General features: G+C 48.5%; 2 protein-coding genes across 2 annotated transcripts; one reads left to right on the top strand and one right to left on the bottom strand.

Moving 5' to 3' along the window:
• Positions 1-31,424: 31,424 nt before the first annotated feature.
• On the bottom strand, positions 31,425-58,336 carry EHD3 (EH domain containing 3). The gene is made up of 6 exons (XM_015064205.3): positions 57,395-58,336; positions 48,549-48,725; positions 45,222-45,319; positions 37,506-37,918; positions 36,687-36,851; positions 31,425-33,642 (listed from the first exon to the last, which is right to left on the bottom strand). Exons 1-6 carry the CDS (start codon positions 57,619-57,621, stop codon positions 33,115-33,117), a joined length of 1,608 nt encoding a protein of 535 aa, XP_014919691.1. The 5' UTR covers positions 57,622-58,336; the 3' UTR covers positions 31,425-33,114.
• CAPN14 (calpain 14) lies at positions 39,114-109,055 on the top strand. The gene is made up of 22 exons (XM_053201044.1): positions 39,114-39,806; positions 44,781-44,890; positions 82,970-83,247; positions 84,499-84,568; positions 85,398-85,516; positions 85,653-85,789; positions 86,216-86,390; positions 87,000-87,065; positions 89,693-89,778; positions 91,051-91,125; positions 92,182-92,345; positions 93,493-93,656; positions 94,180-94,188; positions 96,496-96,701; positions 97,673-97,709; positions 98,467-98,523; positions 100,018-100,075; positions 102,630-102,694; positions 103,998-104,066; positions 104,927-105,005; positions 105,622-105,738; positions 106,091-109,055. The coding sequence occupies exons 3-22, from the start codon at positions 83,023-83,025 to the stop codon at positions 106,168-106,170; spliced, it is 2,058 nt and encodes a 685-aa protein (XP_053057019.1). The 5' UTR covers positions 39,114-39,806; positions 44,781-44,890; positions 82,970-83,022; the 3' UTR covers positions 106,171-109,055.
• Positions 109,056-130,033: the final 20,978 nt, after the last annotated feature.

Here is a 130,033-nt window from a genome sequence, read left to right on the forward strand (position 1 = left end):
GAAGGGCATGCGGATGGCCTGATGACCCCATTGACAGAAGGTTAAGTAAAGAGCTACTGGCAGTGGCTGAGTAAGCAAAGCCCTCTGGAAGTCTCAGGCCTGATTCTGACTCAGACCATTTAATCATTGCATAGTAGCCTGGAGAAGGAAGAGTGAGATACAAACAGCAAGACGCAACCGCCATTATTGTTTCTAGCTAGCATGGCCCAGTGCTGGAGGCCCAGGGACCAGGGTTTCCATCCCTTCTGCAGAAAAGAACTCACGGCCTTCTGAGACCACACTGCACACGGCGGGGCCCATTTTGTCATTCAGCCCCATACCCTCGCTTGGTGTCTCCAAAGACATCCCAAAGAAGTGGGTGCCAAAGAACTACCACCGGCTTACACTTTACATATGAGTCTAGACCCCAAGTAGGTCTTGTTTCCAGAGAAGCAAAAAGAAACAATAAGGAAAAAAAAAACCTGAGCTAGCAAAGCTTCCTGGTGACTTGGTAATTCCGGGAACAATGAAGTGAGTACACAGGAAGTAGGTAAAAAGAGAAAGAAAAAAAAAACTTGTTTTTGTCACCTCTGAACTTTTGGTTATGGTCAGGGCTTAGTTTCAGATAAGTCAGGTGGTAGAAGGGGAGGGGGAGGCTGCCTGAGAGCGGACTTGGGAAGTTGAGGAACACACAGTGGAAGCCAGAGGATGTCTAAGGGCCTGTGATGCTCCAGGACCTTGACTTGCTGAACCTGAGACAGCTTCCCTGTGGACAGTGGCATGGGTTTCTCTCCATCTCCCCTCCCAGCTCAGGCTGCTCAGGACTGCAGGACTCAGGTTCGCGGCTCACAGTAGACCGCCATATTCCCCCTTGATGAAGGCAGGTGTGTTCTGATGGCCTTTCAGCATTTCCTGCCACTCTCTGCCTTCTTGGACTATGGGCAGATGACCCATTGCTATGACATGGTAATATGTCCTCTCCTTCAGTCAACGCTTGGATTCACATCTCTCCTATTAGTGTTGTCATCAGTGTTTGAACAGGACAACCATCAGCTGAGCGCTGTGTGCTGGGCACTGTGGTGAATGCTTCTCGTGCGTTAGCTCAAATAAACATCTCAATACTCTGTAGGACTATGTTATCTCCACTTTACCAGTGAGGAAAGTGAGGCTCAGAAAAGTTAGAGCAACCATATGATCCAGCAATAGCATTCTTCAGTATTTACTCAAATGAGCTGAAAACTTATGTCCACACAGAAACCTGCACATGGATGTTTATAGCAGCTTTATTCATAATTGCCAAAACTTGGAAGCAACCAAGATGTCCTTCAGTAGGTGGAGAGATAAATAAACTGTGGTATAGCTAAACAGTGGAATATTATTCAGTGCTAACAAGAAATGAGTTATCAACTCATGAAAAGACATGGGGAAACCTTAAATAGATATTACTAAGTGAAAAAAGCCAACCTGATAAGGCTACATATTGTAAGATTCCAACTATATCCCATTGTGGAAAAGGCAAAACGATGGAGACAATAAAAAGACAAGTGGTTGCCAGGGGTTCAGGGGAGGGATGGATGAATAGGTGGGACACAGAATTTCCAGGACAGTGAAATCATTCCCTATGACACTATAATGGTGGATACGTATCATTTTTTATTTGTCCAAATCCACAGAATGTACAATACCAAAATGAACCCTGATGTAGGCTATTGGCTCTGGGTGACGATTTGTCAGTGTAGGGTTCATTGATTGTAACAGATATGCTGTTCTGAAGGGGGAGGCTGTTGCAGGGATTGAGGTATATGGAATGCTGTGATTTCCATTGAAGTTTTCTGTGAACCTAAGAGTGCTCTAAAAATAAAGTCCATATTAAAAAATGTTTCAGTACCCGTCCAAGATCATAGCACTAGTGAACAAGGGGATTGGGACCCAAATGCTGGACTCTTTAATTCCAAATACAGTAAAACCTTGGATTGTGAGTAACTTCTGCAAGTGTTCTGTAAGATGAGCAAACATTTCTAGTAAATTTTAACTTGATAAATGAGGGTGTCTTGTAATATGAGTAGTACGTGATGCCAAATGTCACATGATCACAACTGCATCGATGGTTCTTGAAATTCGGTTTGATAAACAAATGCTTTGGGTTACAGGCATGCTTCTGGAATGAATTATGCTCACAAACCAAGGTTGTTCTGTACCATATCCTTCACCTTCATGCTATCCCACCTCACTGTAGTCTTTTGTACCTCACAAGTAGTTTTATTTTTCACTGTGATTCCATGATGTGGCGATTAATTCCATTTTCCAGATAAGGAAGTAGGCTCAGAGCGCCTAGCCAACTCACTTGAGTCACCAACTTGATGGGGGAGTAGCTGAGTGGGAACTTGAATCTATGTCAGCGGATTCAAAACTCTGTTCTTATCAGATAATACTTTGACCCTCTGATCTAGAAACTCAGTTGGCCTCGAAACACAAAGTAGTGTCTTGACTGATTGCCTCCACCTCCCAGGTACTACATTGCCCCATGTTGAGTTATTCCATCAGGTGCTGAAAGTGGATGGAGCCCTGTGAGTCCAGGACTTGGGTCATGTCTCCACCAAGGCAAGATGCACAAAAAACAGCTTTGTCACTGGTCCACACCCTGAATAAAGGGGTGTGTGATAAATGCAGAGAAGGGATCAGGGATGTAACTGGGCTCCCTTCACTTCTCACCAGAGAAGGCTCAGTTTTTCCTGTGAAGATAATGTGATTCTGGGCTGGCCAGACCTCCTGGTTTTGTGGGGGGAAACTTGCAACAGGGATGGAGAGGCTCTTTGGAAACACTGGGAACATTCAGGACTCCCTTCTTTCTGTGTCCCCTCTTTAGAGGGAAGTTTGACAATGCCTTCTCCTCCTCTGTGGGCTGAAATGTGCCTGAAATAAATCCTGACTACATTGGTCTTCCCCTCCTCCTTGTCTTTCTTCCCTTTGCTTCTAGGTCATGCCCCCTTCCCTGTTCACTCAGGAAAGATGGAGGCTGCTGGCCATGTCTGTAGGATTCCATGTTTGTCAGGCTGGCACCTCTCTTTCTTGGCCAAAATCTACACTCTAGCTCAATGATTTCACTGTTCTATGGGGTGGTGGGGGGACAACCTGCGAGACAGTAAAATATTGAGTGCACAGCCACCCTGCTGTGGAAAAGGAACTCAAAACTTAAGGTGATAACCATTGAGGCTGCCAATGTGGAGTTAGGCAGGTTGTGCACTGTCCAAAGGTGGATGGTGGGGGAAGGAGTGATGAGTGGGGTCTGAGATAGAGACCTTCGTGTCTTGACCGAGCCGTGCCACCTCAGTCCAGAGAGGTGTTCTAATAAACACAGAAGTGCCAGGTGGCCTGAGGTGGTTTAAAGAGCAATGGTGATCACTGTTCATAATCAGCATTACTGTTATTTTTATTCCTAAATACTATTTGGCATAGCATGGAAAGGGGCTGGGCTTGGGAGTCATGTCCTGGGTTCAATCTAACTTCTCCACGTACCAGAGGTAAGAACTTTGTAAGTCTCTTGGCCTCAATGCATCACCCCAAAATGCTTCCAAATACATATGTTCATACACACACACACACACACACACACACACACACACACCAAAGAACAAAGGCTCTGTAAGGAAAGCAAAGCATGGGTCACCATTCTTGTTTAACAGAGGTAAAGTTAAGTGATTTGCTCAAGGGCACTGAGTTGTAAATGGCAGAGAAAGGATGGAAGCTGGTCTTCTCTCTTGGCTCCAGCGCAGCTCACCCCCACCCCCACGTGCACACAAAGTGCTTCATACCTGTGTGTACCAGCATGATGTTCAGAGCACTCACATGTTCATTATCTTATGTGAGTTTCAAGGAGAAGCAGGTGAGGAGGATGGTGGATGCATTTAGGGTGATCAGACAGATGTCTGTTTTATCCAACACTAGGGCATGCGTATCCAGCATTAGCCACGAGTACAGTTAGGGAACACAGTTCACCAGCCATTTGCTGAACGATATTCTTTAGTTTTTGCAGAGACCTTTGCAGTTCCAAATGCACTTCCAAATATAATATTGAAGATCTCGTTTGATCTCTACAGCTCAGGAAGGAAGTGACTGTTTTACAGATCGGGGGTGGGGGCTGTGAGGAGCAGGCTGGCCGGAGCGCGCCCATCTGAAGGGCCAGAAGTGCCACCCAAACGGCGTTATAGTGCTGAGCCAGCACCCTCCCCAGGACACCCTTTACCAAGTCCATGGCTGCCTTTCTGTGTATCTGTGTATCCCCACCTATTCTCTCTCTCCCTCTCTTTCCTTCACACACACACACACACTCTCTCTCACACATTCACACTCACTCACACATCATTAGGCTATAGACTTGGACCTCCCGCCCCCCGACCTGGCCACAAACACACATCCTAGAGGTGGGGTGTAGACTTTGGCCCCCTCCATACATGTATACACACACACACACACACACACACACACACACACACACACCAGCTGTGGGGTGTAGGCTTGGACCACAGCCTGCTCCCTCCAGGGTGGAAACTTTCCTTTGCCTCAGCCCCTCTCCAGGGCTGGCTCTCCCCTACACACAGACCCGGGCTGTCCTCATCCTGAAAAGGGAAGGAAGGTCCTGGAAGCTAGAGTCGTGGAGGAGGCATCGGGGAAGCAAACGTACCAACTTCCCGACTTGGTGGTCACATAGGCTTTTCTGTTTTTACTTCATTGGACTTTACAGCTATCGGGGAAATACACAGAACTTAGTTGGGTTTCTTTCTAAGTAAGAATCAACAGGGGCGCCTGGGTGGCTCAATCGGTTGAGCGTCCAACTTTGGCTCAGGTCATGATCTCGCAGTTCGTGAGTTCAAGCCCCGCGTCGGGCTCTGTGCTGACAGCTCAAAGCCTGGAGCCTGTTTCAGATTCTGTGCCTCCCTCTCTCTCTCTGACCCTCCCCGTTCATGCTCTGTCTCTCTCTGTCTCAAAAATAAATAAACGTTAAAAAAAAAAAAATCAACAGGCCTCCTGTATCATGTCTTCTAGGACCTTCCAAGCCCCAGAAACACTTCTGTTTGCAGTCTCCTCACCAAAGGCCCTCAGAGCAAGGCCTGAAGGCCCTGTGGCAGTGGCTGCAGCCTCGCTTCCTCTTCTAGGGGCTGCTCTGTGTCAGGGTCCTGGTGAGGAAGGTGACCCTTTAAGAGCTCTGGATATTTTCAGTCATGGAGCATTCATGTGACCTGGAATGGGAAAGGGCTTAGGGGGAGCTCTGTGGGCTTTCTCTTATTCCTAGACCCTCAGTGGAGCAGAAATTCCAGGCTGTGTGTATTTTTTTAAAGGTTAATTTATTTTTGAGAGAAAGTGGCAGGGTAGGGTAGAGAGAGGGAGACACAGAATCTGAAGCAGGTTCCAGGCTCTGAGCTGTCAGCACAGAGCCTGATGCAGGGCTCAAACTCACGGACCATGAGATCATGACCTAAGCCGAAGTCAGACGCTTAACTGACTGAGCCACCCAGGAGCCCCTGCGTTGTGTGTATTTAGAGAAGGCCACAGGAACCCTGAGAGAGGAAGGTAACACACTGGCCTCCATTCTGATGGGTACCTGGGAGTTCAGAGGCTTCTCCTTTCTATTCCTGATGCTCCAAACCCAGGACTCTGTCCAGGGGCTCCCCTAGCTGTGCCAGGGAGAGAGGGGAACCCAGCAGCAGAGTCTCTCATGGGCCTGGCTTTGGACCTGAGCTGTCACCCACTTCTGCCCCTGCCAAGTCTGCAGGTATTTCCAGAATGTCTCTTGTGGGTGTGCTGTGCTTTCCTCAGCCCCGGGGGAAATTGCTGAACTCTGGGTCACTTAAGGAGGGACCTGAGAGATGGTGATGCCAGCCTGGCCCCTGGTGCATAGGACTACCCAGTAAATACTCAGGAAGTGGGTACTTATTCCTGGCTGATATCAATAGCCCGTTGCTGACTCTGTATGTGAGCTTTCATTCCAGCCCCAGCTATAGCTATACCAGGCCACGTGGCAGCCCCCAAGGGTGTGAAAAGAACAGAAAGCAGGCATCACGGTCTGCTGATTTAATTACTGCTCTACAGAGCAGCCGAGGTTTGGTCTGGAAAGCTCCTAATGGCAGGTCTGTCTGTGCAACAAGAGCAGACATTGTGAGCTTTAAATAAGGGGTTGACAGGCCACTGCTCACAGCAATGTCAGACCAGCCAGTCAGGGCAGACTCCTCTGGCTTCCGCTCACTTTCTTTTTGGCCTCAGGCATCAGGCGTGGTGCTCAGATGAGCTCCACACTGGCCTGGAGGAGCCTGTGGCCAGGATGGGTAGAGTGAGATGGGCCAGCCCTCTGCGAAAGCCGAGACTCTATTGTGATGTCCAAAATGTGCATGTTCTTTTCATTTATCCACTCAAACGTTTATCAAGCACCTAGCGTTTGCCAAATGCTGTCCTTTCCTGGGGACATGATCGTGAATGGGGTCCTTTCCTGGGGATGTGATCGTGAATGGTGAATCTGGTGGTGAATGGTCAAACACCCTGTCTTTGTGAGACTTTTTGTTCTCCAGTGCACTTCAGCTGGTGCTTGTGCCTGGCTGTGAGTTCACGGAACAAAGGAGGGCTCTCCAGCCAGTGTTCTTGTGCATCATGTGGAATTTGGCCCCAGGTCTGAGGTGACTTCAGTGTTGACCCTCAAAACCCCCAGTGAAGGAGTGTGGTCCTGTTTGCATCCCACTCCCCAGGCAAATCGTGGCTGCCCTACATGGCCCGAGGGGCTAGTCAGTCCAGTGGCCAACGCTCATGCTCCCCCAGGTGGCCACTTTGTGCATGTGCGTGTGTGTGGTTGGGTAATTTCATTTGTGTTCAAGCTAGAGGTCAGTGCCTCATTTATCCCACTTAGTTTTTTTTTTTTTCTCCTAAATCGGGATTATTTTCTTTTTCTTGATCAAGTTGAAGGCCTTGCTTTTTCTTTCTTTTTATGATGCTAGTGTAACTTTATTTTAAAAATTTTTAATTGAGAGATAGTTGACATGTAACATTATATAAGTTTCAGATGTGCAACATAATGATGAGAGAGAGAGAGAGAGAGAGAGAGAGAGAGAAAGTGAGGAATGATCACAATATGTCTGTTTAACATCCACAACCACACATAGTTACACTTTCTTCTTTCTGGCCCAGATGGCCAAACACACACAGCATGTGTTTTGTGGGGGAAGGGCAAACTTTTCTCTGTAAGGACTGGCTGTTATTTCAGATCTTCTCAGGGAGGAAACTCATAGGCAGCCGACGCATTTCCCGGGGCATGTATATAGACTGAACTGTAGGATGTCATGACCCATCCGCTTGCATCAGGGCGGTTCAGAGACGCCACGCAAGGCCTCTGTCAGGGCTCTGGGGGCTGCCCCGCTCCATCCCTCCTTCCACCCAAGCCAGCGAGAAGGAGCCACGCCATCTCCCCATGGACTGCTCTGGGTACACATCCCTTCCTTCGGCCTCCGTGGCATTGCTCTTGCTCTTGAAGCCTTCAGTCTGGTATGGCTGAGAGTGAAGAACCGTGCAACGTGGTGATGTTAGCATGGAGAGGATTCAGATAGGACACCTGAACACCAAAGGATCAGATGGCCGGTTCCCTCTCTCTGTGTTATTCTCCATTTACTCTCCCAATTTCTTGTCTCACGTGCTTTCATTTGAAACTAATAATGAGGGCCAACTCCGTGCCAGGTGCTGCATTTGTATGAATTGTTTGGCCCAGTATCTCCATGGTCTGACCTCGGATCTCCTGCCCCAGTCACTGCAGTATGCAGACCCTCCAGGACAGGTGATGCCCATGTCATGCGTGTCTCATTCACGGTCAAGGCTAAACTTTGTCCTTGAACCTGTCATTCAATTAGTTCAAGAAGGTGGCTGACATTTTTTTGTTTCTTGCTTATAAGACCTGAGGATCCACCTCTCCATGCCCTTGGGTGAAACCTGCCCAGGCCTATAGCCCACAGGTCCCATAAGCATCACTTGCCTTTTCTAGGTCCACCGTCATAGATGCCCCCAAAAGGGACCCTCCCTGAGGGGGGGGGGGGTTGATGGCAAAACTACCCATGAAGTCCTGCTCCAATGTCCATTCTCTGCATGATCTTTAGGCAAGTTCATAAAGCCTCAGTCTCATCATCTGGGAAATGGAAGTAAAATGAGAATCTACCTCATGCTGCTGTTGCTGAATTATGTGCTGTATCTTGCTGTAGGCATTTAGCAGAGTTGACACATAATAAGCACTCAACAATTACTATCTATTATAGGTCCACAGCCTGTTATCTACAACTATAAAGTAGAAAAAGCTCTGAAAATTGTATGGTTGGTGTCAAAACTCATTTGGAAGCAAAGCCTATCCTGAAGTGGCACACAGCTATATTTAGAAACGCTAATGAGCGAGTGCTCTGGAGCCCTTGGGGGCTGTTACATGATGTACACGCCGCATTCCCCGTCTAAACTCTGAAGCATTCTGAATTCTGAAACACACCTGGTTCCCAGGGTTTCAGATAAGGGATTGTGAACCTGGACTACTTAGAAGTGCAGAGTCAGTATGTCCTCTGACTGACTTTCAATAGCAGTGACTGTCAGCTCTGGAACTCTGAGAGCCAAAATCTTAGAAGGAATGGAATTAACTTTTTTCTCCTAGAAGAAGTCACAGATTGGTAATGAAGGGCAGAAAGGACCAGGGGTGAGGCCTTCAGCTGAAACAATATATTTCTTGCTTCTTTGCTCTTGTGATCATTGGAGAGTTTCTACAGGAATCTGGTCCTGGAAGAGAACTATCTTTTCGGCCCATTTCCGTTCCCAGATCCCAGGGTGCCGTGGTCACTTTCTGCTTGTTCAGTGTTTTGCTAGGCAGAGCTGGGGAAAGGAAAGCAGAACAATTGTCTTGTCTCCAGTAATCTCCGGTCTTACTGAGGATAAAAGGTGTGCACTCTTGAAACAGGTGGGAAATATGTTAGAAGATTAGGTTAGATCAGAATATATTAGAAGATTAAGAAATCAATGTTCAAGTGAGTAACAGAACTAGTAAGTACTGTATGTAGGAGTCCAGAAGGGGTCCCCCAGGGTGGAGGGGCTAATCTAAGGCCAGTTAAGTCTTAGAAAAGCCCATGGAAGGAGGAATAAAGGAGAGAAGAAGCAGCACTGACATTGAACAGAAGGAAAAGCGGAGACTTTGGAACTCAGTCTATACCCCTTGAGTCCCAGCTGTGTGGTTTGGACAAACTGGCTAACTTTTCTGAGCCTCAGCTTCCTCACCTCTACAGTAGAGATAGAGATAGTTGATCTCACTCCAGCTACAGTTATTATACATGTTAGGTAAAATACTATATGTAAAGGGTTATCAGAACACCCCTTCTTCTTTTGGTGGCCATTGTCCTTGCCCTTTGTCTTTCAGAATCTTAGCTCTCATTGGTTCCATGGCAAAGGCATATCAGCCAGGAGGAAACAAATAACCAAACAACCATTCAATTGGTCAAAACCTCGAACAGATCTGCCTCTCCCCCCACCCCACCCCCCAGGGCAACATCTGACAGCTCTCTGGCACTCAGCCCCTCCCAGCGCTGTAGTGAAGTCACATCTTCCATCATGCAGTGGATTGGGAGAGGTAGTTGGCCAGTGGAACTTTGCCCTCAAGTCAGAGATATTTGCTCTCAGGAGATCTCATTTTATTTTCTTCTTAGGACCTCTTGGCCTGTTGACACACAGCACCACCCCATGAGAATATTCCCCATAGATGCCAATTGTCCTGCTATCTTGATTCCAATGTCCCTGTCCAGCTTCAATAGGTCATAAAAATACCCAAACTATATAAATCCTACATATCAACTAGGGGAGAGGTCAAGGGGAAATGTAAAACAAAGGAGAGCAGAGGTTATCCTGGTAGAAATGCAGGGTGAGAGAAGGCTGACCCTTATCTAATATAGTAGGAAAAGGGGAAGAAATAGCCGCCAGGGAGGAGTTAACACCAGAGCCAGCCACCCAAGCAGGGAGCTCAGGAAGGCTGTCTCAGTTCTGAGGGGAAGCATCCGCACCCCAATATCAACACTTTGGAGAGCTGGAACAGAGATGGCTTTGGCCGAAGGGAAGCTTTCATAGTATAGCAGCAGGAGTCTGGGAGCATTATCATCATCATCTAGCTTCATGAAGGATGAAGGTTCACGAGGATCCTTTCTCTTGCGGGGGCTGGTCAGGAAGAGCACATGGGCCTCTGTGGCTGGTGACAGTGGGGACAGCAGTCTGGCTCACGTAGACAGGATGCTTGGTGGTTTAGATGCAGAGATTGGGGGATTTTGAACACCGAACTGAAACTTCATCTGCATTCACTGGGGTGCCGTTGGGCATTGTTGAGAGAGCTAACATGGTGACTAAAAATGGTGTGAAAGGAGCCCTGTGATGACAGGTGAGTGTGAATGTTTAAATGAGGAAGGGAAAGAAGTCAGGGAAACTAGTAGGAATAAAAAGGGAAGGATGGGCCCTGGTGATTTCTTGTTTGTTTGTTTATTCCAATTTGTTTTATGTTATTTTATCCACTTAAGGTTTTATATGATTTACTGAGGTGAAATTCACATGCAATTAACCATTGTAGAGGGAACAATTCAGTTGCACTTAGAATAGTCATAATGTTGTGCAACCACCACCTTTCTCAAGTTGTAAACTTCTCCGTTACTACAAAGTAAGACCCTGTACCCATGAGACAGTTCTCCCTCCAGCCCCTGGTAGCCACCAGCAGTCTTCTTTCTTTATGGATTTATCCCTGTGGGATGTCGCAGCAATGGAATCACACAGTATGTGACCTCTGGTTTCTGGCATCTTTCACTCAACATGTTTTCGAGTTTCATCCACATTGTAGCACATATCAGTACTTCATTCCTTTTAAGGGCTGAATAGTATTCCATTATGTGGATAGACCAGATTTGTTTACTCGTTCATCTTTAGTGGACATTTGGGGGTTCCACAATTTGGCTATTGTGGACAGTCAGTAAGAACATATGTGTACAATCCTGATGACATTTAAAAAAAAATTATCTATTTATTTATTTTGAGACAGAGAGAGCAGGGGAGGGGAAGAGAGAGAATACCAAGCAGGCTCCATGCTGTCAGTTCAGAGTCCGATGCAGGGCTTGAACCCACAAACCATGAGATCATGACCCGAGCTGAAACCAAGAGTTGGACGCTTAACTGACTATGCCATCCAGGCACCCCTCCCCCTCCCGATGACATTTGGAAGATGACTTTAATACTGTGTCTTTGTGTATACTTTGCCTGGATGCTGTGAACCTCTGACATGTATTTCAGAGGTTAGGGGCCCAATTTTAGTCACTGGTGAGCCAGGACACCGGCATCAGTAGGCAGAAGAAGCTATATATTGAATATCCCCCATCCTGTTGAAACAGCTCCAAGTCAGCTCAAGAAGCCTGGGAGAGAGAGAGAGCACCGTCTGGTCGCAAGCACCTTAGGTTGGGGTCAGAAAGCAGGCTAGTGTTTAAGTGGTGGCCCTGCCACTCCCAGGCTGGGCAGTAGCTTGTACGTCTCTCAGGGTGTGCCGTGACCCCTGCTGGCCTTCCTCATAGTGTGTTGAAAGGCTGAAGGACCTGTCTTCTGGAGGGGCTTCTCAAGCAGTCAAGGATCACGCATTTGTGCTCTATTATCTCCCTGTTAGATGATGTGCAAGCTGACACTTCTTAGTCACCCTCTGTATACTTGTGTGTTAGTCACAAGGCGTTATTTACAAGTATTAGAAAATGAAAATGTTCAGAAGGCGACTGGGTAGCCCGCAGAATTGGAGAAATGAATAATCGGGCTCACAAGGGCAGGGACCACACAAGAACTGGGTCATTTTTCTGCCTTGCGTGGCTCCACTCAAGGTTCCCGCTCCCAGGAGAGGGTCTGGATGATGGGCTACTCACTGGACCAGGGGAGGGCAAGACTTCCTGACTGAAAGCTCCATCAGGCCTGCCCCCTGGGGGGGAGGAGGTGGCTCTCCAAATGCAAACAAGGGAGCTGGTACCAGAAGGAAGAGGAAGTGAATGCTGGGAGGCCCCAGACCTCAAATGTCCACCAGAGACAGTCTTCGAACGGTTTGTGCAGAAGTCAGCTGGGGCTCTGGTGCTTCCCTTCTGTGCCACGTTCCACACGTGAGGTCCGACAGCTCTGCCCGAGAAGTTCGGACCAAATGGCATCTGGCAACTAAAAATACCCTGGGCTCCAGGGAACCAGCAGAAAGAGGTCTTCCAAAGCCAGCCAAGGTCCTCCATGTATGTAGGAAACTATTAATCACACCCTGTGATTCTTCTTGGCAGGAGTTGTCTTTACACTTTAAAAATAAATCAATGTGAACTGAGGCCCACCGGCCCCTCCTTTCTTTAATTATCTATGCTGAAAGTAGTTGGTAACCCCCCCACTGTCCATGCCCCCCACCCTCCAGCAGGGTGCCCTGCTCCATGGGAAAACAAGAATTTCTTATCAGGTCAACAGGAAATTCTATTTTTATTGATGTTAGAATTAAAAACACCAAAGGGAGAGAAAGCACTCTCCTATCCGAGGCGGGCACTAAATTTATCCCCTCCCCGAGGCGCTCCCCTTCGAAATCGTTACTCCCAGCGCTCAGTCCAGGGTTTGCTCCCAGGCACAGTGACGCAGGAGATGTGACATCCTGACTTGTTTTTTCCCTCTAACCTGGGGCAGCAGTGCTGCCATGAAGGTCACATGTGGCCGCAGGAGGGCCGTGCTCCATGCGGGCCATGGTCAGGCCTGGGGAGCTACGCCAGAGATGCTCACAAATCTGCTGAGACAGCTACCTCAGAGGTCCTGGCCAAGAGTGGCCCTTCAGCGCCAACACTCCCTTCCCCCAAACAGTTAGGAGAACGGCATTGGTTTGCTGTGAGAAACCAGCCTCAGGAAGATCAGGGAAGGAAAGCCAACATTTACTGAGGCCTGACTGTGTGCCGAGGATGAACCTGGCAGGGCCAGGCCTTTCGATCTTCCCAGCAGCCGTCAAGCCACATCAGCACCTTCCCCATTTTACAGGGGAAAGAGCAGAGACTCAGAGAGGATTCTCGGGCATTGGAACCTGGGTCAACTCGATTCCAGAACCCACACTCTTTTCTCTTCACCACCAATATCTTGTTTAACATCCTGCTGCAGTTCAGAAGCCAAGCTAAGGGACCCAGTGGCCACTAGTGGGGGCGCTGCTGGCTGGGGGAGGGGCAGCCCTGCAGGACTCCTTTCTCTTGGAAAGGACATCTGTCTGTTGTGCAGGGAGGCTGCCTCCGCTTGGCTTTCAGTGTAGCACAAATAAGCACCTCCTGCAGAGGGTGGTAAGAAATTCTCTCAACATGCAGCTTGCTTGGACTGAAAGTCACGTGACTCCTTATAACGCTGCTAATGTACCCTGAGCCGTTTGTCTGGGATTTGTATAAACCAACATCTTATTTGCTTGCCGAGTGGCACTTTTTGGTCTCTTCTGGGTTTTGTTTTGGTTCAGTTTGGTTTTGGTTTTAGCGGTACAGCTAAAAGAATGTTGCATAATACCTAGGCTTTAAATCCACCTTGGGGGCTGGGATCTTGATGGAATTCACTTCTCATCTTGGAGCTTCAGTTTCCTCATCTGTAGCAATAAGAGGCTGTTACAGCTGTGCCCTCAATCCAGAGGCCACGAGTCACAAGTTAGTACCCTAAATGTAACTCATCTAAACTGCGATGTGCGGTAAAATGTAAAACACACGCTGACTTTCAAAGATAGCGTCCCCCGAAAGAATGTAAACTTTCTCAACAGTAATTATATTGATTACCTGTCAAAATGATATTAGTTTGGGTGTAATGGGTTAAATAAAATGTATTATTCAAATTAATTTTACCTGCCTATTTCTTTTTACTAATGTGGCTATTAGATCATTCGAAATATATGTATGTGATCAGGAGAGTGGTTCTCACGGGCAGGTCAAATTACACCTCCTGGGTTCCTTTCCATCTGTGGTCTGGTCAGTTAACTTGTGCAGGCTCAGGTGGAAGGGGAGCTTCACTGAAGGCTCTTGAGGCGGCAGGGACCCCCGCCTCTGGCTGTTCCTCCTCTGCTGTTGGTCCTATGTCCTCCACGTTGCTGGCTCACAGTGGAAAGGGGCAAGTCCACAGCCGCCAGTGTCCTTGTGAACCGGTGTCTGTGGCAAAATGTTTGCTCTGACAGGCACTGCACCAGCTCGCGGGATCTCTGCCCCCAGTAAGAAGAGGTCACCCGTACTCTGAGATCCTTCCTGCTCTGGGGTTGACCATCCCCTTAAGAATGCGAGGCATGTGGCTAATGGCTGAGGGGCAGCCCCAACTTTGCCACCGTATTCAGGAGTATGAGATAGTCTGCCACATGTTAGAACCATGATAAGTGTCTTAACTTTCAAAGAATTGGTTCTTTTTGCGTAGAGACGACCTAGAGAAAGGAGATCAAACGACAAAAGAAAAGGGCTTAAGAGCTAGTCCTGGACAGAAACACAATGACCCGGTTAAAAGGCTGAAAGTCTTAGGATACTCAAGAATGGGGGTGTGATAAGAAAAGACAAAAGAAGCCCCCTCAGGACGAAGCAAGCCCACACCTCTCCTTGTAGGGCACACCTACTGCCAAGAAACAGGTACTTTTGCAGCATCAGTTAAGGTCTGTGAAGGTTCATTCAGGGAGGGACAGCTAACGGCGGGGTCTGGTAGATGAGACCAGCAGAAGCTTCTGCTTGTGGGCAACTGTGTGGGGACCTAGAAGGTGGGAAGGGAGATTCGAGAGTGGGTCAGCGCCTCTGCCTGGCCTTTGCCCCACCTGGAGAAAGCAGTGTTGGTCATTCCCACGGGAGAGCTGGGATACGCCAGAGACCACTGTGGATCACATCGTAAGTGCCTCCTCTGTGCAAGGCACGTAGTGAACGCTGTGGGGAAGATCATGCACACAGAGGGGCACATAGCAAGGCAGACTTAGGGGTTTTTGTCCCATGTTCTCATTCTAGAAGAGGAGAAACTGAGGCCTGTGAGCAGGAGTGACTTACCTAGGATCACATAGCTACGTCATGGTGGGGAGGGGTTGGGATCCCAGACTCCTGTTTTAGGTCCTTGTCTCACGGATCTACAGGATGGTGTCAGGAAAGAAGCATTGGACCAGAGGTTAGGGGTACCTAGTTCTAGACCTGAGTCTCTGTTAATGATGGGACCTTGGGTAAGTCCTTTCACTTCTCCCAAGCCTTAGTTTCCTTACCTGTGAAGCAGAGGATGGGACTAGGTGGCCTCTTAGGTCTCCAGTTACGGCCATCAGGACAAACTAGATTTTGCCGTGATGACAAACACCCTGCAAATCTCGGTGGCTCAGGAAACCAGGGCGACTTGGAGAGCCAGTAGGAGGGCCGTGTGCCTTATCTTCTAGGCCCTGAAAGTTCTGAGCAGGTCTGTGAACTTGTAAAGCAGTGTGGGGATGGCACCAGCAGCGCCAGAGAAGGGGTGGGGGAGACCAGGTAGGAGGCCACTGCTATCCTCGGGGCAGGAGGTGATGGGGGGGGGTTGATAGTTGACAGTGTATAAGGAAGAAGAGGGAGAAATAAATATAAGCAGGAGGTTTTGAGTTCATATGACTAGAAGAAAGGGGCATTATCTACAGAATGAAGGAAATCAGGATAGGGAGCTGGTCTGGAGTGAGGGAGGTGGGGAGGTGCCCTCAGCTCTAGAAGGGGGGGTCTGCTCTCTTCTCCAGGGAGGACAGAAGGCAAGGGAGTGTGTGGAGAGCCCTAGACAATTGTCGAATGTGCAGGTGGGCTGAAGCCGTCCCCCTGGGTGTGAAATTTCAAGCCAGTTTTCCCAGAACCCCCAGAGGGGATCCTCTAGCTGTCCAGCCTGGGCTGTCTGAGCATGTGCAGGTGCCCCGAAGGGCACCCTGTGGCTTTCCTGAGAGGGAAAAGGGGTAACTCCGAAGGCTTGGGGGGGCTCACTCCTGAACTCTAAGGTGAGAATCAGGCTGAGTGACAGGAAGGATACTTCTTCCTGGTCTAGAGTCATGGTCAAAGGGATGGGCAAAGTGCCTTGACAAACGAAGGGCAACCCCATGCATCAGATATCCCTTCTCACTCCCGACTGGCCATTTTGTGCATTTTGTACAGATCTCAACTTGCCATTTCTAAAGCAATGGCCCTGAGTTAATCTAGAAAAGATGTTGACACACCCTCTCAACCCCTGCTGCTCGTGAGGATCCGAGACTCGGAGGATAATTATTTAAAGTAATAATGAAAAGCAAAACAGGAAATTCTTATCTGTTTTGGCAGGAAATTCTTTAGCTGCATGGAAGGTGCTGCTCTGGGGGTTGGTGCCCTCCAGGAACTGTTTGGAAATGATTTATGGTTCAAGATGGTGCCAGTCCTTTCTCAACTCACTGCAGTAGACAAGGGAGGGATAAGCTGGACCCTGGGAAGCAGAGCCTGCCCTATCTCGGAATGTGCGTTGCTGTTGATAACACATTCATTGTCTCCACTCATAAGTTATGGTCCTGTTTTCGTCTTGCCCCTGGAATGGGACATGCCAAATTCAGGCAAAATAAAGATGTTCCATTTCAAACTTGTTTCTTAGTATATATTTATGAGGAGTCTGAGGTAGTATGACTTAGGCGGGGAAGGTTTACATTTATTGAGGACACATGAGGTCCACGTACTGTGACCCTTATACACATGTCGCATTGTCTTCTCTAATTCTGGGTGTTATTATCCCCAGTCTCATGGATGTGAAAATTGAGGCTCACTGACATTAAGTAATCTGGCTTAGGTCACATAAGTAGTAAAGCTTAGAACCAGAAGAAATGATGCTTTCGGTAGACTCTGAATTATCTGAATCCACTGTGTCCACGGCACCTGGTGTTATGGGCTGAACTGTGTCCCTTCCAAAATTCATATGTGGACTCACCCCCAGTACCTCAGAATATGACTGTATGTGGAGATATGGTTTTCAGGAGGTAATTAAGGTTAAATGAGATCGTTAGTGTGAGTCCAAATTCAATGTGACTGGTGTTCTTATAAAAAAGAAGCCATGGGGACACAGAGAACACAGAGGAAAGACCATATGAAGATACATGGAAAAGATGAGCCAAAGAGAAAGACCTCAGAAGAAACCATTGCCCCTTGCTCTTGGACTGCCAGTCTCTAGGACCGTGAGGATATGAATTTCTGTTGCTCAGGCTACCCAGTCTGTGGGACTGCATTACGGCCGCCCCAGCAGCCTCATACCACTAGTCTCTTTCTGTGTCTCATTACCTGTTGGGCGTTATGTCCCTCTGTTGGCTCCTTGAACACTTTTTATTGCACTTTTATCTCAGAATTTGCATCAGGACAAGGCCAGTGTTGAAAACGGTCTGAGGCTCATCTTGAGCTGAGGATCACAGAAGATCCGTGTTCGTGTCTGCCTTGTCCACAGGCCCTGGGCTCTCCCCTGACATCTGAACAAAGTGTTGCTTGCGGTCAGAAGATCTACATTCCCTTAGCAGGCCTGCCATAAACTGGCAAGCTCTTCTACTCTCTCAGCAGCTTTCTAGATCCCTATTTGTTTGCTTGGCAAAGGTTTTGTTTTTAACTGATTTTTTTTTAATGTTTATTTATTTATTTATTTATTTATTTTGAGAGAGAGCAAGCTTGTGCATGTGACTTCAAGCAGGGGGGAGGGGCAGAAGGAGAGGGAGAGAGAGAATCTCAAGCAGGTTCTGCACTGTCAGCACAGAGCCCAACATGGGGCTCGAGCCCACAAACCATGAGATCATGACCTGAGCTGAAACCAAGAGTTGGAGGCTTGGGTGAGCCACCCAGCTGCCCTGCTTTTGGCTGATTTTTAAATATCTCCCTATTAAAGGACACACATTCCCCAGCTCACCACGAGCCAGTAGGTCTATTGTCTTAGACCTCTCTGCTTGACTTGTCTCCATTCAGGTCTACACCACGTCTGGCTCCCACAGCCTCTGTTATGGGATTCTAGGATGGTTTAGCACACAGCATATACCATGTGCTTGGCCTCATAGGTGGCAGGCTTCTCACAGCCAGAACACAGTCTGCCACCATGACACGTTCTCTATGACCAGTGCTTTGCCCCTGGTGTGCTGCCATCTTGTCTGTCTTCACACCTCCGACTTACTTCAAACTTCTGTCTTCGCCAACTTGTCTCTGCTCACATTGTTTTTATACCTAGGTTAGCATTGACTGGGTTATAGGCTCTGCACAGGTCTGACTGACCTTAGCGATTCCACATTTGTCCATTAATTTGTTCATCCATTCAACAGATCTTTATTGCTGGGCTTTCCAGTATGTCTTTTTTAACTGATTATTTCCTCCTGTGCTGCCAACTTATTTATGGCATGTCTAAGAATTTACAATTCCTTTTTTTAAGGTTTTCATTTTGTTTATTTTTTTTTTTTTGAGAGAGAGAAACAGAAAGCACAAGCAGGGGAGGGGCAGAGAGAGAGGGAGAGAGAAAGAATCCACACTGTCAGTGCAGAGCCTATGCGGGGCTTGAACTCACGAACTGTAAGGTCGTGACTGGGACTGAAGTCAGACGCTCCACTGACTGAGCCACCCAGGTGCCCCAAGAATTTAGAATTCTTTATAGTGTGTCTAAGAATTTTGTTTATACTTCTCATTCGATTAGGCTGGCCCTGGGCAGTAGGTGTTACACCCATTTTACAGATATAGGAATGAAGGCTTAGACATCTTGAATTACTTATCCAGAGGCACATGGCTAACAGCAGCACAGCCAGGGCTGTTCCTGATTTTCTAGACACCTTGTTTTCTTCTAACTCCTGCAGGTATAAAGGGGAGAGGTTTGTCAGCTTTGGAGAAGTTCCTAAACTCTGAGAGAAGATTCACTACACAGGAATTGTGTGCCTAACCCATGCTCCTAGGAAGCCACTGTAGAAAAAAGTGGGTCCCAGATGGGAGAGGCTGGGTATGACACAGTGTCAAAGGGAGATTTCAGGATGTGGGCTCCATAGGGATGTCACCAGATGGGAGGGGAAGAAGGGTGAGGGGACATTCTAGAACGTCTTTGGGCATGCTGCGGGCCCGGGTGCTTCCTGCCCCTGCAGCATTTCGGAGAAGCTTGGCCTGGGGCCTCGGCTCCCAGGAGCTGTATTTGTCAGGAACTGAGGACTCACAGCGAAAGCCTGAGTTAGAGAGTTGAAGAGTTGGAGAGCAGAGAGCTGGAAGGTCAGTGACCAGAAGGCTCTAGATAATTCAGTGAGCCAATCAAGGGCATGAAATGAGAACTAGCATAGACACCCAGACTTCACCCTGCGCCAAACTCATTGAGCAACTGAGAATGTGTTTCTATAATTCATACACCCACGTGTCCTTTGTGCACCAGGATGCTTCTCGGTAGCATGAAAATGGGCGTATAGAGAGAATTCATTGTCCTTTTTCGGTTAGCCTTTCTGCCTCTTCCAGGATCCTATAAATCTCTCTCTCCATCCCCATACTGTCCTATTTGCATTTTGTAGGATGACTTATTTATCTGGGTTTGCCTGGGTCTTTGCCAGTTTTAGCACTGAAAGTCCCACATCCCAGGAAACTTCTCAGTTCTGGGAAAACCAGGATGGTAGGTCACCCTAAAGATTTTTCCCTCCACTGGCTTCTTCCTCACCTGCGAACAGGCCCAAGACTCATCTTCTTTAAACAATTCTGCCTCCCCTTGATGTCCTATTCCACTCCCTTTCACCTATGGATTGCTAGACTTCTTCCACATGGAATACATAATCTCACTATGTCCCATTACTTTCCAGACAACTCCTGAACCTTCCCTATCAAACTTCACCAGCCCTCATTCTTGATAACCACTGGGTTCTGGGATGCCAGTTTCTCCTTCTGGCTCTGAAGCTGCTGCTTCTCTGTCTCAGGTCTAGGGCATGAGTGCTCCCTCTGCTCTCTCTCTGCCTATTTGCAACACCCCTACAGGCTCAGGTCTTGGTCCTGTGCCCTCACTGATCTGCACAAATGCCTATACAGGTCAGGTAGGCAGGTAAGGTGATCTATTAGGCAGACTGAGTAAGGATAGGAAGAACTGGAGACGATGTGCTCCATCTAGAGAGGTTTTCACATTAGCAGGTTTTCATGAGAATTGGCCACCCTTGGTTTGAGTGCACAACTTTTTTTTTTTAACATTTGTTCAGTTTTGAGAGACCGAGCCAGACAGAGCATGAGCAGGGAAGAGCAGAGAGAGAAGGAGACACAGAATCAGAAGCAGGCTCCAGGCTCTGAGCTGTCAGCACAGAGCCTGACGTGGGGCTTGAACCCACGAACTGTGAGATCATGACCTGAGCTGAAGTTGGACGCTTAACCCACTGAGCCACCCAGGCGCCCCTTCAGTGCACAACTTTTGAAGTTTGGCTATTGCATGAAGTAAGGAGAAGGAGACCTTATCAACCAACCTGGGAATAGAATATTTCCACCCAAAAGCATAGAAGGAAATCAATCTGGATATATCTTTGGCAAGAACTCTGAGTTTTTGGAAATCTCCTGTCCTTGACTTGGGAGAAGAGTTCTTGTCCTTACGTTGGCATGAGAAGGCTCTCTCTCCACCTGCCTTTGTACCCTCCCCACCCCCAACCCCTGACATGTAATCAAGTTCCTAATCACAAGGCTCTCACAGTACAGTCAGGACCCTGATGGGGACAGGTAAGAACCAGCTGGTCAAATCCTGGGAGTTCTGTTCACATGGAAAGCAATTCTCCTAGTTGATAAAGGCCTTTTCACTCATCGCAGGCTCATTCATTTTTCCGTTGGAATTCAGGGGCAGAACGGGGCACTCCAGTGAGTGATGATGGTTAGAAACTAATGAACAGGTAGATCACACCAAATTGCAGACATGAACAAGGTCAACAGCTTGATTGGTTAAGCTATTTTTAGTATCCAGTGTTAAAGTCTAGAAAGGACTTTGAAGAATAGTTTGTCTATTCTTTTTGTCTCTAGTGGAGCTGTATGAAAATAATCTCTGGTTTTGTATATTCTAATTCCTATTTCTCTGAGGAGTTCACGCCCTTTTCTCCTGAAAAAAAGACAAAAACAACAAAATGAAACAGAAAACCTCCTTCGTTCTTTTATTAAGCATTTTTTTGTGTTTAAAAATATATAGTTGGATATAAAACAGGTAGAAGGTATACTTTTTATCCTTAAAAGTCTCCAATTACAGATGGAAAGACAAGGCATACATAAGAATAACAACTCTTGAAAAGACTTCCTGTTGCTTTTCCTAGACTTGCCACTTAATGGACGTCAACTTTGAGCAAGTAACTCTGACATCTCATCTGAGACTTTTTAAGTTTCTTGCCTGTCTAATAGGGGTCATAAGAGTGCTTACATTACGAGGCTGTTCTGGGGTCCAGATAGCCTAGTATACAGTAAGTACTTAACAAATGTTAGCAATCATTAATAACTTTAATTCTTACAAAAGTTCTGGGGGTAAAAGCATCATTGTCTTTATTTTATAGGTGAAAAACACTAATATTTAGTCACTCGGGGCTAATATATGGTAGATTTGGGCTTCCAGCTTGGGTCTTTGACTCCCTAGAATCAGTAGTTACGCACAGCTGGATGAGTACCTTCCCCATGCAGGGTAATAGTGCCTCCATAACACCAAGAGCTTCTGGAAAGTAAACTAGAAGGCTTTTGTGCTCGGGGAGGTGAATTTCACAACTGGTCCAAAAGTAAGTGATGGTTATAGAAGTTGAGGTTATGTAGGTTTCTGGGTATCTGGAGTCTCCAGTGGGGAAAGGGAGCCACTGACATCAGGCACCAGCTTGCCTTCCAAGATCTGTCCTTGTTGCCTTTGCTTGCCTCAATTTCAGAGGATAGAAGAGGCACAAGGTTTGAGTATGGGAGGACTGGAGAACTCTCCTCTAGTGGCCAGAACTCTCCTCTAGTGGCCAGAACTCTAGTGGTCCTGCTGTGCTGGAGACTTCTCTGGTGGCAGACCTCCCAGGACTCAATTGTCCCAATTTGTCCAGCACCAAACACCCAGCCTCAGGTTAGTCCAGGCAGTTTAGGAGGAAACAAGAGGCAAAGGAAACCCCAGCCTGCCTTCTGGTACCATATAGTCTGGTTGGCAGACAAAACAAAGACACTTGAGACCCTTAATAAGCAGCTCAGCTTTTTGTTATTAGACGCTGACTTTGTGGGTACTATCAAGTTCAGGAAAGGGAGAGCCACTGGGGACTTGGAACCGGGGCTGAAAAGAGGGGAAAGTGGTGACAGCCAGAGCGGGCTCATTCCCTGGCCATTTTGTATGGAAGCGTGTCCAGCAGGCAGGGCCGGGAGGGAAGGGTATAGAGCCCTGCCTTGGCCCCAGTGCCACAAAGAGGGGAGGGGGAGGAAGGTGATTGCTATTTATTGAGCACGTCTTCTGTGCAGTTCCATTGCAGACATCCTCCAGTTTTATTCTCGGGACAACCCCGTGACAGTGGGTTAATTATCTGTAGTTTACAGATGGGGTTCAGAGAAGGGTTCAATTACCTGCCCAGATGATATGCCGCAGAGGCACTGGTAATGCGCTTGGTGGCCTTGAGAGAGGACTGTTTCATAATATGTAAACATCATCCTGAATCTTCAAATTGCTCAGCTGGAGGCACTTTTCAAAGTTGCTTTTCCAAAGCCAGAATTGCTTAATAGAAGCAGGATTGGAAGGTTCTGTTACGGCATTTGGCAAAGTTGTTCCTGAGGACTCTCCAGAGCTTTGGTACCACTTAGAGAACCAGGACAAAACTGTTAACACACACATGCACAAATAAACACACACAAGGCACACACACAGATGAACACAGACTCTCTCTCTCTCTCTCTCTCTCTCTCTCTGACACACACACACACACACACACACACACACACACACACACAGATGCTGAATCCCTGTAGACACTGCAGTACTCCCAATACATACTTTGCCAAAAATGTTGGATTAGGGCCAGAAACTACAATAACTGAAATAACTTTGTAAGAAACCCTTGCAGCCTTGCGGGCAGTGGGAAAAGCCAGGGGAAGGGCATTAGAAGGATTCTCTTACTTTTCTTGCTTGTTTAATGTTCACAGAGAAAGGAAGCAGTCTGAAATTGATCACCCTCTCTAACCCAAGCTCTTTTTTCATTAAAAACAAACAAACAAAAAAAAAACAAGACAATGGTTTGAGACACATGAATGATACATTTGGTTTTCAAAGGAAATTTTATTTTTGCATTGGGAGACATTTAAAGACTTTTTTTAGACTTATCTAGAGAGTTGCATTTCCTGAGCTGTAAAGGAAAATTCTTTCCCTTCTCGCAACTTATCTCCTTTTCTTTCAACAACAAGTCATCTTGAGTAATTTTTTTTCCATGCCCAGACCAAACGGGACCCACACCAAAGAGAAGTGACCTCAATTAAAGAACCAAAGTGGGGTGCTGAGAAGGGGGTCGGGGGACAAGGGAAACCCTGTGTGCCCAAGATGAGTTGCCCTTGTAAAGATAAGGACATTGCAGATAATTAATTAGATGAGTATCTATTTACATCTTCTCTCTTTTCTAGACCCAAATTCCTCCAACTCGAAACTCAATCCCTCACAATACCCAACAATCATGCATTTTATTTTGCCTACATGAGATGGGAAAGAGCCAGGGAACCCAGCTGGTTGACCCCAGAGTTCATGCCCACAGTGTGTCAACACTGCATAGAGGTATTGAGCTCCACATGTACAGGGAGGGCCTGACTTCTTTCTTCCTTTCTTAAAATTAATAAACTATTTTCAGAGAAGTTTTAGGTTCACAGCAAAACTGAGCAGAAAGTACAGAGTTCCCATTATACTGCCTGTCCCCACGCAGACACCTGCTCCCCTCTCTCAGCACCCCACACAGCACGGCCCATTGTTACATAGGAGGAGCCTATGCTGATGCAGCGTCATCATGCAAAGCCCACAGTTGACATTAGCTTGCTCCTGGTGTTCCACATTTTATGGGTTTTGACAAGTGTGTATTGACCCTACTTTCTTTTCTGATGCAGTTCTATGTGCCTGTTGATAAGGCAAAGTATTGTAATAACCAGATAGTGACTGCGGGAAGATATTGCATCCAGAAGAAATAGGTCCTGACATGTGGGTGGCCAAGGACAGTCATAAGGTGACAGAACTCCATTGGTGGGTGTCTGAGGCTGCGTGGACACGATGATTTCCAAGGGCCCATGCAGCTCCAGGTTCTGCGGCTCTATAACCTGGCCATCCACAGTCAGGAACAGACCTATGAAGCCGTATTCCATGGGGCACTGCTCCCCCATTCTGCCCACTCTGCCCAACAAATCTTTATCATGATGATCAGTTGGGATTCATGGTGTCCAGGCTTCTATTTGTTTGATAGTATCTTTTTAAAAAAATTTTTTTAACGTGTATTTATTTCTGAGACAGAGAGAAACAGAGCATGAGTGGGGGAGGGACATAGAGGGAGACTCAGAATCTGAAACAGGCTCCAGGCTCTGAGCTGTCAGCACAGAGCCCAATGTGGGACTCAAACCCATGAACCATGAGATCATGACCTGAGCCGAAGTCAGACGCTTAACCGACTGAGCCACCCAGGCGCCCCTGTTTGATAGTATCTTAAGAGGATTGTTTCTTGCCACACTTTGCAAAGATGATAAAACGATTGAGTGTATGGAATAAGATCTGCATGGCTTATTACACTATTAACTGTGTATAGCATATCATTGTTTATATAATAAGCTTCATATAATATGCAATATGGCTCCAGTACTAAATCTGATTCCCATCACCAGGGCTTTTATATCAAATGTAGGAACGTTAAAGCATCTATATGCAGTCGTCTGAGCTCCTGCTTAAGGACAGCCTCTCCAACCCGTTTTGTTCCTCAGGACGCGTCCTTCCCTCTAATGCTTACTTCTTGAGAAGCCGGGGCTGGAGTTGCGGCCCAGGAAAGAATACTGTCTCCCCCGACTACTGATCTCTGTCTCTCTCAGAGCTGTGGCGCGTCCCAGAATGCGAGGGATTTGCTTTTGGTAAGAAGGGCAGAAATTACAGATTGAGGATGGCTTGCAAAATGGTGTCATTCTGCGCGGAGTGAGAGTCTTGCAGCCTCTCACTCGTAAACAGTCTTCTGGCTGGAGCCACCTGAGGTGTAATTCCGAAATTCTGAAGCCATCTCTGGCTTTTCCCGTGTGTGCCATCGCTCCAGCTTCTCCCGGTAACTCAAAGCGGCCTGCCAAGTGGGGTCTGGTGCCCCGTGGCACTCATTCCCTGGCAAGGCCGCTGCCCCTATTTACATGGTCAGCTTACTAGTCCCCGTGAGGCCATTCCGATCGGATTTGCCACGGAGGCATTGGCTGTTCAATTATGCCAACCAGCATTTATTGAGCAGCTCCTGTTTGCTGGGCCCTCTGCTGTAGGTTGGGTGCCCCGGGGGAGCCAACTCTGAGATGGAGTTTAGCATGCAGGAAGTTTGTTAGAGAATGCTCTTGGGTTCAACACTGGGAAAGGGGAGGGGAAGGAGGCAGAGTGGGCGGAGGCGGTCACCCTGCTGCCGTGTGGTCACGAGGGCTCAGCTAACCTGCCGGGAGTTCCGAAGCCCGGATGGCCCAGCACAGCTATTCCAGGTTGGGGGATATTTCCTCACTGACCACTTAAGGATGCAGCTGTCCCGGGAAGAGGGTGTGGTCCCCACGGAAGCAGATTTCTGCAGCCGAGAGCAATTTCTGGGGTCAGCCGGAAGTTGAGGGCTGGCAGCTAGCAGGACTGCCTGTGGTGGGGGCAATAAACACTCCAGGACGACTTAGGGGGTGCGGCGAGGAGGCCACAGGACCGTGCTCGGCGCTCTGTGTCCTTAAGGAGCTTATTGTCTGGACGGCGGAGTTCAGTAATGCCAATGACAAAGCTAGCAGGCGGTGGCAGGCAGATGGAGGGGAAGAGGGTGGAGGGAGACGGGTCACATCTGCTTGGGGAGAGTATTTGGTCTTTTAATTTTTTTAATGGGTATTTTTTTTTTAAATTTTTTTTTCAACGTTTATTTATTTTTGGGACAGAGAGAGACAGAGCATGAATGGGGGAGGGGCAGAGAGAGAGGGAGACACAGAATCGGAAACAGGCTCCAGGCTCTGAGCCATCAGCCCAGAGCCCGACGCGGGGCTCGAACTCACGGACCGCGAGATCATGACCTGGCTGAAGTCGGACACTTAACCGACTGCGCCACCCAGGCGCCCCAATGGGTATTTATTTTTGAGAGAGAGCAAGACGGAGCACAAGTGGGAGAGGGGCAGAGAGAGAGGAGACACAGAATCCGAAGCAGGCTCCAGGCTCCGAGCTGTCCGCACAGGGCCCGACACAGGGCTCGAACTCATGGACCGTGAGACCATGACCTGAGCCGAAGTCAGAGGCTCAACCGATTGAGCCCCCCAGTCATCCCTTGGGGACAGCATTTGAATTGAGTCTTGGAAAATACTGCCTCGAGTTTTGTCATTACCCTGTCCTGGTAGCCTGATTGAAATGGTGCATGAAGTGGGGCTTTGTTTACACAGACCACTGGGCTCAAATCCCAAACTAGACGTCAAGTCCATCCCTGGGACTGAGGAGTGCCGTCTGGTCCAGTGCTGCGGCTCAGAGGCGGTTTGCTTGCTTTCTCTTTATCTCAAGAAGTTCCAGGAAATGTCGCTGAAGAGTTCAGGGCTGCTGTTATCTCAGGCCTCACTTCCTGTGGCCACTGGACACACCAGGGTATCAAGAGGACAAGCCGCATCTGTTCTGGGGCCTAGGCAGCGACTCTGCTCAGGGACAAGAGTGCCAGCTGACCTCCCTGGAGTGAATTCTGTCTTTTCGTTCCGCAGCATGTTCCTGAGGAGTAGGATTTTCTGCAATGAGGGGAATTACTGTGTCCTGCTGGGAAAGCTGTGGAGGCATTTAGGAAGCAGATAAGATCCAGAGGGGAAGGCTGCATGTGAGCAGGTGCCGGCGTGGGGTCGTGCCCCAACACCTGCCTGACCCTGACGCTCTCACCTTCTGTGCTGCCACATTGCCAGGAACCTCTCTCACTGGGCTCCTGCTTCACTCCTAGCTGGGATTGACCTGTGACCAGAGTCCCAGCAGCAGCAGATCCCATGGTCACACGAGCAGACCCTTGGTTCCCCAGATTGGCAGAGTGAGACCCAGAGCAGACCCTTGCGAACAGTGCGTGTGTATGTGTGCGCGTGTGGGGGCGTCGCTGGCCTGCACAGGACAGAAGCCCGGTCAGGAGAAGGGAGGTGCTCTGGCCTCCTGGGATGGGGGTGGGAAGGAGAGCAGGAGCAACAGGGAAGAAGGTGGCAGTGGTCTAGAAGGGAAACCTGGACCGAAGTCCCATTTTACCAGTTTCGTCATTATGCCAAACGTGTGAGATTTTCTCCAAGGTGAACCGAACCCCGGTCCTGCCCCAAGATGGGACTGGGGTGCAGTGAGGGTCATCTCTCTACACTGAGCTGGCCTTTGCTACTTAAACGAGGATTGAGAAATGCTAGGAAAAGACACTAGCTGGCAGAAAAGGAGCCTTCACCTTACACAACAGCGTGATCTGGAAACTTTGTGGAGGAAGAGGTTTGCCATCTGGGTTGTATATTCAGTGTGCCCCGGGGTCAGCCGTCACCTGTGAAATTCTTGGGTGGCCTGCATGGGAGCCCATCATGTCGCCACCCTCCCCTGCCAAAACCCACCCGGATGGGTGCTTCTTGAGCATCCACAGCCCGCTGTCAGCACGAGCTCACGGTGGCCAGGAGGCCAGGCAGGGGCCACAGAGGGCCAGACCTGCAGGTCCCCATCACTCTCCCCGCCCCAGGCCACCGTTCAGATATGCAAGCACTCTTCCCTTCCCCGATCCTCCACAGTCCCTTTCTTCTCTGCACCTTTCCAGGGCTTTCCTTCCTGTCCGTGGGATTCTCACCCCTTCTGGAAACGAACCTCTTCTAGCGACATCAACAGCACTCACACATGCGTTAGTGTTCTGGGGAAACTGTCCCTCTCTTAGCATTCCTCACGATATCTCCGAAACATTGAAATGACCCCCACGTAAAGGGAAAGTAGATGGAGGCAGAGAGGCCACACAGCTTGTCCTGAGCTGGAATCCGGGCGTCTGTTGTCCCCTGTCAGTCACCTGCTAACCTGGCCTCAGGCCCTGGTTCCACCTTAGTGCTTCAGTACGTCCCCTGGGGTCGGGGTGTGAAACCACCCTGTGAAAGTGAAATTCTGAGTGAGGAGAGAGAACTACTGTTTTTAAACATTTCTTCGGGGCACCTGGGTGGCTCAATCAGTTAAGCATCTGACTTCTGCTCAAGTAATGATCTCACCGTTCATTAAGTTTGAGCCCCGTGTCAGGCTCTGTGCTGATGGCTCAGAGCCTGGAGCCTCCTTGAGATTCTGTGTCTCCCTCTCTCTGTTCCCCTCCCCCACTCACACTCTGTCTCTCTCTCAAAAATAAACATTAAAAATAATAACATAAATAAACATTTCCTTATTCTATGGTCTCAAGTGTTCTAAGTGCACACATTCCTACCGTCTGGATCCTTAGAAAATGATTATTACTTTGAAAGTTCCCCAGCCATCGTTCCCTCTGGAAAGCCCTGCGGTACCCTCTCCTCCTCACTTATGCAGCAAGAACCACTGCAGTGCATCTTTGCAACACACACACACACACACACACACACACACACCCTCCAGGAAGCCTGCCCTGCTGCAGTCCGGGTCCCCTCTGCCCATTGCAGCAGTGCTCAGGCACCATGGTTAGGTAGGCAAACACTAGGTGGCACATGGCCTATTACCACTGCTTCATCTGTCCTCACAAACAAGACTCCCAGCCTCTTGAGCGTGGAAAGGCAGCTGCAAAGCCAGGAAGATGTTGTGTTAGCTGCCGGGTCTGCCTCTGGCGTGGTCCGCTTCGGCAAACTCTCCCATGAGTGTATCTGGTTGGCAGGGCCAAAGTCACATCCTGAACCTGGTTGCGAGGGGGTCTGGGAATTATAGTTTGTCTCTTTCCAACCTGCACACCCTCTGCCTAGCTCTAGGCAGACAAAGGCCCTGTCAGTCCCCAGCATCTATATCATTGCAGGAAAAAGACAGGTCCCCTCAGTGTCTGACTCCATTGGTGCCAAGTTCCCCAGCCTAAATGGTGATGTTGAAGGGCCAGCAGTGATGTTGGGAGATGCTACAGAATGTGGCTCAGGCAATGAAAGACGGAACAATTCTCACATGTCTTCAGCTCCAGGTGACCTTGGTCGTTGAGAAGACAGGAGCTCCACCTCCCAGAAGTTCTCTCCTTTACACCCACTCAGTGAGCTAAATTACTGGAAGAACTCACCGGGTACCTTGGTCATGATAGTCTAGGTTATGAGGTGGGATAAATAGCCCACGACCACCAGTGTTCTGGCATTAACATGACCAGGGCTTCCATCATGGTCATGCCACCTATCCAGGGCAGACTGGTCAGGGACTTCCGAGTGCCCCAGGGCCTTGGGCTGACCCCAGCTCCCTCTTCACACCCGCTCCTGCATGCATTCCTGGCGAGGCAGGAAAAATAGAAGGTGGCCAACTACACACTCGCTTCTACAAGGAAGGGACATGTTGTTTACACTCGTGTTTCCCTAGCCCAAGCAAGTCGCACAGTTTGCCCAGCGTCAAGGGGGTAGAGCTTCAATCTTCCTTGTGCTGGAAGGATGGAGAACCAAAGTGTAGTGAACAACACGATCACCTCTGGTGGGAGGTGGACAGGAGAGCCATGCCCTGTCCACTGTCCTGGTTTCCTCATGGCTCCAGCTGGCGCAACTTAACATTCCTCTATTACCATGTTTCTTTTTCCTCCAGGCACTGAAAAGTTCAGCTTTAAAGATACTGATACAGTTTTTTCTTGAAAATGGCCTGTGAGAAACCATCACAATCCCCAGAGGCAAAATTCTCATCATGCTTTTCTTCAAATACATCTGTGGTTCTCAGTGGGTCATGATTTTGTGGGCTGGGAATGCTGCGTGTTTACTTTTGCATAAACACTCTGCTTATCTTTCCTGAATTAGGGAGGGAAGGTGACTGGCACGAAGGACGCAGCCGGGCAAGTTTCTCAGGTTCGGGTCAAGTGCCTCACCCCCAGCCAGGCTTGCTCGGACCACCTTCTCCCCAGCTGGAAGCCATCTGCTCTCATGAGTCCCTACTTGGCCTGTGCTCTCCCCACCCCCCACCCCTGGCACATTCTCCTGCTGCATTATCAACGTTTGTATAAATGCCTCGCTTCCCCCACTAGCTCTTCGAGAGCCAGAACTTGATTTGATCCATGTAGAATTGTCCCTGCCGCACAGATGGTGTTTACTAAGTATTTTTGAATAGGTCAGAGAATAAATCTCTACCTTAGGGCTTTTTCTGCTGGACAGTCTCTGTGTCTTGTGACTCAAAGAAAGGATGGATGGATGGGTGGGTGGGTGGGACAAATGAAAGAATAAAGGATTGAATATGTATAGAGGCCAGTTAACCTCTCATAGGGAAAATAAGCAAGCCTGTTCTCTCCAGATGCTTCTGCTGATTCTGACCAGCTAATACATAAACATAGACTCTTGGAACAGAGGGGACAGGTGGAAGTGGGGTGACTCGGGGCAACCTCTCTCCACTCTACAGACTGGGGCGGGGGCATAGGGCATTGCTCTCCCTGACGTTTTCCGTGGCCCCGGCTGAGTAGTGTGGGGGAAGGAGTGACAGGACATTGGGTCTCTAGGGATTCCTGCCTGTGAAACTGCCGTGCCCGTTTTCTACCTCAGATAGTTTCCAGGCTGAGGCCCAAGCTTCAGGCCCCGAAGCCTGAAGGAGATCAGTAGACTGAGATAGCAGGAGCCAGAGGGACGGCCCCAGAGAAAGTGCCTTTTGAATGTTCCCTCGACCATGGAGAGGAGCCTCAAGCACCATTTCCTCCTTCTCAGGAGATCGGCACCACGCCCCCACACACTCCCCTGCCTCACAGGTCCCTGGAGGCCAGGCCGGAGTCTTGAAGAGGCGGGGAGGAGAGGCGGATATACGCAGGGCAGGAAGGTGCCCACGGATCCAAGTGGCAAGGGGCAGAGGGGCTACACACACCCTTCTTTCTTCCGCGATAAAAAAACAAAAACTTTACCTCTTTTCGCTGCCTCCTTCGTCTCAAAGAAAGGCATAGAGCTGAGAAATGGTCCCTCTGCTGTGCTTAGCTCTCAACTTAGAGGAGGTTAGACCTCTTGGCTTTGGTCTTCCCTTGCCCTTCATTCCGTGAGAAAGTGAAATGTGCATGCAGAAGGGAACGCAGAGCTGGGGGCCATCTGCACTCCAGAGGGCAGTGGTTCCCTCCGGTCAGCCTGGACGGTCCCTGGGCCTGGAGGCTTCAGGCCAATGGGATGCTCCCTCCCTCGACCTCCCCCAGCCTACTTCGGAATGATGCTCTGTGGCCAAGCAGGTACCAAAGGATAAATGTGCTATATTAACGTGAGTACGATGGACAAATGCACTGCAGTAGTAAGCACGTCATAGATACATAGAATATTGTCTCTCTAGTCTGAACATAGATAGAAAATAAGTTATACTTGTTTTTGTTTTCCATCACAGTAGGAGGATAGCATACAAAGTGATTGGTTCAGTGACCACAAAGCAAGCCAAGGGAGAAACCATAAAGGAGGGCGTAGGGCACGGAGAATGGTGGCGATGTGCCAAGGACGCTGCAGAGTCGTGGGGGCTCCTGCAGGGAACAGGACCTCAGACCTCTCAGGTCAGCCTTCTGAGTTAGCACGAGGTCCCACTTGACGACAGCCGGTGGCTGCATCTGAGCTGGGATGATTCAGGCCCCTGGGTGGGCGGCAGAGCGGGGACAGGCGCAAACAGCATCCAGCAGGCCAGCCCACTCTCCCACTGGCGCTATTGGACTTCTGTGATTTTAGGAACACGGGCCGCAGAGCCAGACGGCACGGTTTGCTTCTGTTATGTGACAGATGGCCAGACTGATGGCCCACCACATGCTGGCTGGCCCTCCTCCCTCACCAGCCGGCTCTGGGCGGCCGAGGTGCCCTGCGTGCTTGGCCTGTTCTCCAAGGTTCATAGCCCACTAGCGATGCTGGGATCCTGCACATATCGCCACAGCAGAAGGAAGGGTCTTAGGTCTTGGCTCTGAATCCTTTCTCTACCACATGTGACCTCTGTGACTTCGGGAAGGTCACCTGAACTCCTCTGAGTCTCAAGTTCCTCATCTGCAAAGTGGGGGGGGACTGATGCTTACTTCCTTGGGGGCTGGCAAGGGCCGAGCGGGATGCTGTATGTAAGGTGCCCAACACGGCTGGCTCCTGGCACACAGGAGGGGCTGGATACATGGGAGATGGATCTGAGCTTCCACACATCAGGGCTGGGTGAGAAAACACCAACCTCACAAAATCTGGGGAATAAAGCCACCTTGAATGGCTTAGGGTTGAGGATTTAGGGCAATTTCTTTACCTTCTTTCCTGCCAATTTTTTCTCCTCTCTCCAGGTCTAGGATTCTTTGAAATGAAGTAGGGGTAGGGTTCAAGGGCAGGTTTGCCGAGGCAGACACAGCCCGAGCCTAGGAAAGCACACAGCTCAAGGTCGTGTCTCTTCACATCTGGGACCAGGTAGAGGATGCTTCTTCCTTCCCCGCCATCCCTCCCGCCAACCCCTGCTCCCCACAGCAGCCCCTAACTCCCATCTCTTAGACCTGGACCATTTTTCCCCACTGGGAAGCCGAAGAGTGGGGGACGGCACTGAAAACAGTGAGCGCCTATTGAGTGAGAAGCATTTTCCATCTGTTCTGAGCCCAGGGAATCTGGAGGTGGATGGGCCACCCGCGGACAGGTGAACTGCCTCTGCGGGTGGTGGGAGATGGGAGGGAAAGAGGGATGGAGACCTGGTCTTGAACCTGGGGCCCTGGGAGCACTCCTGTGCTTCTACCAATGCTGAGAACTTGGAGATGTGTCCAAAGACCAGCCTGGAAGCCTGGGGCTCCCTGTCCCCTCTCATCTGCAGTGTACTTCTCAAGATCTGTGTGTGTATCTGTGTGTGTGTGCGTGCGCGCACGCACGCACACATCTCATTCTCCCCCGTCCCCTCTAACACCTGCCTGCCCTGAACCTCCTCCTCCGTCCATCACTCAGCAACTTTCCTCTTGGATGGAGGCAGCAGGTGGGCGGGCAGCTCGTTGGGCAGCTCGTGCCCCTCCAGCTTGACCTTGATCAGGTGGTTGGCCAGTGCAAACTCCTCGTCATCCAGCATGCCGTCCTTGTCGATGTCAGCCAGCTTCCAGATCTTGCCCAGCACGCTGTTGGGCAGCTTGGAACGCACCATCTCCTTCTTGGCATTGGCCCCTGTGATCTTGCCGTCCACCGGTGACAGGGTGTAGAAGATCTCGTCATACATGGGCTTGTCCCTGGCCACCACCCACTCGGCGTCATCGATGCCCTCCCCAGCCCCCTCCCCGTAGCCATGCCCGAAGGGGCCATGCAGGGTGCCCTCGAACGCCCCGCCCTTCACCATCTGCACAGGCCGCTGTGTCTCCTCCTGCCGCACTAGCACCATGAGCTGGGCGATGTCGTGGGCCAACATATCATCCACCACCTCCAACAGCTTGCTTTTCAGTGGCTGGAATTTGCTAAAGTCCTGGGCCTGCAGCTGGTCCTGGGAAGGGGAAGAGAAAAGAAGGTGAGCGTAGGAGGCAAGGGAAGGAGCTATTTCCCCTTGTTGGGGATGCTGCCTTCTGCTAATGCTGGAATGTTCACAGCCCTGGAAGCTAAGCTGATCACAAAATAATGAAATATTGAAAGATATGAGAGAGGAGAAGAAAAAAAGGCACATTGGCTCTTGGTGGAAGTTTTCAGGAGAGGACAGTCGCAGGGTCTAGGGAAGAAAAGGAAATGGAACAAATATTGGTTTGATCCATTTATCTGGATTCCCTTTAATACGCTGGAAAGCAATTACATTTCTCTTTCAGCTAGTTTTGGCTATTGAAGGATGGTTCCTGAATGCTTTGTCCTCTGAGACCGAGGCGTATGTGTCTCTGTGCTCTAACCACGGTGGTAATACTGGGGAACACTGCAAATGCCTCACTGCGTGATCTCATTCGCTCTTCCGGGGCCTTTCAGAGGGAGGGGAATCACATTCTATCCCCATTAAGGGAAGGAAAGACGGAGGCACAGGCAACTGAAAACAAATCCTAATAGAAGCCAAGGCTCATCTCCAAACCAGTGATTCTTACTCATGCTGCTCATCGGAATTAGCTGGAGAGTTTTCAGATACCTACATCTCCCCTGAGGGTTCTGACACAGTAGACACAGGCGGGCAGATTCTGTAAAAGCCTGCCTTCCCGTGACACCCACACCACATGGTGGAAGAAATATGTTCCACTTGGCGCATCTCTGCGATTTTGAGGCGTCTGAGTCGAGAACACCCGGCTGCTCCTTGGCCTTTTCAGTGACAAGGTGAGAGCTTTCTGCTCCGGCCGTTGGCTCTGACCACAACAATCTCAGGACACTGGGCAGAGGCCAGTGCACAGAAATCTCAGGGACAAGCACATCGAGTTCCCGGCAGAAAAATTCCGAAAACACCCACGGCGACATTTTAAGAGCGAGTGTCAGCTTGTGCGTTTCTCACCTCCCCTCTAAGGCAGGGCCAAGCCTAGGAGGCAGGTGGGGGCCGGTGGGGGTGTGCAGGGCAGAAGCAGACTAGCCCAAGGTCCCTGGCATCTCTCTCAGCCTGTCCACGTCGAGGTGTGTTTGGTGGGCTCCCAAACGGGCAACCTAATATCTTCCAGGGGGCACAGTGGGTGCTCCCATCACCCCACATCGATGGCCCGCCAGGCGGCCATTTACATGGTTGGTTCAGGGCACTGGACAACAGATCCTAACGTGTGACTGGCAAACAGATAAGAAGGTGAAATCTGTATGCGGCAAAAGGATTCCTCACATTAAAAATGGGGTCGTGTGGTCCCTTTCGAATGCTATCTTCCTAAATGTTTGCTTCTAGAGCACAACATTCTTTTCTAATTTTAATTTGTTTATTTTAGAGAGAGAGAGTGCACGCGCACACATGAGCAGGGGAGAGGGACAGAGGGAGAGACAATCTCAAGCAGGCTCCATGCCCCCAGCATGGAGCCCGATGCAGGGCTCGATCCCACGACCCTGGGATCATGGCCTGAGCCGAAATCAAGAGTCGGATGCTCAACCGACTGAGCCACCCGGCCGCCCCCAGATCATTACCTTCTTAACAGAAAGAGAAGCTGAACGTTGAAGTATTCCAAGCCACAGCTGAGTGACAAACCTGAGTTATGTTAAAGTAATTCTGAAATTAGTAACTGGCTTGTGGTAGGTGGTTCCAGGAATGAATGGATACATGAACGCATGCACTATTTGAATGTCTATTTTTTTCTCTTCCTTTTAGCACATAGGAAACTAAAAATGCCTGTTTGGGACCGTACTGATGTTCTGAACCTCCAGTCTTAAACTGAGAAACGATCAAAAGATCAAAATCAGCAACAAGAGCAAAAACAGTTATTACAACTACATGTGCTGCTATTCTTAAAAAAATTCCCTAATTCTCAGAAACCTTTTTTATTTTTTTAATGTTTATTTATTTCTGAGACAGAGACAGAGCATGAATGGGGAAGGGGCAGAGAGAGAGGGGGACACAGAATCCGAAGCAGGCTCCAGGCTCTGAGCTGTCAGCATAGAGCCCGACTCGGGGCTCAAACTCACAGACCATGAGATGATGACCTGGAGCCGAAGTCGGATGCTCAACCGACTGAGCCACCCAGGCGCCCCAGAGAAAGCTTTTATTTTTAAATAATTACAGAACCATGAGATGCTGCAAAAATTGTACAGAGAAGTAGGTCCCCGTGTTCACCACTCAGCTTCCCTCAGTGGTGACATCTTACCTAACTTGAGGCTGCGTTTTAAGAGCCAGGCCCTGGGCTAAGCACCTTGCAAATATTATCTCACTGATGATGCTCATAGCATACATCTAAGGTGGGTGCATCGGAGCCTGAGGTTACAGATGAAGAGTCAGAGTCTCAGAGAGGATCCAGTTAGCATTGGTGTGGTGGCTTCTCGCTTGGACTGTGGGGATATTCTGGCTTTTCTACCAGCAGCCTGTGTGAACAGCACACTCAGAAAACTGCCAGCCATTAATTACACAGGTCAGTTAGCTTTGTAGACCTCAGTTGGCTCCTCTGTAAAAGGAGGAAGAAGAATGCCTCCCTCAGAGGACCCCTTTGGGGACTAACGTGAGAAACCAGGTGTGATGGTGCTAGGCCAAGATAGGAACCCATGGTGTACCCCAAAGAGAGCAGGCTTCAGTGCAGACTTCTGCTTCTTCATGGCTTGTGTCCCAAACTGCTCCCAAGTGGGAGCTCAGAGGTAAACTTAGGCACTCGAGGGCCTGGAGACCCTGTTCAGGTGACATTCCATATCACGTGGCATGGCAGGGATTCCAAGCTTGTGGTGGCCGTGACTGGGCGAGGTCTAAACTGGAGGTATCGGGTCCCAAGCATCATGATACCCCAGCCTCCCTGGGAGCAGTGGGGCTCTGTGTTCTCCCCAGGCCCAGGTAGGACACCTGCTGGGACAGCGGTGGTCCAGCACGGAGGGCAGACCTGGGGCCATCTCCTTGCCTTCTGATTCTGGGCAATCGGACTGTCCCTTATCCTGGAGCCCCAGACCCCTAGTTACCTGCATCCTTTTCAGGTTGGGAAAGTCCCCAGGTGAGATCTGGTGCTCGCGCTCGATCCGGCCGTAAATCTCAGCCAGGTTGTTCACCAGCTCCTTCTTCTTATTATCCTTTCCGAATACCGACGGCATCTCCTTCTTCAGGGAGCTGATGATGTAGGCATGAACCTGAGAACCAGGAGAAGAGAGCAATCTTCCGATCAAGACCCTTGATCCATTTCTTCCCTCCAGGGTGGCTCTGGCCCCCTCTCTTCCCATAAATCCCTCCTCCTGCTGCTACCTCTGCAATCATTTCTATCTCACCCCCTTGCTCTCTCATCGCTTGCAGTGCTGAGCTGTTTTCCTAGATCACATGGGAAAGGTGAGACTATGGGGGGAGGTTAAGGTCAAGGCAGTTATAGGGATGGTAATACTGGTAATGATGTTGAGGACGAGGAAGCCAGCAACAGCTAACGTTTCCTGAGCACCTCTAACGATGCCAGGCACTGTGACGGGGCTGTTACATTCCTTACCTTACTTCACCCTCCCACCCCTTCATTTTACAGACATGGAAAGAGGCACAGGGAGACTAAGGACCTTGCCAGGTTGGGATCACATTTCATAAACTCCAATCTGGCCACCTGATGCCAGGGCCTGTGACCAGAACCACCACACTATCCTGCCCCCAGCTACTGGGGGGGCTCAGCTGGTGCCCATGATGCAGGAGCTAGAGGACACCGACCACCCCCCGGCCCGCCCCAGCAGGCGATAGCTCAGGGTTGCAGGCGGCAGCCCCTGACTGACCCACCCCGAACCTCCCCGTCTTCCGGGGGACAGCCTCACCTTGGCCAGCCTGGCTCTCTTGATGAGGTCGTTGAGCTTGCGCAGGGCAGCATTTCGCGGCAGACTCTGAATATCTCGGAACAGGTCCTGCTCCTCCGCCTCGAAGAGCTTCCGGTTGTCGGGGATGAGAAGGGGGTGGGACCAGAAGGAGCCGATGTAGACCCGGATCACCTCCGGGGTGTTCACAATCTTCCCCAGGGACCACATGAGGGCCCCGTACACCCGCATCAGCTGCTGCGTCTCGATCTGGTCCGCCTTGTTCAGCACCACACGCATCTTGTCCTCGTGGTTCTTGAGGGCCTTGATGACCTCTGAGAACTCATCAGAGATGTCCAGCTTGTGGGCGTCAAAGAGCAGGATGATGCGGTCCACCCGCTCGGCGAACCACTCGAGGACGGCCGCGAAGTCGTACCCTGTGGCAGAGGGGCGGTCAGGAGGGGGGGGCCTCCGTGGCACAGGGAGGGGCCTGGGGATAGGAGGCCAGGCACTGGACACAGAGTCTAGGGAGTCATGCCTGGGTTCCAGCCCCCCCCCCCCCCCACCATGTCCACTCTTTGGCCTTGAACATGTTAGTGTTCCTGAGTGTTCTCTCACCCATAGATGGACAAACTAATAGCACCTGACTAATGGAATTATGAGGACTAAATACACTCCGAGCCCAGCACATAGTTATTAGTAACATCATTATTCCCATTTAGTCTTCTTGTTCAGGCAAAGAGGCTCTTTCCATTCAGCGACAGGGCTCAAGAAAGTGCTTCGGGGGCGGGCTCTGCCCAGCAACCAGGCAGGGGCCTGGTCAGTGCCACGGAGATACGGGGGCACAGTGACTCAGCCAAGACCACCTTGCTTGTAGGCAGCCGCTGGGGCACGGAACCCAGCTCTGCAACCCCAAGTTCAGTGCTTGTTCTGGCGGGCAAGACGTTCACTTCATGGCCCCATTTCACCCCCGCAGCATCCTTTGAGATACGCAGGACAAGGAGACTCACCCCGGCTTTTCAGAGGAGGAAACAGGTTCAGAGATGAGGTGACAGTCAAACGGCCACTAAACAGTGGGGCCAGGGCTGGACCGCACCACCTGGGCCCTGGGCTCCCCGCACATGCGGAGGGCAGCTGTCTTGCACGTGGCTACCTCCCTGCCTCTCCACCCTTTCTCCTTCCCTCCCCAGGGCCCAGGCCCACCCAGTAGCTCCCACAGAGTCCAAGAGGCCTGTGCATTCCTGCTCCAGGCGAGCCTGCAGCCTGCACCCACTCTCCTGCTCTCTGGAGCCCAGAACCGGCAAGCCTGCCCCCCTTGGTGGCTGGGGAGGGCAGCAGGGATCATTCCCAACTGTGGCTGTGGCGTGCAGGCCTCGGGCAGGGCAGCCCAGAGAGCATGCTGCAGCTCCTTATAAACAAATCCCAGAGTGGCCACTCCCAGTCAGCTGGGCAGCTAGAGTCCAGCACTTAGTCAACAAGGAAGCAGAGGCTCAGAGAGTGCACAAGGCCCCCAAGGGAGGGGTGGAAGCAGGGTCATGTCTCCCCACCCCAAATCAGGCCCTCTGGTCACCCCTCCATGGACTCAGGAAAGCAAAGGGGCCGAAGGGGGGGCGCTGCAAAGGCTTGGGGGGAAGTAAGGGCAAGGCTGACCAGCCCCCACTTCGGGGTGGGGAGGCACAGTAGTAGCTCAGTGTGGCCAGAAGATGACGGCCCCCTGCCCATTCCCGTCAGCCCAGTGTTCTCGAGGTAGGATGTGCTCCGAAGGGGTCGCCTGAGTAGCACTGACCTGGCAAGCTTACTTCTAGTTTCTGTTCAGCCATTAAGGTGCTGTGTGTTCTTGGGCAAAGAGCCTTCTGTCGCTGGTCCCCGGTCTCTCTGCCTGTCAAAGCAGGGAGCTGGACAGGAAGACCTCTGAGCTTCCCTTCTCCCTGCTTCTAAGACCAGAGGGGTGAGGGTGGAGAGCAGGACGGATGAAGGGGAGACACGAGGAAGTCCTTGCCAGACAGGGAGAAAGGAGGCTGGGGGCCTCTGTCTTAAACACCTTGGGGGGGGGGGCCTGTGTGAAATCTGCTCTTGCTTGAGGACAGGCTTCTGGAAACCTTTTCTGGGATTTCATAAGCACAGAGGCTTCCTATTCATCTTCCCACTTTTGCAAATTCTGCATGCTGTGATGAGTGCTATCAAACTGCAAAGTCCGTAATGCCAGGTGCTTTCTCCCGAGGTTTGGCCACGAGGACCCGAGGACCAGGTGATGAGGGCGTAGGCTTCCTCAGAAGCTCAGCCTCCTGCTCCCAGCTATTCAGAGCCTAGCAGCCTCCAGGACAGGTAATTGTCTCTGGTATGGGGGGTGGGGGGCGGACAGGGCTTAGGCACATCCAGGAATGGGAGCATCTGAAAGGCACAGATGGACCCATTAAGCAAAAGGCAGGGAACTAGTTCTCTCATTTATCTTCCGTGTGACCTTAGCAAATCTGAACCTCAGTTTTCTCAGCTGTCAAATGGGGATGATAACACCTGACCAATGAGGGGTCAGTGATAGAGCCACGGCAATAGGATTCAAGAGCACAGGGAGGGCCTGGATCAGTCTGGAGGCTCTGCTCTAATGTCTGGGGTCATAGGTCCCCTTCCCTGGCTGGTCTTGGGAATGGCTCTGAGACCCCCCAGCAGGGACTCGTGAGCACCTGCAGCAGCTCAAGGGCTTATAAGACACGAACTAGGAGGTGGAGGGAGATTTAAGCCCCGAGAGACTGAGCAGCAAAGCTGGTCTTCCCGGAAACCCTGGGATTACGTGCAGCAGGTCTGGCTCCAGGAGATCTGGTCTGCAGGCATCAGGCCCAGAGACCGCACAGCCTGCAGCGACCTGGGGCTCTCCCCACAACCCTCCAGGCTCCAGAGGACTGGAAAGAAAGCATTTCTAAGTAATGCCAGGCAGGAGGAAATCAATGAGACAAACACAATAGGCAAGGCAACTCCTTAATCACCCACCGGCTTCCCGCATATTCTGAAGAGCAAAGCAGGGACGCTGACAGGCAGCACATTTCTTTGTATTTTCAACCACACCATCTCATTTGATCTTCATAACTGTCCACATGCCAGGAACTACACAGGGCACACACATCTTACAGGAAAGGGAGGGGACAGAGAGGTTAGGGGCTGGCCAAGCTCACACAGGCAGGTTGTGGCGAACTTGGGACTAGACCCCAGACCCTTGACTCGGGTCCACGCTCTCTTCCTATGCATAGCCATGTGTGAGGCTGGAGCTCAGAGGTCTGAGCCCTCAAACCAGGCACTTGTGGTGGGTGCATAAAAGGTCCTATCCTGCCTCCCAAAATCCCTTTTGAGATTTAAAGACATTTTAGCAGAAGAGAAATAAAAGGGCATCAATTTTCAAAACGTGGGAAGAGTTCAGATGCCAATGGGGAACAAACACCACACTACATGCCTCTGAGAAGTAACCTTGGAAGTGGCCTGAGAGACTCATCATAGGCCTCCAATGACCATAAGGCTGCCGGCAAGCCCTTGTGACATGCCTCAGGACTCTGCTGCTCTGCCCTGGCTCGTGGTGCCCACACAGGAGCATAGATACAGCATGGAGTCTGGGGCCCCACTCCAGTGAGGGTCCAGGGACAGACCAGGCACGTGAGGCTGCCAGGACCAGCCTGGACCCTCCAAGGTGCCCCCGGGGGGACCGGAGATGAGAGCCAGCCCCATTCTACTCCCCAAGCTCCTCCTGGGCAGGTGATGATAAACCACTCAAAAGCCACTAGACTGGGTCTAAGGAGACCAGCCTGCATTGCAGCTTTATAGCTCGGGCTTTTCCCTGCCTGTGGGGATTCTAGCTGACAAGTAGCCAGGAAATGAGGGTCCCAAGTGTGAGGACACTCAGGCTTCCGGAGCCCCTCCCACTTCTGCTGCATTTTGCTTCTTCCCAGTAATGAGCCTGGGGCTGGGCACATCCTGTCACTTCCAGGAACTGCCTCCTCTGCTGCCCATCCCAGGTCATCTTCATCCAGAGACAAGTGCTGGCCCAGGACCTCCTGAGCTCAGATTCCCGGACGTCCCCTGCTTCCTCTCTCCCCCTCAGACACCCACCCGAGGCCTGGGCGCAGGGGCCATACCCTGAACAAGGGCCACGCTTCTTCCAGCTCTGGCCCAAGGCTGGGTGCTCCATCCCGTGAAGCTTGAGGCCTGGGGAGCCCTTGGGAGCAGCTCACTTTCGAGAATGGGGCACCCTGGGGCCACTGGGCGAGAGGCGGCTCTGTGCAGATTTGATAATGGTGCCGCTTTTGGCTGGTGAGACACAGCACTGTGCCTGGCATGAAGCTCAGTGAATGGAGTGTGGGCTGGATTGTAGGCTCTACGCGCCTCTCAGCCGGGTGAGCTTGTACAGGGCACGACCCACGGGGCCATGTCCTGTCCTGCGCTGGCTAGAGGAAGGACAGAAACACCAGATCTGTGGTATGGCCAAACCCAGAGCTCTGAGGGCCCCAGGCAAAAAGCCGCACACAGAACATTTGGTTCTGTGCACACACGGGTGTGTGTGTGTGTGTCTGGGGGGGGGGGGGGGATAGTGTATATGGAGGGAGTGGTGGGTGCGTGTAGACGTGGGGGTGTATATGTGTGTAGGTATAAACCAGAACTGCCAGGTTCTATGGCAGAGAAAGGATGAGATGTTCTGCATACTGGAAACTTTCCTGACACCTGAGGGTATCTGATGCCCTTTCATTCCTGGTCTCCTTGGAGCGCTGAGGGCAGCACTGCCCGGGCTGGCGATACAGTGCCAGTGCCCAGCTCCCAGCTCTGGTTTTTATCACAGGCTGCAGGGAAGGCAGAGGACTGACTGGCTTGTGTAGCCATTCGTGGGCCATCACTTCTAGGTCAGTGTGGGGTGGGAGGGGACAGGAAGGCAGGTAAGGAAACCAAGCACCCAATTTGCTGAGGGCAGCCACTGAGGTCCAAAGATGAAAGCAGGCAGGAAAATACAAGAACAGGGAACGAATGGAATGGGACAGGAGCTGAGGAAGGCAGGAGTCCCTAGAAGTAGGCTGCCATATACAGCTGCACAGGCTGTGCACTGCACAACTATAAGGGAGGCCATTCATACAGATTACTCATTACTGTATAATGGGCAACCCTGGCTGGCAGATAAAGGGGAGAGAAGGGAGCTCACTGTCATCCAGGCCCAGAGCTGATGTCTGGGTTTCCATTACCATCTGTAGGCCTCACAAGGTCCTATGATAGGTATCATTATCCCTTGTTACAGAAGTGGACACAGGCTCAGGGGAAAAAATGTGGCCTGTTGAAACCCATACTGGTTCTAAAAACCGGGGCTTTGACCTCCCAGTCCAGTGCCCTTGGAAATCCCAGAGGCTGAAGTCCTCCCCGGGCCTACCTGCCAGGCTGCACTGCCTTACAGGTCTATGTGCCACCTCCCCGCTCCCCAGCCCCCAGGTAGTTCGGATTGAAAAGTCATGGCTCTCCTGAGCCTTCCTTAAGGACACCCAGGCGGCTAGTGTGAAACAGTAAATCCCCTTTAGGCCTAAACTCAGGATGGGCCCAGATGAAACTTGGGCAGGGCGGGTGCTGGTAAGTAGGGAGGGGAGTATTTAGGGAAACAAATAGAAGCCACACGGAGAGCCACCAGAGCCTCCCCTCCACAAGGGTTGGACCCGAGCACCGCAGTGCTCACGAAGGTCCAGAGGAGAGGGTAGGTGAGCCTGTCTTCCCAGGGCCGTGGGCTCTATGTCTCCAAACCAGCTCCGCCTCAGCCCCAGCACCACCTGGAGCCCAGGCTCCCCCACTGACATCCCACTGATTACATGGCATGTTCACACAAGGCCCCTCCTTTCTTCTTTGCCCCTCGTCCCAGGTGTCACTCCTCAGTGAAATGGGAGGGAGGCGCAGGGCATTTTTGTTGGGGCCTCTACCTACCCCTGCTCCCACCTACTCCAAACTGAGGTCCTGACAGCAGGCTCTGTCTTTCCTGCAGGACAGACCGGGGTCCAGAGGCCCTGGAGTGGGCTGCTGACCTGAGGGCCTCTCCTGCCATCTTCCCTGTCTACCCTCTGTCAGGCTGGCTGTACCCACCCACACGGCCATGGGGGACACCCCCCCCTCCTGACGCCCAGGGCTGAGCTGGGTCCTGCCACCCCAGAAAGCGACCTGCTCCCTGCAGAGAGGAAGCCGGGCCAGCTGGCAGGAATGCTCAGGGTGGCCTAGCTCCGAAACTATGGGCCTGTACCCAGGCCAGCACCAGTGGCACTTGGGCCCCCTTAGTACAGACCTGGGGGCACTGGCTTGTTGCCAGTGAGGCAGTGGGCTCTCCTCCCGGGGGGCCCGGGGCTAAGCAGGTGCCGGCGCCTGCAGGCCATGCCCTTGGAGGAGGGGGTTTCTGGGCCCCACCATGGCAGCACAGACATGCTGCAGGACAGACCTTGGCGGGCTGCAGAGCACAGGGGCCAAGGCACATGCGGGAGGGAAGCAGACAGTCACCTAAGGCCACTGCCCAGAGAACCTCTCTGCCAGTCCCAAGACTTTCCTTCCCGGAGGCTGACTTCTGAGTGCGGACTTGGCTCCAGCCCAGCTCCTGGCTCCAGTACTGGGGTGGGAGTGGCTTGGCATGGCTCGCCAGAGACACAGCCCAGAAAGGGCAGGGGGGCTACCCAGGGCACACAGCAGGAGGTGGTGGGAGAGGCTGGGGTGGGACGCCAGGGGCAGACTTCTAGTTTTGTACAGCATCGTCTAGCATTTTAGAGCTAGAAAAAAAACAGTGATGATGATGATGATGATGTTTATTCATGTTTACTGGGCACTTGCTACGTGCCGGGCAGAGGGCTTTTTGTACCTATATTATTTCTTTTAATCCTCAAACAAGCCTATAAGTAGAGAGAACAATTTCCCCCTATCTTACAGAGGCGTAACTGAAGAACCCTGCCCGAGCTCATGCAGCTAGGACGCGGCAAAGCAGGCTCGGCACGCTGGCCATCGGGCACCGAGGTTCCATCCGCTAACTGCCATGCCTGGGGACCTCCCTTAGTGAGCAGTTACTCCATATCTGTCTGGAGTTTTCAAAGTGCTGTTACATACCAGCTCCCCACTCTTAGGCCCAGAGCATGCTCGCCTCCCCACGTCACTGGATGAAGTTCTCTGCAGGTATATGCCTTCCCTGCAGATCTTCCCAGGCCAGGGACCACAGGACCTTCAGAAGCAAACCAGGTCTGGCCCGGGGGTGGTGCCTCTTGAGGAACGAATCAACCCAATGAGGTAAATAAGGCAGATAATTGCTGTGTCCTTTTACAGAGGAGGAGACGGAGGCCGGCTGTCGCCTGAGCCACAGTGGACCCAAACTGTCCCCTGGCCCCTGCCTAGGACTGTCCCCACAGCACACCAGGTGGTGCCAGCTCATCAAGGTAGGGCAGGGTCCTGGGGGTCTAGCTCATATATATATGTATATATATATTTAATGTTTATTCATTTTTGAGAGAGAGCGCACGCAGGGAGGGGCAGAGAGAGGGAGACCCAGAATCTGAAGCAGGTTCAAGGCTCTGAACTGTCAGCACAGAGCCCAATGCGGGGTTTGAACCCACGAACTGTGAGATCACGTCCTAAGCCGAAGCCGGACGCTTAACTGACTGAGCCACCCAGGCGCCTGGGGTCTAGCTCATAGTACGGAAGCAAAAGAACATACCGGAAAGGACACAGCACAGAGCCAGAGTCCATCCTCGCAGGTGTGTCGCTTACCTCGGCTGATCCTCTGTTTCTCCCCGGAGAGGATCCCTGGGGTGTCGATGACGCTGATGCTCTCCAGCACCGGGTTGGGCAGCTGGGCACACACAAACCTGCGCGGGGCGAAAGCAAACCCGCGCTGTCCTCTCACCGGCTCCCGCACACCCTCACACGTGCAGACGCACGCCAGCCTTCCCAGCCCTGGGGGGCGGACGTCCAGAAGCCTGGCTGCCTTCTGACGCCGACCCCCAGGCTCCAATCCAGACTCAGCCTTAGCACCAGGCCCGGGACCTGCACTTTGAGGAAGCTCCCTGGCTGATCCTGAGGCAGCCATGGTCCTGAATTTGTGCAGCCCTGCTATCAGGGACACTAGGATGTCCAAACCTCAGTCTCTGGCCCCACAGTGCACAGTCCGGTGGGGAGAGGAGGCACGTGCGTGGGCCACCACAATATGAGGTGGGATGGGACCAGCATGTCGAGGGGGGTCAGGTAAAGGGCTCGGGAAATCCAAGGTGCAGAGATGGCTTCCAGGGATGGCTTCTTGGAGGACGCGGCTCGGGAGCTGGCCTTGATGAAGGAGTCCCACCACCCGGGAACATTTATTTGGGCTTCCAAATGCACGTCTATCGAGATAGTAGTCAAGCCTTGTGAAAGGAAATATTTCTAGGGCTACATCCTGAAGTCTCAGAACACCAACTGGTAAACCTAACGTAGGCTCTTCTTCAAGGCCCCTCTCTTATACGCCGTTTTTGGCAGAAGCCAAAAAGGGGTCTTACTATCTCAGGTTCAGCGGGCCTCTGCTGCCCAGCGAGATGGCAGAGAGGCAGGGTAGGTGAGGAGGCTGGGACACGCGGACGGGGGCATTAGGGAGGGCTTCACAAAGGAGGCCAGAGTGGCCAGAGTGGGGCCAAACAGGGAGGCAGGGTTCACATCACGGGGGCCTTGAGAGGTCTGGGTTTTATACTGAGGGCAACAGAAACCCATTTATACTGAGGAACATTTTACGCAACAGAGTGACTCAGTCAGATACGACGGTTGTCAGCAAATCCAGTTCAGTTCGTCAGATCTGTATGGAGTACTTGCCATCTGTATGGAGTGCCGGGTGCTGGGCTAGATGATGGGCTGGAAGAGAAAATGGCACGGCCCCTGCCCTACCGAAGCCCACGGCTCCTCAGGCTCTATGGCACACCCAAGTATCCTACAAGAAACCCCACATTTTGCTGAAGCTGGCCTGAGCCGGGTTTCTGTCACTTGGTGACCAGGTAGCCATGTGCATGGGGGCTGGTTGGGGGCGAGGGCTGTGACTGAACCTTCACCCAAGCTGAGCTCCTGGAGTGAGAAGGGCAGGGGGCTGAGGGTGGACCCAATGAGGGGGACACTGGGTCACAGGAGCCAGAGAGAAAGGGGACAGTGCCGACAGGGAGGCCGCAGGAGGGCCAGGGAGCTGAGAGGGAACAGTGGCTGAGAGAGACCCATACCAAAGAGAGGCGGGGTGAGGTAATGGTGGGAAGTGTCTGCTGTTCACCATCACTGAGAGGTCATGGTGACCTTCACATGGGCAGCTGTGATGGGGGAAGCCATGCTCCCCAGGTGGTGGGGGAAAGGAGGAAATGAGGAGGTCTAGTCAAGAAACTTGAAGGTGGTAGGGTCTGCTCCAGGGCTGTCAAGAGGAGATATTTCTACATGGGAGAGGGGGGAGAGGGTGGTGTCATTGGAAAGAGGGAATCCCTGATGGCATGTTCCCTGAGGAGCTGGCCCGGAAGCACCTGTGGGGGGGAGAGGAGGTAGATGCAGAGCCGAAGAGAGGACGCAGCTCTCTGCAGACCGGTGGAAGGGGGCGGGGACAGAGGCAGGGGAACACTCCATGGATCCTGGCTTCCACTTTCTCTAGAAGAGGAGGCAAGGCCATCTGCTGAGGGAGAAGGAGGCTATGGGGGTTGGAGCATGTTTGGAACACGACCCCTGGGCAGCACTGAGATGGGAGCCAGAGGTTGTGGTGCAGCCTCCCTGGGTGTGGCTGCGGGGAACTGGAGGCGCCTGGAAAGGGGCTTCCTTCTCCCCTCATGTCCTTCCAATGGACACGGCTGGCAGATTCCCCCTCCAACATCAGTCTAACCACCCGTCCTTTCAGCTCCTGAATGCTCTGGGAGGAAGGCGCAAACCTCACAGTGCTCGGTCTTCTGCTCCTAGGGCTCCTGCAGCGAGCCATATTCTTCCATTCTTCTCTGCTCACTGGGGTTTTTCCCCCGGTTTTCTCCTGCCTGAGATGTCCTTTTTTCCCCACCCAGACCCTGGAAAGCGCCATTTCACTCATCATTGACCAACCCATGTCACGTGCCAACTTTCCCTCAGAGGCCGCGTCAGTCCTCTTGCCTGAGAGAAGCATATTACTCTTAGCCTATTTTACAGACGGGAAAGGCGAGGCATAGAGAAATTAGGAAATTTGTCTAAGATCCATGGTGCCGTTTTGATAGGATTTGGGCCCAGATTATCTGATGTCAAAGCCCATCATCTCTGCCTTTACTCTAAATACCTCCTATTAAAGAAAGTAGTTCAAATTGTTTAAGTACAATGCACATGCGAAACTGTGGTGTGGCTCTATATGACAAGCGTGACTGGGCGGCAGCCTGCATTCTGGTTACGTAGAATAGTAACAGGAATGTTGGGCCAGCCTGCCAAGCATTCCCTACAGCTTTTGCCACTCACATTGACACAATACCCCTGGTGACTGCAGGCTTACCCTTGTCTCAGGGGAGGGGAGGTGACCTGTCCAAGGTCTCGCAGTGAGTTTAGTAAAGAGGCAGTGCTCAAACTCAGGACTTCCACCATCAGCCCACGGTTCCTTCCACCCAGTAAGAACAACATCCAGGAATAGAGAGGAACCTTCCTCTACCTCCTTCCAGTTGGATGCAAACCCCTTCCCTAGTACAGTTGACCCTGGAACAATGAGGGTGTTAGGCGTGTCATTTCCCCCACCCTGCTCGGTGGAAAACTCGCATATAAATGGACCCATGCAGTTCAAACCTGTGTGGTCAAGGGTCAGGTGTATAGACAAAAGCTGGGAACTACCCAGAATAGCCCTCTCCACTTTCATTGGAGGGAGGTTTAGATTAGGGGGGAGGTGATCTAACTCCGGTACCCTTCCCTGCTCCATGATCCGGAATTAGCCCTATATCCCTAATCCGTAGTGACCAACTCAGTTACACTCCCAGCAAGAAAGGAACAACCAAGAGACGCTGGGTATGGAAAAGGCACCGAGCCTCCCAAACCCCTCCTCTTCCTTCCCATACTCCAGGAAGAAAAATAGAGAACACCCAGGACACGTGCTCCCTGAGCACTCACCTATTCAAGAAGGCATTGCCAAAAGCGTTCAGCTTCCTGAAAGGTTTCTTAGGGTCCACCACCAGGGCGTTCCCAGGGATGATCCCCTCCACCTGTCCGTGCATCACGGCAATGAAGGAGTCGGTGGTCGGCTCGGGCCCAATCCGCATGCCTGGGAAATCCTGTTCCAGTAGGTACCTGGCAGAAAGATGCACGGTCGTAAGGTAGGGACTCTGTTCAAGCTGCACGTCTGCCACAGGCAGGTGAGGACGTGAGTCGTGGCAGAGGGGCAGAGGGACCGCGACAACATTCCGCGGTAGGGACGCGTTTTCACGGACGGAGAATCCAAAGACCTCTCGTGGAGGAAGTGGGATTTTAGCTGCACTTAAAATATCTAATCTGTCCCCCTGGTCTTTACCTGTTATCCTCTCGGAATCAGTAGTTGGAGAGCAAGGAGATGCAAGATTTGGCTCAGAAACAAGGTGTGGGTTGACACGGATTCCTGCAGGGGGCGCAGTGGATTTTACAGGTGGAGGCAGCCAGCTAAGATACCGGCAGTGAGGCTAGGTAGGAAAGAGACGATCCACAGACTGTGCAGGCTTTCCGTAGGTCCATATGCCAGCCATTTAATATGAGACATAAAGACAGCTCCTGCATCACCAGTGTGAAGGGACACTACACTGTGCCAGGCCCATCTCCGTGCCGTCTACGAGCGCTGGTCCCACTGTCTAGCGTCACTATGAGGCTGTAGCCTGTACGTACATCTCTTTGCTCTTCTTCAGGCCTAAGCAGTGAGAGCCCAAGGCCACTGCCCCTCTCCACAGCCCCTTTTAGAAGTCAAGAGCAAAGGCACACGGCGAGCCAGAGAATGAAGAGAAGGAACACGGAGGCCTCCTGGGCCAGTGGTCCTCAGCCCTGGTGGTGCGTTTGAGCTACTGTGTAGCTGTAGCCAGTGGTGCCCAGGCCCCAGCCCAGAGGTGCTGTCCCCCCTGGCTCAGAGGTGGGGCTCGGGCCACCAGACTGTTCTAGGAACTCCCTTGAGGATTCTAATGTGCAGCCCGGGGGGACATCCTGCTCTAGACCAACCTTCCCATTTCACTGATAAAACCACTGACACCGGCACTCAATAGCATTTCCACCTGCCAGATACTGCGCTCATCACTTGGAGGACGTCATCTTCGACAGGCTTCACGGCGGCCCTATGGGCAGGAACTGAGGAAGCCGAAGCTTCGTAGGGTTATGTGGCTTTCTCCACGTTAAACAGCCAGTAGTACAGCTGGAATCCAAACCCCTATCAGTCTAACACCAAATCCTTTGCTCTCCGGCCGTCTTCCGCCCTGACAGCAAGCTGATCAAGGCCCCACAGTTTGGGGCAGAGCTGGGACCGGATGCCACGACTCCAGGGCCTGAGATCTCTGCCCACCTTACACCTCCCTAGAATGGGCCTGGGGCATGGGTCCTGCTCTGCCCAGCAGGCTGGTAGCCGAGGATTTCCTCTGGCTCGTCGACATCCTCCTTGTGCCTTCGGGAAGGGTTCTGAGCTACTCGTTTACTCTGAGGCACAGGGCGGTTCGAGCCGGGTTGCTACGGGCTCCCTCCCCAAGGAGCCAGCAACGAGCTGCTGCCCAGGAGGCCACCCCCGCCCGCTCTGGAGGGTTTTCCGCCGCCTTGGGAAGCCTCTCATCTCCCTCCCAATAATCCAGGTGTGAAGGCAGGATTCCCTCCCGTCAGAGGACCATTTTGAAAGCTGGCTCCTGGGTTGTGCTAACAATAAATGACAGCAGCTGCACACTTGGACAGTGCATCTGGCTTTCTCAAACACACCTTCGGGGCCTCAGAGGAGAGGTAGGGCATCTCAGCAGCCCAGGGCCAGCGACCCAGTCTCTCTAACCGTGAGGGACATGCCCTTCAGAAGGTACTTGCCCTCTGCGAACCTCATTACCTCGCTCCATAACCTGAGAGATTATAGTTCTGGTTTATGAAGCACCTGCCATATGCTAGATGTTCTAGACTTTCCGTGCCTTATCCCACTTCATCTTCCCATCTCTGATGTGAGCACCATCGTCTTTACCATCAAAATGGGCCTAATAAGAAAGCCCACCTCATAGTGTTGCATTAGATGCTAAGTGTTGCTTAAGACGCTAAGCACTTAAACAAGCACCTGGCACCAAGATTACCACTCATTGTAAAAAGGAGGAGACATGGTCACACAATGTGCCCCAGGATATGCAGTCAGTAAACAGCAGAGCTGGGATTTGAACCTGGCACGTGGGCTTAAGAATTCATGCTCCTAACCACTACATTCACTGTCTCCATTCCTGCCTAAGGTCCCTCAACCAGGAAGTGCAAAAGGGCTGAGCCCCCCTAGGGGACCAGAAGGAGGCGTGGAACAAGAGGACCCCAAGGGGGAATGATCTGGCAGGAGGCTGGCCAGGGGCCAGGCTTCGATGCTCACAAACCCAGGAACGTACTCTTCTCCTGAACACCCACCTCTGGGGTTCACTGCCCAGTCTCCATGAGTGGGATGTGGCACACAGAAGTGGCTGCTATCGGGCACCAGAGCAGGGCCAGGGCCACTGCCTCTACAAGGCCATTCTCGGAACCTGAAGCTGCTTCATGAGAGTCAAGGCTGTGCCCGGGAAACCCCACCCATTCTTGCCTGTGCTGGGAAGGGGGCACCTGTGTGGGTCTGGGTATGGCAAGTGTGAATTCTGAGGCTGGAGGAGGGTGCCAGATGTCACCAAAGGCCTCAGGGACAGCCGAAATAGAGACGGACAGAAAGAAACATTTCTGAGGCAGCCTCAAGAATGCCCAGCCTGAAGAGGGCCAAATACAGTGACGAAGTATCTTCCTGACACAGGCACCTCAGATTCCAGCCCCGAGAGAGACGTGGTGTACCAGCAGATGAACAAAGGGTGACGCTTCCCAGCATCACAGAGGCCACTTTCCAGGATGTTCCAGAGCCGCAGCCTCAGGCAGCCAAGCGAGGGCCTGGAGGCTGGGCCCGCTGTCCTGGCGTCTCGGCTAAACCCACATGACCTCCAGTTTGCTGACCACACACGGGTCTGGAGAAACACAGAATCCCACGAAGCCACCAGCAAGTCCAGGGACACAGTCGGGCCAGGCAGAGAACCCAGGGCTTGGTAAATTCTCAGGGACATCTGCGTATGGCTTGCAGCAGCGAGCGCCCCCTTAACAAAGCCACCACTGTGTCCAGAAAGGAAAACCTATTGAGAGAGCTCATCACTGCTTCTCTATGGGGAGTGATACAGATCGCCTCTGTTGCCAGGCAAAAAACGTTCCCACAGTAGTGTAAGAAAAGAAAAGTGAATTCAAGCCTGGGTGGGAATGGCTGAGATGGGGACACACAAGAATCAAGAGGGCCAGGCAGGCGGGGTACCCGCTGTGGGGTAGGTGTTGTTCTGGGACCTTTACCCAAATGACTCTACTTAATTGGTCCCAGATGCACCATGGGATGGCAGCATTATTTCAGTTCCACAGTTGAGCAAATTGAGATAGAGGTTGCTCAACTTTGGGGCCAAAAAACACTACTGAGAGGCCCTAATTGCTGAAAAGATTTGGGTAGCCCTCCTCCCCCCAGCCATCCCATGCAAAATGAATAAATACTAAACCACAATACAGGTGTAAGGAAGTCCCAGGAAATTCTGGTTTTTCCCAGGAGGATGAGTTTTCTTCATGTTTTTTTTAAAGCAAATTATTTTCTAACACTTTCCTCATTTGTTTGTGTCCCGCTTGGCTGTCAATCTAAGCATGTGGCCTGCTTTACTGGTGACCTAAGCCCCCAGGGTAAAGGCGTGGGGCCAAGAATCTTAACCCGGTCTGCCTCTGGAGTATCCATGTCTGCAACAGCGGGGGCCAGACCTCAGGCTGCAGCTCTTACTTTACAGATCTTTAGACTTGAAAGGCACATGTCACTTTCTGCTCTGTGTTCTAGGTATCTGTGTTGTACATCTGTATCTTTGGTCTCAGTCTCAGGGTCTGAGCTTTTGAACAGGGTCAAACAGTAATACTTGCCCTGTTGGGTAATACTGGCCTCAGGAGGTTTTAGGGACACCGGAAAGCACCCCATAATCACAAAGTGAGGTAGTGGAAGGGAGACCCTCGATGGCCGTGTTGAGGGCTGAGTTGGCTCTGTGCTCCACAGAGCAGCCACCCCTGTCCCCGCCACACAGCAGCCTCTGCCATGGGACAAAGCGGCCCCAGCACAGAGGAGACTCATGGCCCCGCTTTCGAGCCTCCCATTAGCCTCCCCTTGCCTCTGTCCACCCTGCCACAGGCTGACCCACCCAGTCCACGACTAACCCAGCACTGCCCACAGGATCCCCTTGCCACCCCTCCTCCAGCCCTTGGAGGTAGAGGCAAGATCCTTGCCTCCAAAAGGGGTTCCCCCCCACTCCTGAGGGCCGGTCTCTAGGCCTCTGCTTATAGAATCAGCTTGAAAGGGGAGAGCAAATGAGAAAGCCCTAAGCACAATGCTTGGAACATAACTGGCACTATATTGGTTCTTTCCCTTCCTAACTGGAGAGTAGTACTATGAGGTGTTCGTTGCTATTCACATGTTAGAGGTGAGGAGACTGAGGTTTGGACAGGTTAGGCCTTCCTGACAAGGCCTCTTAGCTAGGACTGTTGGAGCCTGGATTCTGCTGAGCCGGACTCTGCTCTTTCCATGGCCTCACTCCATTGTCAATGGGAATGGATGGAGGTTTCTCCAGAGGTCCCCTCCTGCCAGTGAAAGCTTCTCTTGATGACCTCCAGACACCTGACTTTCCAGGCAGATCTTAAGCCAGACCTGAGGCAGGTGGCCTAGGGCTGTCTACTCCCTTGAGTAACACTCAGGCCTTATAAGAGGTGGGCAGATTTCCACTCTGCCCCACTGAGGGACCAGCAGACCAGAGCCCTGATGGGAAAAGATGTCCCCTGACCTCAGCGGGAGGATAGGAGTGAGGTGTGGCAGGCACTGTGGCTGGCAGGATAGACCTTGCAGAGGTCACTGGGTCTACGTGGAATGGTGGCCCCTGTCTCTAGTCGTTTGGCTTTCTGGAGGATCATCTTTCTTGTGGTGGTGATGCTATAAAGCTGGGGATGAGGCCTGGGCAGGGGGGATGCCAGGGCTGTGAGGAGGATGGTGCAACACAGCCAGATGCTGAGTCACCTTTGTGGAAGGATGCAGAGAGCCCCCTGAAGAAGCGGGGGAGTCCAAAGCGCCCACTGAGTAGTCCCCACCTCACCCCTGCAGCCCCACCACGCGCTCATACTTCAGAGTCTGAGTCTCGTTGTAGAAGGGCCGCGGGATCCTCAGGACCAGCCCAGACCTCCCTGTGCAGACCCAGGCAGCTTAGCTCTGCCAGCCTCAGGCCCCACACTTGATCCCATAGTCCTCTCCTTCAGCTCCGCGGCCGCCCAGCCAGGCCTCCCTTCTAGCCCACCAGAGCACCGGGGTCTTCCTCAGCCCCCGGGGCGGCCCCAGATGCAGCTCTGGGACTGGGGGGGCCAAGTGTGCAAGGGAGCAAGGGTTGGAGGCTGCCAGGGCCAGTCAGAGGAAGAGCGAAGGGAGGGGATCAGCAGAAGCAGGAGGAAGGCTGCCAGAGCCAGAGGGACACAGGGCTACTGTATCGAAAGAGGCAGCCTGTGTGGAGGGAGCAGCCACTAGGCCAATTGATTGTTTATTTTGTGAGTCGGGGTTGCCGGGCCTTAGGCCAGGGAAGTTATTTCAGGCAGAGAGCATAGCACATTAATTAGTTATTAGAAGAATGTCCTTTTCTGCACGTTCTTCCTGAGATGAGAAATAGACCCTGTGGCAAGTACATATAAATGAAAGTGGATGGACACTCAGGAGGCAAAAGGCCAAGGGCCAGGGAATGAAGAGGCAGGTCTGTTTCCGAGGGAAACATCCCTCACAGGTTCAGGCCTGGCCGGAGCCTGTGAATCACGGTGCTTCAGGCAAGAAGCAGGGGGAGGGAGCACCACCTTAGCTACTCCAAGTGGAGCCTTCTTTGCTCTGGGGGAAGGGGTGTGGTCTCACCTTACCCTCTTGGCAACTCAGAAATAGGATTCTTAACACCAAAATTAAACATAAAAAAATTAAAAACAAAGCAAAACTGCACAACCCTTGGCCTAGTGATTTCACTTCTGGGACTCCCTGAGAAAACAGCGCAACGTGTGGAAAAATATTACGTGTAGAGCGAGTCGACAATAGCAAAAAATTAGAGACAACCTAAAACATGCAAAAGGAGTGGACAGGCTAATGAATAATTTGCATATACATATAGTGAAATATCATGCGGCTCTTAAAAATATTGCTTACAAAGACTTTTGAATTTCCGTAAAAAATGCTCCTCCAAGTGAAATAAATTAGCATATAGAATTACATTATGGCATGAGCTCAACGGTGTTATAAAATAGCTAAAAATACTAGAAGGATAGATATATACATATAATATTTAAAATGGTCTCTCCCGAGTCATGGGATTATGGGTGATTTTTTTTTTCTCCTTCCTCAAATTTATTCTTGTCTCCATTTTCCAATGGGGGAAAAATAGCTGTTCAGTGGATTTAATGAAAAGGAAGGAAAAGATATAATTTGGTTTTGGAGGGATTCCCTATGCTGTAAGCCTTGCTACTCTGCTGGTGGGCTCGCCCTCAAGGCGGGTGGCTTTGACTGCAGGAGCTAAATTCATTTACTACAGGATCCAGGAGGGAGAACTTTTGTACTTGGGGGATAAGAAAGCGAGGGAACTGCCTCCCCCCACCCCCCTCCGGCCTTCCTGTCTCTCTTAGATAAGGAATAATCCTTGGGCAACTCGACTCTGCCCCTCTTAGGCCCAGTTAACAGCCAGCATGACTCAGGCAAAGCCAGGGGAGTGTCTCCGTCAAGAGGCACTTAAACCTGTCGGCTGCTTCAGGATCCTGCCCTCAGGGACACTCGCCTTTTCCCCCTCGCTCTTCCCTCCCACTCCGTGAACCTCTACTGGGAGCCTCCCATAGCTGAGACCCCAGGCAAGGCCTCAGGGAGCGAAGGCACAATAGCAAGTTCTGGTGCTACCAAAGGAGAAGCTCTAGATAATAATAACGTACTAAGAGTTATAACCGAGGCGTGTCCAGAGGGCCAAGGAGGGCTGTGCAAGGGCAGGAGTCATCGGTACATGGGAGGACGCGGGCTACAAAGGAAACCTTTGTACAGAACCTAGGTAGCTCTGAAGTGCCTTTGGCAGCAACTAAGGGAAATGGATCAGATCAGGGTTCTTGCCCTGAGATTACATGTAAATTTGTGTATGTGCATTTTTCTACAGACAGGGCCAAAGCTTTTGTCAGAATTTCAAAGGATCTCCTGACCTTTTAAAAAGTTGAGAAAGCAATGGATTAGATTCATTGCTAAGAGCCCTCGGGCTCTAACAATGTCAGCTACCCAAAAGCCAGTAGCTGCCCACCCCCTACCTCCCATACTTTAGAAATCACTCAGCCCCTCAAAGCCACGGAGCCCAAGGCTGTCCACCCTACAAAGAAAGGCAAGCCCGATCTGGTGTTCTGTTCCGACAGGACATGTTAGCACGGGGCAAGCCCTGCTCCCAGGCTTGTGTATAAGCTTCGTTGTTAGGGAAAATTGGTAGCTAGAAAATTAGGAAGCTGACTGTTAACTTTTCTGCTCTCCTTGCCAAGCAAAGCACAGTGCTTTGCATGTTGCAGGTGGCCCAACTATAGTAAGATTTGATTTGAATAGAAACAGGACCCCTGCCTTGAAACCTGCAGGAGATGAGCACCGCTGATTTGGGGAGGCCACTGCACCCACTGCCTCGCTAGAGGGCTCTGACTCAACACAGAGGGCCAAGGAGCACCTGCAGCAGTTTGGCAATGGCTGTAAATGAGGCCAAAGAAAACCTCCTGGCCTTGAGAATTGTGTGGACTGAGGACTGGGGAGGAGCCTGTCCTGTAAAGAAGGGGAAGACTGTCATTACTCCGGTGGGCAATGCACAGAGCTCTCTGAATGCAGGGTGGACAAGCTGACTCCCCGAGGATCCCTCCAGCCCTAGGATTCTGTAACTCAAGGGAATAGATGACTCACCATCAAAGCCACAGGCATTTAGCCAAGCCTGTCCTCCCATGCATCTAGGACCAGCCTCCCAGGTGGGCCTCCTACCCAGTTAACACAGCATGGGACCGTCATTAAGCCCTCTCTGCCTTGGTCATTTCACCTGCCGAGTCAAGGGGCTGGCTGAGACGATCACCGGTGTCCCTTCCACCTCTAAAAGACTTTAATGTTATTACTAAGCCATTATGATCAAACAAGGGAAAAGAAAAAGGCATTCTGTTTCTGACACTGCTTCTGTCCAGTCTCTGAGAGACAGTTGTAGGTCTGCTCAGAGAAGGAAACTGGTAAAAAGGACAAGTGGCACTACCCAGCAAGGGCTCCAGAGTCCCCAGCCCACCTCATCAGTGGCAACTACAAAGCCCCCAGGGGAGCGGCTGAGCCCTCTAAAAGGCAAGGGAGGTGGTCCTCGCCACCAAGGACATGTCCCTAAAAAGTGAGGGTGTGAGACTCCCCCATCAGCAAAAGGTGCTCTTGTGACTAGGAGCTTTCTCACTTGTGCCTCCTGGACCTCAGGTTCATCATCCATAAAATGGGGAGAATAGGGATGACTCTGAACTTCTAACACATCAAACCGACCTCTTGAGTCAAGGGCAGGGAGGCACTAGGTAGGGGAAGGGGCGGGGGCAGCAATGAAATCGTGGGGGTAAAGCTTTGGACACACAAACACCAGAATTTCTTCAGCGCCCTCACAACAGAAGGCTTCCGGTTTTTCCCCAGGCAGGAGGGGTCACCGGGAGGACCTAGGCGCGGGGCGGCTCACCTGATGAAGGTGGTCTTCCCAGTGGAGTACTGGCCCACCAGCAGGACCATGGGCTTGTTGTCGAAATCAGCATCCTCCAGGGCAGGCGAGTGAAACTCGTGGAAGCGGTAATGCTCTTCCAGGGGCAGCAGCTTGGTCTTGTAGAGTTTCTTGAGCCCCTCGCTCACCGTCTGGAAGACCTCGGGGTCCTTCCTCCGGCGGTCGTCGGAACCCAGCCAGCTGAACATCGCGGCCGCCGGTCGCCCCCCGCGCTCAGCCCCGCGTCGGGCGCCCTCGGCTCCTGGGAGAAGGGGCCCCGCAGGACCCACCAGCCGCTGCGAGCCGCGCCGCCGTGTCACCCGAGCGCGGGGCTCGGCCGCACCATGGCCGGGAGCGCGGCGCGGGGGTCCCCGGGGCGACGGGAGCGCGCCCTGCCCAAGCTCCTGGGGCCCAGCCCAGCTCCCGCTTCAAGCGGAGACCCAGGAGCGGGGGGGGTGGGGGGGGTGGAGAAGAAATTATCTGCGCCGGGCAGAAGGGCTGCGATCTCGGAAATGAAAGTCTAACCTGCAATTAAACTGCAAGATGCCGGGGTGCGATGCCGGGTCCCCGATCTCCCCCCGCACACGTCTTGCCGACCTCCCCTGCCCGGGCCCTGGTGCAGCGAGAGGATGCTTCGGCTCGGCTCCTGCGCGGCCGGCCGGCCCAGGGGAGGAGGAGGAAGCGCTGGCACGCCCGGGGACAGCTCAGCATCCGCAGCCGCAGCCCGCAGCCCCAGGCGCCGGTTTAAATGCCAGCCGTGCAGGAAGCGGGCTCGCGGAGGAAGTCCCCGAGTACTGGCAAGGCCAGCCCGGCCCGTCGGCCTCGGTGCCGAGAAGCTGAGCAGGGCGCCGCCATGTGTGTGGGCAGGCGCTCCGCTGGGGACCGGCGACCTCAGCCTGGGAAGGGAGGGATGCGGAGTTCTGTGGGAACGCTCTGGCATTTCAGTCTGGGCCTCTGGAGGTTTGATTTGGGAACAGCGCCCTCTCCGGGACAGCTACGAAGACAGAGCTGGCCCGCTCCAGCCTCTCCCAGCTTTTAAACAGCCCTTGCTTTAGTTGCAAGAAGCCGATTCCTTAGGAAGACCGGCAGGTACTCTAGTATTTGGGAACATTTTCCTTGGGGCATGGAAACAAAAGAGGCCAATATCAGGTTACACAAAAATGACCAGAACTGCCACTACCCAAACTTTTTGCTGGATCTAGGGTGAAGTCAAAACCATTCCCATTCATTCACTCATTCATTCATTCCAATAACACAAAACAAAAGGAGAAAAACTGCCCCAAGCGTGGAGCCGGCGTTATGGGGGAAGACAGAGTTCTGGTGACTGTGGATCCGAAGTCAATCACAAAGACCAGCACGGACTCTCCCTTCCGGGAGCTCCGTGAGGAGGCAAGAGCAGAGGGTGCGCAGGGACAATCTTTTTGTTTGTATAACCTGAGGAAGGCTTCCCGGAAGGCATGACTATGTGCCGGATCTCAAGTGATGAATCAGAGAAGCAGGGAAGACATCCCACGCCGGGTAAAGGGCGAGAGTCTAGGGATCAGGAAGGTGGAAGGGAGTGACCCAGGCCAGGGCAGAAGGCTCAGCTTGCCAGAGCAGAGATCATGTAGGGGATGAGGAACCATAGCACTGCTGTTACTCTTGTTAACTAGGTGCTTACCGTGTGCGGGGGGCCTGGGCTAAGTTCTCAGCGAACCAGCGAGCGTGTTGCATTAAACTTTCACAGCAGCTGTGATGCGGAACGTATTATTTCCAATGTCACCCTGAGGAGGATGGGGGTGGGAACACTTGGCCACGTGTAGGCAAAATTCAGTACGTGCCTGTACGGAATTTAAACACCATAATAAAACCAACTCGACGTCATCGGCTTTATACTGGCTCCACTCTAAGCAGTGCCAGGGATAAACCACTCCTCCCCGCCGGGGCGGATGGCTCCCATACACTGCCTTGCCACAGATCAAGACCCAGCAGGCTAATGGTCCAGGCTGGACTGCTGATGCAGGCAGCGGTCAGGGAGGGGCCGGAGGAGCAAAGGAGGCGGGAGGCCAAGAGACTGGTTAGGAAACTTTTAAAAAATTTACAAGACAGAGGCAATTAGGATGGGGAAAAGGTCGTATGCAAGAGACTTGTGATGGCATAAAACTGACAGACCTTGGTAGGCAATAGAGGAAATGAAGGTAAGGCTGAGTCTGGGATGGCTTCTCTACTGCAGGAGATAAGACGGTTGGAGATGCTGGCCCACCAGTCAGAGGAGTCGGGAAGGGGGCAGAGTTAGCAGTTAAAGATGATGTGTTCAATGACTGGATCATATGGTATTTCTATTTTTAGTTTTTTGAGGAAACTGCCGACTGTTTTCCAAAGTGGCTGCACCAATTTGCATTCCCACCAGTAGTGCATGAGGGTTTCTTTTTCTCCACGTCTTCACCAACACCTGGTATTTCTTGTCTTTTTGATTCTAGCCATTCTGGCAGGTATAAGGTAGTATCTCATTGTGGTTTTTGATTTGCATTTCCCTGACGATCAGTGATGTTGAGCATCCTTTCAGGTGACTATACTTTTCATGGCGAGCAGTGAGTAGTGTATAGAATTGTTGACTCATGATCTTGTATACATGAAACAAATATACCTCCGTATGCTAATTGTACTTCAACAACAACAAGAAATTAAAACAAATAAAGATGATGTGTTTAATCTGAAATAGGTTGTGGTCGCAATAGCCATGGGAGCTCTGAGTGGAAGAGTCTGGTGGAGCTGTAGGGATTTGGGTGGGGCTATCAGAGATGGGTGCTGGCTAGAATCTCTCCAAGTACAGCTCAGATCTTCTGACTCCCTCCTTGAAACCCAGAGCCGATTGCTTCTTTGCACCCCTGTTGGAGTAACCACTCAGGTGAAATGTTTCGCCCTGGGTGTTGATGTTAGCACTGGCATCTGAGCATAGGGGAGACGTCCAAAATAACAACTCACATGGCTGGCGTGGGAATGGAGCCATCAGAATGGAGACACCTGGGGCGCCTGTGTGGCTCAGTCGGTTAAGCGTCCGACTTCAGCTCAGGTCATGATCTCACAGTCCATGAGTTCGAGCCCCGCGTTGGGCTCTGTGCTGACAGCTCAGAGCCTGGAGCCTTCTTCAGGTTCTGTGTCTCCCTCTCTCTCTGCCCCTCCCCTGCTCATGCTCTGTCTCAAAAATAAATAAAAGCATTTAAAAAAATTAAAAAAAAAAAAAAGAACAGAGACACCTGCCTTCCCAGAAGAGCCTAGCCTAAGGTCCCGTGCTGTGCTGGGTGTAGAGATACAAAAGAGAGCAAAAAGATATCACAGTACATAAAGCCAACATAACAGCATCTATATAGTTAATGCCTGTACATCTATAAGAAAAAGGAAAACATTCGAATAGAAGAACCACTAGGAAAAAAATGCCAGAAGACACAAAAATTCCTTCTACAAAAGTGTTTACATGAATGTCCTATAGAACATAAGAAAAGATGTTAAACCTCATTAGTAGTATCTGGAGCTTGGGGAGGTCTGGGTCTGTCCAGGATGGCCAGAATGCTGGGGAAGAAATCAGGGGATTCCACTGTGGAAATATTTCAATATTTTAGTAACCGGCACAGCCACACTGTTGTGTGCCACTGAATGTCAGCCCCGGGTGTCTAATTTCCTGAGTGCCTGTTGACACATCTAACTCTATCTCTCAATCCTGCATGGTTCTTTGGGAAGGAACCAAGCTATGGGGCAGCATTCCTATGTAGTAGCAAGAGTTACAAAGGAGAATCTTTTCAGAAGATACAGTTTCCAAAAAAAGGAAAAAAAAAAAAAGCTTAGGGGTAAATCTAACAAAAGATGTGCAAGAAAATGATAAAACCGAATGGAGAGACCTTTAAAGAAGTTCTAAGTAAATGGGAGAGCCACACCATATTTAATTATGAAAAGATTCCGGGTCTCAAAGATGTGAATTTTTTACAGCATAATTGCTAGATTCAATAATTGATAGGATTTAAATTAAAATCTGAATAAGGTTTTCCCTGGAAGATAACAAGGTGATTCTAACAATAGTCCAAGAATAGCTAAGGTATTGAAGAAGAAGGAAGAGGAAAGAACTGAAGGAGGAAGAGGAGGTGGAGGAGGAGGAGGAGGAAGCAGAAGGAGCAGAAGACAGTACCATGAATAGAAAACAACTAGGTGAAGGGAACTTGCCCTAGTGGACGTCATCATCAAGTTGCAGTGGTGAACATGGTGTGGTTTGGGTGCAGGGATAGACCAAGAGAACAATGAGCCAGCAAATGTGGAAACCTGATATACAGAGAAATTACAATAGAGGCCACACGTATATTGCTACAGGGTCAGGAGAAATGTTTTCAGCAAAACAGCAGAAGTATAAACTGCAAAGGAAAAGATTAATAAATTTGACATTGGTGAATATAAGCACTAGTGTTCAACTGAATACACAAAGACTGTGAACAGATATTTACAACACATAAAACCTTGGGGCACCTGGATGGCTCAGTCAGTTAAGCATCTAACTTGGGCTCAGGTCATGATCTCACGGTTTGTGAGTTCGAGCCCCTCACTGGGCTCTTTATGGTCAGTGCAAAGCTCCCTTTGGTTCCTGACTCCCTCTCTCTCTGCCCCTCCCCAGCTCGTGCTTTCTCTCCATCTCAAAAATAAATTAAAACAAAACAAAGTGAAAAACCTCATTAGTAGTTAGAGAAACGCCAAGCCACCATTAGATAACACTTTACACCCACCAAAGTGGCCAAAAATAAAAAAAGTTGGATGATACCAAGCGGCAGCAAGGATGTGGCTCATTGTGTGATGCGTAGATTGGCACAAACGCTTTGGGAAACAATTTGGCATTATCTGCGCAAAGCTGGTAATGTGCGCGTCCTCCACTCTGCAACTCCACTCCTAGGCATGATCTGGAGAAACTCTGCACACGCACCCAGAAAGGTCAGTATGAGGCTGTTTATGGCAGCTCTGTGTGTGGCAGTAAAATATTATAAACAACTGAATTTCCCTGACCAAGAAGGTAGATAGACACATTTCGCCGTGTTCATTTCATAAAATAAATTTCTTACAAACAAAATATATTTCGTATAATAAAATAAATATGACACAAAAGGGAAAATGAGGGAACAAGGGCCACCGATGAGCAAACACAGCGCTGAGTGAACAGAGCAAGGGGTGGGCTGTTATGTGTAGCCTAACATCACTTCTCTCAAGTTTGAAATCTCACAAAAACCACAGTGAGTTGTTCATGGATGCGTAGGGGTTTTTGAAATGTGAAGTGAGGAAATATAAAACAGTCAGGAAAGGGGTGTTCTCTGGAGACTAGGAAGGGGAAAATGGACCTGGAGATAGGCACACGGGGGGCTCCAACTGTATTTACAATGTTTTATTTCTTAAGTTTGGAAATGGATAATTGGCTGTTCATTTATAATTCCCCTAGTTTTGAAAAAAAAAATCTGGTCGTTGGATGCACAAAATTCGATTTGTTTCATAGTCTGTGCCTTCAGATAAACTCTTTGTATCTGGCTTTTCCAATGCATTTTTTCTTTCTTTTACTTAACCCATTTTAAAATAATATAATGAACACCCGGTAAACCCATCATCCAATCCAAGGACTAGGAAAATAAGCGATAATTCACACCTACTTATGTGTTCCTCCCTTATGCTGCTTCCAGCCCCCCCGGAATTTGGTGTGTTCTATTTATTTGCTTTGTATGTTAATGTTAGCACATATATATGTAAGCCTAAACAACATATTGCTGATGCCCAGGGCTTTGGAACTCGATAAACAGCATACCAACTGCACACAGTCTCCTGGAACTCAGTTTTTTCCTACTCACCATTATGTCAGCAGGATTGCTTTGCAGCCCTCTCTGGCTCCTGGGTGCCCCTCTCCTGCCAGTGCCTCTCCCAAACCCAACACCTATTTCCTGTACTCTGTCACCCCGCTGGCTCACGGAAGTTCCCAATCAGACAACACAGAATCCTGGTCCCCCAACATCCTTGCCATGTGATCTTGGGAAAGTGGCTCCACTCTCCAAGCCCCAGCTCCCTGGTCTCTGAAATGGAGAACATAATAGGATTTTTCAGGATTGGAGGAGAAAATGGATGTGGAGTGCTTAGGGCAGTGCCCAGTCTGTTGAAAGTGCTTAACATACACTGTTAGCTCTACACATGATGGTCAGCATGACTTTCAGTCACCGCGTGTGCGCTGCCCTGTGTTCTGGACCTGTTTAATAAGCAAGCCCATAAGCCAGTGGGTAGTTCTTTTGGTTCCTTTGTATCTTGACTGAGGCTGGCTCACTGACTCAAAAGAAAACAATTGCTAATAGCAGAATCTGTGGCATTCACTGTAGGTTCTTGGGAGCGATACTATCAAATCAGGGAGTTTCCCTTCTCTTCCCCTTTCTCTGTCCTTTTTCACCCAGATCACCAAGGTCTGGCCAGAAGGAGAGGGAGAGAGATGGAAATTGTAAGGGCAACTTGGAATAAAGGTTTGAGTGGCTCGGGGAGGCTGGAGGAGTTAGGATAGTTCAAGTGAGCGCCCAGTGTCCACAACCCTAAAACCCAGACCCCTCTCAGGCTGGTCCCTGGGTAAACCATAGTTCATTTTGTTGGCCTCCATTGGAGGGGAAAGTTCATTGAGTCAGCCAGTTCCTAATTGTTGAGAATTAGGCAAAGCTATTTAATCTCTTTATGATAACATCATCATCTGTGACATCAGACCTAAGAATGACACAGTGCTATTGTGGGGATGGAATAAAACAGTGTAAGTCGGGGACCTAATAGTTCTGAGTTTTTACATCTCTCTATCTATTTATAGATATAATTCTAGACTAGATATACAGCACTCAGTAAATAGTAGTTCACTTCCCCCCTTGAATGAGTGACACCTGAATACACACAAGGACAGGGAAGTCTGGAATAAAAATAAAGAGATTAGCAAATCGTGCTCCAGAAGTTTATAAAAAGAAAAGGAGCTGAAAAATAGGATCAGGATGAGTGCAGGTGTTCAGTTGTCCAGGAATTGCTTTCCTCATTCATGCCATTACTGCCATGTCTACTTAATTGCTGGGACCCATGTCTGTCATACACCGGAGCTCTCATGGGCAGGTGCATAGCTTCATCCTTCAGTGTATCAGGAGCAGAGCTAATCCGGAAGATCCAAAAACCCCAAAAGGAAAGCCCACACCATAGAACAGTGGTGTATGCCTGCTTGATGAGCCCACACGGTTCAGTTTTCTTCCTGAGAACCTCATCTCCCAAAGGCAAGACATATATAACTTGCGAGGTGTGAGCTATAGTTAGAAGACCTCCCCACCATTACCTTCAGCCTGACTCTGCTTGTGTAGCACCTGTGGTGGGAGTAGGGGAAGGGGAGTGGGCCAGGAGGGGGCATCACTCTTGCAGCATCTGGTCCTCACAGCAATCCTGGAAGTGAAGATAGGGATGCTTCCCAGAGAGGGACACTCAGGCACAGAGAGCTTGAAAGCTTTGCCCACCCAAGCATCTTGTATGGACCTCGCTATCATCCTATCTACTTTCCCCTCAGTCCACAAAATGTGTGAGGCAGCTTACCCAAATCGCTGGAATTCTAAAAACTAATTTAACCCTTGAGGCAGTAGATAGAAGGAGAATGAGCAGGTAGGTGGGTGGTGCAGGGAGAATGTTGGGGGAAGATGAGTTCATCCCAGGGCTCCTTGGAAGTGAGGAACAACTCCCAACTCCTTGATCAAAGCAAACACGGAAGCAAGTTCTTGGTCCACACTCAGATACATCGATCTTTCCCTACTAGCAGCATTGGGCCGCACCATTCTGCTAGACAACCTCCCTGGGGTGAGAAAGTGACAAAGCAGTGAAACACCAAAAACACAAGAATCCAGAGCTGAAGGAACCTGGTACCAGCCTGAGTCAGGAGCATCTTTCCCAGGTAGTAAGTCTTGTCTGTCTTTCCACTAGGGGGAGCTAGAAGAAGCTCTTGGAGGAGGAGGGTTGGGCCTGCATCTCTTAAAACCTAGCTCAGGCGCTCATGGCTGGCTCTGTAGGTAGACCACGCAAGGTTTGATCCTAGGTTGTGAGTTTGAGCCCCATGATGGGTGTAGAGATTACTTAAAAAGGAAAAAAAAATCCCTAGCTCAGGGGTAGCGCTGGCCCCCAAACTTGACTCACGATGGCAGTGGCTCTTGATGAGCAGAGACTAGAAATATGAGTTGCCTGCAGCTGGCCAGTGATTACAAGACAGTAGAGCCATCAGCATCACAAAAGATGCAGGGGCAGAGGGAGTCTGATAAAGGCAGAAGTTATAAGCGGTCATTATTTTAAAACACGCATTTAAAAAGCAGACAACAGTGGAAGTTATAGCCTGCTCACGTCTTTAAAAGTTGGCTACTCAGCAGCTAAGTCTTGTTTTTTTCACTATTTAAAATTGTACGTGTTTTAATTTTATTTAGTTTGCATTTTGCTAATTTTTTTTCTATTAAAATTTTTTTTAATGTTTGTTTACTTTTGAGAGAGAAGGAGAGAGACAGAGCATGAATGGGGGAGGGGCAGAGAGAGAGAGAGACCACAGAATCTGAAGCAGGCTCCAGGCTCTGCGCTGTCAGCACAGAGCCCAATGTGGGGCTTGAACTCATGAACCATGAGATCGTGACCTGAGTTGAAGTCGGATGCTGAACCTACTGAGCCACCCAGGTGCCCCTTGCTTTCTAATTTTGATTATATATTTTTTAACTTACTGAAGTTTACCATTGTTTTATGATTGATACTATTGATTTTATTATTTATGATTCCTTCTATTACTGCACTAAACTTAGAATTCCTTTGCTCAGAAATCTGACAATTTTTTTTTCTCAAAATTGTTCTGTAGTTTGACATTTTTATAGGTAACTTTTAAATTCATCATTATTTTTGTTGTTGTTGCATAAAGTGATGGGATGGTTCTAGATGCTTTAGCAGTTCTTTGCTAAATAATTTTCCATTCTCTCTTACATGGCAAGTCTTCTTAAAAATAAATTGGTACAGGGGCACCTGGGTGGCTCAGTTAGTTAAGCGTCCCATTCTTGATTTAGGCTCAGGTCATGATCTCTGGGTTCGTGGGATCTAGCCCCACGTCAGGCTCTGTGCTGACAAGTGTGGAGCCTGCTTAGGGATTCTCTCTTTCCCCACACCACTCTCTGTCCCTACCTTGCTCGCTCGCTCTCTTTCAAAATAAGTAAGTAAACCTAAAAAAAAAAGATAAATTAGTACAAATGATTGAAAAACATAAAGCCTGTTTCAGAATTACCTGTTTTTATTCAGAATTACCTGTTTTACAGAAATTTGTCTGTTTTTAGTAACATGCCATTGAAATCACTATGATATTATGATACATTTTTATATCTTGTATGAATATCCGCCCTCCCTTACTTATGTGGGTTTGAAATTTCTTAGATATTCTCTTTCCTCTTGTCCTCACTGTCTTCCTCCTCCTTCTCTCTTTCTTTCTCCATGTTTTGTTTCTTCTAACTGAAAAGTAATTGGGAAAAGTAGCTGTGCTGTTTTCCCCAGTCAACATCATAACTTGAGTATTTCACATATCCTGGAAAATTATTCAAATCATTAAATTGGAATGGATGCTAATATTCAACTACATGGAAATTTCATTAATTGAATTAGCCATATTCGATGATGGACATATAAGTCATTTGCAGAATTATCGTCAACAACAATAAAAGCTCTATTTCAAAGTTATCTATTCTGTTTTAATGATCATCAATGAAAAAGGAGTATTTTTGTGCCTATATCTTCACCCATGTTTTTTTTTACTTAATACATATTTATAAATGGAATTATTGGGAGGCGCTTAGTCGGTTAAGTGACCAACTCTTGATTGCGGCTCAGGTCATAATCTCACAGCTCATGGTGAGTTCGAGCCTTGGGTCAAGTTCCATGCTAGCAGTGCAGGGCCTGCTTGGGATTCTCTCTCTCTCCCTCTCTCTCTGCCCCTCCCCTGATTGCTCTGTCTCTCTAAAATAAATAAACACACTTTAAAAAATGGAATTATTCAGAACATTATCAGTGCTTTTGGTACTTACCACCAAATTGCTTTCCAAAAGAGGTACATTAATTTATATCCCTATCACAATGATATCAGAGTTCCTAGGGTTTTTTTTTTTTTTACCCCTTTAGCACTGTATATTATTAGTTAAAAATATTCACCAGTTTGGGAAGTGGGCAATGATACCTCATTTTTAAAAATTAGTGTATGCATCATTACAAAAAGTTTGGAAATTTTTTGTGTGTTTAGTAACCATTTATATTTCCTCCATGATTGTTTATTTTTGTTTTTCCTCCCTTTTTCTAAAAACATGTAACATTTTTCTCATTGTTTTGAAAAGAACTCCTTATTTACAATAAGGACATTAGTCTGTCATGTGTTTATTCACCAACAACAATTTTAAAGAAGTTTTGCCAATGAACTTCTCTGTTTCTTCACCTCTCTGCCAAATGGAATCCTTGGGATTTTTACAATCAAAATCTCATTAAAGCCATAGATTAATTTTAAGGGGATAAACGTCTTCTTAATATTGACTTTTTCCATCCAAGATGGTATGACTTCCTATTTATTCAAATGTTTTCTACATCTCTGTACACTTTTTGTAGTCTACATCAAATGGGTCAAAACATTTCCTTTAAGATTATTCTGCTATTTTCTATTTTTATTGTCACTCTGGATAAGGTATTTCTATTATGATAACTGCTAACTGCTTATTGTTGTATACGGGGATGTTGTTACTCTTCGAATATTTGTCTTAAGTATAGTTATCTCAGTTAATACTCATTAATATAATAATTTCTAGTTTATTTTTAGGCTTTCTAGTTATATGAAGATCATCCAGCTAGTGTTTTTCTTCTTTATTAACACTATTTTGGTTTATAATTATATTTCATGTTTTGGCCAGAATTTTCAGAACCATGTTGAAAATTTAAAAAGGAACATTCTTGTTTTGTTCCTGGTTTCTAGATGCCTGTCTAGATTTTTCTTTCTTTGCTCCCCTGGCTTGAGAGTTGTGATCTCTAACAGCACTCTTTTCTTTTTGGTCAGATAAAAAATATTCTACTACAACAGAACATCTAGGACGTAGCGTCCTAGTAGTTAAATCCTCTCAAATTTAACAGGCACACGTATTTGTGTGCCTATAGAATCCTACACACCTAGTTACATGTATACGTATGTACTCCAAGTGTTCTTTTTTGGAAGCCTGGGTAGCTGGTGATGCATTAACAGAAATGAGATCCCAGGAGGAGCTTGGGGAGTTATCTAGAGATAGTGACCAGGACACTGAAGCATTGTCCCAGGATCTCCTCAAAGGGTCTTCCTTTACAGGACAGGCCAGAATTCACATGTTGAAGAGACATGAGATTTAACTTATGGAGAACTCAGCGTGAGTCAACACTTAGATGTGGTTGCCAAAAATAACCAGGACGTTCTAGCTGCATGAAGACAAACATAGGGAACGATGACGGTCAGTGCTCACCAATAGCCTGATACATATGCTAGGTGTGCTCACACAGATGACTCATGTCATTTTCTCGAGGCCAGTTCGAAGCGTCAAGGGAGAAACCGAAGATTAGTACCTAAAATGAGGCAGAGCAGGGGACGTGCCACGGTTTTGATGAAGTCTAGGGCCTGGAACTGAAGCAGTACACCCAAGATAGAGCTTGATGTGGCACGTTCAACAGTGAGGGAGCCAGTCACTCCATTGTGTTGTGAGGAATTTAAAGCACTAAAAAATTTAAAGTTTTTTGGAAGGGCTATCACATGAAGGGCAAACTCTATGGATATAGAGTGAGCCCCAAACAATCAACCTACTCCTGAGCTATTACTTGCTTGCAGATTTCAATTACCATCTATCTTCATGCTGGTTAATCATGAACTATCATATCTGCAGCCCAGGCATGCCCTGGATGTCCTGTAGGCAGCACCCTCAGTCTTGGGGGGTTGAGGGCTTCTCAAAGGCCCATCTGGAAGCACTGAATCCAATCATATGGAATAGTCATAATCATTATTTCAGTAAAATTTGTTGAGTGCTTATTATGTACTAGCCACTGAACTAAATACTTTGTATTCATTACAAAATGAATGTTGAATTCTTCCGCTCATCTTACCAAGTACGTATGGTTACTACCTTGCAGAGAATTTGAGTGAGACCCTCAGAGGTAAGTTAGTGTCTCAAGGCTAGCTATCTGCCTGAAACCAGTATCCAAAGGGTTAATGAGACCAATAAACACAGCTGCAACTTTTCACCCTGGCCTTTCCCATTTGCCTTTAAAGTTGCCTGACTTTCCTGGAGGAGGTAGATTTGGGGCATTGTCCTCTTGTCTCCACCTCTGGCTTCCTTTCAAATAATCCCTTTCCTTGCTGTGTCCTCAAGGTCCCAGTGATAGTCTCTTCTGTGCATCAGGCAGATGAACTTGGGTACAGTGATACAACCAGTAAGTGGTGTAGTTGGGTTCAAGCTCCAGGTTTCTCTGGCTCCAAAGGTAAGCTCTTTCTAGGACACAAACACCACAGTTCCAGAGAGGGCAGATCAAGGTAGGAGGCACCGTGCACTGGGGAGGCCCAGACACAAGGGCCCTCTAGGTGCCTGATGTTTTAACAGCTGCTGCCTCATTCCATAAGCCTATCAGAAGTATGCTTTTCAGTTAAAGGGATGTTTGGCCTTTTATGTTTTGAAAGGCACTCACAAACCCTTCCACGAAACTGTGGGAGGACAACCTGTTTCAACAGAAATCCCTGCCATGTTCCCGTTGAAGGCTTTCGCCCACACAACTCCATAAAAGCCTGTTGTTTTCTGGATGTAGAGAAACCCTTTTATTTCAGAGAATGCGAGGGTGAGGATGGCTAACAGACATAATTGTTAAGGTTAGGAATTCCTTCGATTGCAGACCCTGCAGCCTCCACGATAGAGACACTACTTTGCATGGTTATACACACGACAAAACTCTCAGGAATTAGAGCCGCCATACTGGCAGATCTGCTGGAGTCATCACCCATCTGGGATGCTGCAGACTTCAGGATGTTCCCCGCCTTCCTTCTGGGATCTTCTGGGCATTAGGCACCTGTCTTACTCATTTTTGTATCCCTGAGATTAGTCATGGTTTATTCACCATCAGGACTTCTTTCCTAACAGAAACCTTACCATCACCTCTCGGAAGGAAACGTGGAAATTGTGTTGTTTCCCCCAACCGTCAGTTTTCCCTATCATGACCATGACAGTGGCAAACAAACTTTCTGCCAAGAAAGATAGGCCAGATCACAAGTCAAAAGGAAAATAAACAAACCAACCCAAACAGATATATAAGTAAAGGTAACATTATAAGACACTCAGGGGAAAATGATGTCAGGAACAAAGTAAGGAGCAGGGAAAGGAATGGTTAGAAATATATTCCATAGATGTGTATCGATTTGGACAGGTTTAATAATGCCAAGAACACAATTAAGAATAGAAGCAGAGAAAAACATGTCTACAATGAGACACTGAAAGAAAAAAGTCTAGACAACATTTTTTTTATCTGTTAGAGAACCAGACTTAGAGCCAGAAAAGAAATGAAAACAAATCATATTGTAGACCTTTTAAAAATTTTCTGTCTTTGGATGTTTTTTCTTTGCAGGAATAGCCAATAGCTTCATGATTGTGTGATTTCTGGGTGTGCTAGGAAGGCCCATCATGCTATTTGTTTCCTTCACCTTGAACAGAGGTGTGTCAAATTCTCAGGAGTGTCAAAGGAGGAAATGGCCCCTGGGCCTTGCCCTCTTCCACACAGTTTATGACGAGCCCAGTGACAACCTAACAAAAACAGCTCTGATGCAGAGTGACCCCAACCCTGCACTAGGTATGGGGCAGTGTACCCAAGGCTGAGAAACAGCCCCAGCCGGAAGCTCCTGAAACAATGACACAAGTGAGGGAAGATCAGTGCCAAGGTGAGGAGTTAAAAATGAAAACATTATGTCTGAGACATAACTTGGAGACTAATAATAACAACAGTCCTCTGCATGCGCATTGATCCCTGCAGTTTTTATAAAACATTTTCACAAGCATGACATGATGTATCATTAATAGGGTTGAATCATTATTCTGATTTTTCAGAAGAGAACATTGAAGTCTTCTTAACCAAACAGGATTTTATCCCCTGTCTGATGAGTCCTAAGCCCACTACCCCTGCTGTCCACACAACACCTTCAGACCAAATAGTGTAAGGATGGACTGGCTGTGTATTTATTATTATTTTTTTTAATTTTAATGTTTTTATTTATTTTTGAGATAGACAGAGACAGAGAATGAGCAGGGGAGGGGCAGAGAGAGAGGGAGACACAGAATCCGAAGCAGGCTCCAGGCTCTGAGCTGTCAGCACAGAGCTTGACGCGGGGCTCGAACTCATGGACTGTGACATCATGACCTGAGCTGAAGTCGGACGCTTAACTGACTGAGCCAGCCAGGTGCCCCTGGGCTGGCTGTTTAAACACCAGATGGGGCAAGGGTTCAAAGAACTCTGAACTCAGGAGGAAAGCTTTGGGTTTTACTTACCTGTGACAGAAAGACATGGTTTCTTGATCGATATGATGAAAAGTTAGTGGACCATGATACACCTGGGACTGAGTTCCTTCTCTGCTGTTTACTAGCTGCAGGTCTCTTGGAGAAGTTACCACTCTGTGCCTCAGTTTCGTTTTTATAAAATAGGGACAATAGTACCATCTCAAAAGTTGTGCAGATTCAGTGAGATTCTGCATGCGGTGTACTTAGCATTGTACCTGGCATGTCACAAGTGTCCCATAAGTGTTGGAACGCTGGCTATTGTCTTAGTCTGCTCAGAATGTCATAACAAAAAATCATAGACTAGGTGGCTTAAAAGCAGAATTCTGTTTTCTCATAGTCCCAGATCAAGGTCTGGCAGGGTCCGTTTCTGGTGAGATCTTTCCTTCTGGCATATGGACAGCTGCCTTCTCACTGTACCTGCATATGGTATGCACACATGGAGAGAGAGGGAGAGAGAGAGAGAGAGAGAGAGAGAGAGAGAGAGAGGGAGAGGTATCTCTGGTGTTTCTTCTATTGGTTAGCATGTTTCTATGACCTGATTTGTTTCTTCATTTAATCCAAATACAGCTACACCAAGGGGTTGGGGCTTCAAGGTGTCAATTTTCTGGGGAGACACAGTCAGTCCATCACATCTATTATTACCAGTGTTATATATTTTCCTTTTCAGTACTAATAAAATCATTGAGGTGATAGATAGTTGCACAAAAAGATCAAGGTATGAAACATTAGAGTCAGAGCAAAGACTGCTGCAGAGACACGGAAGGAAGAGGAGGAAGGAGTTCTAGAAGTGAGGGACTCTTTAATTCCTCTGATGGTATTGAGAACTTACTAGGCATTTCTATGTCCTGGAGACCCAAGGAGTGTAAGTGTGGAGTCAGGCAAGTGAGAGCCAACTTCTCTGTGCTGAGCTCTGCCTGAGCTGTGCTGGGAGATGAGCATGAGGGTCCTACGAGAGCCAAGAAATCCTCATTGAAGGGCAAATATGGGAGTGCCACGAAATGTTTCGAGGGAAGAATAACCAGCGTGGAATGCAAGAAAACCATCAATAGAGATCATTTCTAGCCCTGACTGGCTAAAGACAAGAAGACAAAATGGACGGAAACGGGGGACCCAGGAAGTAGGGTTGGGAAAGAAGAGGGAGATCTCTCAACAGCACAGAGGAATCACAGTGCTCCTTTTCAGCAGGAAACAGCCCTGAGGGCTGCATCAAACTCCGAAGACCACACACACAAAAATAAACACTGTATTATTTCCTGTAATGAAATAATGTTCTAATCAAACCTCCAAATGCCCTCCCTTATCTGGAAGTGAGAAGATGACTAATTTTCTCTTGTCAAGGCATTACTGGAACAAGTTCTGTCTGTATGGTTTTCTAAGAAAATAATTGGATTTGTATAATACCTTCACAAAGCCTGGATGTCCCCTCCCTTCCAGAGAACATACAGTAGGGAGGAGCCAAGGCTCTGGGAGCCAGGAACTCAGACTCACAGCTAAGCACATGTGCTTAAAAAGGCCCATATATAAGGTTGGTCTTGGGCAGCAAGACTAGAGCCTGTCCATTTGCTTAAAGAAGCAAGATCTTCAGTGCAGGTAAATTTCTTTAGCTCCAAGAGTGGATCCAGTTTAGCCCAGAGCCCCTAGGGACCTCCAGAGACTCTGGCTTCAGAAGATGAGGGAAAGGTAGCTGCTTCTCCTGGCTTGAACTTTGCAGGTTAGAGTGCATACGGAAAGAGCTGTGGAGTCTGGAGACCTGCATTTTGTTCTCAACTTTGCCATTGCGAATCCGTGTGACCTTAAGGAATAGACTTCAGCCCTTTGGCCTCCGTCTCATCATTAAAAGAAGGGGGTCTTCGCGCCTAGGGGATCTCTGAGGTTCCTCCAGCTTTGATTTCTATCCGTGGTTATTTGTGGAGTGACTCATACTTCTAGGTGCTGACATTTCCCAGGGCTCAGAGCATTCCAGGGGGCTTCAGAGCTTCCTTGATTTTGGAAGGGGTTGGGAGGTGACTGGTTCCTGTCTGGAGCCTTGTGAGATCCTGATGTTCTGGGAGGTAGGCTCTTCTCTGGGTGCGAATAGGGAGGCTGGTTTGACTTCTGTGAAATCAGATGTGAAGACTACAACAGTGATGCTGTTCACATTCTGTGAGAGGGAGATAGTTCCTGAAGGAAACCAGAATGTGCCACCCTAAAATGTGCCTCTTTGTTATAAAAATTATGTTGAGCTGAAGGCAATTGAGCAGTAGTAAACACAGAAAAAGTTCTCCCTTTTCTGCCTACAGTCAGGAAATGAATTCTCCTTTTATTGGAGACATGCTCTTACAGGCCCAGAGAAGGCAATAGACAAACACACCTACTTAAACTAACTCTTATCTTCCTTGTTCTTGTCCTAGATAAGGAAGTTCATGTCTTAGTTAAAGAGATTTAGGACTAATTAGTTTTAGTTGGGCTACCACTAGCCCAAACTCCTTTGTCTGGTCAATTATTCTGATTTATTATTTCTTTGTCTAAAAGGTATGAAAGCTTCCTGCTTTGGCCACTTTGGGTCTTTATCCCGTGTTCCCACATAAAGGCCCCTATGTTCATGTAAAGAGTCAATAAATCTGTGTGCTTTTCTCCTGTTAATCTGTCTTTGTCAGTTTCATTTTCAGACCCAGCCAGGACCCTAAAAGTGTCGAGGAGAACTTTTTCCTTCCCTACATCTCTCACAGAGTAGTTATCTGTATGGTGCTAGAACTCATTTAGACCAGAAATCTAGAAGTCACTGTGGTTGGAGCCATTTGCTGGCCTCTGGACATTAGAAGTCACTAACTGAAGCTCTGGATGATTCTAGAGGAAGGCAGTCAGCTCTCAGCTCAGTTTGTCATCCTTTTTTGTGGTTTGGGGCGGGATGCACCCTGGATATGGGTTAAACATTGTTCCAGAAATGCCAGGTGTAGTCTTCAGGAACTCAAGGCTAGGACAGTGATCCTAGCCTTGAGCCAGTGGAGTGGACCTACCTTTTTTGATCTGGGGAATCTCCCTGACAAGATAGGGTGAGAGGGTGTCTTTGACTTTTAGAATGAAGATTCTTGGACTTGGTGGGTGCTGACCATTATACAGAGTGAGCACCTTGCAGTGAAGAGAAGAAGGCCCTCACTAGAGGGAGAGCCTGGCCACTGATCTTGATTTCCTTGTGGGCAGAAACTCTAATTCATCCTGTACTCCTATAATCAAGGGCAATGCTGGCCCATATAGAGGCACTCAATAAAGCCTTGTTTAAATGAGTTGAATCTACCACTTTTCAATCTCCCTGTAAATCTCTCTACTGACCAACCAATAGAAAGGAATAGAATAGACTCATCTATTAGTGGCATAATTGGCTTTGTGATAAATGTGTCCACCCCAAGGGTAACCAGTAAACTGATTTCTAACACAGAGATTGGTTGTGCCTTTTTTTGAAAGTTACGTAAATGTCATCATAGGGTCGTTGTGCCTGGATTTTTTCACTCAGCACTGGTGTTTGTGAATTCTACCCGTATTGTACCAAGTAGTTCTTGTTTGTTCATTCTCAATGCTGTGTGGTATTCTGTTGTGTGAATGTAGCCCAATACTATTCATCCATGTTCACGGGCATATGGGTAGTCCATATCCAGTCCAGGCCTAGTTTGAATAATGCTGTTATGAATGTTGTTGTATATGTATTTTTGTGCATAAATTTAAGCATTTTTATTGGGTTACATCCAGGGATTGTTGTATCATAGGATGTGTATATGTTTAGCTTTAGTATTTATAGACAAATAGTTTTCCTAAAAGATGTTTTTGATGGACTTACTTTTTCCAAAGTTCTGTCTTAGTTTCTAACTACACAGCATGATATTCTAGAGTAGTATAAATCATAACTGAAGATGTGGGGCTATCATTCCTCAAGTCTGGGACTGAGCCTTTGTGGGGGCAGGGAATGCTCTTACTCAGCATCCTCCTACCCTGTTCACACACTTGAACAATGGTCAAGTAAGCGCTAGGTCATGACAGATTCAGGACTGTCCTTTCCAGGCAGCTCCTTTTACAATGGTCTCTGTTGCATAAGATCAGAGACCCTTAGAATACCTTTTCTAAGGTAATACGTTGGTACATCAGAGAGGAGACTCACCTGTGAGGAGAAGATCAAGTGTGCTGGAGGGGCAGAGAGGCCTCTGGGGAGGAAGGGAAACTTGGGCTGAACTTTGAAGGATGGATACATTGGAACCAGATAGAGCAAGAAAAACCCTGTGTCTGTGTGCACATAAAAAGATAAGTTGAGATAGAGGAGAGGAGTGTGCTGCAGGTTGTTTACACAGAAGGGGGCCAAAACACCAAGAGGTGAGCCATTTGCTTTGAGGCTACGGACTGTGTGGATCTGAGGGGAGTGGTGTGGAATGGCCACTCAGAAGCAAATGTAGGATCAGTTGGAAGAAAAACTACCTCTGTCTGACCAGGTAATGCAGCACTAAGTCTTGGACGCTTTTAAGATGCAAATGCTCTGGAAAAAAATAAGAGGAACTAATTTAGATCTGTTTTAAAACTGATTCTTATTCAAATGTGTTTTGAAATGTTCAGAAAGGAAACAAATCAAAGCGGTTGGTCCATTAAAAGTGTGGACGGTGGTGGAGAAACATGGGCAGGGACTGACCCTGGGTGGGTGCTGTAAGACCAGAAGCAGGCTTGAGGGAACAGAGTGACCCCACTTGGGTTCTAGATGAGGGCCTCACCCCCATATGGCTAAACAGGCTGAGGGCCCATTGAACTTCCTCAGATGTCTCACATGTACACAGAGATGCTGAATGGGGTGACCGCCAAATTCCTTCTAGCCTGATATTTGGTTCATATGCAATGAGTGACACCATTCCACACAGCTAAGTCAATATTCCTAAGCCCAAGGAAAGCTATCTCCCCAAAGGTGTCTGTATTTCTATGAGGCCACACATTTGTGGCTGTGCAGTGTCCCATGGAATCAGATGGAAGATGGGGCAGTTGTGAGTGGTAGAGAGCTCCAAAAAAGTTTAACATCTCCAAATAGGCATACAGTCAACCCATAGGAACCTTCAGGAACACTAGCTAAGTAGGAGGCTTTCTGCCTCTCCTCCTCCCAATCTATTCCCAAGGTGTATGTTGCCTTTGGAGACTCCTTTCTCCTTGAAGGCTGACCTTAATTTTACTTTGTTCCCCAGGGTGCTTTGCCTTAGAATCTGCATAATTCCTCTGGAAAGTAACCCCAAAGCCAGCATGGATTAGAAGGGAGGGCTGTTAATGAAGCCCCCGAAAGCAAACCTCAACCTAAATTAGTCCTTAGGGATGTGATCAGAACAACAGAAGAGCAACCAAATGATTGACGGCTCAGAAAAAAAATTTCACATTTTATATCTCATTTAAGCTTCACATCAGGAGGGGTCAGGGAGGGTAGGCTTTTATCATTCTTTACGTTTTGCAAATGAAGAACCATCCATTTGTTCATTTAGTCAGCCTGTCAGCAAGCATTTATCAAACATCTGTTTATTCATGATATATTGCCTGGCTTTGTTGAATCCAGAAAAAGATATATACCATTCTTATCTTCAATAGCTCATAGTTGGGGCACATTCCTCATTATTTCCTCAAAGACAAATGTCTCATCCAATAAATAAAGGAATGCTTGAGGTCTTCTGTTAAAAACTATATCCAAATTAGACATATCTAAATAGTAAAAAATTTCATGATCCTTTCAAACCATTAATTTTGCTGTTGGGGAGGAAAACTTTCCTCTACCCTCCCAGATTCTTTTGCCTGGTCTAAGAATTAAATTGACATGAAACAGATTAACAAGAGAAAATAAAATTTAATTATGTAAGAGGGGTCCAAAAGAATATGGCAATCAGGCAATTGAGGCTTATATGCCATTCAAAGCTAATGAAAAGGAGGTAGGGTTGAGGACTTGAAAGGGAGACAATCCACAGGAAGATGAAAACGAGTAAATGTTTGGTAAACAAATGTTTGCTGAGCCTATAGCAACAATGGGAGACAGAGAAGAATTTTAACCAACAGACTTTTCTAGGTCCTACCCTGTCTACCACACCTAATTCATACTGTACTGTAGTTATCTATGGTAATAGCTCCTTTTCTGAAATAAGTCCTCTATCTAAACTCTCTTACTTAGGCAGTCAGGAGAGAGGCAAAAAAAGAAACACTTCTTGAGTCCTCCGTTTCTTAAAAATAATCAGCCTAAAATAGTTCACATGCCAAAGAGACAGTTTGGGGTGGCAAATTTTGCTCCCCTACACTGCAAAATAATTTTTCTTTTACAAACAGGTCATGATCTGTTCATAGAGATGTGGGTTTTCCTATTCATAATCAGTACCCGCAAAACCACGTGAAAGCTGCCCAGGAATGTCTGATGTCATCACATCTAAAAAAATTAATTAGAGACAAGACTTTAGCACAGAGAAATGGCAGGCCACATCTTCAAGTCTTTTTGAGACACAAATGTAACTGTAAATGCTAAGAGCCTATAAAAAAGTAATGAATCAATTAGAGATAAAATTCCGTTGCATTAAGATAAATTCTTCATGATGGACCCAGTTAATCACATTTTATTCTCTGAATTCCTACTTGGAGCCTACCCCTGTGCAATAACAGTTTATGTGAATTACACAGTGCTTTAAGCAAACTTCTCTACAAAGGGCCAGCCAGTAAATATTTTAGGCTTGTTGAATATATGATCTCTGTTGCAACTACTCAACTCTGCTGTTGTAAAGTATGTTGCAGAAATAGCCACAGACTATTACCTTGTACAAAAACAGGTAAGTGTAGCTGTGTTTCAGTCAAATTTACTTACAAAAACCAGTGGTGGGCCAGATTTGGCCCATGGGCCACAGTTTGCCAACTCCCGCTTTAAAGTTTTTTTCAAACCACTTTACACAGTTATCTCTTTTGAGTTCTGAGAGGGGACACAGTATATGTGAGCTCCATTTTACAGGTAAGGAAACCAACTCAGAAAAGATAAGGGGTCTGCCCACGGTCACACAGGTAAGAAGGGACAAACCCAGCTACGTTCTGGGTGTTCTAATTCCACATCTAGTGCTCCGTGACCACTGTACCTCGCCAGTGACACAAAAGAAGTATAGTCCCTGCCCAAGATAAATCAGGCAGGGCCGACACGTAGTCTTGTTCTTTTGTTCCAGCTGCCAAGAGCCTGGGATTGATCATGTTTCCAATCCGATGCTTTTTATCATGCAGACAGACCATGGTGTGAGAAGCCTAGGTTTCTTTTCCAATTTTACCTCTGACAGCTTGGTGGGTTGTGGCGGGATGCCAGAGTTCTCTGGCAATCAGTCATCCCCTAAGAGGATTCTTTAGGTCCGTAGCACCTGTGAATGAGAATGTGGTTCTTACTTCTTTTGTTTCTTTTCCAGAGCCCCGTCTCTACCCTTATGTGAGTTAAGGGCTAAGTGTATGTGCCTAGCGTGAGTACAGTGTTTGGCACAGTGTAGGTGCTCAGTAAACATCTGAATTCACTGAACATCAGGGCAGGGACTCAAGGCATGGAACACTCAGGTGTCTCACCTGGCCATGCCCCTCAGTGTTCACCAGCCAGTTAGCACCCAAAGGCCTCATCTGGATTAGGAGCACGAGGGACACCCCATCATAAATGTCCCTCTTGCCCCGAACATCTATCGCGAAGTCAAGGACAACCAATGTTCACAAGTGAAGGTGGAGGCTCTGAGTACTAATTTGCTGAGTATGAGTGAACCCTGACATGAAGAACGTGACAGAGGAGTCTAGCACCCTCTGGGGAGGCAAAGAAAGGACGTTCAGGCATGGGGGGGGGGGTGTCTCTAGGCTGCACACTTGCATATCAGGTGCCCCGGTCAGCTTTTCCACATTCATTTGCATAGTCTTATGCTAATGGCCTGCTGCAGCACTGTCTACTTACAATAGTTAAAATTAATTTCCAAATACAACCAAGATGCATCTGGCCCTTTGCAGAGAGCTGTGGCAATCTGAGAACAAGCTGATTTCACCCACAACTTGTAACATACAGAGGACATATAAGAATCGCCAACTGCCCACATCTGGGTGTAGACTCTCCTTCAAGTGCCTTAGGAATACTTATTTAAAGGCAAGATATTTGTGTGTGTGGTTTCATTCTGAAATTTGTAGGGTGAGAGGATCTTGTGTTGGGCACTTTATCCTCTGAGCCCCACAAGGCACCAGGACTCGTTATGTGATGGGATGTTTTCGGGCATGGGGAGAGATCTGAGTGTGACCCAGCCCTTCGGAAGGAGGGCACGAGCCTGGGTCAGCTTCTGAAGCTGAGGGACCTGTTATTATTTGTCATGTCACAAGCTGTGAAGGATTGCCGCTCAGGCTTGAAGGGACAAAAACAGCAAGATTTAGCCTCTCTGTGGCTCTGTGTTTGTTTATAAGTGTAAATGTGGTGCAGGAAGCTTTGCCTGATTGTCCATATCAGTAAGCAACTCGCGGGAAAAACACAAGGCCCCATTAACAGTGTTTGGATCCCTGTAACCCCGGTTGGGACGGGGCTGGGTCTTCCCCCAGGAAGCATACCTGCAACCGTGACATAGAAGAACAACAGGGAGTCAGGCTAACCTCAGAGAGAAGTAAGGGTTTGAGACAAACGGCATTCCGCTGGCGTTAATCCTGTGGGGGATGAAAACGGGTGTTAGACAGGTGAGGTTTCAGTGTGTGAATCACTCAGAGCAGAGCCCGCAGGGGAATCCAAGGACAAGGCCGTTTCGTGAACTGGTCCCTCACGGCGCTTGATGAGCTAAATACAAAACCAAGGGTAAGTGTTCAGGAACTTTTATAGCAATGGACCAAATAATTGTGTTTCTGTTGAATCTGAAAAGAATTTTTAAAGGAAGGCTTGTATTTTGTATATCTTTTTTTAAATTTCATTTTTCTAATAATTTATATTCATTAATTTGTGTGACAAGTTGAAGATAAAAGAATATAGGTACTTCGCTAGTGATAATTTGAGAAGCACCAGTTAGAAGCACCAGTGTCCTAGGTGGTAGGCAGTGGGTCAGTAGACAGGCAAGGTGAGGGGAACTCAGTGAAGACCGGAAAGTCAAGGAAGGCTTCCTGGTGGAGGAGATAAAGTTGGACTTTGGAGGATGGGTAAGACCTTGACAAATGATGAGGACCTGCAGATCATCCTACCGCTGTGAGGGAGTACTTGTACTTGGCATAGACTTGATGGCAGACTGCTTTGAGTGCATATACAATCTGTCCCAAGCACTGTACTGGTGCAAATGAGAGCTGTTCGCATTGAGGGCTGAGAACTGTTATGGGGATCAGGGCCCTGGGTTCTGGATAGGGCTCTGGTGAAATTTTCGCATGCAACCCTGGGAAGATCATTTGACCCCCACTAGGCTGGAAGAACCATAAAGGCAGGGACTGCCTCTGGGGAATGATGCCTACCTAGCTCAAGCCCACCAGATGACAAATTCCCAGTAAAATTTTTGATGAGCCAATGGATGAATGGGTTTTTGTTTTAATACTTAAAAAATGAGTGGGGCTAGATAAGACTGGTGGGTTTCAAACTATAAAATGAGAAACCTTGCAAAGATGCACTGTGGTCCAACCTGCCTCTACCCTTGAGTTTCTATAGGATTTCATTTGAAGAAGGAACCCCACAGCTAAAATAATTTTGGGGAAATACTAGATTTGATGATTTTGAAAGCCTATTCTAGCTTCTGACATTTTCAGATTCTAAGTAGACAAGAATGCAAATAATAGAGGCCATAAAACCATTGACTTATGGAATCACCACTGCACAAAAATAGATGTAGGAGATGTAAGGAAGCACTAGAATATTGGGGTTGGTGGGGTCCCATTGGCTTGCAGAGCTCTTAACATGAAGCTTGTTGACGAGCTTCAGAAGGAGGATCCATTGATCTCACGAAAATGTATGTAAAATTTTGCATGCCATTGACTGTCACTTAGGAGTGCTGTGGTTGCCTGTAACAGACACAACAATGGTTAATGTAGAGAACCCTGCAGAGTCTGGCCACCACTATGGCTTAAATAGTGGCTTATCTTTCTCATGTAATAAGTCTAGACGCAAGCCACCAAGGCTGTACGTTTGTTCAGGGAAATCATCAAGATCCAGACTCCTGGCATGTGGCTTTCTCCTAGTGATCCCAACACAGCTACTCTATCTCCAGGTGTTACATCTGCTTTCTAGGAAGGGGAAAGGGCAGAAGTCAAAAGTGGTGCCAACTGGGAAAGCTGGTAAAGTCACAGCTTTTCCAAAAGCCCCACCTGATAGATTACCATGTTGATCTAATTGGCCAGCACTGTATTGGTGGCCAACTTGTCCTACAAGAAGGTCTTGGAAATCAAGTTTTATAATTGAGTGACCCAAACTGAGATCCTATTAATAAGGCAAAGGAATGAATGGGTAGGTAGAGACAACTGTCAGTATTTGCCATGATATGTATGTGAATTTTTTTTTTTTTACATTGCCAAAAATGTCTTTAAGAAAGGAGTTAATTTTGAAGAGAATATAGAATGAGGAAAGCCAGAGACAGGGAAGTTGCAGGAGGAAGGACATGTGCGAGTGTAGGGGTGATGGCAAGCAGGCTCTGTGGGGCAGGACAGAAGGTGCAGCCACTACTCCTTCCTTGTCTGGCACCAGGACCCTCAAGCCCAATGGACTGAGCTTCTGCTTCCTGCTGCCCTCCTCCCCACCTCCCTGCTAAACAGAAGTGTCCCAGTGACATTGGCATGGTCACAGGCCCAGGACCCAGCCTAAGGCTGGTGACACCCCTCTTTTCCCTCAGGCCTTGGTAGTGGAGCCTGGACCCCCAACTCGAGCCCCAGCACTGGAGCAAGCACTCAAGGACCCTAACTCTCTAGGACGAGAACTGGCCCAGGTGCCCCAGCCCATCTCACTTTCTCTCCATCCTTCTCTTCTCTGGATGCAGCAAGTAAACTGAACATCGGCTCTCCATTCCAGGAGCAACAGAGACCATCCCAGAAGACCCCGGGGGTCCATATCCACACTCTGCCATGTCTCTGTGTCTGTCTTTCCGAGGCAGATGGAAGATGGGGCAGAAGAACTCACTGGGGGGCTCCTCGCAGCTCCCCAAGCAGGACTACAAGGCCCTGAGGGAAAGGTGCCTGATGGAAGGCCGCCTCTTTGAAGATGACAGCTTCCCGGCCAGCCTGTGCTCTGTGGGCAGCGGGCCCCTATTGCGGAAGCTGCCGCCCGGCCTGCAGTGGAGAAGGCCTCCGGTAAGGGGGGAGTTGTGGGGAAGCATCCCCTCAACACACACACACACACACACACACACACACACACACCAAGTCAACCCAGACCAAAGAATGGTGGAGTATTCCAGATGCAGCATCTTACTCACTGTCATTGATTTTCATGTGAGGGGAATGGGGGAGTGCCCACATTCCTATTTTCCAGATGGAGAAAACCAGGGATGATGCTGAGAGGGGTCTGAGGTGTGCCTCTCCCTCAGCTCCTCCCCGGAAATACACTGGGCAGCTGTGGCCAAAGTACTGTCTGACCTCATCTAAGATGGTAGGACACCCTGAGTCTCTGCTGAGGCCACCTGCAAAGAGACACATTTTCACATATCTTCACTCCCAACCCCAAAGTCAGGCCCATGGAACACGTAAATTAAGAAGCTATTAATCACTTTACAACAATGTTCTTCACTTTATAAAGTGCTCTGATGGTTCCTTTAAAAGGCGACTTAATGTGTTCAAAGACAGTCTGGCCCCCGCCAAACTTGATTTACACAAACAATTTCCCAGTCACATCTATAACAAAGTAAAGTCAGTGTGTGCTACAAATTCTCTACTCTTCTGTGCCCGTCCAGACTTCTCATCAGAGTCTGCAGCCCCAGACCAAGTCCCTTCTGTGCATAAGATTCCCAAGTGGGCTTCCCAATCTAGAGAGCAGCCAAGATTCTACTTTTCCCAGAAAGTTTGGAAACTGCTGACATAGAGTCTGTCATATACCTGACCTCAGGAGAGCTGTGCCAGTGCAGAACCCCAGGGGTTCGGTGCTTCCCATGAAGCACAGACCACCCCTCCCCACCTCCCACCACCACCTTGCCCCATGTCTCAGCATAGAAAGGCAAAGAAACCATTATTTTGGAGGGTGGGGTGGGAAGGCGTAGGACGACAGTGAGGAGAATGTGAAGATCTCTAGGAAAACATGAGAACACCTTCCAAAAGACATACTTCCATTTTAAACAGAAGCTCTAAGAAAAGGCATTGTGGGTACAAGCCCTGTACCTCAGTGCCCACACAGAGTTCTCCAGGACTCCGGCTTATGTGGGCTGCAAGAAGGAGTGAGAAGTACGGTGGGCTGAACCCATATGCCAGATTGCCTGGGCCAGCCCTGCTTTCACATGTATCCTATATCTATATCCCCATAAGTCCAGTCCTGGGGTATGGGAAACTACAGTCGCTGTAGCTCCAGGAACTTCTTCTTGGTCAGAAGGATGATTCCGTCTGTCACTGCAGGAGCTGCACAGCAATCCCCAGTTCTATTCTGCTGACACCAAAAGGCTGGACCTGTGCCAGGGAGTGGTAGGTAAGTCTGCACAGCCCCTGGAGACATAGGCCTGGCACCTGCGAGCCTGGCCCAGCCCAGAGTGAGGGTGGGGAAGAGGAGAAGTGAGAGATCCCAGTGGGGGAAAATGGCCACCCTGAACTCCACCTTGAAGTGCTGTGGCCTTGCTGGGAAAATGATAACAGCTGGTCCTCTGAGGATGTATGGGAACGCCCAAACTTGCCTAACAATAACCCTCATTACCAGTTGACAGGTGTAAGTTTTGTCTTGGGAGAATGTGCTCTCTCTACTCTAGTCCCCTTAATGAGTCCTTTTCAGCACACCAGTCACTAGATACCCCAGTTAGAGTCCAAGTAAGCCCATTCTCATCCCAACTTTCCTTTTAGGGGAATAGAAAAAAAAAAAAAAAAACCTTGGCCACTGGGGAAGGGAAATGTAGTGATACCCATTTCACAGACAGAAAAATGGAGTCCAGAGAGAGCTGAGGCTTTCTCAGGAGAACTTAAATCACTTACAGAGGTAGGACTTTAGAAAAGTTTGGTTGTGTTTGGGTCCAAGTTCCTGAGGATGTGGCATTCAGGAAGCCAAAAGCTGGTCCAGGAATCTGACTCGATTCTTGGTGTCAAGTTGAGATTCCAGCCAATGCCCCTCTCCACCTCCTCCTCACTAACTGTCTTCCTCTGAGTAGATCTTTCCTTTCTGTGAAACTAGGCTACAAGTCCAGAGAGGATAGCAATTGGGATTAGGCATTTCTTACATGTGATAAGTCCTCAATAGATTCATGCAGACACTTGTAGAATGTGCCTGAATGTGTGGTACATCCATGCAGACACTGTACTCTCTGGCCTAGGTGACTGCTGGTTCTTGGCTGCTTTGCAAGCTCTGACTTTGCATCAGGACATCCTGAGCCGTGTCGTTCCCCTGAATCAGAATTTCACTGAGAACTATGCCGGCATTTTCCAGTTCTGGGTGAGTATCCTCCTGGTGTCCCAGCCCAGAGGAAGCCATAGGAAAGAAGGTTCTTGGAAGAGTCATGCCTTTGCCTCCTGAGCTGACTGCCTTCCATGGCAATCTTTACTCACCAGTGGACACTTTCTCCTTCCAGTTCTGGCACTTTGGGAAGTGGGTTCCTGTGGTGATAGACGACCGACTTCCTGTGAATACAGCTGGCCAGCTGGTCTTTGTCTCTTCCACTTACAAAAACGTGTTCTGGGGAGCTCTTCTGGAAAAGGCCTATGCTAAGTAAGACAACCACCAGAAATTTTTTCCCTTCCCTTCCCTTCCCTACCCCTCCCTTCCCCACTCTCTGTCTTTCTGTTTCTAACTCATCAATGCTGGGAGAGTGCAAGAGGAAGGAGGTACAAGAGCCACTGAGGCATGGCTCCTTGAATATAGAAGTGATGTATCCAGAATCTCTTATGTAGACTTTTCCCTATCTGAACAAGCAGTCAGGAATTTTGTCTTTTCCCTAATGGATGGAGTTATTTAACAAGGACAGGAAGTCAGAGTGTAGATTTTCCTTTGCCCCGGGGATGGAAGGAAGGAGTAACAGGTGTATGCCCAGAGAAGAACCAAACAGGGGGTTCACTAGACTCACTTGGATCATCCTAGGCTACAATACAAATGCCCCTTCCCCTCTCCTCCCATGTTTACTCCTTCCCCGGGCAGGCTGTCTGGCTCCTATGAAGACTTGCAGCGTGGACAGGTGTCTGAAGCACTTGTGGACTTCACTGGAGGGGTGACAATGACCATCAAGCCGGCAGAGGCCCCTGGCAACCTCTGGGACATCCTCACCTGGGCCACCTACAGCAGAACCCTCATTGGCTGCCAGACACACTCAGGGGTGCGAGTGGGTTGTGTGCTGGCAGAATGTCCTCTCCTGTTCCCATCCCCTTCATCCACCAACACTTCTCTCCTCACCTCAGTGTGGGCCCTGACACTCCCACCCAGCTCCTACACCTAGAGTCCTGATGTTCAAACCAGAGCGGCCATGCAGAACCCTCGGGGTGGGCAAGGCCACTGTAGTATGCAGACGGCATGCAGACAAGGGTGCTGACAGTGACTAAGTATCACCCAGGGGCAAGATGCTTTACTAGCACAACTGGTCTTTACTGCCTGATTTAGTAACAACCAAGAACTTCTAACTAGAGTAGGGAGCTCTGGGTTCAGCCCTGCCTCCAGGAGCAACTGCCATGCCACCCCACATGATGGTTTAGCAGCTCTGAATCTGAGTTTGTCCTGTGTACAATGGGATGGGGCTCGCTGCAGAATGGCACCCTGATTTAGAGGCTCTAATGAGACTGTGGGTGCCGAAGAGCTTTGACCACTGTGAGGACACAGCGTGGGTCTCTCCCAGCCCTCCCCTTAAGCCCTTGCTTTGACCACACAGGTCCCTATGACCCCCACATAAACCGTTAGCAGTGGGCTGACAGGAGTTCTCTTGTCTCCACAGAAAGAGAGGGTGCTGGAGAACGGGCTGGTGGGCGGCCATGCCTATACCCTCACAGGAATCAGAAAGGTGGGTGGAACCAGCCCCTTTCTTTCTCTTCAGGCCCCTCTCCTTCTCTCCCAAGGCGTCTCAGCAAGGCTCCAGTGCGTGTTATTATTTGTGCCCAGTCTAGAGAGGCAAATTGTCTGATGGGTTTTCCAGGCCTGCTAAAGCAGGTGGTGGGTGCCCTGCACCTGTGCACCTGTGTTCTGGAGTGATGGGCTGGGTCTGGCCTTTACCACCTGTGGGGCACCATCCCAGTCCCTCTTGCCCTGTGGCAGCCCAGCCGATCAGCCATCCAGCCCTGCTGGACTCCACCCCTTCCTTGAGACCCCTTCACTCTGGGCTGCCACTGATGACCTTCATATCTGGGGCTTCCCACCCAAATTCTTACTTCTTTCTCAGAAGTTCCTTTTCGTCAACCTCTCAGGTTCTTTTCATTGCTATTCATCTTTCTTCCCCCATTGAGGGAAAGATGAATCAGACAGGGTCCCTGCCTACACAGAGCTTATAGTCAGGTATGGAGACACATCATATGCAAGAATGGTAAGGAAGCAAAGTCAAAAGTTGGGGGGCCGATAGAATAGACAAAAGGATTTCAAGGTTCAGAGGGAGGAGAGAAGACATTCTCCTGATTGGGTTGGGGGAAGTCAGAAAAGACTTCGCAGAGGAGGTGACATTGAGCTGGCCCCTGAAGGGTGGCTGGTGAGGGCACTCCTGGTGGAGGAGGCCACACAGAAAAGCATGCAGGTAAGAAATCCACCGGCTCAGTCTTAAACACCCTCTGATGTCCCCTGGAGGGCCTGATGTCCCCAAGTCCCTGATTCCCTTTAACTGTTTTAAATTTCTTGAACTCCACTACAACCTGACTTCTTCCTCCTCCCAGATCTGCACCAGTCATGTGTGTGTGTGTGTGTGTGCATGCCAAGAGCTTTAATAAGTTAAAGGACTTATTTTCATAGTCCTTTAACAAAACTTAGATTTTTATGTCACTGTGCTGTTGCAGAAGAATGAGAAGTGCTTCATGCAGTGCCTCAGAAAATCTCCAGAACGCTGTTGCGTAGAAAAAGTGAGGGACAGGAGAATTTATATCGTATGCTACTTTTTCTTTAAGAAAGAAAGGGCAGTAGGGACGCCTGGGTGGCTCAGTCGGTTAAGTGTCTGACTTCAGCTCAGGTCATGATCATGTGGTTCATGAGTTTGAGTCTCTCCTCGGGCTTTGGATTCTGGGTCTCTGTCTTTCTCTGCCCCTCCCCCACTCATGCTCTGTCTCTCTCTCAAAAATAAACATTAAATTTTTTTTAAAAAGGCAATAATAATATATATTCATATTTGAATACAGAAGCATTCAAAGTGTTTGGAAGGAAGCATGGCTGGAAATGGAGAGGTCTAAGTAGGCAAGAGGCTACTTAATACAGCGCTTTTCATATAATTTTTGTTTTGAACCATGTACTTTTACCTGTTAAAATCCATTTAAACAGGGGCGCCTGGGCGGCTCAGTCAGTTAAGCGTCCGACTTAGACTCAGGTCACGATCTCACGGTTCGTGGGTTCGAGCCCCACGTCGGGCTCTGTGCTGACAGCTCAGAGCCTGGAGCCTGTGTCAGATTCTGTGTCTCCCTCTCTCTCTGCCCCTCCCCCACTCGCGCTCTGTCTCTCTCTGTCTCAAAAATAAATAATAAACATTAAAAAAAATCCATTTAAACAAATGAGATGTAGTCGACTTGACATTTCATTGATTGATGTTCAGTTTCTTTAGTTGATAATTACACCCTGCTTATGCAAACTGTTAACAGTAGGGAAGGGCAGGGTGAGGTCAATAAAGAAACTGTATGATTTTTGCAGCTTTTCAGTATAGCAGTTACATGTTTATGCCTATGTTTTGTTTCATGTTTATTTAACATATGTAACAAAATTTAGCACTTACTCTGCTCTAACTAGTGTCCTAACTGCTTTACAAATGTTAACTCAATCCTTACAACAACCCTGGGTGTGGGCATATTAGCCAAGTGGGGCTGCCATAAGGAATCACCACAATTCGTGTGGCTTCAGACAATAGAAATGTATTCTTTCCCAGTTCTGAAGCCGGCAGTCTGAAAATCAAGGGGTCATGAGAGCCTCTGAAGGCTCTGGGGGCAGATTTTTTCTCACCTCTTCCAGCTGATGGTGGCTCCCGGCTTCCTTAGCTTGGAATGCAGAACCCAATCTTTCCCCCCATCTTCACATGGCCTTCTCCTCTGTGTCTTTCCCCCTCTCCTTCCCTTCCCTAGTCACTAGATTTAGGATCCACCCTCATCCAGGGTGATTTTATCTCGAGATCCTTAATTTAATTACATCTGCAAAGAGCCTTTTTCTAAATAGGATCACCCTGACAGATTTTGGGTAGACCGGACTTTTGGAGGCCACCGTTCAACCCATTGCAGCAAGATGTGACAATTAGCTTTACTTTACAGATGAGGGAACACAGAGGTTAAGGAACTTGCCATAGGTCTCAGCAGCTAAGAAGCAGCAGAGCCTTCTTCTCTTCTCTTAACCCTCAGCGCCTTTAACCTTCCCTTTCAAGGTCTCATCTGGCAGGCACAAGTCCCACCCAGATATCTGCAACATTTGCATCTGGCACTCAGTCCAGCCACCTAAATTGCGACTCCTTTTGCACAGGTGACCTGCAGACACGGACCAGAATATCTGGTCAAGCTGCGGAACCCCTGGGGCAAAGTGGAATGGAAAGGGGACTGGAGTGACAGGTGAGCACCTGACACCGGCTGCCAGGGGTCAGGAGGGGGCGGGGCAAGCCGGCAAAGGAGCTGGCCGCCTGCACACAAATTCACAAGTGTTCTCTTGGGCTCCAGCCTGACAGGGGAGCTTTCAGATTGTGAAGGTCAAGCTCTCACATTCATGAGATGCTTAATGATATATAGATTGTGTTCTCATTCATTATAATAATTGAGCTAATGTTTATTGAGAGCTTGCCAGCCCTGTGCTAAGCGGCTTTGAATATTTTTTTTCTCCCTGCCCATGTTTATTTTTTTATTTATTTGGAAGTAAAAATTGCACTTACTTCACATGTGCGGAAGTCTCCCCTATTTGCATATTTCCACCAAGCACTTTGAATTTTCATTACCTCTAGTCCTCTGACCAATGCTCTTGTAAGGTAGGGCGTTTTATCCCCATCTTACGGATGAAGATGTTGATGCGTTAGCGAAGGAATTCCTCGAGGTCTCTCAGCATGACTCGAGCAAGGTGTTTGGAGTCTAACCCAGTGTTCTTTTCCTGGTTCAGTGTGCTCTTGAGCCTGCTGAGTCAGAGGTAGACGATCTGGATTGGCCTCAACCTTCTGGTGACCGGTCATGACCTCTGGGCTTTCTGCTATTATCGCTATTACCAGAATGTGATTCCCTGTGTCACCCTCCAGGTATTTAGTTTTGGGCGGAGTCTAGGTGATACTGGTCTAGGTGACGTTGTTCCCCTTCTCTCGGGGTCAGAACCCTATGCTGCCTGCAGTCTAACATCTGAGAACAGGTTTTTTTGTTTGTTTGTTTTGTTTGTTTCAATGTTTTTTCCCATTTTTAGTTGTTTATGGTGGGGAATTGATGCAGGGAAGCCTTAACTCCTTCACAGTCAGCAATGGAAATTCAGAACCATGGGCTTTGAAAATACAGAGTACCAATGTAGGCTCAAATACTCTCAGACATTTCATAACTTTGTGACTTCTGGAAAGTGAATTAATCTCTTTTAACCTCTGTTTCCGAATGTGAAGAACGGCAATAAAAATTGTGGTCAGCCTTATATGAGAGAAAGTATGTCGAGAGCCTGGCCCAGAGCTGGGGGCACAGTGAGGGATGAGTTAAGGTTACGTGTTACTTTTATAAAGCAGGACGTGAGGTGTGGTTGTCTGCAAAGCAGCATGAAGATGAGGTAAATAATGACATGGCAGAGGATTTACTAAAGCATCTCTGCCATGTCCTCTGCAACCCTTTCATCCCCCCACCCCGGAAACATCCCTTTTCTATTTTCAGCTCGGGTATGTGGGAGCTACTGAGCCCCAAGGAGAAGATTCTGCTCCTGAGGAAAAGCAATGACGGAGAATTCTGGTATCTGACTTGGGGACTCGAGACAAACACCCTAGCTTACATTTGGGTACCCAGACTATTTATCGGGTGCCATGTGTATGCCAGGCACCTCTTGTGTAGAGATCAAGAAGACCCACTAGGGGCCCGCAGTCTAGCGGGCAAACAGCCCCTGCAAATGGTCACAGTCTCTACAGTGAGACCTGTGACCGCTGGTGTGGGGCTCAGTGGACCCTCAAAGCAGAGCAGAGGGCTGGCTGGCCACCTCCTTCTGTGCTCTGTCTCAATGCACTCAATCCTGAGGTTTTGCCTTTCCTGGCCTGAAAGGAAGATGAGATTATAAACTCTGAGCCATCTCACTTGCACCCCCCAGAGCGCCATGACATCACTCCCACCCTCCCCAAAGCCACTCACCCCTTTTTTATGAAAAGCCACCAAGACACCCTGAGCTAATATGGTTTCTGGGTGTCTGACATGAGCCCCATTTGTTCCCTTTGCCCTTTGCTTTTTGCCCTTACTCTTAACTTCCACCCTTGTTCCCACGGGCCCCCTTCTCCCATTCTGCACCCGTTCTAGACCGCTGCGACCCCTCTCTCTTTGGAAGTCATCACTGAACTGCAAAACCCTGAAAATACTATTATTTCCACTTTACAGATAAGTAAACTGAGCATCAGCCAGTTCGGCTAGCATGCTTTGACCCACAAAGTTGGCAAGTAGGGGCTAAGAATTTTTCAATTTATAATTGAGAACCGACTTGTGCAAATATTATCAAACATTTGTATCTTAGTTGGCTAGTTATGAGCGCCTCAGTTCAGCTTTATCACCACAATCCGCGAAACAGGAACATTGCCGCCAGGCACCCATTGTGGGAGGCTGCTTGCAGCCACGGGTAGGGGGCAGGAGGGTGGTCCATCACCCCTGATGCACCCTCACGCTGATCTAGCCAGCTGTGCTCTCCTGTGTCCAAGGCCAGCTCAGCAGGGTGTGGTGTGGGGCTGGGGCTGGTGGGGCAGCTTGGTTCCAGCCCCCACTCTGGTCCTGATGAGGAGACGTCATGCTATTCCCTCTTCCTCTCCACAGGATGACACTGAAGGACTTTAAAACACATTTCATGCTTCTGGTCATCTGCAAACTGACCCCAGGCCTGCTGAGTCAGGATGTAGGCCAGAAGTGGACATACACCATGCGGGAGGGAAGATGGGAAAAGGGGATCACGGCCGGTGGCCCAATGAAGTCACCCCGAGGTAAGCACGCGCACAGGAGCCTGGGCCCTTGGGGCTAATGTGGCAGCTTGGCCAGCAGGGGTGGGGATGCGGGCAGAGCTGCTGGGGATGGTGGTGAGGCCCTCACCCTGCACGGGCCATCTGGCTGAGGCATGGAGGGACTTCACTGACCGAGCTGTTTGCTCTGGCCCTGGGCTGTGTCCTCCTCGGCACACATGCCACAGTAAAAGGGTGGCTTAAATCTTTGATTTTAAGACAAGGTCATTTCCATGCTGAAATAACCACCCTTTCTTTCTTTCTTTTTCTTTCTTTCTTTCTTTCTTTCTCTTTCCTTCTTTCTTTCTAAATCTTTATTTGTTTTTAAGAGAGAGAGAGAGAGAGAGGGAGGAACAGAGAGAGAGGGAGATACAGAATCTGAAGCAGGCTCCAGGCTGTCAACACAGAGCCTGACGCAGGGCTCGAACTCACGAACTGTGAGATCATGACCCGAGCCGAAGTCGGACACTTAACCGACTGAGCCACCCAGGCGCCCCGAAATAACCACCCTTTAAAGGCAGGAGTGAAATGGTAACTTTATCATCTGTATCGGCCCCTCCTTGCCTACGGTTTTGGTAGTGACATAACATCAAGGATTCCTAGCTCACCGGTTACAGGGGGCAAACGTGTCTGAACTCTCCAAGTGGAGAGGTTTGGTGACTGTGTCCCTTTCTCCACAATGGAGGTGCTGAGCCATCTCTTTGGAAGGAAAGACCCATGGGGTATGGTCTCAGCCGGCCAGGCGCCCTTTGCTCCGGCTCCCCCCTCCTGCCAGAGAGGTCCGCCCCAACGCTCAAGCTGCCCTTCAGCTAAGGCTTGGTCCGTGTTAAAATGCAAACCTCCCTGTGGTCATGGACATGTTCTCCTCCATTCATGAATGCAGTCACTTCATCGGGCAGTGAGTGTGCTGGGTGAAGGGGCTATAGCAGTGAGAATACTCCGGTCTGCATGTCTATGGCAGAACACGGGGTGAGGAGGTGGAGTGGGAGGGTGGATAGAGGGGAGGCTGAGAACCCGACTCTGTCCACATGGACCTCTGGGTGGCAAGCCCAGGGGAGGCGCCCTGGGTCTGTGGGAGCCAGATGCTAGGGGTGTGGGGAGGCCTGACCCACCTCTCTGTGTTCTGCTGCAGACACATTCTGGAAGAACCCGCAGTTCCTGCTGTCTGTCTGGAGCCTTCAGGAGGGCAGGAGGTTCCCTATGCCCTGCAGCGTGCTGGTGTCCCTGCTGCAGAAGCCCAGGCACAGGCACCGCAACTGGAAGCCTCACCTGGCCATTGGCTTCTACCTCTTTAGGGTAGGTGGGCCTCGGGGGCATGTGGTCTCGCGGGGTGTCTCCCACCACCGGTCATCCTTTCTTCCATTTCCCGACTTCCTCCCCATCTGCCTCTGTCTACAAACAGACCTGGGTGCAGGCTTTGTCGCCATCCCTTAGGAATATGTCATCTGGAACAAGTCACCTCCTTGCCCCTGAGCGTCAGCTTCCTCTGTAAAGTGAGGACGATGATATTTATGCAAAGGGTAGAGTAAAAGAACATCACGCACCAGGGCTTTATTGTGGTGCCCGGCACGCAGTTTCTATAATCAGTACTGGTGGCTGGTGTTCTTTTCCTCTCCCAAGGAGCCAAGGTTGCCTTCCCTCACCCTTTTCCAGAATTCTTGATAATGGATTAAAATGTCCCTGACTAGAACAGCAAGTCTTAAGGGAGGGAAGGGGGCCTCTGGCTAGAGCCTCCCTATACATCAGCCTCCGTCACTTAGGGCTTGTGCAAGAGTTGGATTCTTGCCTAACGAGGTCTCTCTTTTTTTGTGTGTTTCAGTTGAGCAAGGTGAGTTCCACACTTGACCAGCTGGCCCTGGTTTGGAGTGATGTCACCCGTGAGGTTCAGCTTGACCGTAGCAGCCTTACATAAGGAGCTATGAGGATGTCTGGCAAAAATGCTGGCTGCCCGTGTGTGTAGAAGAAATGAGTGCTTGACAAGGACCCTGAGAAATCCTTCTGCATCTATAGGGAGGTCTCCGAGCCTGGTGCAGAACCAATAAATTTTAGAATTTATTAAATCCCTACAGAAATAGCTAGAGGCTGTCACAGCATAGGGACAATGGTAATCACATCCTTGCCTGAGTTTTGAAGCTCATAATAAAACAGATCTATAACATATGGGACATTGGGAGACCATGCAGCCCATCTCCTTGGAGACAAGGGGCAAAGGCTCGGGAAAGTGGGACAAAAATCCAGGCAGAGGGCAAGAACCACTCTGTCCCTTACCTGCAGTGGCAGCCTAGAAGGATCAATTAAGGTTTGAGGTATCCCAGCCTCCAAAAGGGTGGGAGCTATTGTTTTGTTTCCCAAAGAAACAGGAGTGGAAAACTTAATTATTTGACATTAAACTGATTAAACTGAATTAAACTGATTTTTTTTTTAACAGAAACCATTTTTGCATTAGGTATCTTGGGTCAGTTTTGGTTTTTTCCCTCCTGTGGGAACATGAAGGCTCCCAAAGTTGCCTATAAAATTTTAAAAATAGTTATTTATATCATGCATCTCTCTCTCTTTCTCTCTCTCTCTCTCCACTCTCTCTCCATATATATATATGGGATATATATATCATATATATATATATATATATATATGGGATATATATATATATGATATATATATGGGATATATATATATAGGGTATATATATGTATATGGGATATATATATATATATATATATATATATATATATATATATGGGTCAACCTACAATTAAATTATAGACAGAAGAAAACTATAAGCCAGTTCAAAATTTAAAAGACAAGGGGTGCTTGGGTAGCTTAGTTGGTTAAGCATCCGACTCTTGATTTTGGTTCAGGTTGTGATCTCGTGGTTTGTGAGTTCAAGCCCTGCATCGGGCTCTGTGCTGATAGTGTGGAGCCTGTGTGGGATTCTCTCTCTCCCTCTCTCTCTGTCCCTCCCCCCACTCTCTCTCTCACAAAATAAATACAGTTTAAAAAAATTTTAAAGGCATGAAAAAAGTCATACATGGATAAAGTAAGCAGTTGATTCTACCAGGAACCCTAAACCTAGGACAGCTAATATGGCTGAATATAAAATTTAGTTCTGAGATTCCTAGAGGCCAAGACAAAGATGGCAATAGGATGATTCCCTAGTTCTCATCATCTGATAAAGAAAGCATGCATCATCAGGAGATTTATTTTATTTCTGTGGCCTTGAGTAGAATCTGTGAAATATGTTTTTATGTGGGTAGGTCATGTCTTTGTTATCTGTATATAAACTAGAGTGAGGATCCTGCTTATGGTCCTTGTCTCCCTCCACAACCCTGAGTGAGAACAAAGGGGAGAGGCAGCAAGAGAGAAAGATAGGGAAAGATAGAGAAATAAAGGAGGAAGAAAGGACAGAGAGAGAGAGAGAATGAGGGTGAGAGAGAGAGTAAGAGAAAGAGAGTATGAGATAAAACAACAACAACAACAAAAAACCCACACGTGTTCAGGCAATGTCAGAGCCAGAGCCCTGATTCAGGTCCTCTGAACTTTGGTCCTACTCTCTTTCCCCTCCACTGAGATGATGTAGAATGTCCAATTTATCCGTATGTAGCTGTTATAATGTAGGCGGGGAGATGTTTGGCGGTCCACCTGTATGGGTGACCATAATCATGTCATAATTAACCTTGAAGTTGTATCGCATACATGGGGACTGCCACGGGAAATGTAAAGGACATGGACATTGGAGGCTCAGCTGCCCTGAGTTCCAACCGTGGCCGAGACTCTTACCAGCTAGGTGACCTTGGGTATATGACCTGACTTGTCTGAGCCTCACACCCTTAACCGTAAATGGAAAATACAGGCCTGGTGACGTTTCTCACATCATTTGTATATGATGTTGTTTTTAACATAAAGTCAAGTGAATTGACATGTCTACTCAGCCTCGCACAGGGTTCCAGCAACGGTATCCATTCCTGTCATGGTCTATTCTTTCATCTCCACTCCTCACCCCTTCACCCCTCCCCTGGAGCAGTAGGGTTTGGCTAATCAGAGACCACCTTATCCTGTCTCCTGGCCAAGGTCCCCAGGGCAGGCTACACACCCTGGGGATCACCTTAACTGGGACTCTTCCGTCCTCCACCCACAGCACTATGGTGACCAGAGGAGACTGCCCTCTGAGTTTTTCTGGAAAAATGCCCCCATAAGATGGCCTGAAGCATTTCTCACAGAGAAAGAAGTGAGTCAGGAACTGCAGCTGGAGCCAGGGACATACCTCGTTGTGCCCTGCACATCCAAGGCTGGCCAGGAAGCAGAGTTTGTCCTGAGAGTATTCTCCAGGAAGCACATCTTTCAGTAAGGACATGGGACTTCCCTGGAGGTGGGGGCCTTTTGGGGCTAGGGGAGATACAGAAGGTGATGTGGAAATGGCAGAGGACGGGGTCTGTGGCCAACACAGAAGAGGGGTAGGGAGAGCAGGGAGCTCCCTGCATGGAGAGCATCCTTCTCCTCTTCCTCCCCGCTCTCCTTCTAACAAATGAACAGTCTGCTAGACATTCAAGAGAAAGAGCTACAACAAGCTTGGTCCTTGCCCTCTGGAAGCTCAGGGCCTGGAAGGGACGGGACATATGAGTAGTTATTTATGCTATCCTGCATCCAGTGCAAGCATTTATCTGCACAGGGTGTTAGGAGAACACCAAGGAAGAGCATCTGAGCCAACCTTCCATGGTCCTGGGGGGAGACAGGGCTGACTTCAGGGAGGTGTTAGTTTCTAGAAGATGCATAGAGGGGATTGGGCAGATAAGGAGAGGCCATCATCAATGAGCAGGCTCAGACGCCATAAGTGTGTGTAGGTGAATCAATATACAAACACATTCCAGCCCAACTTATTCTTCTGCTTATGATTGTTTTGACACGACAGCCCTTCAATGCTTAGAATCCAGTTCTCTTTCTTTTTTTCTCCATGGTTTGGCTCTGGGTAGTTTGACTTGACCTCAAGCCTCACTGCCTGTCGGTGCCGAGTCATACGTATGAGTAGGAGTAGTTCGATGTGGGTGGAGACAACAAAAGGGGCTTGGTGTGGGCAAAGGCGGGGAGATGAGGAACAGTGCCAGGCATGTTGGGAGGGACAAGCAGTGTGCTGGGCCACATGGCTGCTCTGTCGACTTCAAGCAGGAGATGTGAGAGTAAGGCATGAGAGCTGGGCAAAGCCCACATGGCACACGGCTAAGGAACTTGGAAGATGTGTTTCTAGGGGAGGGAGACTGTTGGCCAAAGTGCTCCCCAGATGATCCCAAGAAGTAATTCTGCCTTCTGTTTTCCCTCAGTGAAATTGGATGCAATTCCAGTGCTGTCTTTTCTAAGGTACGTAGGCAAGTGGGATTCTACATGCAGGACTGTTTCCAAAGCCAAGATGGTGGGCTTCTCCCCTCACATTCAGGCTGTGGGGGAAAGTCGGCAGATCCTGCAGACCCTACTCCATGGCACCCATACTTCATTACCTGTTGTGCCCTGAGGGCACCCAGGTTCTGCTGTTTTTCTATAATTTTAAAAATTTTATTTATTTATTTATTTATTTATTTATTTATTTATTTGGAGATAGAAAGAGAGCATGAGTGGGGGAAGGGCAGAGAGAGAGGAAGAGAGAGAGAATCCCCAGCAGGCCCTGTGCTGTCAGCGCAGAGTTCGATGTGGGCTCAACCTCATGAACCATGAGAGCATGACCTGAGCTGAAATCAAGAGTCAGACCCGACTGAGCCACCCAGGCACCCCCAGGTTCTGCTGTTTTTGCACCAGAGGGGCTGTCCTGGTCACATCCTTCTGGTCACATCATTGTCATTGAGGGTCCAGAGCCCCAGGTACATGGGTGATACATTTACTTGCTTTTGCTTCTTTCTACCTGATGTTTCTTTTGCCCATTTCACTGTTTGCTACTTCCCCAAAGGCAGTGAGAATTGGAGAAACAAAGAATGTGTGAACATGGTGGTAGAAAACTTAAGACAGTGCACAAGGTCAAACTTAGGGATTTCTGGGGCCTGGGGGTCATGAGACGTTAGTGCGCCCATGAGCATCCACATATCCAGGTGAACGACTAAGTTTTTCTGTGTGTCTGTTCCTATAGGAAATAGTAGACAAAAATGAAGGGCAGGATGAATTCTTCACTAAACTCTTTGAAAAGGTAAGTTGACCAGGTGTGGTGGCGAGCAGTGGGCAAAGCCGGGGACTGTGTACTGACCCTGTGTACGAAGCACGATGTAAGGCTGCTCTTTGCCAGACTGCCACTTTCTATTTAAGTCCTCAAGTTTTTAGACAACTGGGGGAAAGTGGACTGTCTCCAGAAGGCTCCTGTAAAATGCATATCTCTTCTTGGAAGCAACATTGATCAGTTGTAGGAGAAACAGCTTTAATCTTTAATCCCTGAGAAAATGGACTATAGTTGAGCCAAGAGTCAGTGTCGGTAGTGGCTCAGAGCATGGTCATGACAAGCCCTAGCAGTCTGGGAGAGCCCAAGGAGAAAGATCCCTTGGGTGGTCACCTAGAGAGGGGATACGGCTGGTAAGAGGGCATTAGGGAAGAGGAGGGCCTGGGGCTACCTACCTGGTTCCCTTGAGTTCTTTCCTTGGGTTGACCCAGATCAGGAGGCCAGTGGTATGTGTGCAAGGCTCTGGAGGCCCCTCTGTCCCTAACCTTTAGGGCACTAAATCCATTGAGGAATATGGCAAGAAATACTCTAGAAATATGGGGTCTGACACCTTAGTGAGGTCATTAAAACTAGAAGACCATGAGCTCCTTGTGTTCATAACACTGGATTTAATTCACTATGTGCCTGCACCTATGTTCTCTCATATTCACCCCTGGAATTTTGCATAGTGTAGTCAGAGAAGATAGTCAGACTCTTACATAAGTTGTTATAAAGGTTTTCCTCCATACCAGAGGTTTCCAAACATTTTCTGTTGCAGTCCTTTTATCTAACGGAATCTCACCAAGAACCCCAATATGTAAAAAACAGATTAAAAAAAAGGTATATTGTGAGTATGTATCTATTTCATAAGCTCAACTGTATGTTGCTTGTATTTCATTTATATTTTTTAAAGTTAAATGTTAATGTAAAGGATTGCTTCTGAGAAACTCTGAAATTAAAATTTGGAGCCTTGGCTGAAGATGCCTTATTAAGAATAAAATTCACTGGCACCTGGGTGGCTCAGTCGGTTAAGCATCTGACTTCCGACTTCAGACCAGGTCATGATCTCACGGTTCGTGAGTTCGAGCCCCACATTGGGCTCTGTGCTGACAGCTCAGAGCCTGCTTCAGATTCTGGTATCTCCCTCTCTCTCTGCCCCTCCCCTGCTCATGTTCTGTCTCTCTGTCTCTCAAAAATAAAACATTAAAAAATAAAATCAAATTCAAACCAAATAGCTTGCTGAACTTTTGAAGCATCTTGATAAAACCCAATTTGAAAATCACCATTATTAGTCCGCTTCGTAAGAGCCCTGCCCTGCTGGGGTCCTCGGGACTTGACCCCCAGCATCACTTATTCCACCCAGAAATGGCATGTGTACCATGCTGAGCTGATGCGGGAGTGGACTCCCAGCCCTCTTTTGTGGCGGCCGCTCTGTATCTAATGAGCCTTCGGTAATGATGGTTTCCTCCTGCCACTCTGCTTCCCCTTCAGTGTCCAGAAATAAACGCAGCGCAGCTGCAGAAGGTCCTGAACCACATGACCTGGTCAAGTGAGTATTTCAGAGTCATCCTGTAGGACTCCGGGGACACAACGTTGCTGAACCCTGGGTCTGTTCTCTTTCCCCTGTGGAGCACATGAATTGCTGCACAATGGTCCCCCAGACAGCTGTGTCTTACATCAGGGGGTCATGTGGTCTGAGAAAGCAGTAGAGAAGTTTATGTAGCTTGGAAAATAGTGTTTTGGTTTTGGAGGTTTTCTTGCTTAGTTGGGGTGTGTAGAGATACATGGCTGTGAAAATAAATATTTCTGAAGTTTTGCTAGCTTGAGAATTTGAGTAGAATATCCGAGTACTTCTTGGCATATAAATTCTGTGTGGAAGACCATACCCAAGCTGGTACATAAATCTTAAGTATTGACGAGCTGACCAGGGAACGTTCTAATGAACTCGTATTTAAATTGACCAACCTATAAAAATCGAAGGAGGGGAGCACATTCCCTTAGGGGGCTGCAAATGGCCTTCATATGATGCTTGAGAAAAATTATTAGGAAAGCTTAAAGTCCATGGAAAAATGTTTATATGTATATTTTAAGGGAGAAGAACATGATTTCTCTGGGGAGGAAGAAGGACTTCAAAATGAAAAAAGTAAACCAAACAATTAAAGGGTATTTGCCACCTAAGATATGTTATTACTTCTCCTTTATGTGAAACCAAGACTTCATGTCCAAACAAATTGAAGTCCAGGGTGTTGTATAGCTCAGGGCTTGGAATAATTTCCAGATGGTTCCTCAAAGACAAATTCAGGTATCATAAAAGAGCCAGAAGGAGAGATTCTAGAAATTATAGACTATAAGAGCTCCCCCACATCTTGGGGGGAAAAATCTAGGGAAATTATCTAGAAGAGATAGCTTGTGCACATTTATAATTTTTTAGATTATTTGATCACAAGCATGCAAAATGGTGTTCCAAAGAGTGTATGGGCAAATTGCTTTCTTGTAGTCCCTTGAGAGAATTTCTGGATTGGCAGATCAGAGAACTGTGAATTTGGGCAAAATACTTGGTAAACTATCTGATGATAAATTATGACATGTGGGTTGGAAAGTAGCAACATGAGATGTGTTCCATTCCCAAGAGTTATATAAATATAAAACCGGAGGGGTAATTCTATGTTATAGATGAGAGTCTCTAAGTATAGACGAGGGTCTCTGGTTTCTACCCTTGGTGCCCTTCATCTCCCCAGCTTTTATCAATGACTCAGAAGAAGACATGGGAGGTAGGCTTTTCAGATCTGCAGATGGCACAAAGCTGGGAGGAATCATTAACATAATAGATAGCAGAATTGAAAATGCTCACAACAGACTGTGCCCAAAACCAAAAAGATGAAACAGAGTCGGGTTGATAATGAAAAACTGCCATTTCATTATTTTTTTAAAAATTAATTGCATAAGTTCCTAACAGAAGAGATCTCATTTTTGTGGAGGTTTATGTGAAAGATATCTGGTTAATTTCATTGACCTGGAGCTTAACACAAGCTAACAGTTTCAAGTTGCTGCTAAATCAGCTCATCTGAATTCAGGCTATATTTAATGAAAACATTTAGATTTGTATTTTTGAAATTGTGTTGCAAGAAAGATTAGAGACTAAGAAGTTTTAGGAAGTGTTCCATGAAATAAAAGGGGTTAGATTCTGTGGTCAGTTGTGCTTGGGAAATTCTGCATTAAACAAAAACAAAATTTCCATGTTAGCTCCTCAGTACCTATTATATGCTAAGATGCATGGTGAATAGAGAAAAAGGGTCTATAGATACAAAATATTTCAAATGTATTTGAACTCAAAACACTTTCTCTGCAGAACATCATCTTTGGAACATAATTTTTGGGAAGTGCAGCTTGAAAATTTGGGAAGTCATAGCCCCATTGTTCTCTGCTCATCAAACTGTAGCTGAAGGAGTACGTTCCCGTCTTGGTTCTGCATTTTAGAGAGAAGGTGGCAAAGCATAGGGTCTAGAAAAAGATGGAGAGCGTTTAGAAGCCATGTTTAGAATGCAGGAGAAACATCGAAGAGCAGACGGATGTCTGTTCATGCTCTTCTGGAGGCAGAACTTGGACTAGGGATTGAATTTTGCAGGCGGTTCTTTCGGAATTAACATAAATTTCTCCTGACTGGAGCTATCTGACCATGTGAAAAAGTGAGCACCCGTAACTGACAGACCATCCACCAACCACCTGAGGAAAGAAACCTCGCATTTAGGTGGAAGTTGAACAAATTAATGTCTCAGATCTCTTTCAGACTTGGGAGCCCGTGACTCTGTGAGGGTACCTCTCTCCTAGGTACACAGGGTTCCATTCATCTGACCCTCTGTGGAAGAAGACCAGGCTATACTCAGGTGTTCTCTGCAGGGTTTTATGGTGCTTTTTGGGTGTAGGAATCACCACTAAGCCTTCTCTCTTTTTCCTCCCTCTTGTTCCTACTTCCCGCTACCCCCCGTGAATGACAGTCATTAGAACCTACAGGTGGCCTAGATAGTGCTGCCTCTTACTGTTAAGAAAAGGGCTGTGCAGTCCTAGGGCGGGGCCCCATGCAGACTCTTTCTGTCCCTCTGCAGGTCTGGGGAGTGCCCAGCCTTTCTTCAGCCTGGACGCCTGCCAGGGGATCCTGGCCCTACTGGATGTATCTTTTCAGGTTTGTGGCAGGACGCATGCTGCTGGTGGAGAGCCTCGCTCTGGGCCTGGCTGCCTGGGTTTGAATCCCAGCCCAAGCACTTACTATTTGTGTGATCTCGGACACAACATGTAGCCTCCTTGTGCCTCCAGGTCCTTGTGTGCACCATAGAGATGCTACAGCTCCTCTGTAGTATCAGTGGGAGAATGCAAATGGGGTAACCCAGGCAAAGTGCTGTCATCGATTACATTTTCACTATTAGCTATTGCTAAAAATAATCTTATTTCCTGATAGGGAGGATGAGGCAGCTGCTGGGTGGTGGTTAGTAACAATCCCCCAAGTAACAAGAAACTGTTACAAGTGCCTCAGGGTTCCAAGTTTTCATTTGGTGACAGGGCAGTGGCTGCTCGCCTTGACAGATCAGGAAATCAGAGCTCAGTAAGTTCAGTGCATGCCACAGACTCTACCTTCCTGGTTCCGATGTTTCTAGTAAACCCTCTTTCTACGTGAACCATTTAATCACGGTTTAATTATCTGTACTACAGAGAGGTGTGTGAATGCATGGTGGGAGGGTTGTGAATACAAAAGCAGTCTTTATAGAAACTTTGCAGACAGCATGGACATCACGGGACGGGAGTCAGGTGCGCAGGCATTGCAGGAGGTCCCAACCTCATCACCAGATGCAGGAAGTTCATCAGCCCCCCCTTTTATCATCCACTCTAGAGGGGAGTGAGTATCCACCTCACCTATGAGATGAAAATGAAGTAACGTAATTAAAGTGTGTAACTCGGTCCTAGAGCCACCCGAAGGACCCAGATGGAGGTGTGTGTGACGATATTTTGACCCAGTCTCTCTGAGGCAGGGGTATTTGGACATGGCTCAAAGCCACTCATTAAGCTTTTAACCTTTTCTAAAATGACTAAATAAAAGAGCCACCCTGTGACTGACCCCTTCCAGAAGTTGGTTTGAGCAATTAATAACATAAAAAGAGTTACTGTTTTTTATTTAAATCACATCAAATTGGCTGGGTCGAACTCTCCTGTCTCACTAGACGGTAGCTGTTTTCATCACCATCATCACTGCCGTCATCAGACTTCTCCCAGTGTGGCTGTGTTCTGGCTCATTCTGTCCTTTCCTAGCAAGGGCGAGGGAGCCGTGGGCTGGACTGACCAGCCAGCAGAGGCCAAGTAGGGAGATCAGACACGGGACAGGGCTGTCCACAAATTGCGCCCCGTCGTGTGGAGGGCCAGCTGCCACTCTCAGAGGTGTGAGTGCAACTCCCCTGGCAGCTTTGACCTTAACCTTCTATCAGCTTAATGCGTCGGGTACCGTGAGCATCCAGGAGTTCAGGGACCTGTGGAAGCAGCTGATGCTGTGTCAGGTAAGAGCGTGTCTTCACCACACATCCCTGAGGGAGGGGCAGAGGCAGCAGCTCTGCAAAGCTGGGTGAGGCACCACTACCCCTTCAGCCCCGTGTACCCCACTCTTCACCCGATCTGCTCTGCTCTCCCTCTGGTGGGCCAGCCTTCCCTCTCTCCCAAACTCAGAGAGCCTGTTGCAATAGTCTCCTGGATTTCTTTTCTTTTCTTTTTTTTTAATTTATTTTTTAACATTTATTTATTTTTGAGAGACAGAGCACAAGCAGGGGGAGGGGCAGAGAGAGAGGGAGACCCAGAATCCAAAGCAGGCTCCAGGCTCTGAGCCCACGAACTGTGAGATCATGACCTGAGCCGAAGTCAGACGTTTCACTGACTGAGCCACCCAGGCTCCCTGATAGTCTCCTGGATTTCTAAAGTGCACGTCTGATCATGTTGCTTTGTTTGAGACTCTCCATGGTCTTCCGATAAAGTCTGAACTCCTTAGCATGGCATTTAAAGTCCTGCATCAAGTGGCTTCTTCCCATTTTTCCAGTTATTACTCACAACTGTCCCTCTCACCTTCCTGAGTCAGAAAGTTGGAAGCCCTTCAAGGTTTAGGATGACGTGCCTCAATCAAGTACATTTTGCTATACCCAGACTGTGCATCCCCGTGACAAAAACAAAAGCAAAAAACGCTCCCTTTCTCAGAAGCCCGGACCCTCTGCCTCTTCTCGTGCTGGCAGCAGGTGCTGCTGGTGGAGCCTCACGCTGGCCAATAGCAGCATGGATGCTGGGGCATGGCGGGGGCGGGGGGGGGGGCGGGTCTCTCATGTGGTGCACAGAAACGCTTGGTTCCCGAGCCTTTGGTGTGGCTTCTTTGCAGGAGGTTTTCCACAAGCATGACAGCAGTCACTCAGGATACCTGAACAGGACCCAGCTGCAGGCTGCCATGAGGGATGCAGGTAGGTGCAGGCCGAGCAGATGCTGCGGGCGGAGCGGGGAGGGGAGGGGTGCGTGGCTTCTGAAGTAATCCCAATGTGCACAGTTGCTCCCTGAGTCCAGAGGCCCAAAGATGTGGATCTGCAAATAACAGAAGGATTTATTATTGCTATCACTATGGTCATAGCTAACATTTGGCGGGGGGGGGGGGGGGGGTTGGAACATCCGCTCTCTCATGTAATCTTCAACACCGTGGGATAATCCCTACTTTACAGAGGGAGAAGTTAGAGCTCAGGCAAGTTAGGTAAGTTGTCTGGAGTTTGAGTCCAGGATGATCAGGCTCAAAAGCGGATGCTCTTGACCACGGCTGCATAGACTGCCTCCTGCCTTGAAGGCCGGTAACCCGCTCACTAAAAAGATCCTCATGCTGGTGGCCAAAGGGGGCAGGAAGGGGGAGTTGAGATGAGACAAAGAAAATTGGCTAATAATTAAACTAATGAGCCCCATAAAAGAAGATCCCCGTGTTATCAGGATTCAGGTCCTGGAAGGGGAGGGACAATTTCAATCAAGGGGCCTCAGGTGGAGGGGAGGGGATATGAGGTCCCCAGCACACATAGGGGGAGTCTGTGTTCAATGCAGGAATCATGCTCAGCAATGACGTCTGCCAGCTGATGCTTATCCGCTATGGCGGCCCCAACCTCCAGATGGACTTCGTCAGCTTCGTCCACTTGATGCTGCGTGCAGAGTACATGGAGGGTGAGCTGGGGGGAAGGAGGCAGGGCCGGTGCTTCCTCTGCATGCCTCACGGATTGCCCACCTGCCCCCAGTCCAAGCAGGAGAGAAGACAGCTACCAGGGCGGAAACAATAGGCCAGGAGCTATGGGGCACGCTGGCTCTGCACCCAAGAAACCCAGCTATGTTGCTCCAAACTCATGTATACCCTGCCTGTCCCAGAGGCAAAGGTCTGAGGCAGTTCACTTACACTTGTAAAGTGCACACATGGCTGCACACAGGCTAAAACCAGGTTTACAGGTGAGGGGATGGATGGAGGAACCAGTTTGTAATGTCTCCAGACACATCTGTGTTCCTTTCTGGTGCATGTTCACAGATGCCTTTCAGAACTTAACCCAAGATGGCAAAGGGATCTACCTCCAGAAGCCAGAGGTAAGCCCTTCTCTGTGGGGTTGACACACCTCATCTTAGAGAGAGGTGGTCACGGCATGTCCATGTGAAGGACCAGGGTTCTGGGTCCTTCATTCTACTGAGTTTGGGATGTAGCCCTGCCTTGACTACACCTATTTGTCTATTTGCCAGCTCTTTATGAAGCACTCACTCTGTGCTGGGCACCTATGCAGGGACCAGGAGACTGACTCAGGGGACCCAATAACTATGATTACAATAATGCCATGTGACAAATCCACCTAACTTCAGCAGTGACAGCAACACTCATGGAGCTCCCCGGCCACATGGCTGGAAGTCAGTGGATCTCAGCTGGCTGGCTCATGATCAGTGGGTGAACGGGGGGCTTTTCTGGGGTACCTTCATTGAGGAAGCTCTGGCCAGGCTAGTCTCATGGTCTCAGGACAATGGCAGAAGCACAGGGAAGTGAGCTTAAACACGCAGGGTGTCTGAGATCAGGCACATCATGCCTTGCAACTCATTCTGTTGTCCAAAGCAAGTCATGTGGCCAAGCCTACTTCCAGCACTTGGGGAAAGAGCCTTCTCCTTGTGATGAGAGGAACATCAAAGTCACTTGCAGAGGGCACGGACACAGAGGGGGGTGAAGACCCAGGCCAGCAATGAAGTCCAGCATAGACAGTAATAAGATATCTGGTCTGAATAGGGCATTTCACAGAGGCCTTTCTGGAGGAGGTGACATCGAAGTTGAAACCTTAAAGATCAGAAGGAGCCAGGGAGGCAGAGTGGAGAGTAGGAAAGGCTCCCTCCTCCAGAGGGAACATTGTGTGCAGTCCTGGCTAGAGTATAAAGAATGACAAAATTGGCTTAAGATGTCTGGAAAGATCAGGGTCAGATCTTTCTCAACAGCTGGCTTAGCCTTCCCCATAAAGGTAGGGATTCTGATCTGTCTGGATGTCCTCTTCTTGAACTTCATACAGTGTGCTTTGCATGTAATAGGAGCTTCACGAATGTTTGTTGAGTGAAAGAGGCGATAAACCGAGAGGACAAATCTGTGCCTGACACTGATTGTCTTGCCCGATCCTTCAAACCTCATGGATTTACTGTGTACCTGCTATGTGTCAGATGTGGTGCCAAGTGGGGTTTGCTGCAAAGACACTGGAATCTGGAATTAAACCATCTGCTCTTTCTTTGTAAAAACACATCTTCTATTTGGGCTGCTTAAAAAGGTCCTAGTAAAAGCTGAGGTTTCTTTCTTGACCTCAAATGTCCATTTCATGTAATATTTTCCCAAGATATTGGGACCCTCAGCATGTGTCTCACCTCAGTCATGGCCATGTCTGAGTGTGAAGGTAAGATTCAGCTAGAGGGACAATGGTTAGAATCTTCTGGGTCCATCTCCATCTCAAATCCCCAAGCTCATGTCCAGATCCCAAGCAGTGCTTCTATAGTGCAGACTCAGAGCTGGAAGAGCAGGACATCATGAAACAGGGTAGTCCACAGCCTGAGCAGACCCCAGCAATGCAATGTGCCATCACGGGAAGAGAACTGGACTGAGCCCCAGGTAGAACCCACAGCACTCCTGTAACTAGCTGTGAGACCCTAGGCAAATCAACTTGAATAGATCTGGGCCTCAGCTTCCCCACATGTAAAATGAATGAGTTGGGCTAGGTGGTCTCTAAGGCCCTCTTCAGCTGTAACCACCTCTGGCTCCATGAGAAAGAGATCCTTAGGGCCATCCAAGGAGGCCTACAGGGAGTGGCAGCCAACTTGTTAGAATTTCACGCAGGTTTTCTCTGACGCCATTGGTAACTTCACATTATCATCTTCATCGCCACCATCATCAGTATCACCATTTTGATGTAATTGGCTTGGGGAGTGGTTTCTCCAAAGGTTCTCTCTGTGTGAGTTAGAGGGGCTGTTCATCACAACCACATAAAGCTGTCAGACAAATGGGACCTTAAATGTAAACATGTAGAATAGACTCTAATGGATTTCTGCTACCCAGTTGGTCCACACACCTGCACACCGCTGTCATGAGCATGCCAAGTTGAATTCATGGCGGAAAATTGCATTGAGAACTGAATACAGAATCAGCCTGTATCTTGGTTATCATCATTCACCGGCACCATGAGAAGTCAAGGTTGATTATATTTCAGGTTGATTTATACTTACTACCAGATGGTGTGGTCCCTCTGGCTAAACCATCCATTAATGTCCTGTCTCTGTGGCTTCCCAGGAATGAGGGGGAGGAGGTCCTAAGTCTTGTGTCAGCCTCCTGGGTCTGGTGACAGAGAAATGAAGCACCCTTAGCTGAATGTCACAGGTGGGCCTGCACTGACCGTAATTTGCTTCCCCAATATATTCAGTGGCTGATGATGACTCTGTACTCCTGAGAAGGCTGGAGCCCTGTCTGCCTTCACTGAGAACTCTGCATGTGGCTCAAAGGTAGCCTTTGACTGAAACCAATCCACATTCAGCCCATTTACTGTTCTTCAGGACCGTGTCTCCAGTCATCGCCTTCTCAGCTGGGAAGATTTCTTTTCTGCAGACCTTCCCCTTGGATAGGCAGTGTGCAAAAAGGGAAAGGAGTTAGCAAAGATTGCCTTGGACTTGTAAAGACCAATTGTCATTCTCCAGCCACAACCTTGTCACAGCAGGGATGTCAGCTGACGTGGTCTAAGAAATCTGACTCCAGAGTTGGTATGTCAACCTTTAACAATACTGCCTCCATGGCTGTCCAATTTATTATTTTTTTAACTTTGAAAAAATAAAGATTTATTACTTATAAGACCTGGAAATTACATAGCACCCCTAGGGCTGCACAGTGAGGTTGTTGTGAGGGGAAGAGAGAGAGAGAGGGAGAGAATGCCTGGGGTTCTCCTTTTATTGGGGTTGTGGGCAGGGTTTCATGGGTTCATTCTCTGTTGGTGAATTTTAACCAAGAGTGGGAATTTAAAGTGGGAAGAGGGGGGTAAAACAGAAACAAGAGGTTCAAATGGTCAGTTATAGAAATGAACCAAGATCTCTCTATCTAGTCCTATGGCTGGTAAAGTGTTTATTCAAGATGCCTGGTCAACCAAAGCCTAAGTCAGATCCTTGCATTACAAGAGAGAAAATAACAACAGCTCTCAAGGCTTATGCTACAACAAGGCTGAGAATGAAATCCAATGCATGAAGTTGGCACAGCAGATGGATGGAAAGAACCTGAGCCACTGATGACTTTATTGAGCTACTCAACCAACTCTGGAATCATCTATCTCTAGACTTACTGCTAATTCAATGATAAGCCTTTTTACAGTTTATGTTGTTGTCGATCACATTTTGGTCGGTTGAAGATGATGGCTATCCAATTTAAATAGCCTTAACTTTAAATAGCCTTAGCCAAATATCCCATTTGGAGTAATAGTCTAGGTTTCAAGATCTGAAGAGGGACTAATATGTCCTTAAACAACTGTACCAGCATCTATAAATTGGTGGAGGCATAGGCTAAATTTCAATTGTGTGGAGGTGGGGTGGGGCTATATTGAGCTTTTAAGAACACAGAATATGAGAGGCTTGGCAGAGTCCAGGTGGGTTGGGCTGGCTCTGGCATTTGAGGTCACTGGATGGTCTTCTGCTACCATATCTCCAGATGATTGAATTGGGTGGCGGAGGGCGGGGTGGGGGGGTTGGTAGGTGGGAACCAATGGATTTAAAACACCTGAATTCTCAAAGGGCTCCCTGCATGTAACAAGTGTCAATCTGTTTACTTGACCTATGGACTATCCATTTCAAATAATTCTCCATACCCTCTCCGTACCTACTTTATTTTTATTTTTTTAAGTTTTTATTTATTTTGAAGAGAGAGAGAAAGACAGAGAGGGGAACAGAGGATCTGAGGTGGGCTCTGCATGGACAGCAGAGAGCCCCATGTGGGACTTAAACTCACAAGCCATGAGATCATGAACTGAGCTGAAGGCAGACACGTCACTGACTGAGCCACCCAGGCATCCCTCTGTGCTAGTTTAAAGAAGAACAACAAATCCATGCTATATCATAGAGTTAATCAGTGGCTGGTGGGTATACTTGATTTTTTGCACTACCATGCCGCCTCACTTTAACAGCATCCCAACCAAACCAGAACCTGGAAGAAAACCAGAATAATAGCCATTTCCCAAAGCCCATACATTTTACACATAGGTTAGCAACACAGAGCCACTCATTAAAATCCTATTTATTCTCGATTTTCAAACTGTCTAATAAACATGACCGTCTGGTTTCCAAGCCCATAAAAAACTAAAGGAGGAAGCTGAATGATGGGATAAAAGGGTGCCCATTGGCAGAACAAAAGGAAACTTGACGGTCAGATAAATGGACCCTTAGCAGGAGCAAACACTTTCTAAGCCAGGCTTAGGAAGTATAAAAGAATTTTACTTAGAAAAACCTTTATTGATTCCAAATGATGAAATGTGAAATGGCTTTCCATAAAGTTCCAGGTACATGAGATATTACCAATTTTATAAATGATGATCATGTATTATAGCCAAGATTTTTATGTTTATTTATTTGTCAGTATCTCTGTCTTTAGATTCTGCTATTGTAAATGTTTGTTTTAATTAAACAGCTATTGCTTTGGTCCCATGAAGGAAATTTGGAAGATTTTGGGGGTTGGGAACGTGATACTATCATCTCGTTCATGACACTTGGGCTACAGTGTGATGGTGTGGTGCAGATGGTATTTATTATCTAAGTTAGTTAAGCCTGATAGAATCTCCCTTCTAGCTTCTTGATGGTCTGAACTGCCCTCCTATGTCACTCATGTGTTATCCTCACTCATCTGAAGCTGTCATTGTGGCAACTCAGAGATGCCTTATGCCCTGCTGACCTCCTCCTCTATTCCTTCCAATGTCCCCCAAAGCTGAGTACTGGAGACCAGGAGCAGAGCCATTTCTCCCCCCAAATATCTCTTCCCCATCCTCTGTTACTCCAGGGCATGTGGGGTAAGTAAAGATCTGGGACAGGATACACTGCACAAGGGTCAGAATGAAGCCAGGTTGAAGGTCTGACAGGTGGACATCTCTATTTCCCGTAAGTCAAAAGCCAAAAGTTTTATCATGACCCAGATAAGCAGCAAGCATGCATACCAGAAGCCCAATGAAGGAAGAACAAGGAATCGGTCCTCAGGTGCCAAGACAGGTGAGGTCAGGGAGTCCAGAAGGTGGGGTTGTCCACCCATCCAGCATAAACAGGCAGAAAACACTGGGATGAGCACTTGTGCAAGCTTTTAAAATCTCCAGGAAAAAAAAAGAAGAAAAGGACCCTACCTGGTGAAAGAAAAGGACATTTACAAGAGGGGACTTAAAATACCTGCCCTTTCTTTATCCGTGTTTTTTCTCTTTTCTGTCTCTCATGTTTTGTATAAAAACTCAGCCACCAAAGAGAACCTTCTAGATTCCAGTTGGAGCCTGGGGCAGGGCAGTCGGGAGCTGACTGTAAATAGCACTTCTTTCTTGCCACCGTCACGCTGGGTTAGAGAAATGATTTGAGCCTCTGGGATTCTCAATCTGATGTTTCCCCAATGAAATATATGCATTTATGTTTATAATGGGAAAAAAGGAGGAAATGAGTTGCACGGGTCAGGGGTAGGCCAAAGTGGGCCAGCTGTGCCGGGCTTAGTGGAGAAGCAGGCTGTGTGTTGGGCTCTCAGGGAGCTTTGGAAAGACGTCCATCTGGGGCCGCTGACCTCATGTCCTGAGTACTGTCTCTTTTCCAGGGCTCTGAGGACTCAGGGGTACAAAACCCAACAGGAATGAAAGTGAAGAGAGGTTGGGAAGGAGCATTCTAGCTGGGCCTTAATTTACCCCTTTGTAAAATGGAGCCCAGAATGTCTACATCACTGGCTCATTATGAATATGAAATAGTGCCAATGTACTATGGGCACTCAATAAATCAATCGTCTCCCTCGTAGTGACAGCTCTTTGGAAACACCCAAGATTTCGTAGTCCATTTCCACTTTCCTCTTCTCCCTCCACGTCCCCGCTCTGAACATTTCAAGCCATTTGTTTGTTCAAGCCATTTGAAGTGTGGCCTCAGGAGGACTGCCCCACTCTCCAACGTCAGGCACTCAGCTCTAGGGACCTCTGAGAAAGTGACCGTCTCATTATTAAGGCTCCTCTGAAGTCAAGCAGACAAGGACACTGCCCTCTGCTCGCCTGCAACCTTGGGAGCAGAGAAGTTTCCGCATCAGAGCCCAGGTTGCCAGCTGGGGGTTTTCTGGACCACTGACCAGGCAACTTCTGGGATTGTCTTCCATGAGACCGTATACTTGCCAGCACCTACTCCAGACACTCCGCTGGGCAATTCAGGTGTGATCTAGAACTGACCTAATTGTGAGAAGGCGTGGCGAGTCCACAGTCCAGGATGAAGCCAGTCGCCCTTAGACTTCTGTCCTCACCATGATGCTCTGTCCTGACGGGCTCATCGGCTAACTTGGCTGGTCAGCGAGTGGTGAGGCCAGTTGGGTAGTGAGCTCTCGTCTCATCCATTTGTCCATCCAGCCATCCAGCCAGACATTCATCCACCTGTCGGAAGACCCTGGTCAGCCTCCTACCATGGATCAGGCACCATGCTAGGCACCGGGGACCAGGGTGGCCGTCTGCTGGAGCAGCAGATGACTGACAGGTGGCCTGGCACTGGGACGGGTGGGGCGAGCCTTCTTGGCAGATGATGCTTAGTAAAGAAGCACCAGATTAGACACTGAGGGCAGAAAGACAAGGTTCCTGATGGAATGTACTGCATGGGGCAGGGAGGTAAAAGACCCAGAAGTGAGGAAAGTGCAGAATGGAATGGAATGTCAGGGACGCAGCCGGTGGGGCGGAGGAGCCAGGGCTCAGCTCTGTTTGAGGGAGCAGCGTGGGCCCAGGTGGCACAGGCAGGCGGTGGCCAGGCCCATGCAAGCTCTGTCATGGCATCCGGGTCCTCTCCTGCGGGGCTGAGGCATCACTCAAGAACTTCAAGCCTCATCCTGAGATGCTCAGGCCCTTCCTGTCCCCCAGCAAAGCTAGGAAGTCAACAGGGTGCAATGACCTGGGAGTCAGAAGAACCGAGTTCAAATCCCTGCCTTACTTCATGGGACCTTGGTGAAATGACTTCATCTTTCTGAATCCCCGCAGCGTCACTGATAAAATGGTGACAACAACACTCACCTCACAGTATCGAGAGGTAACAGGCCAGCTCTTCTGGCATTTGTCAGTGCCCGTGTGAGCTCCACCTGATTTACCTGGAGGCAGGCGCCTGACTTCCCCCGTTTGTGGCATGTGCTGAGGCCACACCAGCACTAGATGGCGCTCTGTCCCCACGCAAGGGCTCCTTCGCGGTGCGGGCAAGTGATACCTTCAGTCTCCAGCTTGGGAAACTGGGCTGCTTCAGTGCCCCGCCAGCACGACTCGGTTCAAAAGACCAGCTTCAGTCCCATGGAACTCACTTTCCTTTCCGTTTTTTTTCTGCTTAGTTTTTCATGGATGCCCTGTACTTTGTTTTACAAATACTGTCCCCTAAATAATGTATAGCTTTTTTGTTTCTGAAAAAGCAAAAGCATTTTAAACCATTGTGAACGCAGCTCCTTGGGAGATTCAACCGCGTCCAGGCCGCTCAACCAGGTACCGCAGGACCTAGCTTAGCACCTCACTTAATGCTTAGCTCATGTTTGGGATTTACTGAATGGATGAACAATTTTTGAAGTAATTCAGGTGAATCCTGTCCTTGAAAATTCAGGATGTATTTGAGATGCTAACCAAAAGATGGTAGCGTATAAGGGTTGCTTAAAGAAACACGATTTTCCTCTACCTGTAAAAGGGCCCCTCTGATATGGCTTAAGGTACAGTTTACTCTGATGTCCTGTGCCGTGCCCTGGTCCCAGGGGCAGGTCAAACAACTGTTGAAAGTCTCATCAGGCTTTGACATTCTGGGGACTTCTCTTATTTTGAAGAGACATTCTTCTGAAGACGTTCTTATTTTGACATCCTGGGGACGTTCTTCTTATTTTGACATCCTGCGGACTTGGACATCATTTTCTTTTACAAATTCAGAATTCACCCTCCCAGAAGCATTAACCAGCTGGGTCAAGTTCCAGAGCCTTTTGCTTTCAGGTTACAAGTGAGGGTGGAAGCTTTGTGAGCAGGAGGTGGCTGGCCCGGGGTCAGACCCAGCCCGAGGGGAGGCCAGCTTGGTAAGTCATCATCTCTGTCCTCAGTGTGCTCAGCTTCTCTGGCTTGCCAGAGAAAGAGACCAGAAGTTGTACAGCCCAACACAGGGGAGTCGGGGGGTCTGGGGGTGCAGGCGGAAGGCTCAGGCCTCACCTTATCAGGGAGTCTGGGTGTTGTTTTGTTTCCCTGACCAGCTATTCATGGGCTGCAGATGAATTCCCTAATTTCTCAATTCAACTTTTTTTTTTTTTTTAAGTCATGTGTGCAGTTAGAGGAGATTGTATTGTATCATTTCTAAATCTGCCTCTGGCTGGACTTAGCAAATTTGCAAGAGCCCAGGCTGGCCTTAAAAAAAACAAAAAGGATGCGTACTTGAGTCGGGCTCCACCACTGACTGGTGTAAGTTACTCTGATGAGTCACCAGGGCTCATATCCACAGTCCAGAGGGTGCTCCGTGGATCACATGTGATCGCATACTTAAACTGCTTAGCACAGAGCCAGGCCTGTGCTGTGCCCTCTCGGCTAAGGGGAAGCTAAATGGTTTCTGAGCCAGAGCAAACCAGAGGCCACAAGGCCCTTGATGCCTGAGACCCAAGCTGCGATTCTGTTCGGAAAACACGTCTTGGAAAGCTTTTGTACAAAAGATCCCGTTCCCGGATTCGTTTTCGTTTTGGCCGAATCAAAGGATCGAAATGATCGTTGTCTTTGTGTTGGCTTCGCATTGGCCTCGCATCAAGGCTCCCCCAACAGGGAGCTTCACCAAGCTCACACTCCCACAGCTCTCGGGCCAATTTGTTCATCAACAGTAACGGTGGGAGGCAGCCCCGCGGAGGCCACACAGCTGGCAGCAGCACGGGCTCAGGCTGAATGGACGGACCCCCAGGCTGCCTCCTGTGACCTTTCACCCCTCGGCACCACACACACTAGGGGACGTGGGCCTGGTTCAGACCCCTCAGCAAGGCTGGCCTGTGTGCTAACCCTCATTCCCACTGAATGTGGTTGGGGGTTCCCTGGGTGCAGCTCAGATGTTTAACTCACGAAGAACATTCTTTTCCTGGTCTTCGGCTTCCTTGAGAAGGGAGAAATCGGAGATCGTTAGAGTGCCTTTGGCCTGAGGTTTAGCGCTGAGAGAACCATGCTGTTCTTGGGGTGCAGACATTCCTTCCCTCAAACTACGACCGTTTCTTCATGAGTGGAGGAACTTCTGGAAGGAGTGGGCTGCAGCCAGGCTTTCTGTGGACTCTAGGAGGTTGTAATATGCAGTTAGCTTTGCAGGCATCACCTAGAAGTGCTCCTGTGAGATTGTTGCTCAGGCCTGTGCACTGTTCCCTATCCTTTTCGTGTGTGTGTGTGTGTGCACGCACACTCCACTCAGGCTTCCAGGAATGATGGTGGCTTCAGATCAGGCTGGGCTAGGCTGTGAGGCTCGGGAGTTGCGAAGAGAGGTCTGAATTCTGTGAGGTCTGCTGTGAAAGGTGGGGTCTTCCAGGGGGTAGAAATGATTGATCTTGTGGGGGGAGGTGCTGGTGAAATTGGAAACATACTTGACCAGAAGCCAGAGGTCTTGAGCTTACATCCCCTTGGCCACCTATGGGCTGTGTGATTGTGTGGTCTTGGGAAAGTCATGTCACTTTCCAGATATTGGTGTGCTCATCTTCTGATTTATTGGTAACTCCTGCCTCACAGGACCATGGCAAAGATCAGATAAGATTTTCAGTGTGAGAGAGCTTTGCACCCAGTAAAGTAGGGGTTTTGCACCCAGCTGGGGGTCCCAGTTCGAGGAACAGACTTGGCATTATGTGCCTTTGCTGGATTATTTGAGAATATTTGATTCTGCTCTCAAAAATAAGAGAAACCAACTAATGAGGATACATCAAAGCAAGTGTAGAAGCAGACGGCTTGAGAGACAGGTTAGATGCAGATGAGGGGAAGCATGTGTGTAAACACAGGAAGGGAGGAAGGAGCTGAGCAGACACAGAATATTCATGACTCACTGAATATACATGAGGCATAGGAAGCACCAAACACTCGGGAAAAGTCCAACATACAACAGACCCAACATACAAGGCTGTCCATGTCCAATCAGCCGCCCATCGGTGCCACCCATACAGTCCCATTCTCAGCCCCGGAGGTGCAGGTAGAGAGAGCCACGCCTCCCAGCTGACTAACTGGTGAGCTACAGTTGTGGCTGGCCATCCCTCCCTCCCTTGTCTCTCTGACGGAGCCCCTGTGCAGCTGGGCTCCAGCCCCTTCTGTCCTTTGGGCTCCTTGCTCAAGCCTCCACTCTGGTGCTGTGACCACACCATCAGTGGAAAGGGCTGATGTGGCAGAGGTACAGACACATGGGCATTGTGCAACCCAGGATTCAGTAGGGTAGTCCTTTCACCCTCTCCCACGGCATTTTAAGTGTGTTAACTACCCCCCTCTCTCCCCTCTTGCTTTCCACTGTGTTTTAAGTTGATCCAGTTGACCACGTGATCTGAGCCTCTTGCTCTGGTTGTGAGCCCGTCTGTTTGGTGAGTGGACTGGCTCACTGGTAGTGGGGTTGGCGTCTACCTCTGCAACAGTGTCATTCCCCCCGGGACACCCGGGGCCAGAGCAGGGAAGTGGGGGCTGGGGGCAGAACTGGGAGCTTCCAAGTATCTAGCTTGGCTACTGAGATGTGGGTGCTATGTCTACATGTGTGGTGGGTGGCCCCTCAGTGCCCCCTCTCCACCAGCCCTCAGCACACAGACCGGCTCCCATGCAGGGCACTGAGCAATGCTGAAGACCACAGCCCTGGACCATTTCCCAGCGACTCTGCCGCTCCCTCCCCTTGTCCTAAGTGAAGAGGAAAGAAAAGGGTCAGAGTCCAGCCACCACCACATATTAGCTGTGGGATTTAAGCTTAGTCAAACTCTGTCTTGGTTACTTTGTTAGTTAGACCAGGCTCTAGTAACAGCTTATGTTTATTCAACAACCCCAAGCACAGAGAAGACAGATAGGCCTTTATTTTATTTTACTTTACCATATGTACTTGAATTTATTATTTATATAGTTTTTGTGAGAAAAAATAGGCTAGGCTAGATCCCAGTGCCCAGGGATGAGAATGGAGCTCCTGTTCTTAAGGAGGTTGTTGAAGGGTGGTTGGAGGAAAATGCTAGAAAGTCAGCCCAGCACAGAGCATGAGGAGCACACTGGGGAACTCAGATTAACATGGGAGTCTTGGAAGCATTCCTGGAGGACGTGTGCTGGGTGTGAATGCTAAGAGGTACCCCGGGAGAGAGGTGGAAGGAACAACAAGGGACAGGACTGAGAGGGACAGTGGCTGTGGCAGGATATAGTGTGTTTTGGAGAGATCATTCTAGTCGCTTAGCAGAGGACAGAGTGGCAGAGGTAGAAATGGGAAGTTCAGAGAACATTAAGCGGCCTACCCAAGGTCCACAGGAAGTGGTAGGTTCTCATGATTTATCTCCTTCTGGGCCTTCTCTCTCCTCCAGTCATGGAACCCCAGAAGGCCCTGATAGGTGCTTTTCCAGACAGGTCTGCTGTCAACCCCTCACGGCTAGAGGATGAGCTGCTCCAGGGAGGCAGGTGGGGCGAGGAGGCCACCCTGTCCCACCTCACGTCTCAGAGACCCAGACAAAGGCCAGGTTGAAAGTATGATGAGGACAGGGCATCCTGGGACAGGCTGAACAAGAGGCCGCCCCAAGCCTTGCTGTCCTGCCCAGGCCATGCTCTATCAGGAGGGAGGCAGGGAAGGAAGGGGGCTAATAGGGGCTTTACAGGTGCTTCTCAGGACTCAGCCAGAAAGGAATTTCTGTTCCATCTGTCTTGTGAGATGTGTAATAGATGCAGTCCAAGAAGTGAACAGGGCACTCAGTGGACAAGACAAGGCATTCTCCACCCAGACTCATACCAGTAAGACCAGGCCTTCTGGGCAGGAGCTTTAAAAACCCCTTTGTACTACATTGGATCTTAGCACTGGGGGGCTGTTGACCACAAGGCTTCCTTTCTAGGGGATGGTCCTTTGGAGGAAACTGTCTTATTGTAGGAGGCTCCATCAGGGCCCAGGTGGGAGAGAGAAATACACAGGAAGGTGATCAAGAAAGCTTCATGTAAAGACTTTGTAACCGTTAACAGGGGATTGGAGTAAGGAGAGATTGGGTGATAAAACATAATGAGAGGGCGAAATAATGTGCCATGAGTGGGGACAGAGTCATGTGCCCTCCCTGGGACTGCGATAGGGTGGCCAAGGGAGAGCCCCTTTCCCCCAACTCAGAGCTGATTCAGACTTCAATGAAGAGGGCACATCTGTGGCTCATGAATGGCAGAGAAGTCACTGTGGTACCATATGGCTGAACCTATGGAAATCTGAACTGCTGGAACATGCTGGAAATCTGCCATCTGGGGCACCAGGGAAAGCTGTTCATGGGAAGGTTCTCACCAGGGGTTTCTGCTGCTAAACTCCCTTTAGGTGCACTTTCCTCACCCAAAATACTGAAAACGCATGAGTTCAAGAGTTAAGATTTAATAAAATGAGTCATTTTTACTGCTTCATCTAAGACCTTAAATGAAATTGGCATTTTTTCTTCTTTTTTAACTGTGAGTGTGTGGTGGGGAGGAACACGATGAGAGTGTGCAGTCCAGTTACAACCAGGCAGATTCGTCTCAGAGCGTCTGCAGCTTACCCGCCGTTGCTTCTGCACCAGTGGTGTAAAGGTCGACACAACCTGCAAGGACAAAAACAGTTTGGCACTTTTATTTATACAGTTTGACTCATCTGGGCCCTGGAAGGACCCACAAACTCTACTTGGGGAACTGCTAAGCTAAATGACTTGCCCAAGTTGCAACGAGGAAGTAGAGTCCAGGAATCCTGGGAAGATGGCGGTGTAGTAGGACATTGGGCTCACCGCACGTCCTGCTGATCACTTAGATTCCACCTACACCTGCCTAAATAACCCAGAAAACCGCCAGAGGATTAGCAGAACGGAATCTCCTGAGCCAAGCGCAGACGAGAGGCCCACGGAAGAGGGTAGGAAGGGCGGCGAGGCCGAGCACGCTACACAGACTGGCTGGAGGGAGCCGGGGCGGAGGGGCGGAGGGGCGGCCCGCCGGCCAAGCAGAGTCCCCGAGTCTGGCTGGCAAAAGCGGAGGGGCTGGACGGAGTGTGTTCCGACAGCAAGCCGGACTTGACATCTGGAAGGTATAAGCTAACAGCTCTGCTCGGAGAACAGGAGGGCTGGAGGACAACGGGAGGGAGAGTTGTTGAGCCCCGGACGACAGAGCTCAGCTTGGCGGGGAACAAAGGCGCTCGCCAGCGCCATCTCTCTCGCCTATCCCCCAGCCAAAATCCCAAAGGGAACCAGTTCCTGCCAGGGAACTTGCTTACACCTTGCAAACACCCAACGCTGTGCTTCTGCGGATCCATCCCTCCTGCAGAGGGTCTGACTCCCTCCCGCTGCCACAGGGCCCCTCCCGAAGCGGATCTCCAGATCTCCGAAGGAAAAATGAGCTGAGCCTACCCCTCCCACCGCTGTGCACCTTGCCGATCCACCTCAGCTAATATGCCAGATCCGCAGCACCACAAGCCTGGCAGTGTGCAAGTAGCCCAGATGGGCCACGCCACCCCAAAGTGAGTCCCACCCCTAGGAGGGCAGAAGAGAAGGCACACACCAGTCTGACTGTGGTCCCAGTGGTGGGCTGGGGACAGACATCAAGTCTGACTGCGGCCCTGCCCACCAACGCAAGTTATTCAAGACAGCACAGGGGAAATGCCCCGCAGTCCCGCACCACTCCAGGGACTATCCAAAATGAAACGGAAGAATTCCCCTCAGAAAAACGTCCAGGAAATAACAACAGCTAATTAACTGATCAAAAATGATTTCAACAATATAACAGAAAGTGAATTTAGAATAATAGTCATAAAATTAATTACTGGGCTTGAAAACAGTATAAAGGACAGCAGAGAATCTCTTGCTACAGAGATCAAGGGATTAAGGAACAGCCAGGAGGAGCTAAAAAATGCTATCAATGAGCTGCAAAATAAAATGGAGACAACTACGGCTCGGATTGAAGAGGCAGAGGAGAGAATAGGGGAACTAGAAGATAAAATTATGGAAAAAGAAGAAGCTGAGAAAAAGAGAGATAAAAAAAATCCAGGAGTATGAGGGGGAAATTAGAGAACTAAGTGATGCACTAAAGAGAAATAATATACGCATAATTGGTATTCCAGAAGAGGAAGAGAGAGGGAAAGGTGCTGAAGGTGTGCTTGAAGAAATAATAGCTGAGAACTTCCCGGATCTGGGAAGGAAAAAGGCATTGAAATCCAAGAGGCACAGAGAACTCCCTTCAGACGTAACTTGAATCGATCTTCTGCACGACATATCATAGTGAAACTGGAAAAATACAAGGATAAAGAGAAAATTCTGAAAGCAGCTAGAGATAAACGTGCTCTAACATATAAAGGGAGACCTATAAGACTCGTGGCCGATCTCTCTACTGAAACTTGGCAGGCCAGAAAGGAATGGCAGGAGATCTTCCATGTGATGAACAGAAAAAATATGCAGCCGAGAATCCTTTGTCCAGCAAGTCTGTCATTTAGAATAGAAGGAGAGATAAAGGTCTTCCCAAACAAACAAAAACTGAAGGAATTCGTCACCACTAAACCAGCCCTACAAGAGATCCTAAGGGGGATCCTGTGAGACAAAGTACCAGAGACATCGCTACAAGCATGAAACCTACGGACATCACAATGACTCTAAACCCATATCATTCTATAATAACACTGAATGTAAATGGACTCAATGCGCCAACCAAAAGACATAGGGTATCAGAATGGATAAAGAAACAAGACCCATCTATTTGCTGTCTACAAGAGACTCATTTTAGACCTGAGGACACCTTCCGACTGAGAGTGAGGGGATGGAGAACTATTTATCATGCCACTGGAAGTCAAAAGAAAGCTGGAGTAGCCATACTTATATCAGACAAACTAGACTTTAAATTAAAGGCTGTAACAAGAGATGAAGAAGGCCATTATATAATAATCACAGGGTCTATCCATCAGGAAGAGCTAACAATTAGAAATGTGTATGTGCCGAATACAGGAGCCTCCAAATATATAAAACAATTACTCACAAACATAAGCAACCTTATTGATAAGAATGTGGTAACTGCAGGGGGCTTTAACACTCCACTTACAGAAATGGATAGATCATCTAGACACACAGTCAATAAAGAAACAAGGGCCCTGAATGATACATTGGATCAGATGGACTTGAAAGATATATTTAGAACTCTGCATCCCAAAGCAACAGAATATACTTTTCTCTCGAGTGCACATGGAACATTCTCCATATAGATCACATACTGGGTCACGAAACAGCCCTTCATAAGTATACAAGAATTGAGATCACACCATGCATACTTTCAGACCATAGTGCTATGAAGCTTGAAATCAACCACAGGAAAAAGTCTGGAAAACCTCCAAAAGCATGGAGGTTAAAGAACACCCTACTCAAGAATGAATGGGTCAACCAGGCAATTAGAGAAGAAATTTAAAAATATATGGAAATAAATGAAAATGAAAATACAACAATCCAAACACTTTGGGATGCAGCGAAGGCAGTCCTGAGAGGAAAATACATTGCAATCCAGGCCTATCTCAAGAAACAAGAAAAATCCCAAACACAAAATCTAACAGCACACCTAATCGAAATAGAAGCAGAACAGCAAAGACAGCCTAAACCCAGCAGAAGAAGAGAAATAATAAACATCAGAGCAGAAATAAACAATATAGAATAAAAAAAAAAACTGTAGAGCAGATCAATGAAACCGAGTTGTTTTTTTGAAAAAATAAACAAAATTGATAAACCTCTAGCCAGGCTTCTCCAAAATAAAAGGGAGATGACCCAAATAGATAACATCATGAATGAAAATGGAATTATTACAACCAATCCCTCAGAGATACAAGCAATTATCAGGGAATACTATGAAAAATTATATGCCAACAAACTGGGCAACCTGGAAGAAATGGACAAATTCCTGAACACCCACACGCTTCCAAAACTCAATCAGGAGGAAATAGAAAGCTTGAACAGACCCATAACCAGCGAAGAAATTGAATCAGTCATCAAAAATCTCCCAACAAATAAGAGTCCAGGGCCAGATGGCTTCCCAGGGGAGTTCTACCAGACGTTTAAAGCAGAGATAATACCTATCCTTCTCAAGCTATTCCAAAAAATAGAAAGGGAAGGAAAACTTCCAGACTCACTCTATGAAGCCAGTATTACTTTGATTCCTAAACCAGACAGAGACCCAGTAAAAAAAGAGAACTACAGGCCAATATCCCTGATGAATATGGATGCAAAAATTCTCAATAAGATACTAGCAAATCGAATTCAACAGCATATAAAAAAAATTATTCACCATGATCAAGTGGGATTCATCCCTGGGATGCAGGGCTGGTTCAACATTCGCAAATCAATCAATGTGATACATCACATTAATAAAAGAAAAGATAAGAACCATATGATCCTGTCAATTGATGCAGAAAAGGCCTTTGACAAAATTCAGCAACCTTTCTTAATAAAAACCCTCGAGAAAGTCGGGATAGAAGGAACATACTTAAAGATCATAAAAGCCATTTATGAAAAGCCCACAGCTAACATCATCCTCAATGGGGAAAAACCGAGAGCTTTTTCCCTGAGATCAGGAACACGACAGGGATGTCCACTCTCCCTGCTGTTGTTTAACATAGTGTTGGAAGTTCTAGCATCAGCAATCAGACAACAAAAGGAAATCACAGGCATCAAAATTGGCAAAGATGAAGTTAAGCTTTCACTTTTTGCAGATGACATGATAATATACATGGAAAATCTGATAGACTCCACCAAAAGTCTGCTAGAACTGATACATCAATTTAGCAAAGTTGCAGAATACAAAATCAATGTACAGAAATCAGTTGCATTCTTATACACTAACAATGAAGCAACAGTAAGACAAATAAAGCAACCGATCCCATTCACAATTGCACCAAGAAGCATAAAATACCTAGGAATAAATCTAACCAAAGATGTAACAGATCTGTATGCTGAAAACTATAGAAAGCTTATGAAGAAAATTGAAGAAGATATAAAGAAATGGAAAAACATTCCCTGCTCATGGATTGGAAGAATAAATATTGTCAAAATGTCAATACTACCCAAAGCTATCTACACATTCCATGCAATCCCCATCAAAATTGCACCAGCATTCTTCTAGAAGCTACAACAAGCAATCCTAAAATTCATATGGAACCACAAAAGGCCCCGAATAGCCAAAGTAATTTTGAGGAAGAAGACCAAAGCAGGAGACATCACAATCCCAGACTTTAGCCTCTACTACAAAGCTGTAATCATCAAGACAGCATGGTATTGGCACAAAAACAGACACACAGACCAATGGAATAGAATAGAAACCCTAGAACTAGACCCACAAACGTATGGCCAACTAATCTTTGACAAAGCAGGAAAGAACATCCAATGGAAAAAATGGATGCTGGGAGAACTGGACAGCAACATGCAGAAGATTGAAACTGGACCACTTTCTCACACCATTCACAAAAATAAACTCAAAATGGATAAAGGACCTGAATGTGAGACAGGAAACCATCAAAACCCTAGAGGAGAAAGCAGGAAAAGACCTCTCTGACCTCAGCCACAGCAATTTCTTACTTGACACATCCCCAAAAGCAAAGGAATTAAAAGCAAAAATGAACTACTGGGAACTTATGAAGATAAAAAGCTTCTGCACAACAAAGGAAACAACCAACAAAACTAAAAGGCAACCAACGGAATGGGAAAAGATATTTGCAAATGACATATTGGACAAAGGGCTAGTATCCAAAATCTATAAAGAGCTCACCAAACTCCACACCTGAAAAACAAATAATCCAGTGAAGAAATGGGCAGAAAACATGAACAGACACTTCTCTAAAGAAGACATCCAGATGGCCAACAGGCACATGAAAAGATGCTCAATGTCGCCCCTCATCAGGGAAATACAAATCAAAACCACACTCAGATATCACCTCACGCCAGTCAGAGTGGCCAAAATGAACAAATCAAGAGACTATAGATGCTGGTGAGGGTGTGGAGAAATGGGAACCCTCTTGCATTATTGGTGGGAATGCAAAGTGGTGCAGCCACTCTGGAAAACAGTGTGGAGGTTCCTCAAAAAGTTAAAAATAGACCTACCCTATGACCCAGCAGTAGCACTGCTAGGAATTTACCCAAGGGATACAGGAGTACTGATGCATAGGGGCACTTGTACCCCAATGTTTATAGCAGCACTCTCAACAATAGCCAAATTATGGAAAGAACCTAAATGCCCATCAACTGATGAATGGATAAAGAAATTGTGGTTTATATACACAATGGAGTACTACGTGGCAATGAGAAAGAATGAAATATGGCCCTTTGTAGCAACCTGGATGGAACTGGAGAGTGTGATGCTAAGTGAAATAAGCCATACAGAGAAAGACAGATACCATATGGTTTCACTCTTATGTGGATCCTGAGAAAGTTAACAGAAACCCATGGGGGAGGGGAAGGAAAAAAAAAAGAGGTTAGAGTGGAAGAGAGCCAAAGCATAAGAGACTCTTAAAAACTGAGAACAAACTGAGGGTTGATGGGGGGTGGGAGGGAGGGGAGGGTGGGTGATGGGTATTGAGGAGGGCACCTTTTGGGATGAGCACTGGGTGTTGTATGGAAGCCAATTTGACAATACACTTCATATACTGAAAAAAAAAAAAGGAAGTAGAGTCCAAATTCAGACGTTGGGCTCCTGGCTTGAAACCCTGTGCTTTTTCCACCAAAGCTATTGAAGGCCCCAATAAATAACATATCTCCTCCTTGTCCAGATTCTCAATAAGTTGAGAAATAGGACAAAACTAGTCTAAGTGTCATTTTTCTTACTGGTGGAGACCAGGTTGGAAGACGTAGCCCCTGGTCTGTCAACCGGAGGGGCTTGATCCTGGTAAGCCCACTCAGCCACGCAGCACTGGCCATGTGTGTGTGGAAGGTGGGGTGGGTGTGGGGGGCATTGCCCCAGAGAGACCGGGCAGGACACGGGCAGTTTGTGGCTGGTCACCCTCAGGAGGTAGAGGGCGGAGCTGAGCTGAGTGTGGTCAGTTATTCCTAAGTCTTGACTTTCCTAAGACAGGGAAGAAGCCCAGCCTTAGGACACGATTCTCAGCTACCTACAGCCCTCCCATTCCACAATTGGGATGCCTTCCCTCCATCCCATATCTGTAACTTCATTCTACCCAGCCGAGGACAGTCTCCATGTAGTCAGTTCCCATGATTTCTCATCATTTCTTGGTTATGCCCAGCATCCCTCCTAATGCCTTTTTCAACTTTCTACATCATATATTAAAATAATCAGATGTCTTTTTTTTTTTTTTTTAGAGAGAGAGAAAGCATGTTGGAAGTCTCCTTAATGAGAGGCAGTGGGAGGCTGGAGAAGAGAAGCAGGCTAGTTTCTAGCTAAGCCTCCAACAGCCTGTGGGACCTTCTCAGCTCAAGGCTCAGCTGGTCAGAAATCCCCAGGTCAGGGCACCCAGAAGCGATAAGTCTCTGGGAAATTGGGTCCCCACCCATTATGCTCACGTATCCGTAATGTGTCCTGAGAGTTCAGTCCATCAACAGCCAATAGAGGATTCTCCTTTAGAGTGACAAGATGGGGATGCCTGCCCTCCGGGAAGGGCCACCTCTGGGCACCTGGAAAAATAAACAAATCATTAGATGGCTAAACAGTGAGAGGAGCCTGAGCCGCTGAAACAAAGGCCTTCCTAGTGATTAAATATTTGTGCTGCCAGCTGTGCACTCCCCTGTCCCCCTGATGGCCCCCCTCACAGCGGTGAGCTCTGCTTCCTGGCTGCACGCCATCAGCTGTCACTTACTGTCATCTGTGCTCGTGCTTGTGTGACATCACCGTCCTCATATGAACGCATGGAGCTTCCACGGCCATCTACGCCGTCCAACTCTACAGATGATTTCGTGTTGATCTGCATCGCTGTGTGGGCAGACCCTCTGTCACCCATGGGTGTCCTCTGAGTCACTCCCACAGCCCAGTTCCCTTCAGCTGATCCCTCTCAGGAGTGTGGGCTCCCCTTAAGCTTAAGCAAAGGGACTCTCTGTGACCCGCCCTGCAGACTGCCCTTAAAGCACCACATGGGTCGGTTTATTTAACTGATAGCTGCTACCTTAAATGTTGCTAGGAGTCCATGGGAGCTTGTATAAATATCCCCTGAGCCAAAAATAATTGAAAGTGTGCAGGGACCTTAAGCAGAGCCAACCTTTGATTTTAAGAGTTTTGGAGTTTCAAACTGAAAGCTTTCTTTCCCTTGCAAAGAATTAAAAAAAAAAAAAAAGGTAGGCAAACAAATGTTGCTAATAGACATTTAAAAGCTAGTCTTGGGGCACCTGGGTGGCTCAGTCGGTTAAGTGTCCGACTTCGGCTCAGGTCATGATCTCACGGTTCGTGGGTTCAAGCCCTGCGTCGGGCTCAGTGCTGACAGCTCAGAGCCTGGAGCCTGCTTCGGATTCTATGTCTCCCTCTCTCTCTGCCCTTCCCCTGCTCAGGCTCTCTCTCTGTCTCAAAAAAATAAATAAAACATTAAAAAATTTCATAAAAAAAAAAAAGCTAGTCTTTAGGAGAAACAAATACCTTAAGCCCCAGGTCTGTATCTTCAAGTGTGAATTCCCTCCTTAGAGCCCCAGATTTATGAGGTTTCACTTGGGGATTACCCATTTGTTCCCTGTAGTTCAGTCTCTTCACTGGTTCTAAGATCTCTTCCCTATTACAGCCCCAGAGGGAAAGTGGTCTGGAAAGGAGTCTGCTTCAAAACTGAGGCTTTCACCTTCATTGCTCCCTTGGTTTCAATCGCTGAACTTGAGGACATGGGTATTTTACGCGTTGTAGGGTACCTGGACCCCTCCCTAGTGTGTCCAACCAGTGGGGCCTTAAATCCGAATGTCCTGGGGGGGCTTGAAACACACAGCTTCTAGGGCCCCATTGACCACCTTCTTTATTTCAACACGTGGCACTTTCGTGGCATGTCACATTCTTCAAGTTTACAGATGATTCTGTATTGGTTGCATTTTAGAATGGTTGCTTCCCTGGGCATGCAGGGAGACACCTTATTTCACCATTTAAATCTGAAATTCTGGGCCAAGGTGTGAAAATCCAGGTTTTCACAAAAGCTCATATTTAAAAAAACAAAAAAAATCATTAAATGCTTCTGATATACGCAAAGGCCAGCGTTTCAGAACCTACCAGCTTCTCTTTGTCAGGGTTCACGTGTTCCATCCCTCTCCCTCCAGTCCTAGTTTCCAGGATATACCAGACTCATACCAGGCACCTGTCCATCAGACGAGCAACTCTCACCTCATGGCCTAATGGAAAATGCTGGTGGTTTGTGCGTTTCCTCACCCTTGCTCCTGCGCCACTCTCTCAGACCTGCAATTTGTCAGAGCTCCCCAACAAAAGACATCTGAAGACACCAAAGCTGACCTGTTTGGCAAGTTGTGCGCCTTGTTGAGGCGAGGGTGAGGAAGTGAGTGTTAGGCTTACTGGAGCTGGCATTCACACATTAATTTTAGGGTCTTCATCTGCTTTGGTAGATAAATCACAAACATTTCCATGAATAACCACGTCTGTTATGCAAATTGGTTTCCATCCGCTGGTCTGTTGAGAATAATGTTCCATAATTACAACAGTTACTTATGGGCAAATCAGCTTTCTTACCACCTTCTCTGTTTGGGAGAAACCTCCAACTGCTGCAGGAGCCTGTGTGTCTGGCTGGGTGGACCAGCTCTGCCTCTGTAAGCCCCCGTCTGAGTTCGCTTGTCCTGGGGCCGAGGAGGATCTAGATAATTCAGCCAGTGTGAGGACATTAGGCTTCCTTTTGGCTTCTCTGTGCTACGATGCCTAAGACATGGTCATCAAGAGTTTTACAGCCAGTTGAAGAAAGAAGTCACGTGTAACAAATGGAAGAGATTTAAGCCCTGAAATGTTCTACAGTATTCAGAACTGGTTATACAGTTCTGGTTATAAAGAATGGTTCTACAGTATTCAGCAAGGAAGAAAGTGGTGTAGTGAAGAATTCTCATGTGGCTTCCTGGAGGGGAGCTTGCCCTTCTCGGAGGGACTCTGGAGGACAGGAAGGGTTTCTGGAGTGGCCTCAGCTGGGAAGGCATTCCAGGCCCAGAGCAGAGGTTGGAGGAAGGATCTGATGTAACATGGGCTGTCTGGGTGGGCCTCCCAGCCTGGAAGGAACTGATGTATACTGAGTCACTACTCTCTGGCCTGGGTCATGTCAGGTTGACTTAGTAAGCCACTAACCGTGGTAAGGCAGGAAGGAGTAGTTCCAGACAGGGAAGCTGAAGCAGAGAGAAGTTAAAACAGATTGCCTGAGGTTACAAAACCAGGAAAGACAAGGTTGGAAAAGGAGGCAGGATCAGAAGATAGTGGAAGTTCTAGAATCCCAAGGAGACAACCTGGAACATGACTCTATGGGATCTTGATGTTTGGTGAAATGACAAACAACATTGGGAGGACAGATCAGATTAGAGGGGTGGCGAGGGAGTGAGGACAATGGTCTTGATTTCTTTTCTGGATCTCTCAACTTCCCTTCCCCAAATGTCTTTTTCACCTCGATTTTGTAAATTAAACTCAAAGAATGTTATCCATATTTTTGTTTTCCACGTTTCACAGATAAGGAAAATGAGACCAGGAAAAAGTGCGTCACCAACCACCTAAGCTTGTTTTACTAGTTAGTCACAGAGTGCTGACTCTCTCTTGGGATGTGGTCTGTCACCTTAGTTATAACCAGTAACGATACTGGTATCATCAGAAATTCACTCCATACTTTCAGTACTGTCCAGAGTGCCTGATAGAGTGTAGTCTTTTGCTTCAAACAGTTTCCATTCCAACATGGATGAATTCATTTTCTACTGAGCAGAGCTAGTAGAAGAAGAGTTAATGGTTCACATGCAGAAAAGCCCCCTTTGTTTGCCTGGCTGCCATCTTGGTGGAAACAGAGCAGAAATCTGAAAGACTGAGGGATACCTGTGTGGCTCAGTTGGTTAAGCGTCTGACTTTGGCTCAGGTCATAATCTCACAGTTCATGGGTTTGAGCCCCACGTCAGGCTCTGTGCTGACAGCTCATAGAGCCTGGAGCCTGCTTCGGATTCTGTGTCTCCTTCTCTCTCTCTCTTCCTCCTTCCCCCGCTCATGCTTTGTCTCTCAAAAAGAAATAAACATTAAAAAATTTTTAAGAAATCTGAAAGACTGAGTATCCTCAAGAATGCAGGTGATACGAAAGGCTGTTGACACATACATCTAAAAATCGAACCAGATAAACGAAATATAGGATTTTCCACCTCGCTATCTGGCAGATGGAAGGTAATTGAGAAGAGAAGGGAAAGCTTGTGAGAAAGACCAGATCAGCTGTGGAGAAATAAAAGAGTAATAGTTTTTTTGCACCGTAGTTACAATGTGGGTAACTCTGTGGCCCGATCACATGGGCCCAGGGAGTTTTATAGAAGAAGCGATTTGTACGTTACTCATTCATACATTTATTCCATGAGTGTTTACTGAGCACCTTCTTCATGTCCAGCGCTGTGTGAGGCTGGGTGTTCAGAGATGAACAGACACAGTCTCATTCTCCATGATTCATATTCTAGTCAAAGAGACCCAAATAT

Source organism: Acinonyx jubatus, chromosome A3 (assembly GCF_027475565.1).
Source record: "Acinonyx jubatus isolate Ajub_Pintada_27869175 chromosome A3, VMU_Ajub_asm_v1.0, whole genome shotgun sequence".
NCBI classification, from domain to species: domain Eukaryota; kingdom Metazoa; phylum Chordata; class Mammalia; order Carnivora; family Felidae; genus Acinonyx; species Acinonyx jubatus.

Bases quoted from the DNA above. Each gene is read 5' to 3' on its own strand.
- EHD3 (XM_015064205.3), bottom strand. From the start codon at position 57,621: ATGTTCAGCTGGCTGGGTTCCGACGACCGCCGGAGGAAGGACCCCGAG. The intron at 37,919-45,221 runs GTAAGCGACACA...CCTCTGCCACAG, and splicing joins GAAACAGAGGATCAGCCGAG to GGTACGACTTCGCGGCCGTC. The intron at 36,852-37,505 runs GTGAGGCTGTCC...CCTGGTTCTCAG, and splicing joins AGAGAGCCAGGCTGGCCAAG to GTTCATGCCTACATCATCAG.
- CAPN14 (XM_053201044.1), top strand. From the start codon at position 83,023: ATGTCTCTGTGTCTGTCTTTCCGAGGCAGATGGAAGATGGGGCAGAAG. The intron at 100,076-102,629 runs GTGAGTATTTCA...GTCCCTCTGCAG, and splicing joins GAACCACATGACCTGGTCAA to GTCTGGGGAGTGCCCAGCCT. The intron at 105,739-106,090 runs GTGAGCTGGGGG...GCATGTTCACAG, and splicing joins GCGTGCAGAGTACATGGAGG to ATGCCTTTCAGAACTTAACC.